Below are 111,746 nucleotides of genomic sequence, written 5' to 3'. Positions count from 1 at the left end.
TATCCAAATCATAAAATGGAATTATTTAAGTCATTTTGGATGGGTGTAAAAATTAAAAGCATTTTATTGTGTTTACATGAATGAAATAATATCTGGTCAATAGACTAGAATAACAATGAATTCTTGACCTACTGCTTATAATGTACTACCTCCGTTTCTTATTACTCGCAACAAATAAATTTTTTATGTCTCACAAATAATACCTCTTTGTTACGAGTATTAAGAATCGAAGGTTCACCTTTTTGACTACCCTTATTTGTAATTTGAATTACGTCACATTTTCCATTTGAATAAAATAAATACCTGAGTATTGGCCAATCTAATACAGTAAAATAGTTAATGCTACCACTTACCACCGACAATCCACTCCTCAGGCAACAGAATGTTACATACGAGTTGATGAATTTTGTCTTTGCTTGTTTTATTTAACTTCATGTGAGACAATATATATGCCAATATAGGTTTAGGAAGAAAAGAATCCCATAAAATAATTAATAATATTATGGCCTTTTGGAAAAGTCATCAACCCAGGCCATCCCAATATGACATGGCCCCCATAGCTAGATAGGTAAAAAAAATAAAAAGCTAATTAATTAATACTGTTAAATTTTATATTTTAGATTATCCCTTTGTCACAAATTAGATTATACTAGTACTACTAATAATAATTAAGGATCTGACAGAGTTGTTCAAATTATAATAAATAAAATGTCCATGTAAATCCAATTTCACCATTTAATACGCTATGGACTATTACTTATCTATCTTATCAAGGTATCGATCGATTAATTACGTAGTATTATGTATTTTTATTTGAGGTTCATTCGTGAGTTTATGTTAGTAGTGTAGAGTCATAGAGCAAGTACACAAAGTACTGAGTAAAGGCATGTTCATGTTTACTGAACTAAGCTGAACTGAACTGAACTGAACTGATTGGAGCTGAGCTGAGCTGAACTGAACTGAACTGAACTGATTGGAGCTGAACTGAACTGATTGGAGCTGAACTGAACTGAACTGAACTAAACTAAGCTGAAATGAATATTTTATGAGAGAGGGAAATTAAGAGCTGAACTGAACTGAATTAAACTGAATTGATTGGAGCTGAACTGAACTGATTGGAGCTGAACTGAACTGAACTGAACTGAAAATAAGTAAATATGAACAGGCCCTAAGTTTGTTTCACCGTGAGTCCACGTACCCCAATATATAAAAATTCAAAAATTGACGTGTACAATAACTTATATAAAAGTTTCGAAAACTTATGTAAAATGTACAAAAACTCTTAAATCTAAATTTCTAAAGTCAAGATCTTCATAAAATTATTAAAAATATCCAATAACTTATATCCGTCTCACCATGAATTCAAACTCAAATATCATTAGGTTGACACTTGACAAAATCGTCAGTGCACTTCTCTAATTTCGTTACAAATTGCAAATATTTTGTTTGCGTGGTGCTTATAGTCCAACCGCACCCAAATAGCGGGTAAACTAAACTAATGATTGTTTTTGACAAAAACAATGAACCAAGTAAAACAATTATAGGGTATTAAATCATGGATTTTGACCTAAATTTACTTATTTACTCCAACCAAGAGACAATTGTTGCTTGCCAATGCAAGTTAACATGCCACAACGTGAATTTTACGAAATTAAATGCCATTTGCCAATTAACATAATCACATCAATTAAATATCAAATCAAATCAAATACACTAATATAAAATTTTAGACGAGGATGTTTGAGGTGTGGCACGCTTAATTAGTCCGAGAGTGTGATTAATGCCAGACGTTAATCAGTTTTAGTTTTTCTTTTTGAGATTTACCCCTAATCCCCTATACTATTGTCGTACACTGATAAAATAATAATTTGAAAACAACTTAATTAATTAGTTGCATGAGGAATTGAATATAATGGTTATCATAGTACTCATCACCATTGTTGCATACTTATATTGCAATAGTTACGTCTTGCATGTTGACACTTGTCTTCTTTCTTTCTTTTTTTTTTTTTTTTTCTTTAACAAATAAAAAGTTGACTTTTGTGAATACTAAATAAATTAGTACACCAACACAATAATGTTGGTGGTTATAGTATAGTGGAACCTTTTCACAAAATCTAAAATAACTTGCAAATTTAACCAAACAAAACTTAAGCTATAAGAATAAAGAGTCTACTTCCTCCATATATACTTTATGCTCGTATATTTGTGTTGGTGAACATTTTTTTAAACATCTTTATATAGTACTCACTTTAATCCTAAACGCACATTTACACTCGTATATATCTCAATTTAATTTATAACTCGCAAAAATTTTAAGATATTGTTAGTTTCAGATAGATGTGGTGTAACTGTATACTCGTAATAGTTAAGACCACATTCAGCCTTGCTTGCCACATCAATTAGCTCGAAGTCAAAGGATAAAAATGCAATATTGCCCTGCTACTTGCTTGTGCACGACTAAATATTTGGAATTGGAAACGTTAAATTTTATGAACAGTTTCTCATCATTTTAATTAATTTTCCAACTTTTGTTATCAATCATAAGCCTAGTATATTTGCCTCAAACCACATCCAAATTGAACTCATTTGAGAAATTTATAATTCCAAAAAAAAATATATAAAATATGAAAGTATAAGAACATTAAGCAGTTTTGAAAGTATAAGAGCATTGAGTAGGGTGAACATCCAAAAATATGCTACATAATTTTTTTTACCCTTTATTTAACTAAAGAAATGATTTTTTAATTTTAATATTTTAGAGTGTTTTTTTTTTTTTTTTATTTTTTTTTTTTCAAACTTTTAAGATTCACTATGTAGCAAAGCACATGGCAACCCATGTCCTTTCTTTGGTAGGGTGGAAAGGACCCGCTTACATGTGACTTAATTCGTCGTTTGATTGTATTTGTATAGCTCCAATCCATCTACATTCTACTATATACGGGTAGTTGGATTTCCTTCATTATTTCTTGTATTCAAGCTAATTAAGATATTGACTATGACCCATTAAATTTTTGATAAAGAGGTCCACCTAATTTTAATTTATGTATTTTTTTCCCCCCTCGATTCACCAATCATAGCAATTGTCCTAGATAGCTTAGCCACAACCATACATGTACTTGTTGAAATCTAACTCATACATCAAATTGGACAATTGGCTTAGAGGTCAAGCATTTAGGCCACCACCATTCATTCCTGATGATGCGCCACCACTCTTAGCAAATATCGTCCTATCATAATATCAGTGTCACTCACACTCACATTTTATGATCATTATTAATTTATATTAGTATATTAGTAGCGGACATATGATGTAGATGAGATTCAATAATAATATGATTTGTGATATATAGGCCAGGACACCTTATAATACAATTTGTAAAATAATAACTACATACATTAGTTGTAAAGATGGGCAATTGGGGATGGCCGAGTTTGATTATGCCTTTTAAAGTTTGAGGATTAATCGGTCAAGCACGACATGAAAATGGCCCAATCCAGCAAGAACCTGTCACATGTATATGCCATGCCCAGCATGACATGATACTGCATGTAGGACAGTATAGGCCATGCATGGACTCTATATATGCATGATTGACACTAGCTCGCTATGATTCTATGACTTTCTCTTGGCCCATTCTAATAAACACAACTCATTTATTTGAACACAAGGCTCGACTATTCCTAAACCTATTCCAAACACTTGATACGTGCTCAATCATAACTAGTTGAGATCCGATCCATAGTAGTATTATGGAGTATGGACCTATTGTATATTGATACATTTCACCTAATTTGAGACATGAATGAAGGTAGCACAATAAATATTACTGCATGCATGTGAAACTATAGAACTATACATTATACACCACTGTTACATTCACGTAGTTTAAATGAAACGTCAGAGATCGAGAAAGGGACAAATGCATGGAGTTGCCGTCATACATATAGTATATAGTTGTAAAGAAAATGATATTTATTTATAAATTTATGTCGGTATTAATAAGTATCATAAAACAAAGGAGTAAGTTTATCAAAGAAAATCCACATGACTTTACACAAAAACAGCCAAAACAGTCCATGTTCATCTTAGTTGTTAGACTTTAAAATCAAAGATTAATATTTTGCTTTTCAAACTACTTGTCCAAATTTTAGTTAACTAATTAGTATTAATTTATTGTACCGTCAATTTGGGAGCATTTTCGCCGACGTTTTTGTTATCTTTGATTTTTCTTTTGGATAGAATGTCCTCCTTATTAGAATTTATGTCTACTAAACGAATGTGAATCCATGATTGATAAATTACTTTTTTTTTTCATTTAATCGAACTTTCATTTACTTTATGTTACTTTTTGCATGATCACATGGGTTAGCAAGTTGCAAATTCAATAATAGTATTGAAATATCAACTTTTTATGTAGTATAATTTTTGTTTATCGGTAATTAAAAATATTAAAGGTTAAAGTTGTACATTGACGAACGTGACTAAAGAAATGTGTCAAAAAATTTGATTTTACCATAGAGAATTTCTCTAAAATTTATAATCAACAAAAAAATTGCTCCAATCCAAAGAACATTTAAAAGTATACTTATGAACACATGTAACAAAAATAATTAGTTACAATTTAAAATTTTTTAAACTCCGTATTGTATTTAGTCTTTACTCTTTAGTCTAAACCTTACGTTATACTACCTCCGTTTTTTTAGTTGACATCTTTCTATTATTACGCTTGCCAACACATGTTTTTAACGTTTAATAGCTCTAATTATCAACATTGTAAAATTATAAAAAGTACTCGATATTAATAAAATATATATTAGAAAGATTCAAACAAGATATCATATGACTATATTTTATCGTATCTATAAGTCACAAAAGCGAGTCAAAGTGTAGTGTGTGAATAGTGTAAAAGTCAAACGGTGTCAACTAAAAAAAACGGAGGTAGTACTTAATACTTGTAATATGTTTGCAGGAGTTGTTCATATAATTAATTCTACAGATAATACGTAGTAGGTTTTTGAAACATTAATTGGGATGGAAGCTGAGGTGGTGTACAAAATTGATACAAGTACTACCTCCGTTACATATTATTTGCAACGATTTGACATAAAGTAGAGGGGGGAAATGTCTAATCGTTGCAAATAATATGTAATGGAGGTAGTATATCAGAAAGTTGATCTTTATTTACAATAGATAGTACGTACTACGTAGTACTTATTTTTATTATATATATGCCGTATCCGGTTACGATGTTGGGTTATCCTGTGTCCATTTGTCCAAGCTTATTGGTAGCAAGCACTAATAATAAAAATGAAGTGTATTATTATGTTAATTTTGATAGCCATGATTATTGGTGCATTGGGGGGGGGGGCAATTTGGGGGTGAAAAAACCACCAAGAAGCAGGAGAAGTTTCTCCCAATTGCTAACATCATGCTCCAACGAGCGCGGGTCACTGATAGTCAATGCCTTAAAGAGGGCGAATTGTGCGATGATGATGAACAATGTTGCTACGGCTTCGAGTGTAATCCTTCTTTTGCAGCCGACTATATATGCGAACCGTGCGGCATAGCTACTGAAGATTGTTATCTTGGCCGTAGCTGTTGCAATGGCTTTCACTGCGTCCGCTTCCATGTCTATTCCCTGGTTGGTACATGCTATAAAGATTGATCGATCTCCGCAATATCATTTGCCCAACCATTCCATCTATCTTTCTATGTAAGGGTATTCTTTATTTCTACCCGATTAAATTAAATTAAATTAAATTAAATGTTACTCCTTAAATTACAAACCTATTTCAATTCTTTTTAATTATTATGTGTGTAATAAGTATTGGAATTAGGCTTCTAATAAAGAGACGGATGGAGTACTCGTAATAAGCATCAACAATGGTTGTACTCTGTACTTACTAAATAAGTCCTTGCTTGTAATTATTAAATACAAGTTACTGGATAAAGTTCGTGCAATGCACGTTTATTTGTATATTTTTGCAACTTATATTGTTTTTGTATGCAGATTTCAAGGGAATTTTCTCCCATTCATTATATATTTAGATAAATTTCCTAATGTCAAAATACTGTATTATATATTTTATTAATTTAAACTTTAAAATCTTATTCGCCGATTTTACTTATGGCATTTGCATTATTTAATTCTAAAAGAAGTTACAAACCTCTTATTTAATTAGAATTAATGCCTATTTATAACAATAACAAATCATAAGATTAAATAAATTCATAATAAAGTTTATTATTAATACGAGAAGTTAATCTTTAAGACAAATAAATGATACCTATTTTTTGTCTATGTGGCGCGACACTTAGAGAAAAACCAGAATATCAAGTGACACTGTCTCGTGACATGACTGTGAGACTGACTTTATATATTAGGGATATGATATGGTATGATCAATAGGACCATATAATCTATATTCAAATTAAACATATTAAGTTAATAAGTTATCTTGTTTAAGAAAGCTTTCTATGTCAAAGATGGAAACTCAATAAATATATGTTTAACACTAAAATGTTATCAAAAATAAAACTACACAAACTTTAAAAAAAATTGGGTGTACAATAATTATTGTACATCCACTATAAAGATAGACTAAATTGATCAAAAGTTACTCCTAAAATAAATAAAAGTTACCCTAATATGCATAAAAGTAATCCAATACAAATAAAAATTATTAGTAAAGAATCACATTTTAAATGACTAAAAATCAATTATTAGTGATTAAATGTAATTAAATTACCATTATAAAACTTTTCTTATTGTCTATTTATATAAAAATTGTATTATGTTAAAAGTTACCCAAAAAAAGGCAAAAAATTACCCTAAAATTAGGTAAAAGTTACCCTTATACTGCTCGATGTACAGTAAAATTAGTGTAAACCGGGTGTATACAAAAGTTTTTGATAAAAAGTGTAAACCGGGTGTATACAAAAGTTTTTGATAAAACTAATACCAAATAAATTTTACATTTATATAAAATAAATCAATATTAGTATAAAATCAAATATATGCATCATACCTTTTTATGTGAAACGACCGAAAGTATCTAATGGAGTTTACTTTTCATTCAATCTAACAAAAGCATGACAAATGACTCAAACTGTATCTCGACCCAGCCCATCTCTCAACCTTCACTAGAACATGGGCTGGCCCTGTTTCATTATGGGCCGGTGCCTATTACTCAAACTGTATCTCGACCCAGCCCACTATACCCAAACAAAGGCTTGTTGACCACCAAAAAAAGTCAATACAGGTGGGGTCAGAGCTGTAAGCTTCCACCAACAATTTTATTTATTTTTTTTTTAAAATTTTTTTCATTCTCTTCAATGTTAACCTTAATTTATTTTCCATATTAAATTAAAAAAAAGTTCCCCAATTTTCTCCTTCATTGAAAATTTTAGGGACAATCAAAACTTGTGCTCTCCACACGTTTCTCTCTGCTTTGTTTCTCCATCTTCCTCAAATCCCAATTTTTCTGTAAGATTTTCCCTCCTTTTTAATATTAATGTATTTTCATTTAATTTGTTTATAATTGAAGATTGAATCTTCCTTTTTCTTGTCAATTGTACATTTGCATGTTCTTAATCATTGTATTTATGAAAATGGGTTTCTGGGTTTCTCTGCTAAAATTATAATGTTTTGGAATCATGATTTGTTATAATTTCTGGTTTTCTCTGCGAAAAATATGGTGTTTTGGGTGAATCAAATTATTTTTAAACTGAGAAATTTTAATTTGTTTTTAGGGGGTTTAAAGGTAGGTGAGATAGGACCCTTGTTAATCTACCTTAGGGGAATCTGTTCATGCTAGTTGTTTGGTCTACAATATCTATTGTACAATCAATTGCTCGGTACGTGTAAAAAAATAGTCTTGGTTGTAGCGTGCGCATGCTACATTTGGTTAAAAATGCCATGATCAAAAGCTCCATTAGTTAGAGACATTGTTGAACAAGGAAGCTTGCTGGATCATGGATGTAGAATATACTTGCTCACCATTGTAATAGGATTCATTATGAACATTTATATGTTTTAGTGTGATGATATGTGCACTAAGTTAACTATATTTTCTACTGGTAATGGCTATATTGTTAGCTGAATTGCCTGTGTTTACATTGGAGACTCAAAGGGAATGAGCTTAAGAATCCATCACAATTGCGACGCTTAATATTCTTACAGAAATAATTTTGCTTTTATTGTATGTAGTACTGCTAATTGTTGTTCCTAGAGTGGAGGTATAAAGTTCTCTCGATGACATATTTCTCTGTGTAAATTTGACTGGAGGAAACGAGGAACTACTCAAACTTCTGGACTGATTAAAAATAAATAACCTACGAATCATTCAAAGGATGTGGGGTAGAGGTGGCTGCAAATTACTCTTGTTCATTTAAAGCCTGCTAGAGTGCTAGATGATATATACTTTGGTACTTTGATTACTATCAATATTGATAGCGCCCCAGCTTCCTTAATATAATTTTAGCAGAACCCTGAAGCAGCCTAACTGATACGTTTTTACTGATCCAGTGCATATTGAAGACAATCCTGTGCATTTCTCCATAACATTTCTGTTGCTTGTTGCCTTGTCGGTGCTAATATATCATATTCTGATTAGCTTTTATTTTCCGGAAATCTCTCTTCTTGCAGGCCAAAGCCACAAGAGGTTTTATGGATTTCTTTCTTAACAAAATGAAGGAGACGACATCTGAATGCCCCTATGATGAACAAGATATCCAGCAATGTCCATTCTTGAGGAACATTAGCAAACCCACAAACTTGTCATTCGCACCTGTGAATCTTCCAGTTCCAGTGAGTGCTAAATTGCTAATCCAGTGTCTCTTGTCTATGGTTTTCTAGTCTAGAAAATTCACAAGATTGCTTATCTATCAACTACGTATTACTTGGTGGTATATTATTTCTTATTTCATAGTGATGTCAATTCTCTTCACTATTTCCGAAAATCATAATTGCTTCTACTGCTGCAGGCTGCTGGATCCAAGGGTCCAATTTTTGAAGATGGTCCAAACTTCGATTTGGCTTTCAACCTTTTCCATGGGAAGGATGGGGTTGTTCCACTCACAAGGAGGCCAAATTCTCATGCTGATGATCATTTGGAACCCCATTCTTCTCCGATGTTTAACCCGTTGGCTACAAAGGCAGCCACGATTAGTTTGTCAGCATTTGGACTTGGGGGCCCATTTGGCTTCAATTTCTTTTCTGACAAGTGGAAGAAACAGAAGCAGAAATCTGAGTCTTCAGGAAAAAAGGATCGTGTTTCTCATGTAAGTTATTGCGTTTTTCTTGAAGAACAAGTTGTGGGCTCGTTGGAATACAAGTTTCATAAAATTTTCTTGGTGTGCTCTGAGAAATTGATACTTGTAGGAAAACCATGAACCACAAAACTATATGATTTTTACATTACATCACTTGTCATTTATTTTCATTTGAGGGACTAAAAAAAATAAAGAACCTTTTTACATATGTTTTCTCATATTCAGGAAGGAAATCCAGCAGAACATGAGGCCCTCAGCAATGAGTGGTTACAAAGCGGGAACTGCCCAATCGCAAAGTCTTACCAGGCTGTAGGTCACGTGCTTCCCCTAGTTGCCAAGGCTCTGCAACCACCATCAGGTATGAAGCTCCATTGTCCACCTGCTATAGTGGCTGCCAGGGCTGCTCTTGCTCGAACTGCCTTTGTGAAAAACCTCCGCCCGCAACCTCTACCAGCAAAGATGCTCTGCATTGCTGCATTGGGCATGGCAGCTAATGTACCTCTTGGGATTTGGAGAGAACACACCCAGAAGTTTTCATTGTCATGGTTCATTGCAGTTCATGCTGCTGTACCCTTTGTAGCTATGCTTAGAAAGGCTGTCTTGATGCCCAAGACTGCAATGGCCTTAACAATTGGTGCGTCAATTCTAGGCCAGGTAATTGGCTCAAGAGCAGAGAGAATTCGGATGAACACAGTGACTGAAAATCAAATTATAACTTCAGAGAAAGCTGCTTATCAAGAATTTCCAGGCTGTAGTACAGGCCGTGTTGATGACAGCATCATTAATTCTTGTGGGAATCAGCAGGTGATGTTTGGTACACTTTCCAGCAAGCACAATAATGCGGGCTCATCTGGAACTAATGTATGTTTCTAAGAATGAGCAAGATGAAATAAGACATTATGAACTAATTGAGTTAGTAAACCAATAAAGGCTTGCTATGTAGATTATACTAGTTTGTAATTTGCTTAAGTTTGTGTTAAGTGATCTGGAATGCAAGTATATTTATACTCAAAAACAATGATTACTATACATAGGAATATTTTTCATTGACACTATTTCGGTCTGTCTATATTGAACTAAAATACAAAACCAAACAGGCAAATACGTAGTACAATGTTCTCAACTTTAAAGAGTTCTGTTAATTTTGTGCAACGAACAATTGCCTTGAACTCTTGAAAGGGGACTCCCCTAACTTTGTACATCTTTCCGTTACCAAAAAAAAAAAATCAATTTTGCTACTATTGCTTTTACTTCGTATTCTTAAATAGATTATCAAATGTCCTTGATGTAAAACAGAGGACGGGGGTATCCTTTTTGTCATAATGCTGTGAAAAAAGAGCATCAAAATCAGTTTATGACTAGTATTTCACAGTAAAAGACTTTTTAAAACAGAAATTGCATCCAACCAGGAAAAACAAAAGGCACTATGCACAATCAAGCTGCCAAGGAAACGTTACATATAGTACAGAGTGAAAGCAGATTATACTAAATTACATAAACTAATATCCATTCGATAAACCAAGTCAAAATGTGAAACTAAAATAATGTAAGAAAAGGAAACCTCTTAACTACACTACAATATCATAGCAAAACCAATCTACTGTGCCAGAATCTCCTTAGGCTCGGATGACAAAGTATCAGTTTATTTATTACAGACATCTGCGGACTGCTGTACAGAGTCAAAACACACCAGAAACAGTGTCAAACCTAAGCCAGGAGATATAAAGTATCAATCAAAATCCAGCACCAACACTTCTGTACAGACATCTCCTAATATCTAAAATTTAAAAACCTCCAACGTGTTGTCTCTGGCCACCACCATATCTACCAGGACCCATGTTACTACCACCATAAGCTGGTGGCACAGCACTTAATCCAGGACAGTCCCTCGCAAAATGCCCAAATTTTTGGCATTTATAACACTGTCCAGAATTGCTACCGGCAGGAACTGTTTGATTCCCAAAGGTTGCTGGACTGTTAATAATACTAGGGCAAGTAGCTGAACTATGACCAATACCACCACAGCTACTACAAGTCATAGGCATTCCAGAAGCAGTAGCACCACCAGCGTACCCACCACTATACTGATTCCCAAACTGGCTATTGTTAGTATGCATGCCTGCTTCTCTCCCAGAAAGAGCAGAGTTTGTTCCATAACTCACACCAGAAACTGCAGGCTGACTAATTCCAGCATGACCAATTCCTGATCTGTTTGCTCCAAAATTGGCAGAGGCATTCCCTAATTTGGCACCTGGGGCACCAGAATCACCTAATTTAACTTTATTCATCAATTCCAAAATAGACCTGGATTCAGCAGTAAAATTGACCTTCTCTGCCTTCACTACTGTCGACTTAACACGCTGCTCATCGCTGAAAGTCTCCTCCTTTACTTTCAGCTTAAATATGTATTTATTGAAAACAGCTGCACGAACAATTTCTGTAAACTTCTCATCATCTTGTTCCTCATTTTTCAAATAGTACAGATTTTTAGCAGAGATGCCCATAATCTGTTCACCACCTTCCTGGAAAGCTGTTACCCAGGTTAGGCTAGTATGATCCTGTATTTGAAGCTGGAGAATATACCTATATTCACATTCATCAACAGACTGATCACATCTATCACAACGCCACTTCCCATCTCCATTATTTGTGACCTTTTTGCTGCACTGACGATCCCCAATCAAGATGGGGCATGCTGTATAGCAGAAGTTGTCTGTTTTGACAAATGATATTGTGGCGCAGACTGTTATCCAATCAGGCTTATCAGAGGTCCCCAACTTCTCATCCTTAATTTGAGATAAGGTCTTACGAGCATCAGTCCTAGCCAAACTTGTTGTCTCTCTAGAAATAGAAACAGAAGGCATGTTTCTTCCTTCCCTATCGAACCATTCCTTAAGGTTCTGAGCCTCTGGAAAATCTGGCTCTATAAATAACTGGCTTGTGGAAAGAGTTCCAATACCCTTCCCATTGAATTCATATACTCTGGCTGATTTGACAGCTAAAACAGGAAATTTTCCATTATCACACATACTTTGCAAGGTCTGTCCTTCTGCATTACAGAAATTTCCCCACAAGGTCAATTCAACACTTCTTCCAGACATATCCTTCAAGTGAAGACTCCTTTTCTGAGTTTCAGTTCCATTTTTCCTCATAATTGTGGATGATGGACTTATAGAAGAAACAACACCGATCACGTCGATAATACCATTGGTCTCTATGCCCTCAATGTCACTGATAGGCCGGAAATGGAATTGCTGCCTAGGAATTTGACTGTCATCTTCAAAACAAGGCTGCACTATAGATGTGGTGTCCAAGCATATCTCATGATCATTAGGAAGATGATTGAAATTCTTCTGAGCAGGTTTCAACGTCCCTTTAGATATCATGTATACTTTGCCTACCTCAATTTGGTTGTAGAACTGATCAACCACAGCATTAAAACAAGTAACTCGAATTTCTCCACCATCAGCGTCTAAAAGATCAAAGGAAAAAACTTTCCCATCTCCACGTGTATTGTTATAGTGCCTAAGGTCACCCTTCGATGTTACTCTAGCCTTGATTGTCCATCGACCTTGATAAGGATTTAAGGCAGCAATTGGAAAAATCCTAGGGGGCGCCTCATTCTTTGCAACAGGACCCCTATTCATGTACATTGAAGGTGGTTGCTGCTGATAGGCAGGTTGCTGATTGCGTGAATAAGCATTTGTAGGAGCACGTAAGGAATCTGTTTTGGCATTGTGAAAGGCTCCATATGGACCAGCAGCAGGAGCATTAAAAGTGCTCCCAGCAGCAAATTCTGGTTTAGGGCGCAAGGGAGATCCATTATTTGTAGGATAATGTCCTGAGACCTGGGTGGTAACAGAACCACTATAGGACTGTGGTTGAGCAGTACGTTCAAGATTTGGCTGCTGCAAAACACCAGCCCCTGCACCACTAGGTCTAGGAATGGAACCAGTGACTGGTGGCTGAAGATTTGCTTGCTGGACATTCCCAGAAATCATCCCAGTTTGACCCACAGGGGAAGGAACTTGAGCAATGTGTCTAGCATCACCATTTACAATTTGCTTTGGTTCGCCAATTGTTGGGCACGTCTCTTGTATCACTTCAAGTTCGATAATAATAATAATCCTGCATAATATTTGACCATTCAAGTCAGCACACTCCAAATCCTTAAATATCTTCAAGAAATCAAGGATTGCTAAAAACAACACATAAGCAGATAGAAAGAGTCCAGCACACCAAATGTATTATCAAAGATGCTACAAGCTAACAATCAGCAAACTAAAATCATAAATCAAGGATGCTGTAAGCTAACAATCAGCAAACTAAAATCATAAATTCAAGGATGCTATAAGCTAACAATCAGCAAACTAAAATTATGTTATCGAGGATGTTATAAATTAACTATCAGCAAACTAAGAATAACTGAAAGCATAATTAAAATTTTATAGATTCCTCAGCATACTTTGACTTTCCCTCCAGATCATAATTCTAATGCATCACATGAATAGCCGTGCCACTACAACAAGTCTGGTGTCTGGACTTGAAGAGTAGACAGTCTAGACACCTTGCATCTGATTTTTTTTTTTTAATTATAAGAAGTATATAATCACCTAGATGTTTGAAGACATGACACATTTGCTTCCAAAAGATCCAGGAGCAGCTAAAACCATTCACTTACTCTCACAGAGTACAATACATATATATACCTCGCCACAGTCGAAATACAATCACTTCAGATGAGAAAATCAATTGCATCAATCATTAAGCAACTCAAGTTGTAATCTTAAAGTGAACTAATGAATCTTATGCCTGTAAAGGCTCTAGCCCTTTACAAAAAGGACAAACAATCCTAACCTTTAGCCCAATTAGAAGCACCAACAATTCCGTTACTGCTACTTGCCTATTACAAACATATCCTCATGCAATTCCACCAAAATCCAATCCTTGCGATCTTCAATATATACACAAAAGATTGCCAAACCCACCAAAAAAAACCAATCTTTAACCATCAGCAACAAACTAAAAAACCGGAAACCTAACGCAATAATTCTCTTCCTACCATCAGAACAAAAAAGGGAATACCCATCAAAGCAAGTATAATAACCCAACATTAGTTTCTTAAAGACCAAATCAAATCAGCTGAAAACGATAAAATATTTCAAAATCAAACATACACAAAAACCCAAATCAAAGAACAAACCCCGCCTACTCACAATCCCAATTCAAAGAACTTCATACACGAAAATTTAAAGAACCCCAAAACCTCCCTTTTAAACAGTCTCTACCCCACAAAAAAAAAAAAAAAAAAAAAAAAAAAAAAAAAAAAAAAAACCCTACTTAAACAGTCTAATTAAATCTTTTAAAAACCAGACAAAAACATAAAAAATTAAAGAAAACCAACAACACCCCTGATTCCAATTAAAACCCAATCTAAAGCACAATCAACCAATCAATCCAAAATCAAATTATTAAAAATCAATTAACATCAATTACAGATAAATGAAAACGGCAAAGAAGAGAAAAGATACTAACGTTCGGCCTTGAATGACATTACAAACGGCTTGCATCAATCGAATAATAGAACCCTTTTGCAACGCCCCGGTTTTAACGAGTTCATTACGCTGAGTAGCGAGCATCCCTTGTTGCAAATGCAAACCATCGGACAACAAAAGACGGTAACGCTCAGTCGCACTGGTCGCATTTTGAGTATTAACGAGTCGAATATCGGCTACTTGAAGCAACGGTTTAAGCTCAGTGTCGCCATTACACATCGCTTCGATAGCTCCTTCTGTTAGATTAATCGCCATTAATGGTGAGATCTGGGATTGAAAACCCTAGGAGAGAGAAAATTGGGGGAATTTCAAGAGGTTTTTGGAGAGAGAAAGAAGATGGAAGATGAAGAAAGCCCTAATTTTTGTGGATAATTAAGTTGAATTGGAGAAAAAGCGCCATTTAAGAGGATGAGCGCCAAAGTGAATTATTTTTAGTTTATTTGCTTAGAGGGATCTGTCGTTTGAGGAAATTGCGGAAATGAAGGGCTTTTTCAAGTGTTGGATAAACTTATAGGGCAAGCTTTGGGAAGAATCATCATTAGAGGTGGGCAACGTGTCGTGTTAGACCGTCGTGGCTCGTACCTCGCCGTGTTTGGTGGTGGCTCGTGTCGTGTCATGTCGTGTCGGGTCATTATTTAGCTAATTCCAACCAACATGTCTGGCTTGTCGTGTCGGGCACCAAACCGTCCATAATGTTTTTTAATTTTTTTTGAACAAATTTTAAAATGGATATTATTTTTAAATAATTTTATTAATTTATATTAATTTTTTTATTATTATATTATTATTGTTCTTTTTATTATTCTTATTTTAATTATTATAGTTCTTTATTATTTATGTTATTTTATGGTCGTGCCTGCGCGTGACGTGCTGGCGGCCAAACTACCATGTCGCCCCACAGGTTCGTGTCGTGCTCGTGCCGGATTCCTGAAATCGTGTTCACAACACGACCCATTCGTTGGTCACCATGCCGAGCTACAAATTCTTTTATAAGCCCTGGTCCATCTAGAATAGGTGGACCACTTACTAAACACATGTGTATATGAATGAAACGCAACTCATTTTACATTTTTACTACTGCTCTTCTTGCCATCTTAACTTCTTCTTTTTTATTAATTTTTTGTTTCCTTCTTTACAAAATTTCTTTTTTTTTTCCCCGGGATCTTTTTCTATTTCTTTTCGATTTTAATTCATTCTTTTTTTTTCTAGTTCTTATTTTCTCTCCCCTTTGTTCTTTGTTCTTTGTTTTTTTTTTCCATTAATTTAGTGTGATGGAAATTGTCGAAATTCCCAAAAAGATCAATCTAGGTTAGTTATTATGAATTCATTGAATATTGATTTATTTTTTGATTTAAAGATAAATTTGTGGATGAATAAAATCATTGTTTTAATATCAATTAAATTTGTTGAATCTAATCTGATCAATTTATTGATATATTTGACTGCTCTCATTAATTTGATCAATTAATTTGATCATTCTCATTAATTTGTATGAATGTGATTGATTTCATTAATTTGTATAAATTTTTATTAATTGATTGTTTCAATATTAGTTCCATTTGCTGAATATGATTATTTGTATATTTGAATGTTATTTTTAATTTCTAATTGCTCATAATTGATCATAAATAATTCTGAATTCTATGCTCATTATTTCATTGTTGATTGTGTAAATTGAATCTAAATTTATCAGTAAAAATATCTGAATAATCGCAATGTACCACGTCTATACTTTTAAACATTTAATAAAAAGATTTGAACAATTGCAAATTTTAAAAATTTAGTAAAAAAAAAATCCGAACATCACAAATTTTGAACATTATTTAGTAAAAATATTTGAACAATCGCAATGTACCACGCCTGTACTTTTGAACATTTAGTAAAAAGATTTGAACAATTGCAAATTTTGAACATTTAATAAAAAATCCGAACATCGCATATTTGAACATTTAGTAAAAAAAATTTAGCAATCACAATGTACCACACATATATACTTTTGAACAATTACTAAAAAGATTTGAACAACTGCAAATTTTGGACATTTAGTAAAAAATTCCGAACATCGCAAATTTTGAATAATTAATAAAAATATTTAAATAATCACAATGTACCATGCCTATACTTTTGAACATTTAGTAAAAAAAAATTGAACAATTGCAAATTTTGAATATTTAGTAAAAAAAAAAAAAAAAAAAATCAAAACATCGCAAATTTTGAACATTTTGTAAAAATATCTGAACAATTGTGATATAGTATGCATATATTTTTGAATATTTATTAAAAAAATCTGAACAATTACAAATTTTGAACATTTAGTCTAAAAATTTGAACAATCACCTAAGTTTTAAACGTGAAATGAAGTTTGTAGCGTAAATGGGCCGGTGGTCCTGCCGTGTCGGGCCCGTGCCACCAGGCTCATGGCCTTCTTTAATCGTTATATTTCAGTTTGGGTTTCACTTGCTTTTTATTTTACAAGTATTTCACATAAGATATTTTTAACCAATGTTTTTTTCGTCATTCAAACGACAACTAGATTTTTTTTTTAGGTTATTAGGATTTTTTTTCTAAACTTGAATCATAAATTTGTGTTCATAATTAAATCGACATTGCTAGATTAATTCGAATTAAGTTAATATTCGTCATTGGTAATGAGATCTCAAAAGTGATGTGTGATCATATATATGCGAAGATTAGCAATGCAAATTAAGTAATTAAGAGTACATTTTTATCAAAAATTTGAGTTCTGATCAACTAATCATGGTTGTCTATGCTATTTTGGTTTTTTTCTTGGTACAATATGTGGAAACGAACCTCAAAAGCTTATATTAAATGTTTCACCAATTAATAAGCTATGACATATTTTATGTATTCTTTGTCAAACAATATTTATATATCTAGTGTTGAAAAGGCTTTTCGTATCGATTTTTAGGATTTAGTGGCGATTGTAAATGATACGATTTCTCAAAATTATATAAATGTGTAAAAATAGTGTGGATATGTATTATTATGTTTTCCGTATCGATTTTATATGGGAAAACCATGGCGATTGTAAAATGATACGACTTCCTTAATTAATTCACAAATAGACTTGCATATTGTAGCGAATGTACAATCACTACGAAATAATCGCTACGAAAAGACATTTTTCTTGTAGTGTACAAATGAGGGGGAAGCTCCCTATGTATAGTGTTACCAAGGCCTAAAGAATTCTACTTTAGAAAGTTCTAACCTCCTCAAATGGAAGGTCCTAGAAGCCTAGCTTTCTAGAGACTTCTATACAAATTTTTGTTACACCTCTTATGTACAACATTTTGGAGTAGTTTACAATGTTCTAGAACTACAAGAATGTACAAGGGTATCCTAGAAAGTTGTAGAAGCATCCGGACGAATCTCGAGACTCCTAGCACATTCTGGAATGTTTCGGACTTCTGATCTCCTCGGAAATTCGACAGCACCAATGTCTTCCATGGGTCCAAAAACGGTGGACCGTTGAAGTTTGGGCTCATTTGGGCTTCATTTAATTGGTCCCCAAATAACTCATTATTGTGTTACTGTCAATCAGGTTTTCACTAGGAAAATTGCCCCTTAGCGCCATAAAGCTCTTTAGGGGGAAGGTGCTTCCTAGCATCCATGGGCATCTCCCTTGGCTCGAATTGTTGCCTAGTGCCCAATTGACGTTGCTGCTGTCTTGGTGGGTGTGGGACTTAAGTCGTGCCATATTGATCCATTAAAAACACACACACCCCCCAAAATTATTAATAGATTTGGGTAAGGATGGAGTAATATATAAGGCAAAATTTGTAGAATAATTGATATAAAGAATATGAATAAAGTGTTAATTGTATGGATTCATTAAAAACACGCAAGAACATGATGAGTAGCCAGCCTTCTTCAACTACATAGGGAAATTAAAGAATGTGCTACATATATAAGATGCAATAAACAATTGTTACAACTCCATACGTGAACAATTGTCTAGGACTACACTCGTAAAACGTGAATGACCTATATCATGTAATTTTTAGGAATAATTAGTGTATTAGTTTATAAAATTTGTATTGGCTTCGTAAGTTTGCCCTGTAGACCAATAAGTAGGGCAAACATTATAAGCATAAACAATTTCTCCGACTGCATTTTGGAGTTTGAAAGAGAGAGGTTGGCCTCCTAATTTGGAGAATGCTTGGAAAGAGGCTCCCCAATTTCGGCTCATGCTAATCCAATCTGTTTGAGCACCTTTTACCCACATTTCGGATACATCTCCATCTCCTCCCACGTTCAACACAACCACTAGCAACCAATATGGGTTCCCTTGGAATTGAAATCTAATTCCTCCTTGCCTTCCACACGACACCCTGCAACAATGTCAAATCCGCACATTAGTAAAAGATCATTAGTGTTAGGCTCGAACGATGCCCCGAGTTACTGCATTATTTCCATGATAAAAATCTTTATTAGTAATAAATTTTTATTGAATGACATGAAATATGGTAATAGCTTAGTGGCTAAAACGTTAGAGTTTAAACTTGAGGTTGTTGGTTCAAATCTTGTAAGAACGCGCCACGTGGCACCTAAACTTCTTTAATGCCTCCTAATAGTACCAAAAAAAAAAAGTCCACTATTAGGGATGTTTAGTAGAATAGAGGATTGTATACATACTTTCTATAATTGACGGGGACAATGCCGGCAGTCCATTCGGCAATCTTCATGAACATGGGCTTAGACAAGTCAAAATGGGAGCGAGGTGGGTTGCACCACCCGCCGGCATCGCTGGCCTGGTACCAGTTAGGAGGGCAGAGGTTGGTGGCTGTGATCTTAATGGAAGGTGCGTTGGCGAAGCACCATTTTGACTCGACACATTTGATCTCGTAACAAGCCCCACAAGCTTTCCCATTGTTGAACATTACCGTGCTAAGTGCTGCTGTTTCAAATCCGTACCCACTATCGTGCAAGTTTCCGTATCCACACGCCCCTCCTGCTCATAATCAAATTTAATTATATTTTTATTTATCATAAATAATGTTTAAAAGTTGCACATAAAATATACGAAGTATGAGACAGACTGACAAAGGTAACATAGGTATGTAGTCCGTAATACTTGGTTCGTGGAGGCGGATGCACGATCCACATGGTACATCCGCTCCAAAATACAAAAAGGCGGAATGAACATTCCGATATATACTAATGAACATGGTCATATAAAAGAACATAGTAGTCATTTATAATGTACATGGACATATACATAAAAGAACATAGTGTTCATTTGTAATGTACATCAGTTTTTTATACAACAATTTTGTATATATATTTTTTTAAAAGAAATTTTGTATAATGAATTAGATAAATAGTACTATAATTAATTTTTTTTTACCATACATTAATTACAAATCATTTCAATTTTTTTTTACCAAAATTCCTCACCTCAAACAAAATTTCAAGAAATTCGAAATTTTGAGCCCAAAATTGTTCAAGATGACAAATAAAAACGAAAGGTAAGACCAAATTCGACATTTATACTTGTTTATTTGACATTCATACTTGTTTATTTTGAGTTTGAGTGTTTGTTTTTTATAAATTTGATTGAAAATTGTAATATTTGATTTTATTGAAAATTAATTGCGATTTTGATATAATTTTGTTGTTGCAATGAGAAATAAAATGAAATTCTTGAAAAAGATCAACCGATTAATATATTTTGGAAGAAGAAAGCAAGCAAATAGACAAATTTAGAAAAAGTTGTTGATTCAAATAATACAATGTACATTAAAATACAGTAAAATGTTCTTTTTTCATATACTTATATGATGCAAATAATACAATGTACATAAAACATGTAACCAACATTGTAACATATATGTTCATTAGAATATAATACAATGTACATTATAATACAGTAAAATGTACATTTTCATATACATACATGATCATTTATACGAAATGTACATATACTATATGAATAATGTTCTTTAATATTATCATGTTCTTTACTAATATTACAAATGTTCTTTAGATTTACAAAAAAACATATAAAACTGGATGTTCTTTATAAAATAGCTATATGTTCTTTACAAAACAACTATATGTTCTTTACTGAATAGCTAAATGTTCATTCCGCCTTTTTTTTTAAAGAACACTGGATGCACCAAGCATGGTGCATCCGCCTCCACAGAAAAAATTTCAATGTAGTCCGTAATACTTGCATGCCCTTTGTGTTATATGATCATATAACAATAGACAAGATTATATAACCTCTTTAAATTTCAAGCTTTTAATTTTACAATAGCTATAAATTTTGTGTATGTAGCCATCAAAAAGTCTTTCTGTTATAGTTATATGGAGTATAAAATATGAAGGCATATATAATAAATGGAAGCAAAACTAACCCATGGTCTCGGAAGCAGTTTCATCCCCATAAAACGTAGCATGAGCTAATTGCCATGCTGACGATGACGATGACGAGTACGAGGTTGACGGTACGACGTCAGAGGTTGAGGGAATATCAGATGTCGACGGTGTGTCCGTATACGGTGCGTCTGAGGTCCATGGCGTGTAGGAGGCCGATGGAGTGTCAGAGGCCGATGGCATATCGGAGGTTGACGGCGTGTAGGAGGTTGATGGAGTGTATGAGGTAGACGGCGACGTGTACCATCTATGTTTATTGTGGCCATAGGACCGGCCATAAGACCCATCCACGACGGCCAATTTTGTTGTCATCGTCGCCAAGACCACCACCACCACCATGAGGTTGAAGCTTTCAAAATTTACTCTCATCATCAACTTCTCACGACCCATTTTTTTGTTTGTTTTTATTTAGTGCTATTTTTGTAAATTGTTTGTTATAAATGTCAAAGTGCATGAACAAACATATATAAGAAGCTCCTAATAAGCTCCAATTGGTGGACAAGTTTATGCATTATACGTGACCTTCACAACTTGGAATAATACTTTTTCTTTCATTCGCTAGTCCAGACAAATTTACACGTTGTATCATAATATTCATTAGATGTAATATATATACAAGTAATACTTAAGGTTTAGGAATAATCTAGCATATATATAGACCTTAATCTCATTAAAACTTATTAGTTATTACCAACATACAAGCAAGGCTTTAATAACTTTTTATTGGAAAATTTAATGTCTCATGTATAGTAATTACAACTTTATTGGAAAAGTTTAATGTCTCATGTATAGTAATTACAACTTTACAAGACTGAGTATGTTTGACAATACATTTTAGACACCATATAAATCATAATTAGTGTTAGGCCCGGACGATGCCCCGAATTACTCAATTATTTTCATGATAATTTTTTTTATTAATATTTAAGTTTTATTGCATGATATGTAATATGGTATTAGCTTAGTGATTAACACATTGGAGTTTTAATTTGAGGTTGCGAGTTCAAATCTTATAAGAACCATATAATTTAAGGAGATTAAAGTGACTTAATTAAATTAATTGAGGTGCTTATTACGTATATATTTTCAGCTACTGCCTAGTGCCTACTACTCTATTAATTCTCTATATTCTACTTCAATTTGCCTAATTAAGTTGATGAATATAAAACTCAGTAATAATTTAATCCCTTTATGAGCCCCCACTAAAGTCGGGACATGGAATTTCACTATATTTCAATTTGTTTTGTTTCAAACAAATAAAATAATTCCAAAAAAGAGTTAATAAATTTGATATTGTAAGATATAGGAAAAATAATTGAAATGTTTTGATAAGGGAAAGTAAGCGTTATTCAAGTTCATTTTTCAAGTAAAATAAATTTTAATAGTAGGTCATATAGTTTTAAGATTAGTAACGCAGATGTAGTCCTTTATATATCGTGTAAAAGAAAGGTTATAATTGTATAGTAGTTTGTATATACTTTATAACCGTCAATGTCATATGAATATATGACTACCTGTTTTTATTGCCACATGTTTTAATTTGAGTATTAAATAATCAATTTAATGAGAATTAAGAATTATAATTAAGGATTTAAGGTTGTATTTAATGTCAAAACTCAAAACACATACAACCACTAATATATAATATGCATGTAGCCATGTAGGGGGCCGGGCCTTGGGGGCTGATTTCATGGAAAACCTCTTCGATCAGTGTCTAAGCACTAAGTTAATTTGATCGTGCGTAATATTATTGGTATTTTTTGGTAGCTGAGATATCTTGTGCTAGACCTTGAATTGAGATCTCCATTTGGTTAATACATATGAATCATGTAAGACTTTTTTTTTAAAAAAAAAAATAAGCATCGACTATTATTGGACGTAAGTAAATGCACTTAAGTTGTCGAATGCTTGAATGCAAGAGCGAGCCTTGCTAACCTTATTCATTAGAAGTACGTCTTTTAGACACCTAATCCATCTCTATTGAGTATTTATTACTGCTTACTAAGAGGATAATTATAAGTAGTATACAGTTAATAATTTGAATCATGAATAAAGGGCAAAATGTTTGGATTCGATAAAAACACGCAAGGACATAATGAGTAGCCGACTTTCTTCAATTATATAGATAAATTAAAGAATGCTACATACATATGTAAGAAGCAATAGTTAAAAATTGCTACAATTCCAAAAGTGAACAATTCTCTAAGACTACCAGCCGTAAATAATGTGACGGTCCTAAATCATCGATCATTATTTATCTGGTTAGGTTAGTTGTTGGTTAATAAAAATTGGTATTGGATTCATAAGTTAGCCCATTAGACCAATAAGTAGGGCAAACATTATAAGCTATAACAATTTGTCCAGCTGCATTTTGTAGCTTGAAAGAAAGAGGTTGGCCTCCTAATTTGGAGAATGCTTGGAAAGAAGCTCCCCAATTACGGCTCATGCTAACCCAATCAGTTTCGGTACCTTTCACCCACATTTGGGATATATCTCCATCTCCTCCTACGTTTATCACGGACACTAGTAGCCAATATGGATTCCCTTGGAATTGAAATCTAATTCCTCCTGTCCTTCCACATGATACCCTGCATATAAATCAATTTTACATCGATTATTAATAGGCCGCAAATATACATGAATACATCTGGATTTAATCACATATATATGTTACGGTTTATTAGTATTTTTCATATGATATGGAAATATGGAATACACAAACTTTCATATGTGGCTGGTCATACAATAGTGTGACAAAGATTACTTTGTTAGGGGTTACATATTAAAGCGTTAGTTACTCGATTAGTCAGGGGTAATTACTTGGTCAAGGGTTACTTAATCCGTCATGGGTGACATCAAATCAAGTGTTACTTGATCAGTCAAGGATACTTGGTCAGTTGGTCAGGAGTTACCCGGTTAGTGTTTTGATATGTGTTAGCCGGCCACATGAACACGTTGTATGAAATAAATAAAAAATGAAGAAAAAATAATATGAAATGGAGGAATTGAAAACATACTTTCTATAGCTGACGGGAACGATGCCAGCAGTCCATTCAGCAATCTTCATGAACATGGGCTTAGACAAGTCGAAATGGGAGCGAGGTGGGTTGCACCACCCGCCGGCATCGCTAGCCTGGTACCAGTTAGGAGGGCAGAGGTTAGTGGCCGTGATCTTTATCGAAGGTGCATTGGTGAAGCACCATTTTGACTCGACACACTTGATTTCGTAACACGTTCCACAAGCGTTACCATTGTTGAACAACACCGTGCTAAGTGCTGCCGTTTCGAATCCGTACCCGCTGTCATGCAAGTTTCCGTACCCACACGCTCCTCCTGTTTATCACCATCTTTTACTCAATTCATTCATTCTTTACCAAAATATACTAATCAACATTATTGCAATACTCCAAATTATTAATTAGCTCTTGGTCATCATTTTATTATTCATAGAATCATGCAAAATTTGACAATGTAAAAGTGTTGATATATATATATATTTTTTTTTTTAAAAAGCACCCATTTATTTATATTAATATTGCTTAGGCCACATTTACATGAGGTGAGGAGCGATCCATACTACTAATGTATGCGACTATATATGTGTATCTATATACGTAGTATGTTTATAACATTATATATACAATAATTAATTACGTGTTTGTATGATTGTATGAGATAAATCTTCAATAAACTCAAACATTTTATTGGACGAATAAAATTGTACCAAATATACAATATACGTTTTAATACGAAAGCTTAATAATACGTTGTTAAAAATAAGACTAACCCATGGTCTCAGAGCCACTTTCATCCCCATAAAACGTAGCATGCCCTGATTGCCATATTTCTGTTGGTGAATAGGAGGTCGACGGCGTGTAGGAGGTCGATGGCGTGTACGCTCCGTAACCCGCGTTTGTCGATCTCATCGTCATGGTTGCTACTATCACCACCACCACCACGAAGTTTATCTGACGACCCATTTGTATTTTTTATTTATCTTTCCTCTAAAATAGTAGTGCTACACTTATACAACTCGTTATTAGTTATAAATGTCAAACTTCATGGACGCTTATATATAAGGAGCTCCTTAACTCTTAATGGTCGACAAGCTTGTACATTATACGTGACCTTCACAACTTGGAATAACATTTTTTTTTTTTTACGCAGAAAATAACATTTTTTTTTTAGTCAACACAAAATTACACGTATCTTTACATTCATTTTTAATACTTCGTGTGAACTCTGTAGTCTTATGACACTATTATTACGTAACATCTTGCAATAATTAGGGTGTGTTCTTTTCACACGATTTTTTATTTATCTGAATTACCTGAACTTATCTAAACTTATTAAAACTTATTTTACTTGTAATTTGAATTAGGGTAAGTGGGTAACCTTACCAGAACTAATTTTTCTTCCTAATAAACTGAACTTAACTGACCTAAAATAAGTGAAAATAACGTGAACAGAACATGTCATATAAATGATAAATCTATTTATTTAGAACTTATAAAGGCTTAAACTGTTAAAAGTACCTTAATTATTCCACTTCATCAATATAATATGGTTATTAATTAATGATACATTTAGAGTTATTTTTAATTACAACGACAAATTAGACAAAAGGCTAATGATGACTTCATAAAAAATAAAATTAATTTTTTTTAAAAAACCTACGTAGTATATTAGAAGCAACTAGATAATAATTTTTGTTTCCTCAAAAAAAAAAAAAAAAAAAAATAATAATAATAATAATTTTTGTAAGAAATATGAACCCCACTAAATTTGGTCGATTGTTGATATCAATTATCAATGCACTTGATTGAGAAGGTATAATTTAGCCGTCTAAAATGTAGATTTTGTGGAAATTTTGAATCAATCGGCCGGTGACAGTCCTATGGATAGCGACCTTAACTCTTTGCGTCGTGCTGGGATGTCATGTATACTTAACTGTTTGAAAACGTATACAAATTGCTAAGTCAACTAATTATACAATTAAGTATTATGTACAAGTAATAATTAAGGTGATATTGATCAACTTGCTTGAATTACCGTGGTTAAAATCTTAAAAGGTGATTCTCAAAACGGGATACATTATGAGAAGAGTCTAGAAGGAACCGGTAATTACTTTTGAATTTCATTCTTTATTTTTTCTTTGATTATTAAAAAAATATTAGGCGACAAAGGAAATACTTTGTATTTCAATATCATTGTAGCACGCACACACCAATTAAAAATGGGTGCATTATTATTTACTCGACCAAATGTGTGACAAAAGAGATAGATGTGCCTTGCGGCAATTAAGTGAATGATTTTACATCAAAATGCTCATAATAATATTTGAATCGTTTTGGAATTGTTAGCAACTTAACTTCTGATCGATTAAATGTAATCGATCATTTAAATTAATTTAAATGAGGCATTTTGGAAAAGTTGGATAAGTGATAAGTGATAATATGAGCAAAAACTGTTGACAAGCTCAAGTTAGTTAAAACAAGTTCGACAAGTCCAGGTTACGCAGTAGTTAAACAAGTTCTTAAGTAATTAGTTAAATTATTATCGCTACATTAATTTTCAAATAATGCAATAAGTTTAGATAGTTATTTAAGCAATGTTAAAATTAGTTCAGAGTTGATATGATAAATTCAAATACTTTCAAATAAGTCAAAATTGTATGAATCAAACTCAACCCTAATCACTTTTGATGTAATAAGGAAACACATCATTTACAATTTCGTTTCTCAATTTCATTCATCATGAATATAATTGCAAACCCATGATGGATTCTCCTCTTGTAACACTTAGTATTACATATAATTTTGATTGCATTTTGAGGAAAGAAAACATGCAATCAACAACACTATATATGTTGTTAAATTATATGAGTAATTTATAACTACTTGAAAATTTAAATAACTTGGCGATCCCAAATCATGTAGTAGTCGTACGTTCTGTTGGTTAATAAAAGTTGATTTTTCCCTCGTAAGTTTGGCTCGTAGACCAGTAAGCGGGTGCGACATCGTAATCCACAAGAGTATGGCCAGCTCCATTCTTAACCTTGAAAGAGAGAGATTGACCTCCTAATTCGGAGAATACTTGGAAAGAAGCTCCCCAGTTACGAGTCATGCAAATCCAATCAGTGCTTTTTGACCCTTTTACCCACATTTTCTCTACATCTCCACTTCCTCCAACGTTCATAACGTACACTAGTAGCCAATATGGGTTCCCTTGGAATTGATATCTAATACCTCCTTGCCTAACACATGGCACCCTACAAAAACGTTAAATGAACCAATAATTAATAAACCAATAACATATACTTCCTCCGTTTCTTTTTACTTGACACGTTTCTTTAGTCACGTTTGTCAATGCACAAATTAAATCATTAACATCTTTAATTGCCGATAAGCAAAAATTATAAAAAGTTGATATTATGAAAATGTACATAGTGACGAATCTAACAAGATCCCACTTGACTATATTTTTCCTTACATAGAAATCACAAAACATAGTCAAAGGGAGGTGTGTGAATTGAATAGTGCTAAAGTCAAAACGTGTCAACTAATAAAAAACGGAGGTAGTAATACAGTAAATCAGACTGTACGTATTTGAAGTGAGGAATAGCTTAATTAGGTCGTTAGAGTTTAATCGCACTTAGGTCTTTCTTCACCTGGCCTTAAAATAATAATAATAAAATTCAGTAAAAGTTTCACTTTAGCAATGCAGTTCAACAAATTAATTTAAGGTGAAAAGAATAGAGGAACGGGTTGTACCTTCTATATTGGACGGGAACAATGCCGGCAGTCCATTCAGCAATCTTCATGAACATAAGCTTAGACAGATCGAAATGGGAGCGAGGCGGGTTGCACCACCCACCATCATCGGCGGACTGGTACCAGTTAGGAGGGCAGAGGTTGGTGGCCGTAATCTTAATGATAGGTCCATCTTTGTAGCACCACTTTGACTCGATACACTTTATCTCATAACAAGCTCCACAAATTTCTCCATTATTGAACATCACTGAGCTAACTGCTGCTGTTGCTATTCCATATCCGTTATCATGCAAGTTTCCGTATCCACAAGCTCCTCCTGTTTTTATAAATTTAACAGTTTAAATTAATTCTTCATTCAAAAATAAAAAAGAAAAAGATCGATCACTAGCTATATTTTCCTATGAAAAAAAATTGTTGATTGATATGTTTTACTTAAATAATGGTCTAAATTCTATTAAAAAAAAATAATGGTCTAAATTCTATTCAAAAAAAATAATGGTCTAAATTTATCATCAATGACCTAAAATGTTAACTATGGATATGTAATCACTAACCTAATAACAACATTAATATACGGAGTAGTATTATTTCATTGCCTTTTTTTCTTGATGGTATTGATCATGACAATTCATCCGTTTAACAATAATTTGCTTTAATTTCAAATTTCAAATGTGAAATTGCATACATGTATAAATATGGACCATATACTAGTGTAAGTTCTTCAAAAACATAAATATGACACTACTTAATGTGATTTGTAAATAAAATAATAATATCGAAGAAGGTGCTAATCTACTTACTTTAACCTCGACGAATTGAAATTAGCAAGAATAGTTGTATTATATCTAATAAGAATTGGGATTTTGTTTAGTTTATTTCGGTATGTATTAATATGGATTTGATGATGATGAAACTAATTAAGCTACGTAAAATTTAATACTAAAGGAGAATTATCCACAGTTAATTTTAATTAACACAGAGTATGATACGGAAAATAGTATATTGTAGTATATAGAAGCAAAGCTAACCCATTGTCTCAGAGACAGATTCATCCCCATAAAACGTAGCATGAGCGTAATTCCAATCCGTCGATGGCTTGTAGACTGGTGCACCCGGCGGTGCACTTGGCAGCGCACTGTAGTCGTTGTATCCGTAGTATCCATCCACAAACGTTAAACTCATCGCGATTGTCATTGTTAAAACCACCACCAAAAGACAATTGAAGCTTGATGATCTCATAATAATCATTTCACGTCCCATTTCTCTCTAAATGTCTTCCTTCTTCACGATCTCTCTTGTAGTGATAACACTAATGCAAGTTATTAGACATTTAAATTATATCAACACGTACAATTATATAATTAAGGATCTCCTTATTTAACTAGTCAGCGAGATTATAGTACATTATACGTGGGCTTCACTACTAATTGTAATCTAATCATATTATTATACTATTGTTAGCATCTCTGCTATATCAATCAACTATCCAAATTCAACTAATTAACTTTAATTAAAAAGTAGTTGACATCATCTCTTCATTATAAGTTGCTTTAGTCCTGTATATTATAATTGTTTGATTGATTCAAAACTTGTTCGAAAGTAAAATCTAGGCTTGAATAATAAAAAGTCAAAAGTGAGGCTTCTTTTAATAACCAATTAATAACGATAGAAATCATACAGTAAATTTATGGGTGTTTAGTTTGACTATATCAATTATTTTAAGTCAAATGAATTATTGTTGTAAAATAAAGAGAATGGAGTCTAGAGGGATCAGGTGGGGTGGTTGTTTAGAGTGGTGGATGATTAAAATTTTTTAGTTATAATTAACCAAAAACAAGACATGTTACACTATAAGCCAATCAAGACCATTTTTGAGAAAAAAAAAAAAAAATCCCTAAAATTGTTAATTATGGAGTAGAATCAAAAGGACCCCTCAGAGCATACACAGATCACACCTTCATGTGATCCAAAGTGCATATAAAACCGTGCTTTTTCACAATAAAAATTTGTTCTCTTCAGTTTATTAAAAATACTTATTACTTATTCTTTAGTAAATTCATATCAGATTAAACCAGACCAAAAACATTATCAGAACATTTAATTATCATTTACTTATTGTTAAATATCGTTAATTGCGTACTAAAAAAATATTATGAAATTTCCATATTTAAAAAATTAGTTCATATTTATAGATTAGTATTAAAATAAAGTTAAAGTTTAGTCAAATTCTTAAATCAGTTCATATCAGACTAGATAATAAAATTTCAGACCAAAACAAACCAGACCTTAATAAAATCATACCAGATCTACTTGTTTCAGCTGAAGAGAACAAGTTCTAAGGGCATGTTCTCTTCAACTTATTTTAAGTTCACTTCAGTTCAGTTCAGTTCCAATAAGTTCATTTCTGTTAAGTTCTTATCTTAATTTCCTTCTCTCATAAAATATTTAGTTCGGTTTAGTTCAATTCAGCTCTAATAAGTTAAATTCAATCAATCAGAACAAGAAAAGTCCCGAAATCATTTATTGGTGCGCCAAAATCATTTGTAACTTGATTTTTCCCAAAAAGCTAGTTTACCCCCAAAAAGCAACTCGTACTGTACTAGTGTAAGTTAGCAGTGGTATAATCTGCAGCATTTGTTGAATGTTGTTCCTTTAAACACCACTCATCGTAATTCAGACCAACCAAAATTCTCCATTAATGGATTCATCTTCATCCTCATCATCCTCTGATTCACCATCATCATCATCATCAACATCATCCGAATCACCATTAACATCATCATCATCATCAACAATACCATCATCTGAATCACAATCAACATCATCAAATGAATCCAGAGCAAAAGCATCACATCATATGGTACTAGTACGGTGTTCAATAGCATTAGGGTTTCTGTTCATCTGCATATTTTCTCTCTCCTATACCTTCGGCTTCTTCGCTTTACTCTTCTCCAATTTCTCAATTCCTCCTCCTATTTCTGTTCCTTCTCAATGCAAAATCGTTTCCACCAGTAAGTTCAAACTTTCCACCAGTAATTTAGGGTTTTCATCATGTTTGTTTCTGTGATTTTAGCTTTAATTTGTTTATGAATTTGTGCAATTATTAATTTTTGTGATATAGGTTAAGTTAGGTTAGTGTATATCTTTTGATTGCTAGTGATTTGCTGAAATCTCAAGTTTCAGTGATTTTAGGTTGAAGTAGTATACTAATTATGTGTATAATTCATTTTCATGTTTGAAATTTCTGTAATATAGATGTATACTACTAGTCAGAATTATGGATTGTTGGTGAAATTGCTGAATTAGGCTTGACTATTTTTTTTGAAATTATGATTTTGAGGATTCTATATGTTGTGGAGTTTCGAATTGCCCGGATTTCTTGGATTGGGATCGTGTTGGTGCTTAATAGAAGTTAAGGCCATATTTGTTCACATTGTAAATGGAGTTTCGGGCTTAATAAGGTGACAAAGTTCATTTCAGGGCCGATAAGTTCGGATTTTAATAAGTTCAGTTGAAGATATATACGAGTAGATAAGTTAATTATTGGACAAGTTTGTTCTGAAAAAGTCCAATTCAAGGCTAACTAGTCAATATAAGCGCAAGAGTTTTTTGTTTAAAAAAAAAGGTTGAGTAACTTTTGCATTACTGAAAATCTAAAGATTATTTGTGTGAAGTTAAAGGTTGATGAGGTGGAATAAGGACCATAATGGATATTGCTCTCTGTGATCGTTACTTGTTGGTTGTTGTATGATGATTTATTGGAGGGTGAGTTGGGATTCGGGGGTGTTTACATGCTTATATATTAGCAAGTTAGACCTAACTCAAGTCAATTGCTACTGTGGATTATTGCGTTGCTTGGTGTGGTGCCATTGTCCTGGTTGTAATGTACTAGTGTGTGCTTTACACCTGTAAAGAATATGAAATGTAATTGATGATTGTCTTGAGGTTTCTCTCATGATAATTGATTAGCTATTGGAAAATTTCATACTTAATAGTAGAGTCAGTCTAAGGTTTGAACTTACATTGTACCGGTAGTAAAAGTAACTTTTATGTTTGATGTGAATTGTAAGTATTTTGAGGTGGATTGCTTTTTAGAGAGGAAGAGAGAGATACCTAGGCTCAAAGTGCATTGCTAAATGGCCATTCTACTTGTCGATAATCCTCTTTAGCAAATCTTCAGGGCCGCTCAAGGGAACCCATCTTTCATAATATATATGCTTTGAGAAAATAAAGTGAAATGGAACTAAAAGTAAACTAGTAACAATAGAGATGGAGGAACAGAATTTGTTAGCGGAAATGTCGTGTCTGAGCTGTACGGCTGTTAACTATGTTAATAAAATCGCTGGAAAGTGAAATGCTTTGTTAAGACGTGGTTGAGGTGATTAATTAAATAAATAAATCTGATGTACTATGTGTTTGCAGTTATCTTTGAATGTGTGAGCAGATTGATGTGTTAAGTTATTTTTGCAGGTGTTGACTTGAGATCATCAAAAATATGTGAACTTGGGCTACTAAATTATAAGGCCAAGCGAGTATTTTACCCATCTGAAAGAAGGAAATTTCGTTGCCGTTATGATTACTACTGGGCTTCTATTTTTAAGGTCTTGTTACTTTCTGAAACATTTCGCAATTTGTGTTGAACCTTCTGTGTCCTTATTATTATCCAAATCATTGTTCTGTTAGTCATCAGTGACTTCTCAAAGCAAATAAATTGAGATGGTCTTGTAACTTGTTAGCTATATATCTTGGAATTTTCACCTAACTTGTTGTGTCCTTGCCTTAACCATGTTAAATGGAGTACCAGTCTGACAGTCTTTGTGAGTCAAACTAACATAGCTCTTCTGTGTATGAGTCGGTTCTTGCATTCTAACAAGGTTCTTACTACCGCGTGGACATAACCTGTGAGTCTGTGACTATTAATATGAGGTATTCAGACGATATCCCACATTGACTTTAAAATCACTGCTTGCTTGGTTTTTGCAGCAGTTCCAGAGTTGACTCTTCAAGTTTTGGAATGAATCTTTAACCAACTGCTTGCTTGCCTTTTCTTCTAATTCCTAAGGTGAATCTCCATAAATTATTAAACTGGTACTTTCGCCAAACTGCTCTGTGCTTATGCTAGTGTGCTGTGTGAGCTTTTACATCTAGGTCCTATGATGACTACTAGTAGTAGTAGATCATCATTCACCTTTACATATCTAAATGATCGGGGGAAGCACTATCTTCCGTGGTTGTCATACCCGATGAGCTTGTGAATTGTGAGACCACCTTTATGTTGTTCCCTGAAGTAGTCTGTATGGTTGCAGTTGTATCTGTTCTGCCTATCTTTTCCAACCACGCAGATTCCAGAGAAAGAGGATGATAAATATAGAATAAGGGCCTTTCTGTTTTATGCTTCCTGTAATCCTGTTTACTGCCTTTTTTGGGATGAGAGAAGGCCACATATATTCATTGGGGTTGAGAAAAGGAGAATAAAGAAAAGGTTTATGCAATAGCTATATAAGGTGACAATATGAGATGCAACTATACCGAGGAAGGAAATTTTGAAATTGTACTTGAAAGCGGTATGATTAATAGCAATGCTGCATTAATCATAGTTGGTTGGATAGAATAGATAATTGCATAGGGATCTCTTGCAGATTTATAATTATCACTAGAACAGGACTTCTAGCTGGTGCTGTGGGTTAAAAACTTGAAATTTTGGCCGTTTGAGTACCAGAATTCTTGTGCAGGGATAGAGACTAGAGTTATAGAATTGTTGATGAATATGATGATTATGCTTTGTACTTACTTTTAAACGCTGATGCTTTATTGTCTGGCTGTGTGATGTCACCTTATTTTACCCCTTGGAAAATGGCGGAGAATTGAAATAGTATAGTAAGTAAATTTGCTGATACTACATGGCTAACTGATTTGATGGAACTTACTTGTAGATCTTCTGACAATCATTTAACTGTCAGAACAGCTACTCCATTTAGAACTTGAGGTAGCGGGAAAGTTATTGTATACTTCACTTTCATTGTTTAACTGATCAGTTATGTTTCACCAATTCAGTTATTTGTATTTCTCTATCAATAATCCGGCTTCATTATAATAGGTGGAATACAAAGACCAGTTCTCAGGTCAGACGTTACTTGGTCTGGCAGAAGCTCCGCAGGAAGCTCTCCCTAGTGATTGTCGGCCTAATTTTTCTACTGCTTGGCTGACTAAGCATTTGCTGAAGGTAATTGCTATTGGTTTCTGGTTCAGCTGTCTTTTATAAGCCTATATGATAGTTGGTTCTCTCCTACAACCATTTTTTCAATGCTTGAATTTATATCTACCTACAATCCTACATAATTCATTATTGGTTTTACTGGAATAATCTTGATTTTTATGGTTTGTCATCAAGCTTAGATTAACCCGTTCCTATAAAGCAATGGCCCTTTTTATTATGTGTGGATTAAAAATGTAGGAAATGACTTGATATTTATTAGCAAATGATCATCTAGATGAAAGGGACTAAGGAGAAATTTGGCATTATTTTCTTATATTATGAAGATGAAAAGGTGTCATGACAAAATACTCTGAGCACTTCTTTATTACTACATTTGGAAAAATGGCCTCAACTTTGGAGACTGTACTGTTGGAGACTTGGAGTCCTAAAGTGGAAGGTTCCTAGATTGACTCCTTGGTTATTTGCAAGAATTTTACATTCTGATTGCTTATCACTTCGGAAATGTAAATGAGTAGCAAGACAAAGAATGAGCATTGGAAAACAGTGGAATAAAAATGTGAAGCAGATGAACTTGCTTGAATATATGGTCTGAAGCAATTTTAAGATATGGCCTCATTTGAGGTTATATGGATGCTTATGCCAGTTCCTATAGACCTAAAGGCCAAATGTTTTACATTAGGCTGACTGAGTACTGGAAACAATAACTATCCATATTGCACATTGATTTGTAATAAATTTCTATTCTTATGTGGTGGATTAGGTGAATAAAACCTATGACTGCTGGTATACCTCCGGGCGATCAAAAGTTGAGATATTTCAAGACAGTCACTTTGGTTGCCAAGCAAAGGATCCATCTTTGTTTGAGATGATGAGAAGATACTCCATACTGTGAGTATATTCCTTGATTTTCTAAATTTAAACTTTGATTTCTTTTAGTTTCATCTGTACTACTCTCAGTATAACAATGATTCTGCTATCCTATGATTTCACCAGTAATATGTTGGTTGACTATAGTTGATTTTGGATGTGACATTCCAATTTCATGAACCTATTTATGATCTACCATTAAATCTATATGGTTTCTCAACATACCAGTATACCACTGACAATAACATGACATTATTTTGTTTTTGGGACTTGTTTTCAGTCGTGGACTTGTTTAGTTGTTTTAATTGTGGATACTGATTTATCTTCTACGTTTCTTGTCACCACAGGCTGACAAAGATGATGCAGTCCTGGTTATCTGGTCAACTAAAAACTAAGCTAATGAGATGGGGAGTGATACTAGGTGTCATTAGTGGTTTTCTCAGCGCCATGATTTCCTTTGCCTTGTTTACTCTCTGTAGTAGATTGTTATGTTTGATTCCTAGAGCTGCAGTAGTAATGGTAACCTCACTGATACATCGGGTGATTTTTTCTCGGATATTTTTCCTTATGGCATACTTTTCGATTGTCAGCTGGTTAGGAATTCAGTATGGTAAAAGGCTTGGTCTCCCTGAACTCTTTATAGACTACTAACATTCAACAGCGCATATTTAAAGTGCTGGATTCCCTGTGGAAGCTCATTCCAGCAATTTTGGCACTTGAAGACAGATTTATTGATCGAAAATTGCCTCGTTGGAATCATCACATTATTGCATGATCATGAACAAGTGCATCGCGCAAGACAATGTCAATGTACTCTGTATTATATTTTTAGCGTAATACAACTATACAATTATAAATCAAGCCACCTGATCTTGTACCGAGTCACTCGTATTTCATGCACAAAGCAAGAGTACAGTAAAACTTGCTTTGGTGTGGCTTTCTGTAACACATGTACTGATCTACATCATGTCTGCATCTAGATATCATTATGATCTGTAAAAGTAAAAGGCTGTTAACTTTTTGGAAATTGCATATCATTAAATTTTGTTTCCGAAAAGTTTTTTTTATTTGTTTATTTACTTTGTTATTATAATAGTGCTTTTAGGTACTGGGTTATGAGGTTATGACTTGCGTTGTTCCAGTGTCGTACTACGTTGGATAGATATAAATAGTTTAGGATAAAATTGTTACTTTAGAGTTTTATGGAAGTAGCTCAAACATAAAACATCCATTCATAATACTTCGTATAAATTAATCGGTTAAAATAATACTACGTATACTTCACAATCTAATAGAATTTTTTTTACTAACTAGACCTGTCAATTAGGGTCTGGTCATGAGTCATCTCGGATTGGGTCACTTGAGGTTACGAGTCAAGAAATGTTCAACCCTAGCCCAAAGTTTTGGGTTCAGGTCATCCCAACGGGGTTTGAACATTTATTATATTTAATTTATTTTTTTGCTAATTTTTAATTTTTTAATGTATTAAATCAAACATTTCCACCAAAATTATTATTAGTCATTACATGCATACTAGATAGCAAATCGTCATAAAAGTATATCAATTCCTAACTAATTTTGTATCAACAATATATTTTAAAATTTGACATATAGATTAAAAATTTATAGCGTTATATGGCAATAAAAAGTCATGTCTTGTTCGCGTTTGGTGTCGTGTCAATTTCGTTTTGTTCACAAAATATGAGCTATTAAAAACTATGTAAAAGGTAAGATGATTGAATAATTTGACCAACTTTATCTAAACGGGTCGTATTTGGGTTGGTTTTGTGTCGTGTCGACTTCGTTTTTTCTCATAGTAACTTCTTGTTCGTGTTAGTTTCGATCGTGTTATCATGTCGTGTCAGAGATTGCAAGCTCTAATAACATATAAGAGGTATAATGAAATCAAAAATATTTTTTAAAAAAAATAATAATTAAATGTTAATTATATGAACCAACGACAAAACAAATAGAAAAAAATTAAGAAACCAAATGAATGTCTTTGTTTAGGAAATTAGGACAAATTAAGGAACTTGTACCTCACGTAATTTAAAAAAACTATCCGTATTATTCATGGAAGCCCCGAGAAACAAAAATAAAACAAGCAAATAAAAACTAAGGGGAATAAAACGTGGCATAGCCACCCCAACTACATCATCACATAAAATTATTCATCGCGTGTTGGTGGTAGTGAACATCGAATAGTTAATCTTGTTGTCCGCTTTGAAGGACCACCCGCTTCGTGTTCTTGTTTAGTATGGACAGAGGAAGAGGAGGCAACGTTGACGGAGTCGCTAAGGGGTTGCTGGTGTTTTCTAATACAAGTTTCACAAATACAATCCTTTTTTTCTTTTCTTTCTAATTTTTGAGAAGCTTTCTCAGCAACCAATGCTAACAAATCCAATGAACTTAAATTATTCTCCATTTTCCTTATATCTCTATATTCTTCTTTGGTTAACAAGTCATCATTATTATTCTCCATTCTTTGAATTTGAATTTGCAAAAACAGTTTTTATTATTTTTTAATGAAATTGTAAGAACGAAAGTAAATAGAGGTGAAAGTCTATATATACATACGTACAATATGGTTTATCCGTTTATGTATAGGAGTTTGATTATTATTTGCATGAGAAGTATAGAGTTATTGAAATTGTATTGTATTAAGGAGTGTAATTAGGGTGTAATTTGTAAATTTAAAGTGGGTTAATTAGGAAAGTGTAAGTGATTAGTTTAAGAATTATTTCATAAATCGAAGGATATTAGGACATTTATTTGATTTTTTTTATATATATAAAAAGCTTTTTCCACAACCGTAAAAAAAGATAAAATAGTAATCTTTTATCCTCGTGAAATTGTGATGAAGAGATAGGAAAGTGCCAAAGTGGGGAGGTGTTTGTAGAAGAGAGGAATTTTTTTACATGCTAAAAAAATTAATAAGTGCCCAATAAAATAAATTAGGGAAATTCTCTCTGGTAACCTCCAACTTTTATTTTTTCTCAGTGGTAAAGTCTGAAACTTTTGATTATCAATGGTAATCTCCAATTAATATTATTAAGCAAATGGTAACTTAACTTAAGCAATTTGTTAATTCCTTAACTATGGTTTAGATATTAGATGCAAAAAGACACAGTTACCCCTAACCAATTTTTTCTTCATCCTATTTTTTGAAAACCTTTCTTCTTCCTTAATCTTTCCTCCTCCCCGCTACACCTCCGGCCAGCAGCCGCCGCATCCCCCGCCCCAACGGACCTCCTCCCCCCACTCATCCAGCCACCAGCCACCTCCTCCCTCTGTCGATCGGCGTTGAGCCTGCCCCACCTCCGGACGGCCAACACGAACGGCAAAACCAAGCAAAAACCCCTATTCTAGAGCAAATCTAAGCATAAACACCTCATTTTTTTAGCAAATGTAAGCCAAAACCCCCCATATTCGAGCAAATCTAAGCCATAACCCCTCTTTTCGAGCAAAATCGACCCAAAACCCCCTAAAATACCCTCAATTATGCAAATAACGATTCGAATAGCTGGTAATTTCACCCCAAAACCATTGAAATTTCAACCAAAAATCGGGGGAAAGTGAGGGAATCGGCGAAGGAGATGGAATCGGGGAAAGAAAGGGAATCGGGGAAGGATTTCAGAGGGAATCGAGCAAGGAAGGTGGCTGATTCCGGCGTCCCTGAGAAGCGGTTTTGGTGGTGATGAGAGGAGAAAGAGGGTGGGTCGAGAACAGGGGGAGGGGTGCTCGTTTTGGGATTCAGGTGTCGGTGGTGGAGTCTCCGATGGGGGAAGGTGTCGAGACACCGTCAGCCGAGCCGAGCTGAGCGCCGGCAAAGGAGGGGAGCTGGCGGTTGGCTGGTGGATGGGAGGGGTTTGGAATTTTTTTTTGTTTTTTTTTTAAAATAATTTGAAGGGTATTAATGTAAATCTATTGTAACTTAACCTAAGATTAACCATAGTTAATTGTTTAATGATGTTTTATTATCATTAATGTTACCATTTGTTTAGTATTATTAATTGGTGATTACCATTAATAATCAAAAGTTTTACAATTTACCACTGAGAAAAAATAAAAGTTAGTGGTTACTAGTGAGAATTTCCCAATAAATTAAGCTGTAAGACATAATCAAATGTATTGTTGGAGTAAACTAAGATACATGGGATTTTACATCGTTGTTAATAAGAATAATGTGAAAAAAAAAATAGAAAAAAAAGTGGGGTTATTCTAAGTTCATAATCAAATGTATTGTTGGGGACCTTGAGCTTATTCTAAGTTAATCAAAAGGTTATTATCAACAAAGTATTAAACAATTGATTATTTTAATTAGAGTTAAGCACACAATTAGGTACTCAATTCTTTAAAATTTCACCTTTTAGGTACTCAATTATTTTTATTTTGCTTTTGGGTACTGAGTTAAGAATTCAGGCCAAAAAAATTAAATCAGCCAAAGAATTGAGTACCTTGAGTTAAAGAATTTAGTACCCTTGGTCAAGTATGTGGGCCCCACCTGATTAAAAAATTAATATTTATAAAAAAAAATTGTATTAAATTAGACTAAGAAACTAGCCGTTGGTTTCTCTATTTAAAGAGGCATGAACCTGACAGAAAATTCATTAAAAACAGTAAGAAAATTCATCAAAAAATTTTCTTAGTGTAAACCTGCAGGCATTCGATTAAAAGAAACAGATGGGCAGTCCTCCATCCACAGCTGCTCCTCAATCAAATTGAGGGAAAGTTTTGCTTAGAATATCATCCACAGCTACCTTATTACAAGTTCTAGACTGAAAAGAAAAGCAACAAACATCAAACAAACTAGCCATGCTTAGAACATCAAACAGACAGCAACAAGTTGATTAGATGAAGGCAATCCGAAGAGGCCTTCAATCTCCTAAGCCCAGCATCATACGCATATTTGAGGCAAAAAAACATGGCATGATCTTCTGCATTACAAGCACCAATTGAAGGGGCAAAAAATCCAAAATTTATATAAAATTCACACATAAATGATGAGAAATTGAGCTTACCTCAAAAAAATGGCGGCTTTTGGTGTCGTTTTCACCAGATTCGAGCACAAAGAAAGCTTCTGGTGTCGTTGTTCTTCGACAGTCATGGAGTGCGCAACAAATTTCCAGAAAAGGGAAAAAATTAACTCGCAAAAAGGGGAATAAAGAAATAGAAAGGGAAAAAAAATGGGTTGACCCGCGAATTTTTTAATCGGGTGGGGCCCACATACTTAACCAAGGGTACTAAATTCTTTAACCCAAGGTACTCAATTCTTTGGTTGATTTAATTTTTTTCACCTGAATTCTTAACTCAGTACCCAAAAGCAAAATAAAAATAATTGAGTACCTAAAATGTGAAATTTTTAAGAATTGAGTACCTAATTGTGTGCTTAACTCTTTTAATTAATATTTACTTTTAGAATTTGATAAAGTTTATACTATAGTAAGAAAAATATATAGCCATGTTAAATATTTGAGTATTTCTAATCCGACTGATACAACAACTTACGTAATACGAATCCCACCCAAAATTATTAAACCCAACATCTATCGGTTCGAACTCAACCCAAATATATAAATTTGTTGTATTACCCTAATATCACTAGTAAAATATTCTATAATTTTTAATAATTTAATGAACAACTAACCCTAAATTATAGGAAATTTCGAATTTGATATAGATTATATTGTTACGTTTTCAATTTAAAAACAACAACAACAACAAAAAATTGTGCATTTCAAAACTGGCGTATATCGCTATTAAAAAAATTAAAGATAAAATAAATATTGTGTATATCTTTTATTATTCAGAGTATCTGTAATCTATAAAAAGCGTAATATATAACCGTATAAAGAGTCAAAACCCTAAAAAAGAAATTCAGTGATTCAACATGTCTCATGACAGTAACACTAACAAGACTCTAATTCCTCCTTCAGATAACCAAGGTAATAATTCATTCATTTTGCTCAACAATTTTTATTTACAATTAATTATTCTGAATTTGTGATGAATTAATAGGTTTTAATTTGGTGGATTATTCTTTCAATTGGTTTATGCTTTGATGTGTTGATATGGTCTTTGACTAGTTTCCATGAATATGTTAGTAGTACTTTGTAACTGTTTTCCAGGTGCTTGAGTTTCTAAAAATTAATGGTGTATATTTCATAAGAAAAGAAATGTACGTTACTACTCCATATTTGGTAAAAATTAAACTTGAGTGTACGATGCAATATAATAATAAGAACGAACATTGGTTTATTGTAATGCATATCATACTTAACTAATTACATTTTTGTTGATTTCCTTGTAAATGGTTTTCCTCCCTATTCTTAAGGATATAGATATATATCCCTCTTTGTTTTATGTTAGTTATAAATTGTAGCTAATTTGTTAACTCAATCTATCAATTAGTTTGATACTGATCAGTCAAAGATCTATTTATTTATTTTGTAAAAAAAGTCAAAAGCTCTATTTATTTATTTTTTATTTTTATTTTTGAAACAAAGCCAAAGCTCTATCTTTTTAAAATGGCATACTTTTAAAATTATGACTTAATTTTTAGAAATAAATAAATTAAACTAAGGCCCTGTTCTCTTCACCTTAAAAAAAATAATATTTAGTAAAAATAATTTCAGTTCAGTAAAAATAATTCAGTTCAGTAAAATTAATTTCAGTTTAGTAAAAATAATTTCAGTTCAGTAAAAATAAGTTCGGTTCAATAAAATTCTTTTTTTTTTTTTTTAGGTTTTTTCTCCATTTTCATTGTCGTTTTTTCTTTATCCTAAATTCATGCGAGTTTTATTTTTGTTTTAAAGTGCCAAACCATCCATTCCAAGTAGTGAACGATGATTCACCTAAAGGCGCCTACGAAGAGAAACAAATCGATACAGACTATCATGTTCGAATTGATATGCCCGGTGTTTCGAAAAATGGGTTAACAATAACTCAAGATTTGGAGAAAAATCAAATTCGTTTTTGTGGTAAAGTTCCATCAATAAAAGAGTTTCCTGAACGCATAAGAGCATATGCAAGTGTTATAAATCTTGATACAAATTTGGGTGATATTCAAATGAAGCATTCTCTTGTTAATGGCTCTTTGAGGTTTGTCTTTCCTAAGACACAAGGGAGTCTTCAAATCCTCAAATATAGAGGTATTATTGTGCTTTATTTCATTCTATTTACAACATATATAAACTCTAAATTTAATTTAATTTTCTTTTTTCTAATTATAAGGTGGGAAAGCTGTCGATCAATTTGATGATCATCTAATTTTTGGTAAGAAAATAGAATACATACATAATTTTTTTTTTTCTTCAAATTAGGGCCTATTTATTTCAGCTTAATTTAGTTCGGCTACAATTAGTTAAGTTCAGCTCCTAATTTGCTTTTCCCATAAAATATTCATTTTAATTCAGTTTAGTAATTGTGAACAGGTCGTTAGAGTAATTATTTAAAAATAAGTGTTTATTGATCCATATTTTCATTTTAGGTAAATTGGATTCTACAAGTCTTGATGAAAGTAAGTAAAATTACTTTGATTTTTTTTTTTTTTTAATTTGATTTATTTATATATATTATATTTCTAATATGATATTTGTATTTCTTTCAGACCCTTTGACTCCATCAAATTGTGAAATAAATCCACTAATGATTGGTTCGACAAGATCTTGTATTATTAAGAAATTTGTGAATACGGATGGTGGTTCAATCAATGTTTTACACATTCTTGTAGACACTCCAGGAATGGAGGATTTTACGTTTGACATTAACCATAAAACTTGCATCATACGTGGCGCGGAAGAGGAAGAGGAAGAGGAAAAGAAGAGTAATTTTTTGAAGAGTGAAAGGAAATACTTGATTTCTATGATATTTGATTGTTCTTGTTGTACCTTTGATGCGAAAGGGACTAAAAGGAGACACCAAATTCTTAAAGATGGATTGCTCCATCTTCAATTGAGGGTTTCAAGTTCGAGTAAGCTTATAACTGTCAGCTGAAATATAAAAAACTGAGGGTTTCAATGGTCAATTCATTATGTACTATGATTGTTATTTCAATTTATAAACAAGTTTAATTATGGTTTTCCAAATAAAATGTTGTACTTTATATAATTATATTGAGATACTCTGCTTTGAAACAACACTTAAATAAACCACACTTTCTATTATAGCAATAAACAAATTTTGTAAGGGACATCACAAGTGGTTAGAGCTTCTCTCCCGATTTCAAGAGATTCTGGAATTGATTCTCATCCCGCCCTTGTGGCTAGAGCTGTCAATTCGGGTAAAAGGGTCTGGTAAGAGTGGGTCGGGTCAACTCGGGTCGGGTCAATATAGATTAATTCCATAACCTATGCGGGTCGGATTTGGGTTGGGTCATATGGTAAAAGGGTCTGGTAAGAGTGAGTCGGGTCAACTCGGGTCGGGTCAATATAGATTAATTCCATAACCTATGCGGGTCGGATTTGGGTTGGGTCATGCTTGAGTCGGGTCACGTCGGGTCATACTTCTTATCGGGTTTGGGTCAGGTTTATGTCGGGTTTAGGTCGGGTGAACAATAGGTCGGGTTTAATTCAGGTTTTCACGGGTTAAAACAGGTTAGGGTAATTCTCAAGTTCGAGTCGGGTTCAGTTCAAGTCAATAATTTGCGGGTTAGACTAAAGCCGGGTCATTCTCGGGTTTGAGTCGGGTTCGGTTCAAGTCAATAAATTGCAGATTATAATCAGGTTGGGTCATTTTCAAGTCAGGTCATTCTCGGGTTCAAGTCGGGTTCGGTTCAAGTCAATAATTTACGTGTCATAATCAGATTGGGTCATTTCCAAGTCGGGTCATTCTCGGATTCAAGTCGGGTTATGTTCAAGTCAATAATTTGCAGGTTACAATCAGGTCAGATCATTTCCAAGTCAAGTCATATTCGGGTTCAACTGACTATAAATAGATAATTATCATTTTAATCGAGCTAAATATTTTCCTATTTCCTTTGACTATAATATATATGACAATATATTAGGGAACTATAGTCTATAATTTAGGAAGATAATTATCTCCTTTGACCATACAACAATATATACTATATTTGACACTTAAATTTGAGGATGATGCTCCTTTCTTTTGCTGGCCTGGACCGACTTGGTCTCCCAAGCCAAAATACTTTGATTAACAATAATAAGGTGGTCTAAATTGCATTTAAGGTGATTTGAAATCGGGTCAGGAACAATTTGGGTTGAATTTAGGTCGGGTCAATAACAAGTCGTGTTAATTTCGAGTCGGATTAGTAACAAATTGGGTTGAATTTTTGGGTTGGGTAAATAATAGGTATGGTAAAATTCGAGTCGGGCCAATAACAAGTCGGGTTGAATTTGGGTCAGGTCAATAACAAATCGGGTTGATTTCGCGTCGGGTTTGTAACAAATTCGGTTCAATTCGGGTCGGGTTAAGAACGGGTCGGATTGAATTCACGTCAGGTTAGTAACAAGTCGGGTTAAATTCTGATTTTGACGGGTAAAAACGGGTTTTAGTCAATTTCGGTTCAAGTCGGGTTCGGTGCAAGTTAATTAAAATGGCCGTGGTAAACCGGTAATCGGTGCAAGTTGTCAACCGGTAAATTGGCCGTTTAAAAGCAAATTGAATGGTTCCACACAACCAATTGGACTCCCAGAGGGTATTAGGGAACATGGTAAACATTTCAGCAATTTTTATTTCCGTGCGAAAAAAAGTAAAAAAATTCCAAAATTGAAGGCTAGCTAATATCCACGGTTTTTGAGAAAATTTGGAGGTTTCGAAGCCCGGTGTCAAAAAGCCTTGAAATTCTATGGGATACATCTCGAGGTCATATAATGTCGTTTAGAACCATATATGATAATTATTTGTTGTCATAAATGTTCGTGGTAGACTTGAATTAATGAAATCAGTGCAAGTTGTAAACCGGTAAATTAGTCGTTTAAAGGCAAATTGGATGGTTCCCCCCACCCAATTGGACCCCCGGAGGGTATTAGGGACCATGGTAAACATTTCGGCAATTTCTATTTCCCGGCGAAAAAAAAAATCCAAAATTGAAGCCTAATATCCACGCTTTTTGAAAAATTTTGGAGGTTTCGGGGCCCGGTTTATAAAAGTATTAATATTTTATCAGGGGATACATCTCGGGGTCATATAATGCCATTTGGAACCAAATATGACCATTATATGTTGTCATAAATGTTCTTAGTAAGCTAAAGTTAATGAAATCCGTGCAAGTTGTAAATCGGTAATTAAATTGGTCGTTTAAAAGCAAAATGGATGGTTCAACCAACCCAATTGGACTCCCAAAAGTTATTAGGGACCATGGTAAACATTTCGGCAATTTTTATTTCTGGGCGAAAAAAAGTCAAAAAATTTCAAAGTTAAAGACTAATATCCATGCTTTTTTATAAAGTTAAAGACCATGGTAAACATTTCGGCTATTTTTATTTCTCGGGGTCATACTGTTGTTTGGAACCATATATGATCATTATTTGTTGTCATAAATGTTCGTGGTAGGCTTGAATTAATGAAATCGGTGTAAGTTGTAAACCGGTAAATTGATCGTTTAAAGGAAAATTGGATGGTTCCACCCACCCAATTGGACTCTCGGAGGATATTTGGGACCATGGTAAACATTTCGGAAATTTTTACATTCGGACGAAAAAAAAAGTCAAAAAATTCAAAACTTAGCTTGAAGACTTATATCCACACTTTTTGAGAAATTTTGTAGGTTTCGGGTCGAGTTAGCTGTCGAAAAGCCTTAAAAATTTTGAGGATAAATCTCGGAGTCATATAATTCCGTTTGGAACCATATATGATCATTATACATTGTTATAAATGTTCGTGGTAGGCTTGAATTAATGAAATATGTGCAAGTTACGTTGTAAATCGGTAAATTGGTCGTTTAAAGGCAAATTAGATGGTTCCACCCACCCAATTGGACTCCCGGGGGGTATTAGGGAACATGGTAAAAATTTCAGCAATTTTTATTTCCATGCTAAAAAAAGTTAAAAACTCCAAAATTGAAGGCTAATATCCTAGCTTTTTAAGAAATTTTTAAAATTTCGGGGACCGGTGTCGAAAAGAAATGAGATTTTAGGGGAAACATCTCAGGGTCATTTAATGCCATTTGTAACCTTAAATTATAATTATATGTTGTCATAAATAATTGTGGTAGCACTACGTGAAAAAACGAATTTGGCACCGGTTCAAACCCGGTTTGAACCGGTGCCAATGTGGGGGTGCCAAAAACCCAATTTTTAGCACCGGTTCAAAACCGGTGCCATAGGGTCAAATAGGCACCGGTTAACCGGCGCCAATTCATGTTTTTTTTTTTTTTTTTTATTTTTTTTAGTTTGCTTTATCCACTTAGACACAATCAAATATATATTGATCAAAATTGATTATTAAATAAGAAATATAATCAGAAACATATAACAAGCTTGAATACGAAATATATTGATGATTAAATTGTTATTTTACAATACAAAAAAATAAAATAAATTACAACATCAAAATCCAGAAAAAAAAAAATTATAACATTGAAGAAAAAAAAAATTACACATCGAAGAAAAAAAAAATTACAACATTGAAATCAAAATTCCAAAATCAACACCTTGATTCTTCACCTACATCAATTAAAACACCGACATTAATAAAAATTCACTGTAAACTAAAATTACGAAAATTAAGATTCAAACCCAGAAAAAAAATTGAAATTCAAACCCAGAAAAAAAAATTAAGATTCAAACCCAGAAAAAAATTAAAATCGCAAAAAAATTAAATCGAAAAATACCCAGAAATAAAAAAAAAAAAAAAAAAAACCAGAAATGGAAATAAATTGAAATCGAAAAAAATTTGAAATCGAAAAAACCCAGATAAAAAATAAAAATTAAAAAACCTAGAAATCGAAAAACAAAAAACAAAATAAATTAAAATCGAATAAACAAAAACAAAAATCGAAAAAAAATTCAAAATCAAACATAAGAAAAAAAATATTACAGAAATCGAAAAATAAAAAATCAAAATCGAAAACAAAATATATTAAAATCGAATAAACAAAAATCGAAAAAAAAATCAAAATTGAAAACGGAAAAAAAATAACCCAGAAATCGAAAAACAAAAAATCAAAATCGAAAACAAAATGTATTAAAATCAAAATCGAAAAAAATAAATCAAAATCAAACTGGTTCGTGGTGTTGCATGTGCTCGTGGTGGTCTCCGTGGTGGTGTTCGTGGTGGTCTCCGTGGTGGTCTTCGTGGTGGGCTTGAAGGATAAGGAGACGTTGTAGCTTAGTCTTGAGGGAGAAGGAGGAGATGAGAAAGGGAAGGAGAAGATGAGAAAGACTGGTGAATGATGAGCGAAAGAGGAGGAGAGGAGAAGAGGAGAGAGAAAGAGAAGGAGAGAAGAGGAGAGGAGAAGCGGCGAAATGAGTTTTAGGGTTTGGGGGGTTTATATATGGGAGGGTTTTTTTTTATAATAATAATGTTAAACCGGTTTTTTTTTTAATTAAGGAGCGGTTCAATTGGCACCGGTTCAAACCGGTGCCCTTTTAGTTTTTGGCACCGGTTTGGTCTGAACCGGTGCCTTTTATATTTATGTAAAATGGCGCCCAAATTTGGGCCGGTTTAGGGCACCGGTTTGGCCTGAACCGGTGCCTTTATGGGGGTGCCTTATTGTATTTTTCTACTAGTGTAGGCTTGAGTTAATGAAATCGGTGCAAGTTGTAAATTGGTAAATTGGCCGTTTAAAGACAAATTGGATGGTTCCACCTACCCAATTGGAATTTCGGAGGGTATTAGCGACCATGGTAAATATTTCGGCAATTTTTACTTAAGGATGAAAAAAGTCAAAAAATTAAGAAATTGAAGGCTAATATCAACGCTTTTTGAGAAATTTTGGAGGTTTCGGGGCTCGTTGTTGAAAAGCCTTAAGATTTTAGAGGATACATTTCGGGGTCATATAATGCCGTTTGGAACCATATATGATCATTATATGTTGTCATAAATATTCGTGGTAGGCTTGAATTAATGAAATCGGTGCAAGTTATAAACCGGTAAATTGGCCGTTTAAAGGCAAATTGGAGGGTTCCACCTACCCAATTGGAATCTCGGAGGGTATTAGGGACCATGTTAAATATTTCGGCAATTTTTATTTTCAAGCGAAAAAAAGTCAAAAAATTCCAAAATTGAAGGCTAATATCCACACTTTTCGAGAAATTTTGGAGGTTTCGGGGCCCGGTGTCGAAAAGACTTGTGATTTTGTCGGATACATCTCGGGGGTCTTATAATGCCGTTTCACACCATATTTGATCATTAATGTTGTCATAAATATTCGTGGTAGGCTTGAATTAATAAAATCGGTGCAAGTTGTAAATCGGTAAATTGGTCGTTCAAAGACAAATAGGATGGTTCCACCCACCCTATTGGACTCCCGAGGGGTATTAGGAAACATGGTAAATATTTCAGCAATTTTTATTTCCGTGCGAAAAAATACAAAAAATTAAAAATTGAATGCTAATATCCATGGTTTTTAAGAAATTTCAAAGATTTCAGGGATCGATGTCGAAAAGAATTGAGATTTTAGGGGATACTTCACAGAGTCATATAATGCCGTTTGGAACCATAAATTATCATTATATGTTGTCATAAATGTTCGTGGTAGGCTTGACTTAATGATATTGGTGCAAGTTGTAAACCGGTAAATTGGTCAATTAAAGACAAATTTGATATTTCCACTTACCCCATTGGACTCTCAGAGGGTATTAGGGACCATAGTAAAAATTTTAGTAATTTTTATTTTTGGGCGAAAAAATGTCAAAAAATTCCAAAATTGAAGGCTAATATCCACGCTTTTTGAGAAATTTAATTTTGGAGTTTTCGGGGCCTGGTGTCGAAAAGGATTGAGATTTTAGGGAATACATCTCGGGGTCATATAATGTCGTCTGGAACAATAAATATTCATTATAAGTTGTCATAAATGTTCGTGGTATGCTTGAGTTAATGAAATCAATGCAAGTTGTAAACCGGTAAATTGGCCATTTAAAGACAAATTGGATGGTTCCACCTAACCAATTGGACTCTCGAAGGGTATTAGGGACCATAGTAAACATTTCTGCAATTTTTATTTTTAGGCGAAAAAATGTAAAAAAAATTCCAAAATTGAAGGCTAATATCCATGCTTTTTGAGAAATTTTTGAGGTTTCGGGCCCCGGTGTCGAAAAGGTTTGAGATTTTAGGGGATACATCTCGGGGTCATATAATGCCGTTTGGAACTATATATGATCATTTTATGTTGTCATAAGTGTTCGTGGTAGGCTTGAATAAATAAAATCGGTGCAAGTTTTAAATCAGTAAATTGGCCAATTAAAGGCCAATTGGATGGTTCCACCCACCCAATTGGACACCTAGAGGGTATAAGGGACCATGGTAAACATTTTGGCAATTTTTATTTTTTGACGAAAAAAGTCAAAAAAAATTCCAAAATTGAAGGCTAATATCCACACTTTTTGAGAAATTTTGGAGGTTTCGGGGCCCGTGTCAAAAGGACTTGTGATTTTAGCGGATACATCACGGGGTTCTTATAATGTCGTTTGGAACCATATATGATCATTAATGTTGTCATAAATGTTCGTGGTAGGCTTGAATTAATGAAATCGGTGCAAGTTGTAAATCGGTAAATTGGTCGTTCAAAGGCAAATTGAATGGTTCTACCTATCCAATTGGACTCTCGGAGGGTATTAGGGACCATGGTAAACATTTCGGCAATTTTTATTTTCAGGCGAAAAAAAGTCAAAATTTCCAAAATTGAAGGCTAATATCCACGTTTTTTGGGAAATTTGGAAGTTTCGGGGCATGGTGTCGAAAAATATTGAGATTTTAGGGAATACATCATGGGGTCATATAATGTCGTCTGGAAGTATGGAACCAAAAATATTCATTATAAGTTGTCATAAATGTTCGTGGTATGCTTGAGTTAATGAAATCAGTGCAAGTTGTAAACCGGTAAACTGTCCATTTAAAGACAAATTGAATGGTTCTACCTACCCAATTGGACTCTCGGAGGGTATTAGGGACCATGATAAACATTTCGACAATTTTTATTTTCAGGCGAAAAAAAGTCAAAAAATTCCAAAATTGAAGGCTAATATCCGTCTTTTTTTAGAAATTTTGGAGGTTTCGGGGCCCGGTGTCGAAAAGGCTTGAGATTTTAGGGGATACATCTTGGGGTCATATAATGCCGTTTGGAACTATATTTGATCATTATATATTGTCATAATTGTTCGTGGTAGGCTTTAATTAATGAAATCGGTGCAAGATTTAAATCAGTAAATTGGCCAATTAAAGGCAAATTGGATGGTTCCACCTACCCAATTGGACACCTAGAGGGTATAAGCGACGACCATGGCAAACACTTCGGCAATTTTTATTTCTGGGCGAAAAAAAGTCAAAAAATTCCAAAATTGAAAGCTAATATCCACACTTTTTGAGAAATTTTGGAGGTTTCGGGGTCTGGTGTCGAAAAGACTTGTTATTTTATCCAATACATCTCGGGGGTCTTATGATGCCGTTTCGAACCATATATGATCATTAATGTTGTCATAAATGTTCGTGGTAGGCTTGAATTAATGAAATCGGTGCAAGTTGTAAATTGGTAAATTGGTCGTTCAAAGACAAATTGGATGGTTCCACCTACCCAATTGGACTCCCGGGGGGTATTAGGGAACATGGTAAACATTTGAGCAATTCGTGCGAACAAAAGTTAAAAAAAAAATTCAAAATTGAATGCTAATATCCATGCTTTTTAAGAAATTTGGAAGATTTTAGGGACCGAAGTCGAAAAGAAATGAGATTTTAGGGGATACTTCACAAAGTCATATAATGCCGTTTGGAACCATAAATGATCATTATATGTTGTCATAAATTTCCGTGGTAGGCTTGAGTTAATGAAATTGGTGCAAGTTGTAAACCGGTAAATTGGTCGTTTAAAGACAAATAAGATTGTGTAGGAGTTTATAGGTACTACGCAACGGAAAAACATGAATCATATTCAATCTAGTACCAATACCAAGAATCACATGCATAACACACAAGACACATAATCATACCTTTGACGCGTGAATTCCACGAAGCTATTCGACAGGCAAATCAGGGAGAGAATAGAGCCCCAAGCGTTGCTCCTCTACTTAGTCCACGAGATTCGAACGAGCCGTCCACCAATACTAGATTGGTCGAGTGATTGAGGAGAACCGCGATCACCACCTTTACGGACAACCAACCACCGCACGAACCACCACCACCACGAGACACCACCGGCGCCAATGGAGGAGGAGAGAGCCGTGTGAGAGAGAGGAATTTGAGAGGGTTGGGTTTCGTATTTGCTAATTAGGGTTTGATCACACTGATCAGTTAATTACTTACTTACTGCAAACCTAGGCACCTAGTCTATTTATAATCTTATTATAATTAGACTAGGGCACGAAGCCCAAAAACTCCCTTGTCCACTCCATATGGGCGACCACCTAGAGTGATGAGGCCCATGTTGGGCCTCGTCCTCTAATGCTCGATCTAGCCCCTTTGTGTGACCTTATAGGATCCGTCCAATTGGGCTTTGGGCTATTTTACTAGTCCAAAGATCGTTAGTACCTCTAGCTATGGAAAAACGACGACCCAAATGTACGAACTTAATTATCTCCATAATTTGATCCAATTATATATCTAGTAATTGCACACGGCGAAGACATAACTCCTTCAATCTCCCACTTGTCTGAGACAAGGGTGCAATATTCAAATTCCTTAAGTCAATATATGTGTCGATTTGATAATATGATTGCATCACATGTCGAGATCATATTAATCTACAAATCGTTTCTTGAAATCCGAGTTAGAATTACAAAACCAAATGATTACTGTGTAATGCATTTGAACGCGGCCACGTATTTTCTGAATTCTCCCTCTTCAAGCGGCCATGACACATTTCCTAATTTAATAGGTAGACTCTATCCAATCTTGTGGTAACATGACTCCCACTCAACTTCTGAAATAACCGGGAAACACCCTTTATAATCTCCAGTTACGGCTAGACGTTTGAGTGTACCACAGTCACAACATCCATTGAATGAAATCAATGTTCCACTCATGTCAAAGGAATCCACTAATATATACGGAAGCTCTATACTTGAACTTCAAAGTAGGTCAACAGTTCGATCATGCATCATTCATGCATATCCAAGTGATTGACCGAGCATCACTATGCCCCTATAGCCCATGAAACTGCGCTATCCAATCAATCTTACATGCTAGTTCATTTATTGAAATCATTTATGTCCACTTTAATGATCTCGAACTAGGAACTTTAAATAATGTATGAATTTTGTTCACCTGTGGGGTTTCAATTCACCAGGTCATCAACCTGATGAGCCCATCAATTCATAATTATTTTGGACATTTTATTTAATTTCCAAAACCATAATTAAATAAGAGAAATACTAATTTCTATCTTAAACATAATTCTGCAAATTGATGCATTTCTCATGTAATATGCTTTCTCAAAACATATACAACTTAAATTACATAACTTGCTTCAATCCTAAGACTTTAATATGACTCTCATATCTTAGTCCATGGAAAGGGTTTTAGTGATTTCTCACTCATAATAAAACTTTGCAGAACACGACCTTACGCTGGTCAATGATCTCATAATTGAGGTGATATCTCATATCCTTTTGTTTGGATTTGTGATGTGACTCTGGCTCCTTTGTTTTTGGGCAAAGGTGACCTTTTAGTCACATGACATTTTAATCCAAACTTCCTCTGTAAATTATGACATTGAGTATGCAGCAGTGCTTTGCTTTGAACTCTTCAAGCTCACTGTCCTTTACCATCCAGATACAAATATGCATTTAGATCACCATCTAGAATCATCTTGCTTGTTTGGAAACTTGCATTTGTGTAACCTTTTGACAATTTTCTTAAATTACCATTTAACACAATAGCTAGAAGAATTCCTTTTAGTGCTTCTCAAGCACTCAAGGACTTTTCTTGGTAATTCTCCGTATGCTTATTCTGAATTTGCTTGAATTCTGCTACACATGCACTAGTCATATGCAACATCTTGCTTTGTACATTTCATGGCATATATAATGAACCTTTTGCAAAAGCATAAGGTACACTAACCATACAACTCAACTCTATTAGCTTTTGAAGGCACTGAGTCTTACTAAGTGTATTACCATGAAACATGGGAAGATATCCTATCTTAGAGTCTTGCTTCATGAACTTGTCAAGATCCTTATCAACATAAGTCTCTCGATTCATTCCAATCATTCTTCAAGATTCACTTCATGGATCTTAATTCCCAATATGTACTCAACATCTCCTAAGTCTATCATATTGAAACAATCTTTCTAACCACTGCTTGACTTATTCAAGCATTGATATATCATTTCATATGAACTGTATGTCAACTACATACTAGGCTAAAATACCAATTGCTCCCACTAAACTTCTTGTCTCTACAAGAATTCTTTCGTTCTACCGAGGAAATCAAACTGTTTGATTGCCTAATCAAAACGAATGTTCCAACTCCTTGATGCTTACTTCAATCCATAAATGAATTTCAGAAGTTTGCAAAACTTTCTAGGAATTCCTGGATTTCAAAACTCTTAGGATGTATCATATACATTCTCACCATCAAAAACATTTCATGAAAGTGATTTTGATATCCATTACTAGAATAATCCGAATAGGCTTACCCAACTAATAGGTTTTGACCCTATTTGTAAGACTATTATGGACTAACACATTTTTACAAACATGGAGTCCATACTGGATTTCATGGTTTTAATCCATTTCCTGAGTTTGCACTTATCCAAAGCTTGCTTGTAGGCCATGGATTCTAACCATTCCAATAGGAAAATCTTATAATCCACCTTTTCTCAGAATTTCAACAAACTGTTTGTTTTGATCCCAAGTAACATACGATAGGTATGAGCAACAATAGAATTATTCTCTTCAACTCTTTGAAGTCTTTCATTCTAGTGGGACGATAGAAGCCTCGCTAGTGGAATTAGCTTGCTTTGACACATGGTTTATCAAATTAGCTGATTTCATATGCCTTCATCTCTGATGTAGTGTTATCCACATCCATTTGTTGCTCGTCTCGAATCTCATCGAGAGATCTTTACTCCCGCTTGGCTTTGTAGGAAGACATTCTTTCTATAAAGACACTATCGCGAGCAACAAACACTTTGTTTCTACGCGATTGTAGGAATAATACCTCTTAGTTTCCATGAGAAGACCCATGAAAAACTACATTTCTGATTTAGGGTGTATTATGTCATCTTAGTAAACATTTTACATTGATTTGATAACCCTTAATCTTGTTTAGAAAAGATAACTTTTGGAACATTTCCAAATCATAACTCTTATGACATCTTTTCTACTGCTTTGGTCAAGTTTCTTGTTTAGTAAATTCGCAATTGTTGTTGTTCTAATGCATATCCTCAAAACGATATTTGTAAATCATTAAATTTTGGATCGAACAATGGCAAGCAAAGTTTGATTCCTTCTTCATACATTTTAATTGTAATGTTTCTGGATTGTGAATTAATTCAACAATTCCCTTTAGATGATCATTCCTTTTGAGCTAAATATTTATCACAACAATCATATTGTGGTGTTAAATTGTTTATCTCAAACTGATTTTACATTTCATTTTAGGAATTTTGAACTTTTCAATTATTCCAATCTTTACTTCATTAAGTAATTATCGATATATTTACTTAAATCGTTAGTAAAAGCGATGAAATAGTTAAATCTTTTTGCTAATTTTGAACTTATTGATTCACATACATCATATGTATGAGTACCAAAAGGCCATTTTAACTTCTTTTACCCTTTCTACTAAAAGGCAACTTGGTCATTTTAACTTTTATCAAGCATGAATTCTAATTCTCAAGTGATTCATAATCATATAAGAATGAGAGTCCATCCAAAACTTTGGATGTGCAAATGGTTTATGTGACCCAACCTTACTTTGTTATAAGTAAGTGTACCTTGAATCATCTAAATTTACTTTTGTGATCTACTTATATCAATGTCATAAAACAAAATTAACTCATATCTAGCAAAATGAAAACAATTTATTACCTTGGTCATTGATCAACACTTGTCCAAGCCAAGTAAACCAAATTCAGTATTCAAAACAAGAAAACCGAAATATTGTCTCATCAAAACTGGAAATTGTTCTAAAATCATGATAAACTAATCAAAAATTTAAAACTATGAAGCTATCTCTGGCCATTCAAATACTTCTAGAGCACCTTCAAGCTCCATTTCCTTGCTAGCTTCACTTGTTTGCAGTTCCTGCGCAACATCACTATGTTAAGCACTGCAACTTGGTATCTCATACCTAAGTGAAAGTTAAAATGTTTATAACATTATACCTGAGGTTGATGCTCCATTCTTCTTGAGGAAGTCATGGTATTTCTGGCAATTTCGCTTCCAATGCCCCTTCTTCTTGCAGTAAAAGCATTCACTTTCACTTGCAGCCTTGGGCTTTGGAGTCGTCTTAGGCTTTTCAAGAGCCTTGGAAACTTGCTTGCCCTTGCTCTTGGCACTAGCCTTTTGCCCCTTCTTCTTGAACCCCTTTCCCTTTTGAATCATAAGAACTTCCTTCTTAGGTTCCTTAGGGATTTGTTTCTCAGCACTAACCAACATTGCATGCAATTGATTCATAGTCTTTGCAGTGGCAGTCATGTTAAAATTAATGATAAACTGGTTGAAACTTTCTGGTAGTAAATGGAGAATAATGTCTGTTTCCAAATCATCACTGTATGGATGCCCCAGTTTTTCCATACTTTGAATTAGGCCGATCATTTTGAAAACATGATCATGAACTGTGGCTCTCTTCTCCATCCTACAATCCTGAATCTCACGATGGAGCTCATACCTTTCAACTCTAGCTTGTTTCTTAAACAAAGCTTTGAGTTCTTGCATTATTGAGTAGGCATCCTGGTCCTCAAAACGCTTTTGAAAACTAGGCTCCATGGTAGCAAGTTTTAAATCAGTAAATTGGCCAATTAAAGGCAAATTGGATAGTTTCACCTACCCAATTTGACATTTATAGGGTATAAGGGACCATGGTAGACACTTAGGCAATTTTTATTTATGGGCGAAAAAAGTCAAAAAATTCCAAAATTGAAGGCTAATTATCCCTGTTTTTGAGATATTTGGAGGTTTCAGGACCCGGTGTCGAAAAGACGTGTGGTTTTAGCGGATACATCTCGGGGGTCTTATAATGCCGTTTGGAACCATATATGATCATTAATGTTGTCATAAATGTTCATGGTAGGCTTGAATTAATGAAATCGGTGCAAGTTGTAAATCGGTAAATAGGCTATAGAAAGGCAAATTGGATGGTTCCACCCACCCAATTGGAATCTTAGAGGGTATCAGGTTCATTATAAACATTTCGACAATTTTTATTTCCAAGTGAAAAAAATTTAAAAAATTCCAAAATTGAAGGCTAATATCCATGCTTTTTGAGAATTTTTTGAGGTTTCGGGGCCCGGTGTCGAAAAGGCTTGAGATTTTAGGGGATAAATCTCGGGGTCATATAATGCCGTTTGGAACCATATATGATCATTTTATGTTGTCATAAATGTTCGTGGTAGGCCTGAATTCGGTGCAAGTTTTAAATCAGTAAATTGACCAATTAAAGGCAAATTGGATGGTTCCACCCACCCAATTGGAAACCTAGAGGGTATAAGGGACCATGGTAAACACTTCAGCAATTTTTATTTCTTGACGAATAAAGTCAATAAAAATTCCAAAATTGAAGGCTAATATCCACACTTTTTGAGAAATTTTGGAGGTTTCGGGGCCCGGGTCGAAAGGACTTGTTATTTTAGCGAATATATCTCGGGGGTCTTATAATGCCGTTTGGAACCATATATGATCATTAATGTTGTCATAAATGTTCGTGGTATGCTTGAATTAATGAAATTGGTGCAAGTTGTAAATCGGTAAATTGGTCGTTCAAAGGCAAATTGGATGGTTCCATCCACCCAATTGGACTCCCGGGGGGTATTAGGGAACATGGTAAACATTTCAGCAATTTTTATTTCCGTGTGAAAAAATGTCAAAAAATTCCAAAATTGAAGGCTAATATCGACACTTTTGAGAAATTTTGGAGTTTTCGAGGCCTGGTGTCGAAAAGGATTGAGATTTTAGGGAATACATCTCGAGTCATATAATGTCGTCTGGAACCATAAATATTCATTATAAGTTGTCATAAATGTTCGTGGTATGCTTGAGTTAATGAAATCGGTGCAAGTTGTAAACCAGTAAATTGGTCGTTTAAAGACAAATTGGATGGTTCCACCTAACCAATTGGACTCTCGGAGGGTATTAGGGACCATGGTAAACATTTCGGCAATTTTTATTTTAGGGCGAAAAAAAGTAAAAAAAAATCCAAAATTGAAGGCTATTATTCACGCTTTTTGAGAAATTTTTGAGGTTTCGGGGCCTGGTGTCGAAAGGATTGATATTTTAGGGAATACATTTTGGGGTCATTTATTTTCGTCTGGAACCATAAATATTCATTATAAGTTGTCATAAATATTCGTGGTTGCTTGAGTTAATGAAATCGGTGCAAGTTGTAAACCGGTAAATTGGCCGTTTAAAGACAAATTGAATGGTTTTACCTACCCAATTGGACTCCCGGAGGGTATTAGGGACCATGGTAAACATTTCGGCAATTTTTATTTTTAGGCGAAAAAAAGTTTAAAAATTCCAAAATTAAAGGCTAATATCCTTGCTTTTTGAGAAAATTTTGAGATTTCGGGGCCCGGTGTCGAAAAGGCTTGAGATTTTAGGGGATACATCTCGGGGTCATATAATGTTGTCTCGAACCATAAATATTCATTATAAGTTGTCATAAATGTTCGTGGTATGCTTGAGTTAATGAAATCGGTGCAAGTTGTAAACAGGTAAATTGGCCGTTTAAAGACAAATTGGATGGTTCCACCTAACCAATTGGACTCTCGGAGGGTATTAGGGACTATGGTAAACATTTCGGCAATTTTTATTTTCAGGCGAAAAAAAGTTAAAAAATTCCAAAATTGAAGGCTAATATCCATGCTTTTTGAGAAATTTTTGAGGTTTCGGGGTCCTGTGTCGAAAAAGCTTGATATTTGAGGGGATACATCTCGGGGTCATATAATGCCGTTTGGAACCATAAATGATAATTATATATTGTCATAAATGTTCGTGGTAGGCTTGAATAATTAATGAAATCGTTGCAAGTTGTAAATCGGTAAATAGGCTGTTTAAAGGCAAATTGGATTGTTCCACCCACCCAATTGGACTCTCAGAGGGTATTAGGTTCATTATAAATATTTCGGCAATTTTTATTTCCGGGAAAATAAAAGTAAAAAAAATTCCATAATTGAAATCCACGCCTTTTTGAGAAATTTGGGATGTATCGAGGCCCGGTGTCTAAAAGTTTTGAGATTTTAGGGGATACATCTCGGGGTCTTATAATGTCGTTTGGAACCATTTATGATCATTATATGTTGTCATAAATGTTCGCAGTAGGCTTGAGATAATGAAACTGGTGCATGTTGTAAACCGGTAAATTGGCCGTTTAAAGGCAAATAGGATGGTTCCAACCATCCAATTGGTCTCCCAGAGAGTATTAGGGATTATGGTAAACATTTCGGCATTTTTTAATTCCGGTCGAAAAAAAGTAAAAAAAAAAATCCAAAATTGAAGGCTATATCCATGATTTTTGAGAAATTTTGAAGGTTTTGGGGCCGGTGTCGAAAAGAAATGAGATTTTAGGGGATACATCTCTGGGACATTTAATGCCGTTTGGAACCATATATGATCATTATTTGTTGTCATAAATGATCATGGTAGGCTTTAATTAATGAAATCGGCGCAAGTTGTAAACCGGTAAGTTGGTCGTTTAAAGGCAAATTGGATGGTTCCACCCACCTAATTGGTTTCCCGGAGGGTATTTGGGACCATGGTAAACATTTCGGCAATTTCTATATTCGGGCGAAAAAAAGTCAAATAATTCCAAAATTGAAGGCTTAATATCCACGCTTTTTGAGAAATTTCGAATGTTTCGGGGCCCGGTGTCGAAAAGCGTTAAGATTTTAAGGGATACATCTCGGGGTCATATAATGTCATTTGGATCCATATATGATCATTATATGTTGTCATAAATGTTCGTGGTAAGCTTGAATTAATGAAATCGGTGCAAGTTGTAAACCGGTAAATTGATTGTTTAAATGCAAATTGGATGGTTCCACCAAGCCAATTTGACCCCCGGAGGGTATTAGGGACCATGGTAAACATTTCGGCAATTTTTATTTTCGGGTGAAAAAAAGTCAAAAAATTTCAAAATTGAAGGCTATTATCCACGTTTTTTTAGAAATTTTGAAGGTTTTGACTTTTGTGGCTCTCTAAACACTAAAAATATAAACAACTTTGTATAATATAGGATAATTTTTGTAAATAAATCAATATATATTTTTTTTAAATTATAGTTAAACATAGCATTCGATAAACAAATTATCAATTGATAAATTGGGACAAGCTCCTACTCCGTAAATTGATAGTAAAAAAATTCATAAAAGTTACTAATTTTATCACGAGCGATTTCCCTCAATAAAGTACTCCCTCCATTTCAACCTATGGAGTATGTTGAAATGGAGTACTTTACTTACTAAGGGTTCGTTTGGCATTGCTGTGGTTTTTTGTTTTTTGGTTTTTTGTTTTTTAAAAGTATAGGATATATGTCCCATAATGAATCAAAAATTATTTAAACATATTAAAATTATAATAATTTTGAAAACTGACAACAGAAAATTGGAAACACCTTTTTCTTGTTTCCTGTTTTTGGTTTTTGGTTTTCAAAAAAAAGGAAACTGAAAACCAAAAATGATGCCAAATAAACCCTAATCAAACTGATTGTTATCATTGGCAGAATTTGCTGATTTATTTAACACTACACTCATCATAATTCAAACCAACCAAGATTCTTCGATTAATGGAGAATCATCATCATTAACGCTTTGTTTGGATAGCAAAGAAGGAAGGAAAAGAAGGGGAGGGAAAATGGAGGAAGGGAAGGGAAGGGAAAAGAAAGGGAGGGGGAGGTGAGCTCCATTTTCCCTCCAAATCTCTCCAATTTTAGAGAGATTATGGTTATTAAAGAGAGAGGGAAAATGGATCCCTCCCTCTCCTTCCCCTTCCTTCCCCCAATCTTTTACCCAAACAAGAGATTTTATCCCCCTCCATTTCTCTTCTCTTCTTTTCCTTCCATTTCTTCCTATCCAAACAAAGTGTAAGTTCATCATCATTGTCAAATGAATAGATCGCAAAAGCATCACATCTTGTGGTACTACTACGGTGTTAAGTTCATCATCATCGTCAAATGAATAGGGAGCAAAAGCATCATTAGCATTAGGGTTCATCTGCATTGTAATTTTGAGTTTTCACGATGTTTATTTAAGTTATTTTAATTTCCTCGGACAACAAGTAGACATCATCAACCACCAGAATTATAATTCAAATAAATCTGATAATTCATTTATTCAACTCATCTTGTTATAGCAAAGGAAACACAAAACTGGGACTTGAATATAAAACAAGATAGGAAGAATAACTATAATATCCTAATTAAACTCTACCAAAATGCATAATACTAGACATAATTTTAGTAACCCCCAAGTCCCCAACTAAATACGCGCTTTCAAAACTTCAAGTGTACATATCTCTTCTGACTACTTCCTGAATATCTTCAAGTTTCATGCAAATGGCATCGTGAGGAGAAGTGCCATGGAGCTTCAACCAAGAGCTTCAGTAGGACGACATTTACAATATGACTTAAGGATCAAATAGCACTGCCAGAGCTCAATACTGAGCTTTAATCAAGATCCTTTTTTCAATTTCATAATCTCGCATTCGCTGAGACACACACCCAGATTAACAATTGCAATTACCTTCGAAATCATTCATCATCAGAGTCGGCAAATGTTATCTTTGTAGCTTTGGGAGCATCCGCTGTGATCTCTCTGAAATGAGCACCATAGAGCTTGGACTCCTACAAGTGAAAAGCATCACAAATTTTACAACCAGAACTAATTTCCACAAAAAGAAATTTACATAAGAGGGAGTAGGGGTGGATTAAAACAAGTCGACAAGGAGCAATTCAAGATGCTTACTTTTTTCTTTACATGAGTACCAAATTTTACAAGATCTGGAGGTATATGCTGGTTAGCTTCTCGGAGAACATTCACCAGTTCCCCAGCAAGACCCTGTGGAATGGTGTAAACTTTATTACTAAGGCAATTCTAAAATGGAATAATAATAATAATATAGTTGACTAGATGAAGTCTTACCTTGTTCTCTTTCGTAAAAAATGTGTGAGCAACTCCCTTTTTACCAGCTCGTCCGGTTCTCCCTATCCTGTGGACATAATCTTCTGTAGTGAGCGGAAAACTGTAGTTGATAACTACTTCAACATCTGGGATATCCAAACCTCGCGCGGCTACATCAGTTGCTATCTGTAAAAGCAGTTGTTCCAAATTTAACTCCAAACTAAATTAAAGACTCATACACTAAGCTCATAGTTATAGTACCGTCCAATGACACAGCTACCTCAGATATAGTTGCACTACAACCTAACAAAAAAAATGGTGCCTTGAAATGGAAAATTACTAGATTTACTAGCTAAATATAGTAAATGGCCCTTAAGGACCCTATTTAAAAAATATTTATAAAAAAAAATAACAATAAATAAATTTTAAAAAAAAAAAAAAACATTCATGAAAAACCGTTTAATAGCTAGTTTAAGTATAACGATAACTAATTGTTAAAATTTGATACAGAATCATCTTAGGTAAATTGTAACTAAATTCATAATTTCATCTTGCAAAACAACACTTTTTAAAAGAGTACAAATTTTCAGCAAGCTAAAATTGCTTATACTATAAACACTAATGCACAAATTACGTACCAATAATGGACAAGTTCCACTCTTGAACAAGGCCAGTGATTTTGTCCGTGTAGATTGTGGTTTACCAGCATGTATAGCAACAACATTCCAACCCCTAAAAAGCACAAAATATTGGAAACAACTTCAATAATGTCTAGGAGAAGGACAAAAATATACAGGAAAAAACGAGATTATAAAGCTACCTTCCTTGCAGCATCCTCTCTACTCGGTCTCCTTCCTTCTGATACAGGACAAAGACTATAACTCTATTCCTGTACAAGAGAATAAAAAGAGTTCAGAACAATGCATCAACACCAGAAGACAAACAGGACATAGATCCACACATTCACACTGAAAGTGAGGAATCTACACCTATAAACAATCAGAGATAGAAGTACATAAACAGTGTCTCGCCTAAATTTAAAACATTAATAGATGTCAAGCAGATAGCCAATGTCCCACCCAAATGATTTGTTGAACGCTAATAGAGGACTTTGTGCATATAGTGTCTTCGACACAGTCTGACACCCCTTATCATAATATATTTAGTTATTTACCATGTTTTCTGGACCCCACATAAGAAGCTTCACATTTTGACAATATTAAACATGTCATTTTCTTAATGATAACGTACTTCTACCGTGCCTATTTTCAACAGAGATAAAAGAGTATCTGAAAGAGTGACAGTCAAAGCTTAAACGTAGGACTACAATGTACTAAATCAAAATGTCTTATTGAGTTGCCCCTATATGCGGTGAGGTAGTAGAGGCATCAGGTGACGTCCGAACCCAGGGTATCAGAAATAGCTTCTTTGCACTTTTAAAAAAGCCTCCTTGTCCATGTTGATTATAAAGCCTAATCAAAGGCTTGAAGTATTGAAGGTGATATCAAAGCTGATTAAGAGGCAAACTTTTTTTTCTGTCTTGATATCAACGGTGATATCAAAAGTGCTGATTCCATTAATTACTCGTTTTGTTTTATTTCAACTTTGCCTATCTATTTAACAGCTAAGCAGATAAAAGAATGATTGAGAGGCAAACTGTTCAGTCCTAACATGAAGAACATACTTCTGAGACTCATGGTATTTGTCGAGCAGAGCCACAAGGCGTCTATCCCGTGTATTCTCTTCCAAGACCTACAGAAGAGAGCAAAATCAAGAGCTGTATACACCAGAACCTATATTAACATTATCTAACAAAACAAGCCAGACCTCTACTATCTGCATAACGTCGTGATTGGCAGCCAAATCTTCTGAACCGACCACTACCTAAAAACAGAAACAACTTAGGAATATGACCATAATACCAATTACATAGCAACGAGCCAATAATATCAATTTGTTCTTACCTTTATAGGGTTTGGATCCATAAATTCTTGGGCCAGTTGATGAACCTCCATAGGCCAAGTAGCACTAAACATCACCATTTGCCGAGCTGAAAGCAACATAATTGTAAGAAGATAAGACAATCACAATTCATAAAACAAGGAAGACCACCTTCAATCAATAAAGTAATTCAACTATGACAAAGAGGTCGGAGGACTAAAGAAACTTCAAGAAAGACTGCCCATCCAATCTCTAATTATCAAATCAGCTATGAAAATGTTAAAGCCTATAAAATAGCATATAAATTCAAAGGTTAGATAAACCACAAAGAAAGAACAAAGAGATGGTAAGAAAAGATCCTTACATCAAAGGAATATAGGTCAAAGTTTAGACCAGATTAAAAAGTTAATTATTAAATAAAAGATATATAAAAAATTAATTAAAAAAGGAGGGGGGGGGGGGGGGGGAAGGGGGTTGAGCTCATAATGGCCTTCTAACTTCAAGTCAATGATTACATATAAGCAATTTTTATTTACAATAGTGCCAGCAGAGTCATTACTAAATGCTGCTAATTTTGTCAAGGACTCTTAATTATAGTCATTGATCTTTTTACCCTGTGCTTTCCCCAAGCAAACTTAACTCTGGGCAAAAAGAATGAAGGGAAAACAAAAAGAAAATTGCACAGTAAGTTACTTCCATACCCAATTTTACATTTCTACAATACTGTTCTAGACATGTAAAGTTGAATGACATCCAAATTTATGATATCAGAAGCAAATTGCTATACACTGAATTATTAATACCTATAAACAAAGGACATGTTTGGTTCTAATAAACTTGATGCTTCTATTTTCCTCTAATTCTTTTTTCCATCATATTTGCAGGGCTCTAGAAAAAGAATATTACGGACTTGTAAACAAGAAGCATAGAGTTTTAAGCATAGAAGAAATCTTAACATACCAGAGTTTGTTTTGCTCAATATAGAACGAACATCTTGTTCAAACCCCATGTCAAGCATACGATCCGCTTCATCCAAAACCTGCAGAGTAGACATAAATCAAGCAGCAATTAAGATCAGAACTACAAGAATCTAGCACAGCATATTATTTAAAAATGGAGTAATATTTAGTTAAGCCTGCCAGGATCCATAAATTCTTGGGCCAAATTCAGAAAACAATATTGGAGATGAATGTAAGAACGGAAAAATGCAGTACAAGATGCATACTAAACAGGGGAAGGAAACACGCATTTTCTTCTATCGCTAATACAAGAAATGATCCATCATGGTTAAAGTAAAAATAATGTGTAAATAACACCTAGCAATGCTTCTATTCTGTCGTATTCCATAATAAAGATTAGAAGAATCAATTTAACATAAAGGACACACAAAGCATGCAACAAGAAAAGTTAAGGTACTGATGTTGAGAAACTTATCAACATTAACAAGGAAAATTTAAGCCGAGGAAGAGGATGTCAAATTAATTCAATTTAATATCTCTATTGGTCTCCTCTCTTTCTCAATCCAAAACACCCTCTGAAGACAGGACACAAAACAATGAGAAGTGTTTCAGGCATCAACTTCAGATACTACACTGTTTTTCTCAACCCCAAAGAATTTTCAAATTTCAATCAATACTATTTTTATCGTAACAATCGACACTATTCAAGAGCAAATACTTGTATCGCTTTTTGTGCTCTCGGCCATGACAGAGCTGGATCAAAGCTCTGATGCTTAGCAAAGCAAAGGAAGGGTAGTCTTGGTTGGCAGATAAATCAAACTGTTACTCAGCCGGTCAGCTGTGTCATTTTCTGTTCCCTAAATTGTTGCGGACAAAAAGCATGACTCTAGGAGATAGCATTAAGATGATCTGTCTTCTTGTGAATAATGATGACTACCTGCAAGGCTAGGCTGCGACCCTCATATGCCAGAATACATGAAAGATCTAAAGATGTTCACTAAAAGGTTAAAGGTGCCACACTTGACAAGAGATGTACTTTACTTCATGCTTACCACAAATGATACATCTTGCAGACGGCATGCACCCATTTCAATCAAATCCTTCAAACGTCCTGGAGTCCCAATGGCTATGTCCTGAAGTCACAAAAAATTAAGGATGTTCAATACAAGGAAATGCATATATATCCTCACGATTCATACGAGATGCTGAGAGCTACACAAACAGATAGGGACAGCCCTAAGGCAAGATAATAAAAAGATATAGAGGATAACTTAAAAGATCTAATGTTTTCTTGTTATGGATAAGAAGAGCACATATAATGACAACTCGGGTAACGAAAGAAAAGCAATAGCAAGGAATGCAGGCAAGTAGCAACAACTGAATCCAACACTAGAATGATTGAAGTGTGACAGACCAATGGTACTTTCCCATAAAAATGGTAGCTCTTTATGGTTCTTTGCACTCAAGTAAAACCTGTGTGGTATACTGGTATATCCAACAGTCTGAGACAGTTTAGTCTTACAGCTTCAAAAGCAGCCGGTCACATATAAATATTATATATTATAATTTTGGAACAGAAAGAAAGAGGAGTCGCCATAAAATCGCAACTCAAGTTCAAGCTTTCAAGAAAGTTATGATAACCATTTTCAGTCCCTGGCTAAGTTTGTTCTACTTTTCTTTTTTTATTCTTCATTTCTATTAATCTAGTTAGCACCCATGGGAATTAGGTGAAGCAATGAGTATTAAGTAACAAACTTACAATACCAGACTTCAGAGCAGATAATTGAGGTCCTTTTGAGGTTCCTCCATAAAAGCAAGCAGTTTTTATGCCACAAGACTTCCCAGCATCGCAAAGGACATCCGCAATCTACCAACACAAGACAAACAAGTACATATACCCTTAATAACACAACTCCTTGCTCAAAAACACACTACACAAAACCAAATGAAGAATACATACTTGTTGTGCAAGCTCCCTTGTAGGTGACAAAAAAAGGCAAAGTGGGTTCACCCTTCTAGACTTCTCATCTTTTCTTTTGCCCAAAACATGCATAATTGCTGGAATTCCAAATGCCAAGGTCTTACCTGATCACAACATTAACATCAAATTTCATTACAAACCGATCCAAGTCCTCCAATAAGATTGCCTCAGACAAACTTACACTAATTCACTATAAAAAGTTAGAATTTCATACATCACAAATCAAACTATTCTCAAACATTCTCATGCCATACATTACCTACACACTAAAAGATACCCAACTACATATAAAATCAAATGCACCAATTCAAAATCCAATAGAATAACAAATACCTGACCCAGTTTGAGCAATCCCAATCAAATCGCGGTTATCCAAAAGGAAAGGCCAAGCATGGGCTTGAATTGGAGAAGGTTTAGCAAAACCTTTGCAGCATTCAAGCACATTATCAGGAAGCTTTGAATCAGCAAATGAACTCAAAGGTGCATACTTTGAATCACCCGAATTCTTCCCAGAAACCACCACACCACCATAACTCTTCTTCTCTTCTTCACCTACTTCACCATCTCTCTTCTCCTCTTTCTTCTTCTTCTTCTTCCCACTTTCCCCATTAAACCCTTCACTCAATTCAGACCCGTTTTCCAACTGGGTATTTTCCTCTTCCTTCCCATTTTTCTTCTCCTTCTTTTTCTTCTTCTTATCGGACTTTTTAGAAGCTGAAATTTCTGGGGTTTCTATCACTTCGCCATTAATTTGAGCTTCTTCTTCAAGCTTTCTCTTTCGCTTGATTTTTCGATCTTCATCGCCGCCTGAACTAGTGAGATCCTTGATTTTTTTACCCATGTTAGAGAATTGATGAAGATGATTGCAAAATTAAAAGGAGATTCAGGAAAAATTGAAAGAGAAAGAGGCAGAGTTTAGGGTTTAAGAGGGGGATATCGTATTGGGGGGCGACTACACTTTCAGTTTTCGTCCAAAAGAACTTTTCAGTTAGGTTTCGGCAGTTAAATGCTTGGCAGATATTTCCGCGAGATTTTTTATTTATTTATTTATTATTATTTTTTTCCGACCTTTAAAAAGTAAAACCGGACAACTCTAACCACTCAAATGGTCTCTCGGGTGTGGGTGGGTGGGTTAATGAAGGCATAAATGTAAATAGCTAAATTGACATTTTAAAATCAAAGTGGACGGTTTCAACCACCCAAATGGTCTCTCAAAATGTCCTGTGCACATGGAAAGCACTCCAATTTATTTTCTTTATAAGATCAGAAGTGTCATTTTTTTTCTTCAAAAACTAAAGGTTATAATACACAAAATGACACCAATTTCGAAACTTTAACTTTCGGGAGGGCAAAAGATGTATCCCGGGGTCATATAATATTATTTGGAACCATATACAATCATTTTTTTCATTAACACAAAGGCTCATGATGATCTTGAGTTAATGAAAGGAGGTTTTTATGAAGTTTGATCTTGAGTTAACACAAAATTGGACTATTTCAATCACTCAAATGGACTCTCGGGGTTTTTATGAAGTTCATGGGAAAAACCCTAATCTCTTTTTTTATGAGTCCAGAAAAGTTTTAAAAAAAAAAAAAAAAAAAAAAATCCAAAAAATAAAGGCTTTAATGTTGTTTGAACCTATATATGACCATTAACATGGGGCTTGCCTTGAGACAATGAAAGGAGGCGTGTGCGTAAACAACAAACATTGAATGCTTAAATTCAAAATGGATGGTTCCGATCACTCAAATGGCCTCTTCATTTGTCCTCTTTTCCAGGTTCAGAAAAGTAAAAATAATGTCCAAAATAGAAGGATATACTAAGGGATATGGACTGCATTTAAGATATTTATAGTCAAAGTATTGCATTGACAAACATGCAGAGTCAAAACAAGAACATTTAGAATCATAGGTAGTACATACTTATGTACTAATATGCTGTATTGATGGTGTTTTTGTTATTCAACACCAATGAATCAATATTTGTTTTTTTACAATTGTTAATTCATAACCGATGGAATGAATGAGTGAAGGAAAACATTTTTATCTGAAGGTGAAAGATTTTCCGGTTGAGGGTAGTAAATCGAAAAGGAACAAGAGAGGAAATACCTCATCATCAGCTCCGTTATTGAGCTTTTCTCCTGAAATATGATGTCAAGCAGAAAATCATCAAGCCCTCACAGATTAACAGAACAGTAATAAGTAAACGCTAAAAAACTCAATTTAATCGTAGCACTTCGAAACATCTAGTGCACGGCCACAAGGCCAACAACATCATGAAATATTCATAACTCATTTAACATCTGCTACAAGCCTAGAGTGTCAGAGTGACAAGAAATCGTACAAGATTGACTATAGGAATCACAATTAAAAAAAACTTTAAAGATGAAATTATAAAATGAATAAGGGATATGGACTGCCCTTAACATTTTTACAAGGTATGCACAAACTAAAACTAAGGTTTGTCTACTAGAATAGCACGCAGACCCGAGAAAAAATTCTGAACTCTTTGCAGGGTTGGAAGGTACGGAAGGTTATACAAACCAAATGAAGCACTTGTATACTTAGAGAATACTACTTGTGCCCCCTGAAATACATGTAAATTTTCTGCAGAACAGCAAACAAAATGGATTAGAAATGTCATTTAGCCATAAATTAGTCTCCAAAAGCACTTTGTTTGACGTTTGATTCTATCTATATTATTTTATTCACCTTTTACTTACACCTACAACCACTCATCCTTTTCAAACTCTTACAGAACAAGAGTCAACAAAAAGGGAGGGAGTACAAAACTGAGATGTCCTTCCTAGCGTTGGCACGCAATAGTGATGGACAAATATATGAAAGTGAAATCATTCTCACCTGAAGAACCCACAAGCTCAGGAGTGATTCCAGGCAAAACAACCCAAACCCAACTAGGTAAAAAACCTGCATAGAGAGCATACGCAAACAAAGTCAGGAGTTTTTTTCCTAAAATACAAGGATGAAGGATGAAAATAAAAACAAAAAACAAATACATGAGCTGAATGGATATAATAAACTCTCAAGAAACATATTACACACACTAAAGTTCCATCACTTACTGTGTTAGATCAGAAAATAATTGGATCCAACTTGACACTATAAACACGATGTCAAAACTATAAGACTTACAAATGGATTACCATATTAAACAACAGAAACGATAATGTTCAGGTTATGGAAAACTTGACACTGAATTCACTACTCCATAATTCAGGAAAACATATTACAGAACTACATCTATGACTAAATGACATTTCTGATAAAATTCACTGAACGGGATCAAATGATTAAACAAGACATCTTTTCCCATTGATGTGATGCAATGTGTTATTTGTTAACTTCAGAAATACTGAAAAATAATTTCCTGGCCAAGACATGACATTAATATCTAACAAACTTACCCCAACAAGAACACTGTGAGGAAAAACATCAATTGCTGCAAGGATGCCCCTGGATATTCAGAAATTTAGGTGTCAATAAGAGTTAGTAGCAAGATATAAATTAATAAGTAAACCATACATATATAGGAATAATTATTAGAAATGACATATTGACATATATACTATCCAAAAACTACGCCATGTGGACCTTCCACCAGGATAATGACGTATCATTGACCGGTGCCTTACCATGACTTTGGCACAAGTTGTCCTAAAACAGAAATAACTGATGCCAAAAACCAAATTAACAAGACTGCAAATCTGACAGCAATATGATGGCATAATAGATGCAGATGAAGATGTAGGATGAGTTCAATATGAACAGGTAGACTTTACGATTTACCATGCATGTAAAATGAATTACAAACATGAACAAGAAAAATTAATGAATTGCGACTCCTATCTAGTAAGCATTTGCTGGCTTATCATCTACAAATTCCCTTCATCCATAATTATTTGAAACAAAACTAGCAGTCTAAAGAGGGGGAGAGGGGGGGGGGGGGTTAAATCCTTAAAAAAAAAAAAACTTCGGAGAGTTTTGACCAGGAGAAATCATTTAATATTCATGTATTTCAATAGAAGAGAAACATCCATAACATAATTTAGAAATCAGCATTAGAGTCCCACAACTTAATGTCTTAACAGAAACTCCTCATGTTAGTTGACCAATTTCATGAGTATCATTCACTCATTCAGCATCACCAACAGATACTAAAAGATTACAACTCTATATTGTAAATTTGTAATTTATGTTCTTATCTATGCAGAAAAAGCAGAGTATTAATTTCACCTCTTAAGAAACAACAACAAATCATTAATTTTGGGTCTTTTGGCACCATTTAAATAATAGTTCCAAATTTTGTTTAAGCCTTCAAAATGTTTTTGTATAACCATATACACAAGGTTCACATCACTATCAACAGTCATCACGACTATAATTAAATAAATTATTCCTCTGGTTTTTCTTTCCCTGATGAACCTCAGTGAATTTGTGAGAACGGATGACACCCAATCAAAGCTTATATTTTCTCAAAAAATATATTGGCTGGGATAGGAGTCAATGTGAAACAGGAGCAAAAAACTTACGTGAGAGACTGTCCATGAAAAACAATTGGAGGAGCAATTGCAGCAAACACGCAAAAAAGAATATGGATCTGCATGAGGATAAAAATATTTAATCAGGACACAGAAAGATGAGAAAAGAGGGTAAGATATTACCCCCCCCCCCCCCCCCCGCGCCAACACACACACGCAAAAAACGGTACTACAGATATATTGAGTGTTAACTCACCAGGTAGAGCAAGAAAAACCAGCCGAACTTGAAGGCACTATCTGTCCTGAAAGAGAAAAATAAGGCAAACATCAATGTTGAATATCTCCTTCAGCGCAAATCATTGAGGGAGAGGGAAGAGACAAGGCACATTCAACTACCTCATCGCACGATAAAGTGGTCGATACCACAGCACATATGACAGTGGAACACCCAGTAAAGCATAAATTGATGCAAGGAAAAAAATTTTGGCACCTGAAATACAAAATGAGATCAGATTTTTTTATGAAACGACGTAGCAGAAGACTGATAATTCGGGAAACGGAACAAAGTGCTTACCTCCTCCCTTAATCCAACAGACAATTATTGCAACTATGTTGTATACGAGACAAAGAACTATACCTGTTAAGATAAAATAACAAAGTTGAGCAATTAGACCAAGATAGAGGACATTGACTTCAATCAACAAAAACCAACCTAAATAAGGTCAAACATTAAAATTAAATATATGGCATGCTCAAGACCCAGTTTTCAAAGAGAGTAGCATGAAGCAAAAACTACAAATGAATATTATAATATTTACTCAACTTCCTTCATTTCCATTTAAAAACAAAGATCAACATGACATGCTGCAACGCATATGTTACAACGTTGCTTAGATCTAATGATGAAAATACGTTCAGAAATTAAACTTTGAGCAAATCTAGATAAAAGACATGATTTAATTGAAATGCCCAGCTACACTGCAATGGAATATTTCATAACTTCACAAGATGAACTGCCTAGCTTAATTTTAAAATAAAATTTTTTGCAGGTACATGATAATATTCCATGGTTTCACCAACATCAAGTCATTTCCCATGTGAATAAAAAACATAAATATCAAAACAACAATAGTAATATAATGGCTTCTATCCCATGGCTCCATACATTTCATCTCATGATTGAACCTCAATAGAGAACTTTGAAGGAGAAAAACTCTTACCTAGCCAACTTGCAAATGCCATATACTGCAACTTCTGAGCATGAACGGGAATTTCATTGGCAATATCATGGTGTATGATTGGGAAGAAAGGTGGCCAGTTCCTATCATCTTCAACAACACCAGCTGCATTAAAATACTGGTTAGTAAGCAATTAGCAATGGATTGGAAAAGAACATAAGAACAAACAATTAATTAGAGCATCATAGAGAATAACAGTCATGGAAAAGTCCCAAAACGGGAATATTAAGCATTCAAGATCAAGCTCCAATTCACCGAACCTCCAGCAACAGCATCTTCTCTCCGCTTTATGTCCTGCGACAGGAAAATTGCAAATGATTCAACAAAAAATAATAATAAAAAAAGAGACCTAAGATGAGAATATCAATATTTTGATCCATTAAGATAGGATCATAGTTTACAGTATCAAGTTCAAAAATAATTAGGAATCATTCCATCTCCACTTAAACAATGGTAAAACTAACCAGCTCTCTTCTTCTGAGATCTGCCTCCCAATCAGAAAGTTCTTTCTGTTTGTTAGGATCCTGCATAAAATCATAGATAAATACCTTTGACAACCTTTTTAAGTATAATAATCCAAAAGCAAGCAGTTAAGTGTTAAAGTTTTCATACATTCCTGGTCTCCAATGGTACATCATCAGTGGCATCATGCTTCTGACCAAAACCAAAGTTAGGGAGGCGAAACTTTGAGCCAGTATCACCTGAGCCATTCTGTGAAATATGACACAAGCATTAGCAATGAGGGGAACACGTTATCACTAACAAAGCAAGTATAACTTCAAGTCAAAGGAACTTAAATTTGGACATGCACAAAACAGGAAAAATAAGGCAACAGATCAGCTTTGCCAGTGTAGTTTATGTTCCAATTGCCCTTATAAATACACTGTAACATATAGCATTCAGTAACAACTAACAAGGTAACAAAATTTCTATCCCTTTGAAATCTTAACAAGGTTGAGTTCATTAATGACAACACTCACTGTGCCTCGTCTTTGAACATGAAATATTCTAGCCAAAACAAGGAGTACACCACATGTATTGTATTAACTATACTCTAAATCAAGATTTGTGAAAACTTAGTCAAATACACAAGTCCCAACCATGCAAAATCATTAAACACTAACACTACATACATAATATTTAGGATTATTTTCTTCAGTCCAAATCTCTTGTACAAAATATATACACGATAACTCCAAGCTTGAGTACTTGATGTTTATTACAAAATTTGAGCATTCAAAGTACAGTCATGGAATTTGGCTTGCATTATATCTAGAGGGACTCTCCTGAGTAAGCAAGTTAACTACCTGTAAGTGACTAAGATTAAAATCTTGCATAATCAATCAGCAGTAGGTATATATCTCTGAAGCGGGCAGAAATAGATAGCTAAGTGCCAAAAATCCTAAAGTATCCTAGGCCAACAGAATCCTTTATACATTTGGTTTTATAGCAACCTTGAGCTTGGAATTACTTGGAATTAGAAAACGCCTCGTAATCAATAAAAAAAAAAAAAAAGCACTAGGAAAACATAAAGTGGGTCTAAACCTTGATCTCTATAGCATATGGTTATTTAAGAGAACCACCACTCCACTCCCATGAACTATAAGTGAAATGAGCATAGTTATACACAATACTTCCAAAAACACATTTAATAAGAAAAATATCTGATGTTACTGACAAAACAATTCTGACACTTCATGCTTAATGCTGTAAGCTGCTACCATTCTACCGATTCAGAGGACTCTACAAAACTTCCCATCAATAAAATTTATGGTTTCTTACTTTCAAATTTTCAACCTTCAGTAAGCATATTTTGAACATAGAACATCCTGTGGAATATATGCTCCCTATACTTCAATATATGTCACGACTCGCAGACTCCAAAACATTTTAGGAATCAGGCTTTGATGTTGTTGTTGTTTTATTACTATTGTTGTTGTATATATGTCACAATTTCATTTAGGCCATAACTGTACAAGGCTACAACAGTGTCAATCTTGATATTCCCATACTACCTTTAATCCTTTTTTCCTTACTTTGCCACACGGCCTATATTGTCTAGAATGTCTAAAACTCTACACTGAAACTCCATTCAATAAAATAGGTAATACATGATTTCAGACGTCAACCTAGCCAACCTTGATGATTAATACGGAATACTATCTATTATTATTTAATACATATACTAAAATTGTAATTTTATGCAAACATTTCATAAACTAAATGTAGAAGAAAGCTAAAACTTTCACCCATAAATGATCAATCAAAGGGTTCTTTCACAACTAAACTCGAACGCAACTAGCTAATTTTGGACAAAGGTAGCATATATTTTACTACGCATTAGTATTAGATTACGTCCTGATATCTTCAAAGTGTTGCGTTCATTTTAGGAAGATTATTGGTGGCAATCAATCTTCTTCCTAAGCATCAGCTTGTCGGTGGTTATAAATTCCAGAAATAATTAACAACATTAAAAACAAAAAATCAAATTGAAACTGAAACGAAATCAATACATTATAAATTTAAAGCTGAATTCTGAAATGCACATATATTAAGTTAGGGTTTCAGATCCAGATCAAGCAATAGCAACCAAAATCAAACACGGTTAACAAACCGACTTAATCAAATAAATATCAACATTATTTATATAGATTACAACGAAAAAACTATGAAATTAAATGCGAAAAAAACGGAGAAATAGATCTAAATATAGAGAATTGAGCAGAAAAAACAAATTTAAAAAAAAAAATCGAGAGAATTTAGGGAAAAATTACAGCGAATGGATTGACGTTTTCCGGCTGAGAACTCATTGATAAGTTGGTAATTTGATTGAAATTGAAGCGACAAAAATTGGGAAGAAGTAGAGAGTTTGAAAATGAAAAATGCAGCAAATTATGAGTGAGAGTGAAGAGAAGAGGAGAGTGTGAAGAGAGAGAAAATGAGAACGAGGGAAAATACGGAAATAGAAAAATATTTTAAGGTATAAATATCTGTCAATGCAAATCAGATACGCGGGATGTCGAATAGCATGAATCGGTGGTGGGTTACAATCTGCCGGTTGGACAGTCGAGTCGGATTGGTTCGGGTCAACAGCTGCTTTAGAGTTTAGACAGACATTAATTGTGTTATGTCAGGTTGTGTAGTCGAGTCGGTTTAATTTGGGTAAATTATTAATTAGAGATTGGATAAATAGGGTTTTTTTTTTTTTATTTTTTTTTTTTTGGGTTGGAGGTAAGATGAAAGGTTAACCCGATCTGAGTTAATGGGTTAGACAAAATGTCTTATGACTTCTTACTTTTCAAGTTTTGAGCTCATAACAGGCTTGGAATATACGCTCCCTATATTTCAAAATAAATGTCGAGATTACATTTGCCTCACATCTATGCTTAGGGTTGAAGATTTTATTCATGGGCGAAATTAATGCATTAGAGTTAACATTGCGACTATTATGGATTTTACCAACAAATTGGCAGTTGAAGCTGAGCCTCTGCTCCCATCCTCCTCATAATCGTTTTCCTCTACCTTTTGTACATGGGTTACTGAGAACATCTAATTCTTTTTCGAAATTATCAATCTCTTTGGTAGCCACCGAAATGTGCAAAGAAAAAAGGATCAAGAGTCAACTTTGAAGTAGAAGAAGAACTATCAAGAGCTAGATGAAAACCCTCCCATTAGAAATCATTTACTTATTGAAAGATAAGAGATATAATAATAATAATAATAATAAAGCAACGTCATTAAGGAGTTTAGGGTGTAGGGGAAGCATATTGGAGGGGAAAGTTGTTTTTTTTATAAAACGTCTTTGAGGACGTAAAATAATATAGGAGATAGGGGTTGTGGAAACGCATTTGAGGGAATAAAGTTGACTACTATAAAATCAGGGGGCTTTAGGGGTTAGGGAAATGCTTTAGAGGGGGGTAAAGTTGATTATTATAGAATGTCTTTGAGGGGGGTAAAGTAGTACTTGTATATGAGATAGGGATTGTGGAAATGTATTTGAGGGGGTAAAGTTATTTACTTTTTTGCCAGGGGACTTTAAGGATTAGAAAAATGTATTTGAGGGGTAAAGTTGATTTTTATACAACATTTTAAAAAGGGTAAAGTAGCGTAGGAGATAGATATTGTGGAAACATATTTGGGGAGATAAAGTTGATTTTTATAAAGTCAGGGACTTTAGAGGTTAGGAATTTATATTTGAGAGGGTAAAGTTGATTTTTATAAAATGGCTCCGAGGGAAGGGGGGTAAAGTATTATAGAAGACAAGGGTTGTGAAAACGCATTTGAGGGGATAAAGTTGATTTCTAAAAAGTCAGTACTTTAAAGGTTAAAGAATGTATTTGAGGGGATAAAGCTGATTTTTATAAAACATGGATAAATTTTTTATTTTAGACCTAAGATTTGAGCCAAATTCAACTACTATATCCGGTTATCTTTAACTCGAAAAAGGCTAACCGGCTAAAAATCAAGCGCGATCTTAATAGTTGAACCCCTTTTTTTTTGAAGAAAAATGGAGAATAATGGTTGAACCCCTAAATCATTAACATTTCATGGTTTGAACCTTTGGGTTGGGTTTGTAAAAAATAAATAATAATAAAAAATAAAGTAAAATTAACCCCACTTCACAAATCACACAGCCGCAAAACCCCTTCGACCCTAAAACCCTTCTCCCATTTCTTCCCCCCTGCAATCCTCAAATCACTCGATTTTCTGCACTCATTGATAACAATATGTCTTCATCTCAATCATAACCCCCAAATTAAAAGAACCCTAAATCACAAAACCCCCCATTTTCTTCATCTTGTTGATCGAAGTTTTGATTAATTATCATCATGTCTGCCGCATCTAGAGGCCTCATCTCTCGGCTGAAAACGGTGTTAATCCCACAAAGAACACTAACCCAGTTCAGAAATTTCAGCTCTGAGATTCTAATACCTCAGAATGAAGTTATTCGACCCAGAATCATTGAACCAAAACCTGGTGTTATGACCAAACAATCTAAAAGAACTGGGGCAATTGCTATTAAATGTGGGATGACTGCGCTTTGGGATAAATGGGGTGCTCGTGTTCCTATTTCTGTTCTTTGGTTTGATGATAATATTGTTTCCCAAGTTAAAACTGTTGAGAAAGAAGGCTTCTTTGCTCTACAGGTACTGTTTCATGCTTAACTACATTTTTGTTATTATTATTTCATGTTTAGATCTCATTTTTGGTAGATATTTTGAAGTGGGTGTGTTTGATTTGCTTGTGATTGTGCTTTTATTTGATTGGGTTTAGCATTGAAGATGGAATGTTGAGATGTTTTTGGTGAGTTGTTGAGAATGGTGAAATGTAAGAAATTAGGATTGAAGGGTTTTATTGTTTGAAATGTAGTTGTTTGGGGATGATTAAAACGTGATGCTAGGTAGGTTGCTTAATGCTGTGCATTTATCTGATTGAGTTCGATGTCGAAGTTTTAAAGTGCTTTCATAATTGCCCATTTCTCTTTTTAAATTGGGGTTATGTGTTAGTTAGTGCTACATATTTGTAAATGTTTCAATGTCCAGATGTTTGAGATTTTACAATTTTAGGTTTTGGGGGCTCATTATTTGCAATGTAATTGTTTGGGTATGATTTGAATGTGGTGATAGTTAAGTTAGTTGTTTGAGGCTGTGCATTTATCTGGCCAAGTTTGATTTCGATGTGGATTCTTAAATCTTAATTGCCCCTATATTTTATTTTTTCTTTTTATTTTGGTTGATTTATATTTTAGTAGAGATTTGTAATTGTTGCAAAATTAAGATGTTGAAGAGTTTTGTTGTTTGTGAAGTTAATTGTTTGGGGATCTCTTTGGATGTGGTGTTAGTTAGGTTGGTTGCTCGCATAAGAAGGAGAAACATTTGACAAAACCTGAAGTAGGTCACTTTAGAGCGCAAGGGGTTCCTATGATGAGGAAGTTGAAGGAGTTTCCGGTGACAGAAGATGCACTTCTTCCTGTTGGTACATCAATTAATGTACGGCATTTCGTTCCTGGACAACACGTGGATATCACTGGGATCACAAAAGGGAAGGGATTTCAGGTGAATTTCTTTATCTTATGGTGTTATATCCTTGCAAAGCTTTGATATTGATACTTATATTATTTAAACTATCTTAGATATTTCTCTGTTTGAAAATAAAGAAACTATCCTAAATTCCTTATAAAGTAATAGGGTAGGAAAATCACAGTTAAGGCCTTGAAGGAGGCGTGCAAGGCAATGCTGCAACTTGAATTTGAGGCATATGCAATTTATTTATCTGTGCTGTATTGAATTCCATGCTGATGATACTAGAACTCTGTTTATCTAGTTTATCCACCTTGTCATACTTGTCCTTTACATAAGTTTCTTTCTTTTAATGGCGAATAATTATTGACTGATGGCACTGTTGGCAGATCCAGTGCCCCAGTGGTGTAAATTATTAAGGACCTTGGCTTCTTTATCTACAATGTTCCTAGTTTCCTAATAGGCTCCTACCGTGCGCTTGACAAAGAGCTTTCATCTTTCTCTCCCAGAAATTATAGTTGGCCTATTTTAGTGATGTCTGTTAGTATCTCACCATAAAGATGAATGTTTGAGGGTCATTTGTAGGTAAATTAATGAGATTTGGGCTTAGGTCAGGGTTGTTGAGTACAATGCGCCGCTAATCTATGAACAAATGAAAAATATCAACCCCATTTTAGGATTAATGAAGCTAAGTGTAGACACTAAGCTTATTAAATGAGATTGATTCACAAAAAAGAGTCTTGATGTTAAGTTAAAGAGAAGATATCTCAGTTTCTCACTCATTCTATTTATGCACATAAGCTATTGAAGCTCTTGACGTAAGTACACACTTTATATATTAACGAAGCTACTTAGTATTGGCCCTTGGTATACAAATTGAAGTGATTCTTTAACGAGTTTTGACACGAAGTTACAAAGAGGAGCCACAGTCAGTTTCTGTTTATCGACATAAGCTAATGAAAGTTCTAAATAGTAGATAATTAGATACATATATATAAGGTGACTACATTTCGATAACTAAACCCTAGTGACCCCTCTTAAAATCTGTCGTTGATTTACAAATTGGATGGCTCGGTTGTTTACAAAACGAATGGACTGTAGAATTCAATCTTTTGTTCAGGCCTGACCTCATGGCTGCCAAAGTGCCAGACACTAGGAGCTTGTGTTAATTATTGCAGCATCAGCCTTCATGGATGTGAGCTTGTTAAGCTCCCTCAGATCTACTTCTTCAATACATGTCTATTTTTTTGGCAAATGATCTTGTGTTGTAAAACATAGACTCTGATTTCATCTCAAGCAGTTTCTTTTTCAAAAGATTTGTAGAGTAATTATAGCTCATCTCAATGCCTCTGTGTACTTGACCCTTGGGGTTTTGTATGAACGATCTAATTTTCACAAATCTTATTGTCTTATGTATGGATGGAGGAGGAAGATTTTTGTGGATGACTATATGGAATAATCACTTTTGGTTCATGTAGCCGACCCCCCACTTATGGGATTAAGGCTTTGATTGATTATAGTCTTATGTACATTGTGAGATTCTTATGCGTCCAACTGTCCTCTAATTCATAACCTAACCTTCAAATGCATCATGGACTATTCCACACTTAATTCTCAACTAAGCTACTGAAATACTTATAATTCACTCAAATTACTTTGTTGGAACGTGGATCGTCGTAAAATTGAATGTAAGAGATCCTCTGTCTCATTTATTCTTGTAATTAGATTAAGGAAATGATAATATTATGCTATGGAGTTATGCTGTTCTCTATTTGAGTTGATATTTTATGGGATTATATTTATTTTTCTTATCAAACTATGCTTAATTATAGTTTTGCTTGGTTGTAGTTTTATATGCACATGGACACTGAAACATAGCAAGAATTATGTCAAAGGGCTGGCATCTGTTAAGTAGATGCCAAAATAACTCTGTTTGCTGACCAAATTACTTCATGTGTACAGGGTGTAATGAAAAGGCATCATTTTCCGGGGTTGCCAGCATCACATGGTGTTTCAAAGGCCCATCGGAGTGGTGGTTCCACAGGTCAAAGGGATGCTCCTGGAAAAGTAAGTTCATGTGCAAAGTGATGACTGCTTGCCATTTTATTCTATTGTTTCTTTTTACTGAAATTGATATAGAATATCATTTTCTATGATTGCCAATTAGTGTTTAATTTTCCTCTTATCCATTGCATGTGAAAATGTCACCTCAGAAGTATTTCTTGTAAAGTTCCACCAGTTCCCTTGCAATAGGGAAAATATAGGGAAAATGAGAAAAGGGGGAGGAGTTGTCTTTGGAAGAAAGGGACCCATTAAATGTATTTTAATTTCCTTCTTCATCTTTTCTATGATCTTTACTGTTTCTTTTTGATATGCATTGGTCATAAAGTCTAGTTATGAATCATCCAATAGTTTTTTTTCCCCTCTGTATGAACTCTGCACATTGTTGGCTACTGTTCTACACTCTTATGAAGTTATTGGAATTCAGATGCATACACATGAATGAATTCCCCTTTGTACATAGTAGTTAGGCTGTATTCTTTTCCATTATTGGTTAGCCAAAAGCTCATCCTCATGATATCTTTACATGCCTCTTTTCATGACTTTAGCATTCTGATACTGGAGCAATTTTTGTATGCTTCATTTTATTATTCCCTTTTCTATAATTATCTTTTACTCAAATTTATAGGAGTTTATCTATCTGAGCCTTTTCCAGCTTCATTACGAGTGGTGAAGGGGCAGATGAAGATTTTGATGCAGGAATCATGTTGTTCACTAATCCCCAATTTTTGGGGCTATTATAGCTCAGTCCTTGGGCTGGTAATATCATCTTTTTGGAACCCGTCACATTTCCAAATGTAGTACTGTGTAATACTACTGTATAATTAGAATTTTCCACTTCCCAATATGCCATTACTAAAATCAAGTGAGAGGAGGGGGGAGGAGGATGAAAATTGGTTCAATTTATTATAATTGACACTGCGTCATGTACTCGTGTCCTTAACCATATGTGTGAACTAACCTCGGGTAGAGGGCGTATATCCAATAGTACCTTGAAGTTTGAACTATTCTTTCTCTCTGGGAAGTAACACCTCTAATTTCTGTCTACAGTATTATGACTGCTGACTAAGATAGTGCCTTTGTTGTTTCAGAATCTGTTGCTTTTTAAGCTGTGCTTCAACATTAGTCATTACATGGTTGAATATCAAAATTTCTGTACCATCTTTATGTTAATATGTTATGCTTCAGCATTAGTCATTACATGGTTAAATACAGCTTGGAAATTATCTATGCTTTCTTCTGTTCTTCTAAGTTGTGATTGTATGCTTTGTATCCTGGTAGGTTTTCAAAGGCAGAAAGATGGCTGGGCGCATGGGTGGCAAACAGCGGACAGTGAAAAATGTTTGGGTTTATAAAATAGACCCCAAGAGGAACTTAATGTGGGTTAGAGGCCAAGTATGTACCCCTTTTCAACTATCTTCTTTCTCTTTTGACTCTTTTTAAAGAGCCATTTGTTCTGCTTACATCATTAATTCAGACATTCCAAACTCTTAACAAATTTGGACACTTGGAATATCCAGAACTCTCTTTTTCGTTTCTATGAGATGGTTGTTTAACTCGTTGGCTATGTTTCTAGGTCCCTGGTGCTGAAGGAAATTTTGTGTTTGTAAAAGATGCCTTTTATGAGAAACCTGATGTCTCAACGCTTCCTTTCCCGACTTACTTTTCACCAGAAGACGAAGATGAAGATTCATTAGAACCTATAACTGTGGATTTAGGAGAATTAGATCCATTTATGGCAGCTGATTAATTGGCGTGCTAATTCAGAATATCTTTAGAACTCTGGTCTTTCTATGCCTGGGAAATGCCTAGGAGTTTTTTGTTCTTATATATAGAGGGATATGGTCAAGTATGTTTCGAGGTTGGGTTGTGTTTATTTTGATTTGGTGCTGGAGCTAGTGTTCTCCAAACATTACGGTGTAGCCTCATATTTATTTGGCAGAGCTCGAGACCAGAATTTGACAAAGAGTAAACTATGTTATTGTGTAAACTCTGTTCAAATAAATTGTTGAACTACTGAATGTTGAACATTGTAATTCATCATTTAGAGTTCTAAATACTTTTTGTTGCCTTTTCTGGTAAAAAAAACCCTTGCCTTTTGTATCACTTTGACAAATTTAGTACTGTTTTAAGCCAAAATTGATACCAATAGCACATATTCATATGCGACTTTATGTTTGCTACTGTATATAAATCAGATGAGATGTATGCACTCCAAAGTACAAATTTGATTAGGGAGAACTCCTTGTTTGATCTTTTGTAGTGAATAATCAATTATATTAGGAAATTTTAAGTTTGCTGCAGGTGCACATAATATGTATTAACCTTATTTGGCAAATGTTGCACATAGCCTGTAACGGAGGTAGTATATCTCAACACCATTTTTAACACATCATATATTTTTTTTTTTATTATTATTTTTTTTCTGTCATATCCCTGTCCTTGTTCTGTACAAATACTTTTTACAAATACAGTTAATTAGCAAATACTGAGTACATAGTTGGATTATATAATAAGTATTTTGGTATTTTCTAAGCAAGTAAAGCATATTGTATTCTATACATAAGTAAAAATGATGGTATGAAATCATCAGCAATTCAGCATTATCCTTCTTCAAAAACCATGAAAATTATGGCCCTAAACACAAAGCCAAAGGAAATACTTAGGAGTTAGGACAGTAGTCCAAAAACTTGAAATGAATGATATAGAATTAACCCTTCTTCCACTCCACACCCTAAAACCCTCATCTTCAACCAGCCAATTTCTGAGTGCCACGTGGCAATGCAAATATCCAAACTGCATTAGATTACCTCCATGCAAACTTTGTCCATCACATACACCTACAGAGCCTCATCAACAAGATCTCACCCTTTTTTATTTCTTCAAAAACAAAAGAATAATACAATATACAAAAATAGAAATTCCTTAAAAAGACTATAACATCCTCACCCATAAAACTTAATATCCCTCGATATCCCCTCTTTAAACCTCAGTTCGACCTTTTAGCAGCTACCACATTTCATCGATGCAAGGGGCAATATTGGAAATTCGATAATAAAAATCACAAATTTTTTCCTACCAATCATCAAAAATTGCATAACTTTCTTTCATTTGTCTTAAATCATCAATCCTTTTATTTCCATTATCCAAAAGTCTGGTCCAAATTCAATTCTTTTTCCACCAAAAGAAAAAAACCCATTTGAAGACATAACTTCCTCAATCCAAATAATCAAAAATCTCAAACACCCACTTCAATTTTCTACCATATACATTCCCTCCTTCTCTCTCTTAATTTTTTTTAGAGAGAGAAAAAAAAAATCAAAAAATGGCAGTGTGCACAGTATACACAATTCCAACAACAACCCACTTAGGAGGATCATTCAACCAAAACAAACAAGTATTCTTCAACTACAAAAGATCATCATCATTTCCATCATCCAATAACATACTGACAAGTGTGAGCAGACCATATGTGATAACATGCTCAGCAGGTGAGTCACAGACAATTGTGATTGGTCTAGCAGCAGACTCAGGGTGTGGTAAGAGTACTTTCATGAGAAGATTAACAAGTGTGTTTGGAGGAGCAGCAGAACCCCCAAAAGGAGGAAACCCTGATTCCAACACCTTAATTAGTGACACAACTACTGTTATTTGTTTGGATGATTTCCATTCACTTGATAGAACTGGTAGAAAGGAGAAAGGTGTTACTGCTTTAGACCCTAGAGCTAATGACTTTGATCTTATGTATGAACAAGTTAAAGCTTTGAAAGAGGGTAAACCTGTTGATAAGCCTATTTATAATCATGTTAGTGGTTTGTTGGACCCTCCTGAGCTTATTCAACCTCCTAAGATCTTGGTCATTGAAGGGTTACACCCCATGTAAGTATCCATCCTTCTCGCCCTAACTGATTCATGCATTGCACGGGTTTAAATACTAGTTAGCTCATAATTAATTGATATTATTATGTACAATATTGTTTTTCTAGTCGTACGTGTTACTTACATACAACATGTGACTATTGATGATATAATTTTCTTTTACTAGTGGCTTTTACTCGTGATTATGTTTAATTTTGCTGATTCTTTCTTGTAAATGAATATTAAATAACCTACTTTTGTAGCTGATTCCATCTTTTTCAAATTAATACATAGTATTATATATTTGGTTTTTATAACTATGCACAAATTTGAGAGAGGGATCATATGAACATTATGGTTGGCTGATGTATCCCCAAATGTTGATAAGGAGATAAAATCCTAAAAACGGTTGGCTGAGGTTAAGCTACTGTCTTTATCAACCAACACTCTTTATTTTTATTTTGATTTTCTTACATTTATTTACTCCGTATTTATTTATTTTAATTTGGAAAAAAAGTGATATTTTATTTCATAAAAATGTATAAACATGCGGGTCCATATGTGATTTGAATGGTATGTTTGCAAATTCTTTGTAGTCATCCCGTCAAAAAAAAAAAAAAAAAAAAAAAACTTTGTGGTCATATACTAGAAGGAAGATAATGTCATGTAATTTGTAAATATTAATAAAATAATAAAAATTACAAAATGCGTTTGCCGGGAGTCGAACCCGGGTCTATTGCTTGGAAGGCAATTATCCTAACCGTTGGACTACAAACGCTTGTAATGCTAATTTTTTTTCTAAAATTTATATGAAGGTATGATGCACGTGTGAGGGAATTATTGGACTTCAGTATCTACTTGGATATTAGCAATGAAGTTAAATTTGCCTGGAAAATTCAGGTAAAAAAAATAATTAAAAATTTCAATTATATTATGATCTTATATTCATATGTGAATTATTTTGTACATAGTATTATATCTTGTTTTTACTAATTAATTGATTGTAAATAATGTATCAGAGGGATATGAAAGAGAGAGGACACAGTCTTGAAAGCATCAAAGCTAGTATTGAAGCCAGAAAGCCAGATTTTGATGCTTACATTGGTAATTTACTATACAATTTTCCTCATTTGGCTAATTATTAGTCGCGTAATTACTCTTAGAGTTTATAAAACATTTTTCAAAATTTTATTTTCGCGCCACTAATTGTTTCAAGCTTGAAAGGATTAAAACTGATGATGTGCTATTATGAGTGTAGATCCACAAAAACAGTATGCTGATGTGGTGATTGAAGTATTACCAACCCAACTCATTCCTGATGATGATGAAGGCAAAGTCTTGAGAGTTAAGATGATTCAAAAGGAAGGAGTCAAGTACTTCAACCCTGTTTACTTGTTTGATGAAGGATCTACTATTTCCTGGATTCCCTGTGGCAGGAAACTAACATGTTCTTACCCTGGCATCAAGTTTTCCTACGGCCCCGACACCTTCTATGACAATGAGGTATCATCCTCTTCAATCTATATTTCCGGTAGTGGTTTCAAATGATGTTTATGCCGTATCATGACATTCTGTATGATTTTGTAGGTGACTGTGGTAGAGATGGATGGGCAGTTTGACAGATTAGACGAACTAATCTATGTCGAGAGTCATTTGAGCAACCTATCAACCAAGTTCTATGGTGAAGTCACCCAACAAATGTTGAAGCACCAAGACTTCCCTGGAAGCAACAATGGAACTGGTTTCTTCCAAACTATCATTGGATTGAAGATCAGAGACCTGTTCGAGCAGATCGTTGCCAACAGGTCTGCGGCTCCTGCTGCAGCTGCTAAGGCCTAAAAAGCTTGAGTTTATAGATGATAATATATGAATATGCCACTTTGAATCTCAAATTTTTCCTCCTCTCTTCATTTGTAATTTCCACTACCTATTCTTCTTGTATAAGTTGTTTTTGTAGAGTATTCTGATATTCTGCTGTTAATAGACATCAATTAAAGCAAGATATGAAAAATGCGGTTCAAGAGGATTCAAGCATCAAACATACTTCACACGTTTCTTTTCTTGTCTGTCAATCACATCGTATAGCTTCCATCAGAAAAAACTTCTTGTAAATCTCTCTTGATAAAAGTTCTTCATTGCAATTGAAGTATTGAAGGATATAAAAGATTAGGAATAAACTCCTAGGTTGTGTAAATATCTTAATTCAGATTTCACGCATCAAGAATATCTGGTCACTAACACTTCACCTTTGATCTATATAATTTAACCAACATAGAAGATGCAAAGAGAAACCAATAAATTTTAATGGTTGTCTATTCCTTCAAGAACAAAGACGGGAAGTTGGGAAAATTTAAGAGCAACAAACCAATTTCGGACTTAATAAAGGGATAATAAATATTTCCATACACTAAAGAACTTAAACAAGTTTAAAATTCTACATACCCGTACCTAAAACATTGAACTGCTTAGATAGACATAAAGATTTTATGCCTACTTGGAAAATGATGCAGATACTGTAAAGAAGAAACAGGAAACAGAAGCATCTCCATAGAGAAACTAGGCCATTTACTTGATCGTCACAAACTTATTGGTACCATGCTTAGCCCAATGATCCTTAAGGTCAATCGGAAGAGTGAAGTCATAGCCCTCAGCAGCAAGTCTTTGAAAAAGTTTATCATAAGCCCCATGGCTCATTTTCCTTCCAGCAGTGCGTGAACCAGGCCTTGTGGCACTCATAGGAAGTGGATACTCGGATATGTTAGTTGTGCAACAAGACGATTGCCACCCCCCTGAACCCCATCGGTAGCACTGCCGAGCAGCACCTGTACAAGAGCAAACTGGTGCTGGGATTCCAGAAGCATCTGTAGATGACTCATTGCTGCGGGAATTCAGGCTTTTCCTCTCACGCTTTGCTGCTGAAGAACCACTTTTAGCCTTTGACTTTTTAATTTTCGGTTTAGGTTCCTTTGGTGCAGCATCATCAGAGGTTTTCTTTGATGTCTTTGGCTTCTTAGCAGGCTTAGAGGGCTGAGGCTCATCATCCACAACAATATTGGCAGCCTCATTTATAGGCATGCATCGAATGGGCATAGCTGACAATGCTCCTTCCGGGTTGTGTTGAGTTCCTTGGAATGGATTGAATCCATTTCTTGTCGCAGCTAGATAATTTCCCGGGTGAAACCATGAAAAGTGCGGGACAGATCTGCTTCTGTTTCCTTCAGGTATAATGGGGTAGTTTGAGCGAAATGTCCCCATCTTCAATCTAACAAACCACTACTTAACAAGAGGAAACAGCTAAATCCGAAACTTGAAGGTATGCTGAAAGCGGTGTTCTACACATCAATCATCGATGTTGCAGGCAGGAAACTATAGCACCTAGCAACAGGGCAAACAAAAAGCAAACTAGGTTCAACCTTCTTTTCAGAAATGAAACACAATTGATCAACTGAATACAGCTATCAAACAATCAGGAAGCTACACAAAACACCCTACTCATTCTACATAACTTTATCTCCGGAAAACCCTTGAAAGAAGGATTTCAATGGGAAACTAACATCAACTTGGTTGAAAACAGTCTAGGATACAGAAACCGATTGCGCGAATATACCTCCAACTACAACTATATTCACCCTTCATAGATAAAACCAACATTTCAAGCAACAATGGACTCTAATATCCTCTACATACTAGCCTAATTACTCCCTCCGTACCACTAAAATTGCCCCCATATACTAAAAATGGATGTCAAGATGATAGAATTCCTAAAGGAATCAACAACTAATAAAGCCAAGATAATTAAAAAAAAAAGTCAACTAACACCCAAATCCTAAGCAATACAAAGAATCATTCATGTTCACAGCAACAAACAAATAAGAAACCTAACTGAACCAATTTGTACTAATTGAAAAGGGGGGAGGTACACATGCAACGAACAATTTTCAAACAACCCTTTAAACTTGCATATACTTATTAGAAATCCCACAAAATTAAATCCACAAAAAGCAGCAAATATTAATAAAAAACTACTAAATCAAAACATATGAAATAACCCAAAATCCACAGAAAATGGAAACAGCAAATTGCCACATTTTAAGCATAAACTCAAAAGAAACAACTCAAAATAAATCAGAAGCTACAAAACCGAGGTACCCAGAAGCTAAAATTTGATATTTTTTTTAAAAAAAAAAGACACGGAAAAAATAAAATGAAGGGATTATGAAAGTTACCCAAATCCAGTTATCCAGAAGTTGAAATTGAAGGTTCCAAGCTCAAAAAATGTGAACTTTACAAGCTGATTTCAGCAAAAATGGTAGAAAAGAAGCATAATATGGATGAATTAATGAAAAAAATAGGGAGATGTTAGGCTTCACTCGGGAAATGAACGAATCTAAGAGCAAAAGAGTAAACAATTTAGGGGAAGAAGGGAGACGAGAGGAGAGTAGTGGGTGTTGCTGCTGCCTGACATCTTTTGACGGATTTATGGACCCACATTCAACAAATTTGTATTTTCGTTCATTTGGGTGATTTTTTAAAATTATGTTTTTTATTTTGACTCCTAAATTTAAGTGAGACGGTCTGAATAAACGTTTTTAGTCAATAAGTTACCTTTGACTTTGACCCATTCTAACAAAAAAAAAAATACTTATTTCAAAAAAAAGGACACCGTAATGAAAAATTACTAATTCCTATTGTCCTCCCCCTTCGACCATCTATGCTCATTGAATTTTGACGAGAAAGAAGCAACTGAAGTTATAGACATGAATTATTCCCAATTCAATTAGTGAAAGATTAAGTTGATTATAAAGAATTGAAATCACGCATTGAGAAATTCAATTAGTGAAATATCGTAATATAAAAGATGAAATAATGGTCATAAATTTGGCATATTCACAAAATAAAATTTGAGGTAAATTTATTTACAAGATTTCAATTGGGAATGACTTTTTAAACCTTCCTAATCACCAACAGGAAGAAGAAAAAGGATCGAGAAGGGTAGCAATGTAGTATGTTGAAACTTGATACACTCCATTATGTTATGTAATGTAATCCATCTTACCTTCCATTATAAGAAAAGGTCAATTTTTTATTTCATTTTTAAATGTTAACCTAAATACAGTATTGATTAAGATAAAGTAAGTGTGATGAAATTTTCTAGTAATTTTTCTTTTTCTAGAGTAGCCACTATTTATAGTTTGAACCTTGAAATGTTAAGTTACCAACCCAAAAAAAAAAAAAAAAGGGTTGATTGCACTAGTTTTATGGGATACCAAATTACATCTTTCCCTTTGAAGTCAGGACCTTTTGTTTTTACAAGCACTCCGTAATGGTAATCATATCAATTATTGGTTATCCAATAAAATTTGTGCACTAGTAGTACAACATCATGCTATGGCGGCTATGCATCGTTGATCCACTCAATCAGTCCCCTTACTATTAAAGAAAAATTAAGTTTATCTCCTGGATAAACATGATCTAAGGGTGATAGTGAATTTTTTTTATTTTGGTATTTAGAGAGCAAGGACGGGTGATGAGAATCGATCCCAAAATCTCTTGGAAGGGGCTCTAACCATTTGAGCTATCCCTCACTCTCATAAATTAGGTAAAGCCATAACCTGATCTCACCTAAAATCAGTTGAACTATCAATCTTACAAAAGTTTACTTGAGTTCCTCATATATCTCTGTTCACATCCAATCAGATATATGATTGTATAGAACGATGATCTTACAGCAAAAGGGCAGCATAGACGGGTTTAAAATAAGTTAACAGACTCAGTATCTCACCACTAATGCATTATTGGTGCTAATGAGAGTTACAAGTATATATCAGGCATTCAGCAAATGTTTACATTCTCCCTTCAATTTCGTCGCCTGGTTGTGAAAGAGTCCATCAAAGAGACAAAGATATTCTTCGATAAACATTTTTGAGGACAACTTAAAATAGACCATGCACAAAAAATAGGTTGAAACTCTTATTATCTACAAAGAAAAAGAAAATACTTTGCCACAATATGTACAATGCGTCAATGTACATAGGAAGTTTATGTTACTTCGTAATATCTGGAAAAAATTTACAACGAATGAAGCAAGAAAAAATCAACCAACCACAGCAAGCAGACTTTGGCGGACAGCAGGAACTGAGCATAGAAGGGAGCCAAATATTCCAGTGAGTGCATACGCAATTGCACAGAATGGGAGTGCCTCCGGTTCCTTTGCTGACAAAGCTGCTGTTCCTAACCCATGAGCACTATATTGAACACCAAAAATGTACTTTTAGAATTAGTAAAATGAGCAAAAGCGCAGTGGTGTTAGATCTTCCGATGAGCTATATTGAGAGAATAAAAGCAAAACTGAACCACTGAAAGTCTGAAATCAATAAATCTTGACCATGAAAAGGCCTTGAACTACATACATTAAGAAGTTTGTAAAGTTCGTTAATATGTATTGGTAAAGTAACATTTATTATTGTAATGATATTGCAATTAGGCTTCAAGTTATATTGGTATTGTGAAACAACATTTGATAATGCATAAGCTTAGTGTAAGGCTTATAATTTGACCAAAAGAAATTAGCAAGAATGACTAATGTATGGAACAAAGGGAGTTTTGTATAAGTTTCTCACCTAGATGCTGTAGCTATTCCTCGAGCTATGGGATCACGGAACTGTAGCTTATCAAGCACAAATTGCACAAAGTTGGCCCCAACAAGACCAGTCAGCACCACCACAGCAGCAGTAAGGGATGAATTTGTACCTAAATAAGCAGAGGTTTATCAAGCTTTCCACTTCCAGCACCAGTTAAAGAATGCTTGGAACAAAAAAGACTAGTTCCTATTTGTCAAGCTTACAGTACAATGCATAGAGCTTTTACCTTCAAATAAAGAGACAATGCTGAGGGCCAAAGCCACAGTGATACACCGTGGTAAAATCGAGATAGTCAAAGATCGTTCAAGCCCAACAAGACGCCCTACAAGAGCAGTTGAATACAAAGAGAATAGTGTTGCGACAATGATAGAAGTAAAGATCTCTGCTGCATGCCTCTTCACGAGCTGAGAAGTATTAAACACCAGAGGTTACAGGTCAAGAGCTTAATATTAAGACAATAATTTTAGCAGCAATGATAAAAACTGGTGGGAGAGGAATTTATTTCATTACCTTTCTCTGTTTGAACATCGAAAAGGCAAAGGAAATGATAACTGATCCCAAGAATCCCATCAAAATGTCACCAGCTCCAGGGTTTGTTGACACCTTGGTTAAATAATATCCTTCACAGACACCACAGTCATAGTGTATTAGCATTAGCCTAGGAAGAGATAAGCAAAGCCTATCCTGCTTATTTTGCAAAAAGAGCTATCAATTAGATTTCCTTGTACTCTAACAACCTCATGTATACGAAAGAGGCTTAAGGGGGAAGATGTGATTAAACACACATTGAGTCACCGTCACAAAGATACACTCCGATTTCAGGTTTTTAATTTCACCTGGCATGACTAAAGCCAAAGAATCATATTACTATAGACTCTGAGCAAAGTTAGTTGCAAACCTAAAACAGGATCCATTCCAGATTTTGAGATGTACCCAAAGGCAAAGGCTGCCAAATCCGCTGAAAGTGCACAACAGATAATTGGATGAAACAGCATCTTTAGAGCAGAAGGTAACCTAAATGCAAAAGAAAAGAAGGATAAGTTTTTAAAAAATTAACAAGGTTCTAGTCATTTTTCAGTAAGAGAATTCAGAGCTGTGAAAGCAAAAGCATACCCAGAGCCAATCATGTAGCCTAGTACTGTCGCTGAAAGCAAGAATGGAAGACAGGTGCGAGCAGCAGTTCCCAGTATTGTTGGGTATAGGTATGCGCCAGCAAATGATGCAATGAAAATGCCACTCCAAGCCCACACTTCAGTAGCAGAAAAGGGAGGTGGTTTTGCCATAGGCTCAGCAGGTATCATTTCTGTCTTGACGAGGTTCCTCACAGCTATAGCTGTATATGCAGCAACACAAAGAGAAGCTAGCCACCCACCAGCTACAAGGAACACATGATAGGAATACAGACATTAAATTAGTGCTCTAATAAGGCATGACTGCATGAGAGCCATATGCCTACTTGCTACAGGAAAAATAATTGTGCCCTGTATATAGTAAAGAAGATATGTCACACAATCCAACTTGAATTAATCATTTAACAATATGGTTAGTAGTGATGGCGTTGGGGATGTTTTCACCAAGTACATTGCACTCAAAAAACCATTTTACTATTTACAAAAGTCCAATGCCTCTAATTATAGCTGATGACACTTGGTTATTATGTACTGGTTTTAAGTCCATACTGCGGGAACCTATATATTACAGTTGACATGATCTATGTCACATGATCTTCTATATCTTCAGTAGTAACTCTGGTGAGATAAATAATCTTTAACAAAAGGAACAAAGACATGTTTTGGCAACCCAGTGATACCAAAGGATGCAATAAGTGAAAATACCTAAAATGCCAACAATCTTCAATCCAGAAGCCGCGGGTATATCTCTAACAGCAAGAGGCAAAATTACCAGTGAAGGAACATAGAACAATGGAAGCCATCTTTGAATGAACAAAAGGGCTGGCTCAAAAAAGCTCATCAAACCCGCTGCAGCAGCCGGAACTATAGTATCAAGGATTGTTAGAACTGAAAATGTACAAAACATTCCAAATAATGCACTTGGGAATTGAATTGATGCAGCTACAAAAGCCTGCTTCAGCAACTTATCCATTGCCAATATAATCCCCAGTGAAACAACCAAATGCAGTACACCCACCACCTGATTATATCAATGAACACCAAATCACCATCATTTTCTAAGCTAGTAAGCCATTCTAACAACAACCCGCCAAAAACTAACATTCAATCAACATGAAAATTATACAAAATACCTAATTACATCAACAAAACACATTATGGCAATCAAAATTTGGGCTTTTACAATAACCCACCTCAATTTCAATCAAATCAATACATAAATAATAATATGTATAGCAGATCAATAGTTCTTACTCTTATATACTTGTATACAACGGGTGTATTGTAAACAACACGATATTATGAATACATTGGTAAACAATAATCCACCCAATAGCTAAATTGTCACAATGGCACAATGCAACCATGATATTATGAATACATTGGTAAAAGAAAGTTGATACTCACAGTTTGAAAGATTGAGGAAGTAACACCATCTTTAGAACTAGAACCAAGTGATTTTGCCAAAATTGATCGATTTGAATGAGTTTTATGAGGACCCAGTTGCAAAAATCGATACCCAGAACCAACAAATTTAATGGGTACCCCTGATTTTTCATTATTTGATTGACATTTAATGGGATTAACACCTACATTAAAGGAAACCTGGGATTTTCCCCTAACAAGTTTTGTGTTCATCATTTTGCGATTAGTCAAAGGGCTAATAGACAGATTAGTTGTTGCAACTGCCATGGTAGTATAGGATGATAGTATTGAGAGAGTTAGTTTGAGGGTAACGAAAATTGTGATTTTGGTGGGGTTTTTGTGGCATATTTTTTGGCTGAAATTCTCAAATTATTTTGGTTTTGTGGGGGCCTTTAAACTGTTTGTATGGATACAAAATGGCCGTTCTTATCAAAGAGCTAAGAAGGGGTAATCTCCCGGAGAAATTTCTGAGTGTGGCTTTGATTAGTTGAATGTGTGAATGATGATCATTCAAGAGGTTATCTCACTTGTTTTTATCTTGGGAATAAAGGGCAAGGGTCCCCTACTCCCCCCTTGGTGTCCCTCTCGGCATTAATAAAATGTTGATCGGATATTAATAATTTCGGATTAAATAAAAGTTGATTAAAACTAAACTTTATTTGTGTGTTGCGTCATTGTGTGACCAACCTGAGGCCAAATCCTAATGATCTACCTTATTATCGTCATACTAACATAGTCACATTAAGCAAGCAAGGTAGTGTTTAGTACACCTTTTTTTTTCTTTAATCTAAGGGTCTGTTCTCTTACGTTGAAATTCAGTTCAGTTCAGCTCAGCTCAGTTTAGTTCAGTTCAGTTCAGCTCAGCTCAGCTCAGTTCAACTCAGTTCAGTTCAGCTCAATTCAGTTCAATTCAGCTCAGCTCAGTTCAGTTCAGTTCAGTCAATGAGAACATACCCTAACTAGTTATTATCAATCTTTACATTATCTTTATCATTTTCTAGAACTTAACAACACTGAATTATCTGAGCTAAACTTATTAGCCTTTATATTATATTTTTTAAAAACTTATTAGCCTTTATAAAAGGAGCCTTAATTGTACATCCACAAAAGGACATATAAACAAACTTTTGGGATTTGGTTAAGTGGCTTTTCTATATCAATAGAGATTATAATGAACCCTATAAAGAGAATATTATTAGGAATATATAGATTGCCACCCATAAACATATTGCTTATTGGAAAATTATATGAACGATGATTCAATTATTGGTAAATCAAAATTGAGAAATTATAAATAGAAGTATAGAATTGTACCTTATCAATTAAGAATCTTGGAATCATTGTCTTCATTTGTGCTTGAAATGCTACTCTATGTAACATCAACCTCGAAAAATTGATAGAAAGGACTGGAGAGCAGTGCATTGCTGAAAAATAATGAAACTCCAACAACTTTGAAATATTAGTGTGAAAATATACAATTTTTAATTTATTTATAATTATAATTATCTTTGAATTCTACATTTCTGCCTATAGCTTAGACGAAATAGAATTTTAACTAGAAAAGTGGTCATATCCACTTTCTTAAGAATAAATATTTATGAGAGTGATTTAGGAAAGTATATCAATGCAAAATCTTTGTAATCAAATAATATCTACCATTTTAGGTTTATGGCAAATCCTTTGTAATCAAATACTCGTATGAAGTAGGTATAGCACTTATAGAAAATGTGTTACTCTTATCTTACAGAGTATTATATAGCTATGAATACATAATGGAGAAAAGCCGGATTTTATATAAAATAAATAATTTAATTAAATGTTACTCAGATAACATACTTCATACGAGTAGAATTGAGTACTCCATATTACTTTGCAGTCAAAATTTTACGCGGCTATTAGATCAAATAGTCGAGATAGATTGTTAAGCTAATTTTATTTTATTTTACTAGTCTACTGCTTCAAAAAAACAAAAAAAAGAACAAAACTAGTCTATTACTATGAAGTCAGCCCATTGGACCACTAGAGATCCAATGGACCTTATGCTAATCCAAGAAGGGCCTTATTGGATCAGTGAGGCTACTATGTAAGATGTGAATTTAGGCCCATGTAGCCATCCTCAAATCTACTTTAATTTGGAGCTGTCTCGCCTCAAGTCCCCAGTTCACCATCTCATAATCAATCATAAACATGAACTAAAATGTGAGATAGAGAAACTAAATGAGAGACGAAGAGTAAAATATGTTATATGCACCTGGATATACCGTACACCGAAATCGTTTGCTCATTTAATCAAAAAATGAGCAAATACTCATAATATTTTTCCTCATTTATTGATTAAATAAGTAAATGACTCTGAATCCGGATGTACATAATAGGCTCATGATCGTTTTATTCGGTAGTATTGATTGTGGGACCATTATTGGAATGTAAGTTTGCAAGTAACAGTACATGCAAGATACTGACAAAACAAGATTCATTTGCATGTGTCTGAACTCTGAAGTGCTGTAAGAAAAGCAAGTGACTAAGATGTGACTGGCTGGCCCAATGCATGATGGCCCAGTGTAGGCATGCAAACAAATTTGCAATGTTTTGGGAAGGTTGCCCAACAAATTTAACCCTCAATTTTTAGTCTTGTGAGCAATGTAATCAACAACGTCGGTTGTCTTACACCATTAAATATTTTTAATTACTTCAATTTTTGCGAATTAAAATTAATTAGACAAATTGTATTTTGACATTATAATGGTTTTGGTAAAACACAATTATATCTTTACAAAGCTTTAATCATCTACTCATTCTATGCTTTTTTTTTTTTTTTTAAGTGCCCTTCACTTTTTTTCAGCTATGCTCCTACACTACTTTGATCAGGGATTGCGATTTATATACTACATCCGTTACAGGTTATGTGCAACGATTAGACATTTTTCCCTATCTGCTTTATGTCAAATCGTTGCACATAACCTGTAACGCAGGTAGTACTTGTTAAAATAGTCTTAATGTGTATTTTTCGAATATCAACTTTTATGAAATGAAATATGCCTATGTCGAAATTTTGCATTTACAAATATGCGAGTTATTTTCGAATATCAACTTTTTATGAAATAATACGGAGTATAATATCGAAATTTCGCATCCGCAATTGTGTCGGTTGGCTTGGTGGACTTAAAAAAAACATACAACTTTTAGCGCAATTTGGTAATCAAATGTTGATTACACACTCTGTATATGAACATCATACAAGACACTGTTTTCTGAAAAATGAGGATCAAATTACACTTGAGCTAAATCAAGCAAATATGACACAAAACCAAAAATGATGACAGTATCTTTCATATCATTCTAATTTACATAAATTAAGATAGAAATGCTAGAGTTTGGAACTATTGGAAGGCAGTAAGCTCTTCAAATTTCTCCTTAGTACTTTCCCTGCTACTGATTTCGGTATCGACTTCACAAACACCACTTCCCTCACTTTCTTGTGTGGCGCTACCTGCAACAATGTAACACAATTAGCATCACCTTAATGTTCCCCTATATATATTCGTCGAAATTGATTTTTCAGGTAAGAGTGTAACCATGTCTGCAACGTATTTGACAATGTCGTTCCTAGACAGTAAGCTCCCGGGCTTCTTCACGACAAACGCCACCGGTATCTCCCCAGCTTTGTCATCAGCAACACTGGATCGAGTGCAGATACGTTATAATTCAGATGCTTTGTTTGTTTTTGATAATGTCGTAGATTATAAAAATGACAGTAAAAGTACTGATAGTATGTTGTTACTCTAGTACTATTTTTGAGAATTGAGATAACACTTTTGTAAGTGAATAATACTCTGTACTTCATAGTAGTTTAGTGTATAGAACATACCCAGTAACGGCAACATCAGCTATTTCGGGATGAGACATCAGTATAGTTTCTAGATCAGCAGGAGCAATCTGTTGATGGGAATTTGAAAGAAACCCGAATTTCTGTTAGACTTAAATTTGACACACAGTAAAATTGCTCCTAGTTAAGAGTATGGTATAGATTTTTTTTTTTTACAGTACATATATACCTGGAAGCCTTTATACTTGATGATATCCTTCAACCGATCAATAACGTATATGTAACCATCATTGTCAAAATACACTATGTCCCCAGTAAGCAGCCAACCATTTTCGTCGATTGTTCGTCTTGTAGCCTCTGTGTTGTTGAAATATCCTGTCATTCACAGCAGGCTTAGCTTGTTATGATCGTGTAAGGAATGTACGTGCTTAATTCCGTATAATCAACACCTATGATACATACGTGCCTCAGGTACTCGTGTTGAACATAGGTATGTACATACATGTCCAAAGTTTAAAATTCCAAATGTTCGTTTGGTGGAATTATGTACACTAGAATTCCAAATGTTCGTGTCCAAAATTATGTACATTAGCAACTAGTGTCTATGACTCTATGTAATGTACACTAGAAGAATGGCGGTGTACATGTCACGTACCTTTCATTATACAAGGTCCGCGGAGTAACAGTTCTCCGGCCTTCCCGGGTGGCATGGATGAACCAGTAGTGCAATTAACCACTTTAGCTTCCATATTTGGAGCCAAGAGGCCTATTGAAGTGTACTTGTGAGTTTTTCCTGGTGCATTGAACCCACGAGTTCCTACTGCTGTTGTCTCAGTCATGCCATAACCCTGCATAATGTTATTCACTAGATTATTTATTTGCACCTCAAGTCATAAGTTTATTACAATAGTAATTGAAAAACTAATTTAGGAATCCATTTGAAAATCATAATTAACCCCAAAATAGGTTACAAAAATTAATTAATTAATTAATTATTAATGAGTTAATCAAGATTCAGTGTTCATGATACATTCTTTCGTGTATGAATAGAGTTGCAAGATCCCTTTACCAAATGAACCTGTCAAATAGGTTGGTATGATAATAAAGGTTTAATATTGGATCGTTTTCAGTCAATTTATGAGTCAAATCTTTACATTATTAAGTAATTCAAAAGTATTAATTAAGACCCTAGCTTTTAGTTAATATTTTTGGATTATGAATGGAAAAATATTAAAGTATCAAGACCCTAACTTTTAGCTAGAGCTAATTTGAATTAAAATCACTTTTCTTTTCATGATCCAAGAGCACCCCTACTCACCCCCCACTCATATCTAAGGGCATGTTCTCATTGACTGAACTGAATAAGAGAATGAAATTAGGAGCTGAACTGAACTAAACTGAACTTATTAGAGCTGAACTAAACTGAAAATAATCGTATGAGAACAGGCCCTAAGAGACAAACACCTAATGTTACCCTTATTACGTCACAAAATCCCCAAAATGCCCTCATATATGTCACTAATTTTTCATTTTTTTTTAAAAAAAAATACCCTTTGGAGTAAAATTCTCATTGCCCTGTCCTAGAGAGATAGCTTTATCATCACGTCATACAAAACTAGAAGAAATAAAATACGCAATGAAAAGTGAGTAGAACAATCAATAGTTGAATACTACTAGTAGTATAAATAAATGTGATAGTGGCCCATATGAATCAAATATGTACTAGTAATAAAGTTTACTTACCTGAATAAAATCAACAGTAGGGAAAGTGTGCAAGAAATCAGCAAGAATTTTAGTAGTTAAAGGGGCAGCACCACAAGAAACCTGCTTCAAACTGCACAACTGACTAACCCCAAAAACACCACCTAAACTCTTAGCTTTTGCTGTCAATGCTCCCAAAATTGGTGGAACAAGAGGAAAATGTGTCACCTTAAACTTATCAATCACTTTAACAACCTCATTTAAATCAAATTTTGTCATCACTACTATATTAGTTCCCAAAGAAATCAAACCAACTCCAAATAATGCAAGCCCATATATATGAAACATTGGCACAACAGCCAAATATACGTTTTTTTCATGATCCATGTTTTCTTTATATTGTGATGCTTCAAATCTTACAAATAACTCCACTGTTGCAATCAGATTTCTGTGTGTAAGCATAACACCTTTGCTTGCACCACTTGTACCGGAAGAATACAGTATTGCTGCTGTATCATCTTGGTTGATTTTAGGGGGTAAAAATGGAGTCTTTTCATGATTTTTACCAAAAATGAGGTTAGAAAACTCAGGAAAATTCTGGGTTTCTTCTCTAATAAGGATATTTGTAGGAACTTGAATGATTTTTAGGCCTAAAGATGATAACTTTTCTGCATTTCCAGGTAGAGTAAAGGCTAATTTTGCATGACTGCTAAGTGTTTGTTTTTTTGCCTCAGAGAAAGAAGACAGAGGATTCACGGGTGTAACAATGGCACCCAGATAAACAATACCCAGAAAAATTATTGGAAAATAAATTGAATTTGGTAAGAAAATTAATACAACATCACCCTTAGAAATCCCCATTTGGCGGAGCCCACATGCCATGGATTTAACAAGAGGAAAAAGTTGAGAATATGGGATTGAATACCCAGATGAAGAATCAGCAAGAACAGAGTTGCTGATGCCATTTTTATGGTAAGAGAAAATGTGAGAAGCAATGTCAAGAAATGGGGTTTTTGGGAGATTAATTTTGGGGTGTTTACTGCTGTAAATTCCTGTTTCTGGGGAAAACCAAGAACTGTAGTATTGAATTTCTGGGTTTTTGATGGTTTGATGATGAGTGCTGATGGTTTCTGCCATTTTTTTTTTATTTTTTTTTTTTCTGTTGTCAGAAAAATAAAAAAAAAAAAACTAAAATTTTTGTTGGGAGGATGCAATGTTTGGAATGTGGGATGTTTTGAGTGTTTTTAAAGAGTTGTGAGGCCTAATAAATGCCTTCGCCCCCGCGATTTTAGCCTGACTCGGATCGAATTCGGATTAGTTGAATCGAGTTTAGTCTAATAGGCTCTGATTAATTTTTAATTAACTACTGATTAGTGATTACCCTGATATTAAACAAAAAAAAAAATACTCAGTAGCCAAAAATGTTTGTTCAGTTGACATTTATACTCATCACATTTATAATTTGGCAGACTCACGTTAATTGTAATCCTTCTTGAAGAATGTGAGGGGTGCACAATTAGTACCAAGTGGATGTATTGACTATTGACTAAAATGAGTAACAAGGTTGCGAGGGATTCAACCTTGCCTATGTTGCCTTTGAATTCAACGGCAAAATTTATTACTTTTATGACTCTTTTTTGAAACATTTTTGTTGGATTTTGGTGTATAGTGAGAAAATGACGCCGATTTATTTCAATATCAACGAATACATTTAACGAGTTTATATAAAATACGGAGTACTTAGGGCATGTTCTCATTGACTGAACTCAACTGAACTGAACTGAATATTTTTATAAGAGAAGGAAATTAGGAACTGAACTAAAATGAACTGAATTTCAACGTATGAGAACAAACTCTTAATTGATACCTATGTAATTTTTATCTGTGAGAGATAGTGATTAATCTTTAATTGTTAATAGATTGTCATACGACATCATTATCTATAGCAATAATTATTTCGCATCTCCAGGTAAAAAATATTTTAAGGGATTAATATGGAATGCTTCATCAAACAATTTACTATTTTGAATCATAAATACTTATCGCTTTTTTTAAAAAAAAATAAAAAAAAATAAAAATAAAAATCTTGATGTTCAACCATCAAACGAAATTCGATTACTGAAAAATTTAAATCATAGATGTCTAATGTTATACTCCATAATTTAAGAATGAGAATTTTTTGCAAGTTCACCATAATTCATACTCATGTAAATATTTCTATGGTGCTAGTAATGCATTAAATTTGTGTAAAAACAGAGTGGAATATAAAGTGTAAATGGGGTGTTGCCAGTCTAGCTTCTCAATATGTTGGAACTCTGGGAAGCACTCCTAATAAATTGATGGGTATGACTGCTATGCCATATTAAACGTGATTCATGTCACTGTATAAATTTATACGTCCAACTTTCAATTGTACAAGTAGTCGCCTCATGGGTGTCTATTCGGGTATTTAGGTCGCATTTTGTAAGTTCAGTAGGATTTATTTCAATGTTGAGTCATGTTAAATTATTGTGTCTTATGAGTCAAAATCTTAATCATTTTTTTCGGCCAAATTGAATAGAGTTAGTTGGGATAGTTTTTATTATAAGGTTTGCACGGGTCAAAATTTTTGATGTGATGAATTACAATACAGGACAAAATCCTCACTCAATTTCTGTTTTACTGTATGTCTACGATGCAAGAATTTCTCATGTTTGACAAGAAAATTTGTCTTACATCAAAATATTGGCAGAAAACAACTATCATTATTATTTTTTTTTATTTTTTTGTAAATCGCATATCATACGAGTATATCCTAACATCACACGTACGATTCCATACTTGATTTGTATAAAAATCAAGGACAAAAACAGTCATATATAATTCGAAAGATGAATGTTGCAATTAATCGGAAACAGTAAGGCGTGCAAACCAACTAGCTAGTGAGTATCAAAGCATAGGTGGTTGGAAACAAGAATGAAATAGTGCACCGCACTTCAAGCATCTAAAAATCTGAAATAAATGTGATTAATTTAGGTTGACGGAAGGTGGAAGCATCATCTCCAAGTCTTGCAAAGAAAAACTAGTAAATTAAAGTGTATAATTTAGCTGGCTTTGCGGCATGTGAAGAACTCAATAAGAATGATGATGCATGATATATATGTTACGTTGTTGACCCTTTAAAAGTCAAAACTATTGCGTAATAAACTTTTCTACCAACATGAATCACTAACCCCAAATTCAAGGATCTAAACCTCACTATTATATAATTTGTTCATTCTTTATAGTCTTTAGATACTAAGAGTAGTAGACTAGTACTTGTGCGATGCTTTGCTAGTTAAGTAGTTAGCTTGTATATAGTATTCTCCCGTGCAACTCGATTTTATAGTTGCCTAGCGGATTACTCCTTATTAATTAAGATCATCAACTTACGCTGCAATTATGATATTATGAAATACGAGTTAGTCTAATTAGTATGGAGTATATCACCAACGTACCCCAATTATGATAGTATGAAGACGACTTAGTCTAATATGGAGCAAGGCCGTTCCAACCATTACAAAGGCCCTGTGCAATTAAGATATGATTAGATCTTCCTTTTTATTCATTGTTTCAAAATGAAAATATTAAACATAGAAAAATACTAGTGTAGGATAGTTACTAGAGAATATGATATATAAATGCAAATTCATCCCACGTCTTATGTACCGTATCTCCACCCTTAATACTTTAACTAAATATACTTTATCATACAAAATTACAATATTTGAATGTACAAATTTTTTTCCGGAATAAAATATAAAAAAGTCCTTTCCTAATAATTGAACTTAAAACCTCTAGCAACAATGACAAGTCCATAACCAATGAGCTAACCAACCTTATGAATAATTCTAGCCGACTAAAAAGAATATAATCATTTATAACCAATGTTCAGGCTGCACATGGTAAGGGTCGGCCCTGATACGAAGTATGTGTATTAAGGGTTAATATGAGTTGAAAAGTGAGATTATTTAAATCTAAGAAGTTAAGTTCAAATGAAGAGAACATACTCAAATCTATCTATACTTAGTATTTAAAAACTCAAACCACAATCATTCATATGCCACATGTCATCACATCTTATTCATGTGCCACATGTTCTCACAACTTCACTCATATGCCACATGTTACTCCCCTTACCTTTTTAATATTAAAAAAATTAAATTAAAAACATTATATAACGTTAAAGTCTCTTTGCGTAACTTGCACATTTAAGTAAGAAAATGAAGTGTTTCATTTCTACCATGATAGAATAAAGTTGAATTAACTATTACATAAACATATGAATTGAAGTATAATAAAAATAGTCTTTTTATCTCTTAAACTTAAAATATAGCTTAAACTAATACGAAGTATGTCATTTCATATTCTACAATATTCATGTATATATACTTAACTAAATTCTTTCATATTCTTCCACAATTCCACCCTCACTTTTTTTTTTTTTTTTTTAATAAGTTTTCAAAGCATTCACCTCAAAAGTCATGTAACAATAACTTCGTAGTTTCAACTATTGAAAAACATACATTTATATAAAATAACATAAGTTATAACCCGTGCATTAAACGGGCCAAAATGCTAGTGGTATTTAAATGACACTAACGTAAATTGGACCCACCATTTAATTCCCTCCTCCCCCTCCTTCGCTTGGTCAATTGGTGGATCCTGCTTATTCTATATCTCTATTCCATCTTCATTTAGAAATTCACACACATGCTCAATTGTTTTTGTAAAATAAAAAAAATTGTCATAATAGTAATCCTACTTCAGCAACATTTATAAATGTACTCCATAATGGTATTGCATTATTGATGCATTTAAGTTTCTTGTTTCTAAGGCCTCATGTCAAGATTTTAAATTAATAAGAAACACCTCTTTATTTTTATTTATTTGTATTTGAATAATGGAGCAATTTATTGGAAAATACTTTCCATATCTAACCAACCTCATAATGTATGAGATTTGTCAGATATGAAAAGATATATTTTAACATTTGATAACTCCAATTAACTAGAAATGTAATTAATTTCTGAGCCCACAATACAGAAAAATCGTTTTATTGATTTTAAGGGAATTCAAATTATTGAGCTTGAGCTAGTCCCTACCCAAGTACCCAATACTCATATACCAAGTATTATAGTACAACAGTTCAAATTATACTTCCTCCGTTTTTAATACTTGCAACACACCCTTTTTCAACGTATTCAAGAAAAGTGGGTCTCATGTGATTTAAACCACTTAAAATAGAGGAGAGAGATTGTTAAAAGTATAATTTAGTGGGCCATGAGATTATAATAAGGGTGATAGTACAATTTTTGACATAAAATACTTTCCAATTATAGTGTGTTGCAACTATTATGACATTTTCATTTTAGGGAAGTGTTGCAACTATAAAGAAACGGAGGAATTAGAAGATATCAAATGTAATGATTAAAAAGTGACGGAAGAAGTAGCTAGTTAGATCCACCACATCTTTTATTGCTAAATAAAGCCGCATAGGAAATTTGAAACCTTGCTAAATAAGCACTCGTATTAATGGTTGAAGTCATACATAAAGGGTTCAAGCCTTAGTGAATGACCATTACTAAAAAGTATGTACACTATTGGTAACTAGATCAGAATCTACAAAGCTACGCCGAGTGAGGAAGGCGAAAATGCATTAATAAAACCTTAGTTGAAACTAAGAGCTAAAATTGAATGGTTAGTGCTCTCTTGGTTAAGCAGCTTTCTGGGATTAACCCTGATAGTGATACTCGTACTGGGAAGACTGCACCTCATGATGATGGTAATAATTATAAGAATGAAAATCATGATCGTAACTGTAATATTGAGGCGGTTGTGGAGGAGAGGAAGCAGAGATTTCTTCTACTTGAGTCGGGGGGCTTGAGACTTGTGCTTGGTGCTTGTCAACCCGAACTTCATCAACTTTGACCTCGTCAAACTCAACTTCCTCAAAGGAATGGAAGATTGGATGCAAATAGGCATCGGCGAGGTAGGGCTTTAGGGCTTGTTCAGCTCCTTCAGTGTGCTCTTGCTCGTCCTTTTCTGTCGCTTCCTGTACAGACATTTAATTAAAAATACTTAAACAAAATAATTAAAAAAAAAAAAAGTCATTCATGTCGGCATTTCAATCATCAATCAAAAGAACCCACAAAATCAAGTACAGTAAATAATGAGTACACTCTTATAGAGTGGAGTAAATGATAATGGATGCTTAATAATCAAACTAAAACAGGACAATCAACCCACAAAAGAGTTTTATAGACACCAAGTTATCCCAGTAAATCATTATAAAATGAAGTATTAATTAATAATTTTCGGTAATTGGTCAACATCCTTTATACACATGAATCCATTTTCGAATTTCCTTAGAAAGATGAAGGATTGGCCCTGCTACTATAACACTGAATAGTAGTAAATCAGTCCGAAAAAGCTATGTAAATTGTCGTTTTTAACTCAACCAAATAATCTTACCTCAAGAGGGTATTTGTTAAATGCGGGCTCAAAACGACTCTTGCAATATCTGTGGAATGCAAAGGTCATTATAGGTAGAATGATAAGAAATGGAGTTGAATTCGCAGCCTTTTTTGTGCTGAGAAGACCCATCAAAAGCAACTGTGATATCAAAAGGCTAGCAATAATGCGGGTGTGAACATGTGGCCAAAATGCACCAGCACTTTCATATCGTTGATTATACACATTGATTATCTGGACAATGACATAACATTAGATATTATATGTGCAACTAGTCATAACAATTTAATAGATTAGACATGATAAATGATATGTTAAACCCACAACTAATGGACAAAATAACCATCTGTGAGAATTATATCATAAAAAGAGAGAAGTGTATTTACCTGATGACGGTATACGAGGAAAGCAAAGAGAAAGAACACGATTATAAATGGCAGTAGTATAGGAGTAACCACAGCGTAGACAACACCAAGAAGGAAGTAAAGCTGCAGGGTCGGAAGAGTCTCTGGAATATCGATACTACCAGGATCCATGGCCCTATCTTTATCTCGCTCAGTTTTAACTATAAACATGTTTTTCAAATGGAAAATGACAAGTGGCTTCAATCGGAGAATCTCACTGGCAATGCCAGCCCAACCATCCACCATTATATATGTAATGAAAAAGGTAGCCTTCATTGGTATTGATACGCCAATATTTCTTGGAATCCTGAAGAATGAAACACATATGGTGTGAACAACCTAAGTGTAAATATTTAGCATCAAAGTATGATATGTATACACATCTTCTTTTTCGTCATGTAGCTAAATGTTGCTAGGCGTAGATGATAATGAGCAGTCAAGTCTACAATGACTAATACAATATGAATGAGCCAAGGGGATTCAAAGAAGGAAAGTATTACTGGCTAGGTGGTTGGTGGATGAAAGCATCAAGTTGCCCGAAAGCTGTTCCAGTCACTATGCTTCCCAAAAATACATTCACCAACATGAAATAGTAGTACTTTGCTGCAGCTCTACGCTCTAGTTTAGAGTAAGCCACGTGTCCTTCTATCTTTGACATAAGCATCAAAAGAGCTGGAAGAATGTACAAGAAGATCTTAAGTGCTAGACCAGGAACGAAACCCTGTAGAAAAGACTTGATGATTTTCCTGCATTTGATGAAAATGACTAAGGTTACAAACAAGTAAACAATAAAAACAATTCATAAAGTAAGCTCTCAAAGGGGTAGGGAACTAGGACAGAAAGCATAGAAGTCATGGAACAAGAATATGAATAACCTTGTGAAGAAATAGAAATGCATAGATACAGAACGAGGTAAGTATATGCCAAGACTTGTTGCTAAAAAAAAACCCTCAATATCATACACTTACATTTCTATGACAGGCCTCAGGAAAGGAACAACTCTTTCCAGAGCTTCAAGATTTGCAAGAGATTGCACAAAAGCAATGGGTATCATGTAGAAAAAAACCAAGGCAAAAACAACTATCCCAATCACAAGTTTACGAATTGTGAGAGAAACAAATGGTATGGCTAGGTTGCGCCAATAAACATCACGAGGTTCAGGAGCCCAGCTAGTCAACCACAATGTAGGATTTTTACTCTGTTCTGTCTGTGCACATACAGCTGCACCCCACCGTGAATTGAAAGAAACAAAAGCAACTGGCAAGACAGACTTTTGATGATCGAGAATTCTCTGACGCTCCATTGTCATCTACAAAATTATTAGAACAAAATATGAATATATTTCAAGCATTTCACAGCCATTTAGATCAATTTTAACCATTACAAGGGTCCTATACATATGTCAATAACTGGCACGTATATATATTCCAACTTCATACTTGTGAGGACAAATTTTATTCCAAAGAAAGTACATGTAATAGATAACACATTGCGAAGGTAAATTTTTTAAAAAACTATCGCCATTCTCATACATGCATTAGAAGAGCTAGGTAAATCACAATGAATGTTGCAATGACTCACTTTTTTCTCTAACTGCTTCAATTTCTCTTTGTAATAGTCAATGGAATCAACTTTTTCTCCCCAAAGACCAAGAAATCCTGTCTGAATGTATAGGCACAATCAACTTTATTAGGTTCAAGGCATAAACATGTGTAATTCAGGCAGCATATACATATCAATACCAAGCTCAACCATGAACTCTTAATTAATATGGCATAATCGCTTTTTACCTTGGTTGTTGGCCTTTTTTCTGGCTTTCTTTCAAACTTAAGCTGGTTGTAGTCCAGCCAATTTTTTAGTTTATCCCGTTGCCTCACAAGTTTGGCAAATTTGTTTGCATTGTATACAGCCTAACAACAATAGAAACCATTAAATAAGAGTGCACTGATAGCATTTTTTCACAAATCAGCAAAAAAAAAAAGGTGAATTTAAATATGTGATACATCAATATGTCATATAACAAAGAAAAGGTGTGTTACTCATTGAGCAGCATCAAATGAGCAAGGCAATAAGTTTAACCTGGTGGCAGAGGTAGGTATTTCGGTGATTTTTCTTGAAAAAACTATCAACGGAATCTGAGATTGAACGGTCTGAAGCACGTGGCACATTTCTGACTAATACCTGAACGAACACAATAAACCAATTCAATTAGATTGTAACCATAAGACCACTGAATTGAATTATGTTTCTCTACAAGCTTGTTCATGAGAAACGGTCAAAAGAACTAATACTAAAACTGCTTGGTATACAGGGTTTTGTTAAAAAAAAAAAAAAAAAAAAAACAGGATGTAACCCACACAAAGAATATACAAACACTGACGAACAAAATAGCAGTACTCATCAAAGAATAAAGGTCCAGACCAAATAGAAGTATAATACAAAAAACAAAAATCCAAAAAGAGAATTAGCAATAAGTGATTTGACTTGCTGCATGCAGGGAGATGAAGTGTCTGCAAAGTTTACAAACTGCTTCAATTTCGTAGCAACTACCTACATAAACTCAATTAATAAAAAATAATAAGCCATTTAGGTTGGTAGTTACACAATGAGCCTAAAACAAATTAACAAGCAACTTTTCTATCTTTTTCACATGTTAACAATCTAAACTAGTGACATATTGCTCAAGGCCTCAAAATTTCATAAGATTGGCATAATGCGAGATATTGACATCAATTCAATAATACAGAGAAATTTACCAGCATAATGCAAGGTATTGGCATGATTTCATAAATTTTCTCTCTTTCGGAGGAGAGAAATGGTGGGCTAACCAGAATACATAAATAATGAATAATAAAGATATTTCACCAGTATACAATAATACTTAAAAATCCAAACTATTGCAGCTTTAGTCAAGAGGGATCTAAAAAAGACACTTAGTGGAAGCAGCACATAGTAATGGGTTACAAAAGATGTGTTTGTCACTAAAATGCTAGCAAAGGATGAGGCAAATAATACCGTATATTGCTCTGCACGCCTTTGCTGGGAAGCCAAAAATTGTAATCTCATAGATGCAACTGTATCATATTCCTTGTAAAGCATGAAGCAAGTCCAAAATGTAAACAGATATTGCATTGCAATATGCACAAAGAACCTGGAATTTACAAAATTACAGCTCTTGTCATTTCAGTAGATCAGCTCACTTTACTCATTAAAGTATTAAACAATTGCATCAACAGAAGCATATTATCATCTTTTAGTTATAATCATGATTTTCAGGTCGTTAGTCCACTAAATTGATTTGGGCAAGGCTAAGATTCACATCAGGCAACAAATTGACAGTAATGAACACTCACCTATATGATCTAGGAGGCACATTTGATATTGAAAGCTTGTCAATATCACTCGTGACCAATTCTTTCCGCAGAAAAAACAATGTTCCTCCCGATACATTGACTGGTACAAGTACCACAAGTGCTAAAATCATCATAGGCAGAAAAATTTTCAAGCTGCGGAGGAAAGAACAGGAACAATATTAGCTTGATAAACACGATCTTGGTTAATCGTTATAACACAGAATAGTTGGCAGCACCGTGAAAAAAGTCTAATCAAAGGATTTAAGAACTGAGTTGATCATTGTAATATAAATTAATTGGTTTGACACAAATCATATTGTATTCGGAGACATAACCATTTACTCCCTAGAAATTTGAAAAGGTCTAAAACTAACATTACAATCCCAACAAAAACAGAAATTTACACATTATACTCGAAACACCAAATTTCATACTTCCAAAGTTCTCAACAAGTCAACAGTATAAAATGCCAGTCACTCCAAAATTCAGCCATTGTCACTTTTCCAATGCAAAACAAGCAACAAATTGAAGCTATACATACCCAAAAGTCTAAACTAACACTTAAGCCGAAACACCAGGAAAAAATGTCTGAATTAATCTAACTTTTTATTTTGGGTGGAAATTTAAGTCACCCTTGGGTAAAACAATACAGTAATCAATCTTTATTTCATCAAAAATGTAATCCCTTTCTCAGTAGTCAATTACAATCCCACAAAAATAAAATAAACATTAATAAACAAGTAAAAAAAAAAAAAAAAAAAACCGCACCCCACCAAAAATTTAAAAAAATACAAAATTTATCAAGCAGAAAATTAGTCGAGTACTAATTGCAAAAACAAAATTCAATCTTGCTACTGGAATTACATTAAAACCCAGAAACAAGCATCACTTATTCAATTTCGGGAAAATTACACACCCATGAATCACTGTAGTCAAATTCCATTTTTTTGAGCAAAATTGAATCACACCCACTACTATAAATCTCAAGTTAAGTCAAAACATACACACACACACAAAAAAAAAATAAAAAAATAAAAAAATAAATAAAATCATAATTAAATAAATAAGTAAAATTGTGCAAAAATAGAGAAATTAAATAGTACCCAAGAGTATAAATCCGGAGAAAAACAGCAGAATCAAGGCCAGCATGTTGAATAAGCGCAGTTTCAGACAATCTGAGAGCCTCAGGCATCCAATTGAGAAAAGTAAAATAAGTTTTGAAATTAAGATTAACAAATTTACCCACAAAATTAGTAGAAGCAGGGTCTTTTCTTTGGCCTTTAAAATACCATTTAGGGAAGTAAACCCTGTCATTTATGGGTTGAATTCTGAGAAGAGCAAATGCAAGCAAGAAAGCAAAAGCAGTGATTATGTTTATGAATGCTGAAACTGAAATGTCTGAAAGTGTAGCCATTGTTGTTTGTTTCAAGCTTCAGAACAAGAAGAAGAGATTGTATTAGGAAAAGATAATATAATATCTTAGTAATATCTTATTAATTGGCAAAGATAAATAATTGCTATATTGTTAGTATTATCTTAGGTAAGTATGATAAACTTCCTAAGTTAGATAGACTTTAGTCCTTGTGGCTCAAGGCAATTCTTGTATAAATATCTTATGATGGTGGAGGAATAAATGAAGCTTGGTTTGCTAATTATCGTAACATGGTATCGGAGCGGGTTAACTAAAATTTTTTTTTTTTTTTTCAATCATACCTTAAACAATGGGGGACACCCCACCACCTCCACCATATCGTGCTGCTGCTCCTTTCCCGAACCTCACTGCCGAGCAGTGGCAGGCTGTCATGGCAGTCATGGGTAATAATTCAACACCATCTCATCGAGTGAACGGTAAGTGGATTATCGACACTGGGTGTTCTCATCATGTCACCGGTGATCTATCTTGTTTGTTGGATGTGCACGATGTTCCTTCATGCAATGTTGGCTTACCAGATGGTCAAAACGTAGTAGCCATGAAAGAAGGAATTGTGAAAATAACGGAAAAAATTACTCTTTTCAATGTGCTTTATGTTCCTAAATTAAATTGTAACTTAATTTCGGTTTCACAATTATGCTCTACTAATAATTGTGAAGTCACAACTAACTCTCTAACATGTACTATACAGGACCAACGCACGAGGGAGGTGATTGGAACGGGTGATCTTAAGGATGGACTATACTATCTTCGGGAGGAGGAATCGATTGCGGCTATTTCAGTTGAAGATACCCTAAAACTTTGGCATAAGCGGTTGGGCCACCCTTCCGAAAAAGTTGTAAAGCTACTTCCTTTTTTAAGCAATTCTAGTGGTCATTTAAATAAAGATTGTGAAGTGTGTCATCGTTCTAAGCACACTAGAGACAAATTTCCTTTAAGTGATAATAAAGCTTCTCGTATTTTTGAAGTAGTACATTGTGATTTATGGGGACCCTATGATGAACCCTCCTCGTGTGGTGCACATTATTTTTTAACCTTGGTAGATGATTTTTCTCGTGCCGTTTGGATATATTTGCTACTTGATAAAACTGAGGTGTTTAAGATGTTTATGTCATTTATTGCCATGGTTGATAGACAATTTTCTCAGAAAATAAAAATTGTCCGGAGTGATAATGGTACCGAATTTTTTTGCATGAAAAATTATTTCCTTGCCCAGGGTATTATATTCCAAACCTCATGTGTAGGCACTCCTCAACAAAACGGGAGGGTAGAGAGAAAACACCAACACATTCTCAATGTTGCTC

The 111,746-nt window shown here is 34.2% G+C and overlaps 13 protein-coding genes, 1 non-coding gene and 1 pseudogene across 15 annotated transcripts; 4 read left to right on the top strand and 11 right to left on the bottom strand.

Moving 5' to 3' along the window:
* The first annotated feature begins 7,338 nt into the window (after positions 1-7,338).
* On the top strand, positions 7,339-10,332 carry LOC145581089 (uncharacterized). The gene is made up of 4 exons (XM_081638157.1): positions 7,339-7,490; positions 8,652-8,813; positions 8,990-9,286; positions 9,503-10,332. The coding sequence occupies exons 2-4, from the start codon at positions 8,673-8,675 to the stop codon at positions 10,148-10,150; spliced, it is 1,086 nt and encodes a 361-aa protein (XP_081494283.1). The 5' UTR covers positions 7,339-7,490; positions 8,652-8,672; the 3' UTR covers positions 10,151-10,332.
* A 358-nt stretch (positions 10,333-10,690) lies between these two features.
* Positions 10,691-15,188, bottom strand: LOC145581082 (replication protein A 70 kDa DNA-binding subunit A-like). Its single transcript, XM_081638151.1, has 2 exons — positions 14,813-15,188; positions 10,691-13,405 (listed from the first exon to the last, which is right to left on the bottom strand). Exons 1-2 carry the CDS (start codon positions 15,085-15,087, stop codon positions 11,062-11,064), a joined length of 2,619 nt encoding a protein of 872 aa, XP_081494277.1. The 5' UTR covers positions 15,088-15,188; the 3' UTR covers positions 10,691-11,061.
* A 3,683-nt stretch (positions 15,189-18,871) lies between these two features.
* LOC145567388 (expansin-A18 pseudogene) lies at positions 18,872-21,621 on the bottom strand (annotated as a pseudogene). The gene is made up of 3 exons (XR_014095591.1): positions 21,213-21,621; positions 19,489-19,804; positions 18,872-19,184 (listed from the first exon to the last, which is right to left on the bottom strand). The product of XR_014095591.1 is annotated as an expansin-A18 pseudogene (transcript).
* A 1,699-nt stretch (positions 21,622-23,320) lies between these two features.
* Positions 23,321-25,406, bottom strand: LOC145581074 (expansin-A18-like). The gene is made up of 3 exons (XM_081638144.1): positions 25,019-25,406; positions 24,249-24,564; positions 23,321-23,819 (listed from the first exon to the last, which is right to left on the bottom strand). The coding sequence occupies exons 1-3, from the start codon at positions 25,209-25,211 to the stop codon at positions 23,510-23,512; spliced, it is 819 nt and encodes a 272-aa protein (XP_081494270.1). The 5' UTR covers positions 25,212-25,406; the 3' UTR covers positions 23,321-23,509.
* A 1,750-nt stretch (positions 25,407-27,156) lies between these two features.
* On the bottom strand, positions 27,157-29,403 carry LOC145581067 (expansin-A7-like). The gene is made up of 3 exons (XM_081638139.1): positions 29,033-29,403; positions 28,005-28,320; positions 27,157-27,502 (listed from the first exon to the last, which is right to left on the bottom strand). The coding sequence occupies exons 1-3, from the start codon at positions 29,262-29,264 to the stop codon at positions 27,190-27,192; spliced, it is 861 nt and encodes a 286-aa protein (XP_081494265.1). The 5' UTR covers positions 29,265-29,403; the 3' UTR covers positions 27,157-27,189.
* A 1,109-nt stretch (positions 29,404-30,512) lies between these two features.
* LOC145594370 (uncharacterized) lies at positions 30,513-36,120 on the top strand. Its single transcript, XM_081650694.1, has 5 exons — positions 30,513-31,015; positions 32,475-32,605; positions 34,102-34,227; positions 34,982-35,109; positions 35,436-36,120. The coding sequence occupies exons 1-5, from the start codon at positions 30,703-30,705 to the stop codon at positions 35,737-35,739; spliced, it is 1,002 nt and encodes a 333-aa protein (XP_081506820.1). The 5' UTR covers positions 30,513-30,702; the 3' UTR covers positions 35,740-36,120.
* A 24,542-nt stretch (positions 36,121-60,662) lies between these two features.
* On the bottom strand, positions 60,663-67,325 carry LOC145594362 (DEAD-box ATP-dependent RNA helicase 5-like). Its single transcript, XM_081650690.1, has 13 exons — positions 66,696-67,325; positions 66,342-66,466; positions 66,141-66,248; positions 65,434-65,514; positions 64,383-64,461; positions 63,446-63,531; positions 63,309-63,365; positions 63,166-63,233; positions 62,302-62,370; positions 62,120-62,213; positions 61,503-61,667; positions 61,326-61,418; positions 60,663-61,204 (listed from the first exon to the last, which is right to left on the bottom strand). Exons 1-13 carry the CDS (start codon positions 67,201-67,203, stop codon positions 61,112-61,114), a joined length of 1,626 nt encoding a protein of 541 aa, XP_081506816.1. The 5' UTR covers positions 67,204-67,325; the 3' UTR covers positions 60,663-61,111.
* Positions 67,326-68,609: 1,284 nt separating this feature from the next.
* On the bottom strand, positions 68,610-75,081 carry LOC145581058 (secretory carrier-associated membrane protein 4-like). The gene is made up of 12 exons (XM_081638131.1): positions 74,874-75,081; positions 72,712-72,810; positions 72,564-72,623; positions 72,360-72,393; positions 72,082-72,204; positions 71,436-71,498; positions 71,258-71,351; positions 71,118-71,163; positions 70,913-70,980; positions 69,788-69,836; positions 69,225-69,290; positions 68,610-68,969 (listed from the first exon to the last, which is right to left on the bottom strand). Exons 1-12 carry the CDS (start codon positions 74,907-74,909, stop codon positions 68,937-68,939), a joined length of 771 nt encoding a protein of 256 aa, XP_081494257.1. The 5' UTR covers positions 74,910-75,081; the 3' UTR covers positions 68,610-68,936.
* A 1,641-nt stretch (positions 75,082-76,722) lies between these two features.
* LOC145581049 (large ribosomal subunit protein uL3m-like) lies at positions 76,723-82,153 on the top strand. The gene is made up of 5 exons (XM_081638123.1): positions 76,723-77,246; positions 77,946-78,155; positions 80,082-80,186; positions 81,462-81,575; positions 81,757-82,153. The coding sequence occupies exons 1-5, from the start codon at positions 76,929-76,931 to the stop codon at positions 81,928-81,930; spliced, it is 921 nt and encodes a 306-aa protein (XP_081494249.1). The 5' UTR covers positions 76,723-76,928; the 3' UTR covers positions 81,931-82,153.
* Positions 82,154-83,107: 954 nt separating this feature from the next.
* Positions 83,108-86,077, top strand: LOC145594344 (phosphoribulokinase, chloroplastic-like). Its single transcript, XM_081650674.1, has 5 exons — positions 83,108-84,059; positions 84,854-84,938; positions 85,058-85,142; positions 85,297-85,541; positions 85,626-86,077. The coding sequence occupies exons 1-5, from the start codon at positions 83,506-83,508 to the stop codon at positions 85,875-85,877; spliced, it is 1,221 nt and encodes a 406-aa protein (XP_081506800.1). The 5' UTR covers positions 83,108-83,505; the 3' UTR covers positions 85,878-86,077.
* TRNAG-UCC (transfer RNA glycine (anticodon UCC)) lies at positions 84,745-84,816 on the bottom strand. Its single transcript has one exon. It is a non-coding gene; the product is annotated as a tRNA-Gly (tRNA).
* A 301-nt stretch (positions 86,078-86,378) lies between the features above and the next one.
* On the bottom strand, positions 86,379-88,551 carry LOC145594354 (uncharacterized). Its single transcript, XM_081650684.1, has 2 exons — positions 88,265-88,551; positions 86,379-87,413 (listed from the first exon to the last, which is right to left on the bottom strand). Exon 2 carries the CDS (start codon positions 87,291-87,293, stop codon positions 86,604-86,606), a length of 690 nt encoding a protein of 229 aa, XP_081506810.1. The 5' UTR covers positions 87,294-87,413; positions 88,265-88,551; the 3' UTR covers positions 86,379-86,603.
* Positions 88,552-89,988: 1,437 nt separating this feature from the next.
* On the bottom strand, positions 89,989-93,682 carry LOC145594335 (plastidal glycolate/glycerate translocator 1, chloroplastic-like). Its single transcript, XM_081650667.1, has 8 exons — positions 93,217-93,682; positions 92,515-92,830; positions 91,793-92,054; positions 91,578-91,693; positions 91,190-91,299; positions 90,906-91,083; positions 90,659-90,788; positions 89,989-90,283 (listed from the first exon to the last, which is right to left on the bottom strand). The coding sequence occupies exons 1-8, from the start codon at positions 93,499-93,501 to the stop codon at positions 90,133-90,135; spliced, it is 1,548 nt and encodes a 515-aa protein (XP_081506793.1). The 5' UTR covers positions 93,502-93,682; the 3' UTR covers positions 89,989-90,132.
* A 2,738-nt stretch (positions 93,683-96,420) lies between these two features.
* Positions 96,421-99,962, bottom strand: LOC145581043 (4-coumarate--CoA ligase-like 6). The gene is made up of 6 exons (XM_081638116.1): positions 98,804-99,962; positions 97,716-97,908; positions 97,290-97,435; positions 97,103-97,170; positions 96,810-96,912; positions 96,421-96,724 (listed from the first exon to the last, which is right to left on the bottom strand). The coding sequence occupies exons 1-6, from the start codon at positions 99,896-99,898 to the stop codon at positions 96,602-96,604; spliced, it is 1,728 nt and encodes a 575-aa protein (XP_081494242.1). The 5' UTR covers positions 99,899-99,962; the 3' UTR covers positions 96,421-96,601.
* Positions 99,963-104,277: 4,315 nt separating this feature from the next.
* On the bottom strand, positions 104,278-110,458 carry LOC145594328 (hyperosmolality-gated Ca2+ permeable channel 1.8-like). Its single transcript, XM_081650662.1, has 11 exons — positions 110,114-110,458; positions 109,011-109,163; positions 108,673-108,808; positions 107,737-107,838; positions 107,448-107,567; positions 107,239-107,319; positions 106,626-106,966; positions 106,158-106,403; positions 105,640-105,964; positions 105,254-105,487; positions 104,278-104,834 (listed from the first exon to the last, which is right to left on the bottom strand). Exons 1-11 carry the CDS (start codon positions 110,422-110,424, stop codon positions 104,514-104,516), a joined length of 2,370 nt encoding a protein of 789 aa, XP_081506788.1. The 5' UTR covers positions 110,425-110,458; the 3' UTR covers positions 104,278-104,513.
* Positions 110,459-111,746: the final 1,288 nt, after the last annotated feature.

The sequence above is a fragment of the Chenopodium album genome, chromosome 2, assembly GCF_948465745.1.
Source record: "Chenopodium album chromosome 2, dcCheAlbu1.1, whole genome shotgun sequence".
Taxonomy (NCBI): domain Eukaryota; kingdom Viridiplantae; phylum Streptophyta; class Magnoliopsida; order Caryophyllales; family Amaranthaceae; genus Chenopodium; species Chenopodium album.
Note: the sequence above shows the minus strand (reverse complement) of the source record. Positions and strands in the feature narration are given on the sequence as shown.

Bases quoted from the DNA above. Each gene is read 5' to 3' on its own strand.
- LOC145581089 (XM_081638157.1), top strand. From the start codon at position 8,673: ATGGATTTCTTTCTTAACAAAATGAAGGAGACGACATCTGAATGCCCC. The intron at 8,814-8,989 runs GTGAGTGCTAAA...CTACTGCTGCAG, and splicing joins CTGTGAATCTTCCAGTTCCA to GCTGCTGGATCCAAGGGTCC. The intron at 9,287-9,502 runs GTAAGTTATTGC...TCTCATATTCAG, and splicing joins AAAAGGATCGTGTTTCTCAT to GAAGGAAATCCAGCAGAACA.
- LOC145581082 (XM_081638151.1), bottom strand. From the start codon at position 15,087: ATGGCGATTAATCTAACAGAAGGAGCTATCGAAGCGATGTGTAATGGC. The intron at 13,406-14,812 runs GTTAGTATCTTT...AATATTATGCAG, and splicing joins AATGTCATTCAAGGCCGAAC to GATTATTATTATTATCGAAC.
- LOC145581074 (XM_081638144.1), bottom strand. From the start codon at position 25,211: ATGGGTCGTCAGATAAACTTCGTGGTGGTGGTGGTGATAGTAGCAACC. The intron at 24,565-25,018 runs GTTAGTCTTATT...GGTGATAAACAG, and splicing joins AAGTGGCTCTGAGACCATGG to GAGGAGCGTGTGGGTACGGA. The intron at 23,820-24,248 runs GTATGTTTTCAA...ATTTATATGCAG, and splicing joins GTTCCCGTCAGCTATAGAAA to GGTATCATGTGGAAGGACAG.
- LOC145581067 (XM_081638139.1), bottom strand. From the start codon at position 29,264: ATGGGACGTGAAATGATTATTATGAGATCATCAAGCTTCAATTGTCTT. The intron at 28,321-29,032 runs GTTAGCTTTGCT...TTATAAAAACAG, and splicing joins ATCTGTCTCTGAGACAATGG to GAGGAGCTTGTGGATACGGA. The intron at 27,503-28,004 runs GTACAACCCGTT...ACGTTTTTGTAG, and splicing joins GTTCCCGTCCAATATAGAAG to GGTGCCATGTGTTAGGCAAG.
- LOC145594370 (XM_081650694.1), top strand. From the start codon at position 30,703: ATGGATTCATCTTCATCCTCATCATCCTCTGATTCACCATCATCATCA. The intron at 31,016-32,474 runs GTAAGTTCAAAC...TTATTTTTGCAG, and splicing joins ATGCAAAATCGTTTCCACCA to GTGTTGACTTGAGATCATCA. The intron at 34,228-34,981 runs GTAATTGCTATT...GTGGTGGATTAG, and splicing joins TGACTAAGCATTTGCTGAAG to GTGAATAAAACCTATGACTG.
- LOC145594362 (XM_081650690.1), bottom strand. From the start codon at position 67,203: ATGGGTAAAAAAATCAAGGATCTCACTAGTTCAGGCGGCGATGAAGAT. The intron at 61,668-62,119 runs GTACGTAATTTG...CTGCTTTTACAG, and splicing joins GTGGAACTTGTCCATTATTG to ATAGCAACTGATGTAGCCGC. The intron at 61,419-61,502 runs GTAAGACTTCAT...ACCATTCCACAG, and splicing joins TTTTTACGAAAGAGAACAAG to GGTCTTGCTGGGGAACTGGT.
- LOC145581058 (XM_081638131.1), bottom strand. From the start codon at position 74,909: ATGAGTTCTCAGCCGGAAAACGTCAATCCATTCGCT. The intron at 72,394-72,563 runs GTTAGTTTTACC...TTCCTGTCGCAG, and splicing joins ATCTCAGAAGAAGAGAGCTG to GACATAAAGCGGAGAGAAGA. The intron at 71,499-72,081 runs GTAAGAGTTTTT...TTATCTTAACAG, and splicing joins GGCATTTGCAAGTTGGCTAG to GTATAGTTCTTTGTCTCGTA.
- LOC145581049 (XM_081638123.1), top strand. From the start codon at position 76,929: ATGTCTGCCGCATCTAGAGGCCTCATCTCTCGGCTGAAAACGGTGTTA. The intron at 78,156-80,081 runs GTGAATTTCTTT...TCATGTGTACAG, and splicing joins CAAAAGGGAAGGGATTTCAG to GGTGTAATGAAAAGGCATCA. The intron at 80,187-81,461 runs GTAAGTTCATGT...GTATCCTGGTAG, and splicing joins AAAGGGATGCTCCTGGAAAA to GTTTTCAAAGGCAGAAAGAT.
- LOC145594344 (XM_081650674.1), top strand. From the start codon at position 83,506: ATGGCAGTGTGCACAGTATACACAATTCCAACAACAACCCACTTAGGA. The intron at 84,060-84,853 runs GTAAGTATCCAT...ATTTATATGAAG, and splicing joins ATTGAAGGGTTACACCCCAT to GTATGATGCACGTGTGAGGG. The intron at 84,939-85,057 runs GTAAAAAAAATA...ATAATGTATCAG, and splicing joins AATTTGCCTGGAAAATTCAG to AGGGATATGAAAGAGAGAGG.
- LOC145594354 (XM_081650684.1), bottom strand. From the start codon at position 87,293: ATGGGGACATTTCGCTCAAACTACCCCATTATACCTGAAGGAAACAGA.
- LOC145594335 (XM_081650667.1), bottom strand. From the start codon at position 93,501: ATGGCAGTTGCAACAACTAATCTGTCTATTAGCCCTTTGACTAATCGC. The intron at 91,084-91,189 runs GTAATGAAATAA...AATACTTCTCAG, and splicing joins CGATGTTCAAACAGAGAAAG to CTCGTGAAGAGGCATGCAGC. The intron at 90,284-90,658 runs GTGAGAAACTTA...TGTTCAATATAG, and splicing joins GGAATAGCTACAGCATCTAG to TGCTCATGGGTTAGGAACAG.
- LOC145581043 (XM_081638116.1), bottom strand. From the start codon at position 99,898: ATGGCAGAAACCATCAGCACTCATCATCAAACCATCAAAAACCCAGAA. The intron at 97,909-98,803 runs GTAAGTAAACTT...AACATTATGCAG, and splicing joins CTACTGTTGATTTTATTCAG to GGTTATGGCATGACTGAGAC. The intron at 97,171-97,289 runs GTATATATGTAC...TCCCATCAACAG, and splicing joins TCAAGTATAAAGGCTTCCAG to ATTGCTCCTGCTGATCTAGA.
- LOC145594328 (XM_081650662.1), bottom strand. From the start codon at position 110,424: ATGGCTACACTTTCAGACATTTCAGTTTCAGCATTCATAAACATAATC. The intron at 107,568-107,736 runs GTTAAACTTATT...TATTGTTGTTAG, and splicing joins ATACCTACCTCTGCCACCAG to GCTGTATACAATGCAAACAA. The intron at 106,404-106,625 runs GTAAGTGTATGA...CATCAAATGCAG, and splicing joins CTGAGGCCTGTCATAGAAAT to GAAAATCATCAAGTCTTTTC.